This window comes from Heptranchias perlo, chromosome 1, assembly GCF_035084215.1.
Source record: "Heptranchias perlo isolate sHepPer1 chromosome 1, sHepPer1.hap1, whole genome shotgun sequence".
Taxonomy (NCBI): domain Eukaryota; kingdom Metazoa; phylum Chordata; class Chondrichthyes; order Hexanchiformes; family Hexanchidae; genus Heptranchias; species Heptranchias perlo.
In genome coordinates, this window is record NC_090325.1 from 139,402,473 (window position 1) to 139,546,651 (window position 144,179).

Here is a 144,179-nt window from a genome sequence, read left to right on the forward strand (position 1 = left end):
TCCATAAAATCAGCACAGCCATTTACTGGGTGGAAAAGAAATCATGGTCACCTTTACTTTTAACAATAAATTTATCGGCAGCGCCCAAGGTGTGCCTATATTGGCACAGGCGCAAGCCAGGATCACGCAAATTGACTGACGCTAGGAAATCCAATAGGGTCAGCTTATTGGGTCACCGGCGGAGTGGGATCGTAGGTTTTCAGTTCTATTATTTCCATAGCACTGCTGTAGAAAACATGCAGAGGTTGCTACGACAACCTCTGCAAGACATGCCAGATCATCGACACAGATACCACCATCACACGAGAGGACACCACCCACCAGGTACATGGTTCATACTCCTGTGACTCGGCCAACGTTGTCCACCTCATACGTTGCAGGAAAGGATGCCCCGGAGCATGGTACATTGGCGAGACCATACAGAAACTGCGACAACGGATGAACGGACACCGCGCAACAATTGCCAGACAGGAGGGTTCCCTCCCAGTCGGGGAACACCTTAGCAGTCAAGGACATTCAGCCACCGATCTTCGGGTAAGCGTTCTCCAAGGCGGCCTTTGAGACACACAACGCAAAATCGTCCAGCAGAAATTGATAGCCAAGTTCCGCACCCATGAGGACGGCCTCAACCGGGATCTTGGGTTCATGTCACGCAAGACGTAACCCCACCAGCGGGAAAAAAAAGTTATCTGTTTTTAAGACAACGGGACATTCTCTCTCTCTCTCTGCCTTTCGGGTCTCTTTCTCTCCTTGTCTGTGTAATTTGACCCTTGTGTATTCAGTATACTGGGACATACTGTTTTCCGTGGCTAACCTGTCTGAACACCAACGACACCTTTGATTCCCAGCCTAATATAAGATATGCAATTTGAGAATCTCTCATTCACTCACTCACCTGACAAAGGAGATAATCTCCGAAAGCTTGTGATTTTCAAATAAAACTGTTGGACTATAACCTGGTGTTGTAAGATTCCTTACATTTGTAGAAAACATAGTGATTCTATATTACGACTTTAACGTGTGGGTCCTAAAACCTTTACAGGAGATGGTAACCAAGATCCATGGAAATGGATGTCCTTTTTTTTGGTTTGCATTTGCTTGCTCCCCCTTGTCTGCAGCGTTCGGTGTATCTGGCTGCAGATATTCCTGACCAAGGCGTTACACCTGAACCCTTTGATCTTCTTTCAGACGCTCACCGACTTGCTCTGCACGATATTCCCAGCGTCTTTTTGACGCCCACAGAACTGGCGCAGCGGCGGCGCGCGCGCTGCCCGGGACACGCGCACTCCCGCGGTAGTGATGCAGCCACGCCCCCCGGCGTGGCCCGGGACACGCGCACTCCCGCGGTAGTGATGCAGCCACGCCCCCCCTCCTCGCGGGCGCGCGGCCCGGGACACGCGCACTCCCGCGGTAGTGATGCAGCCACGCCCCCCCCTCCTCGCGGGCGCGCGGCCCGGGACACGCGCACTCCCGCGGTAGTGATGCAGCCACGCCCCCCCTCCTCGCGGGCGCGCGGCTCGGGTCACGCGCACTCCCGCGGTAGTGATGCAGCCACGCCCCCCTCCGCGCGCGCGACAAAAAAATGGCGATGGCGGCGGCGCTGGTGGTGGAACTGAATGTGGATGACGAAGAGGTAAATGGCGGCCGGCCGCTGTCTTGAGTGTGGAGTCGCTCTCACCACCCTGTGTCAGCGGCAGTAAGTGGGTCTCCCGGTCGGTCTGTCTGTGTGTCCGGCCTCGCCACCCGAGCTCCCTCTGTCCCGGCCTTGGGAGACGTGAATCCCGCTCCAGCGGTTGGGGCGGGGTGGTCGCAGCTTCGGCTGCAGCGGACTTGTCCTGCTCGTCAGCTGCATTGACTGAGGTTTTTATTATTAAAATATACAAAAACAAGATTACTCCCCCAAAGCCTGGAATTGCGCTGGGAGAGGTGAGCGGGAGCAATGAATGGGGGAGGGAGGTGCTGGCTTCTCCCAGTCGAGCTGTCACTGTCAGGCTGACGGATATTTCTCAGCCCCCGACAGATGTTCAGCTTTTTTTTTGTTAACGGTAACTCACAAAACCCGGTTGATTATTAATAAACTGCCGATCTTAGACCCGATTTATAGAACGCGAAAACTGCTTGCTGCTGTTACATTTCAATTTTAATAAACACACAAAAATGTTGCTAAGTTTCATCTAACAAAATGTAACTTCAACCGCAAGTGATGCTGTCCTGGTTATTGGGACTATTTAGTAGTTTTGTACATTTTGTTAAGTTTAAGGTATATTTGAAAATGGTTAATAATGAGAACAGTGATAGCACACATTTCATATTAATAGTCCTTTTATTTTTTTGTACCTTCAGTAGGAGTTCTGTTACTTTTGTGTGTCAGCTTGGCTCAGGTGGTAGCACAGTGGCGCCTCAGTCCCACACCAGGACTTGACATTTCAGTGCGTTACAGAGGGAGTACTGCACTATCGGAAGTATTGTCACTAATATGCCTCCCTCCACCAAAAATGGATTAACTGGACAACCCATTCATCTTGTGATCTTGCTGCCTTTACATACATAGTAATCATTGTAGGTGAAACATTTTGAAATGTTTGAGACATAAGTTGCTCGATAAATATATTTCATTAAAATATTTCACTGCATTGATTCTTGAGGTACCACTCAGATGTTGTCCCAAAATATTGTAGAAATTTAACAAAGATTGCAGGTACTGTTGATGTCTTAAACCATAAAAATAACTAAAAGTGAAGATCAAAAGGTTTATTTAATCTTGAGTGACAATTATGTTGCACATATCCCAGAGGGCTGTGGATGCTCAGTCATTTGAGTATATTCAAAACTGAGATCGATAAATTTTTGGACTCTTAAGGGAATCAAGGGATATGGGGATAGGGTGGGAAAGTGGAGTTGAGGTAGAAGATCAGCCATGATCTTATTGAATGGCGGAGCAGGCTCAAGAGGCTTTATGGCCTACTTCTGTTCCTATTTATGTTTTTATGTTCTTATCCTGTAATGCTTCCCTTACTTTTAATTGACTTTTGAGTTAATTCCTCTTAAGGCTTGTGCAGTGTAGCAGTGGTAGTTATCCATGATTCTTAATATAAATGCATCTATTAACATGTCTTCAAAGACATGTTAATAGATGCACAATATTAAGGATGTAAAAGTAGTAGTTCTTTGACATGCTCTTTACTGTAGAACTTTTAATACTTTATCCATATGTTTATACAGGAGATTTTTATATATTGCTTTTAAGGGGGTATAGAGGTAAGCAATGGTGATGATTCCAGCTGTGAAGAAACTTAAGTTATGAGGAAATGTTAACAAAGTTGGGTTCATTGGAAAAGAGGTGATTTTGAGATGAATCAGTTGAGTTTTCAAGATTATAAAAGGACAATTGCTGAAGTTAAAAAAGAAAGACATGCGTTTATATAATTCTCTACATGACCTCAGGACATCCCAAAGCACTTTACAGCAAGGAAGTACTTTTGAAGTGTAGTCACTGTTGTAATGTAGGAAATGTGTTGGTCCAGAGAAATTGTTCATCATGGTGAGGAGTTTAAATACTAGGGGATGCAAGTTAAAACTGGGAAGCTAGGAATACAAGGGATGCCGGGCAGGACCTCTTACACAAAGGTAAAAAGTTACTGGTGAATGTCATTGAAGTGAACAGTATGAATGGTTTAAAGGGGCAACCGGATCTATTCCTAGAGGGAGAAGATATTGAGGCATATGTTGAAAAGCTGTGTAGTGAGGTTGGGATTAATTTAGAAAGGACTGGCTGAGATCAGCTAATTAAGCACAGAACAAGATGCCTTCCCAATCTGTATTGTTCAGTTAGTTACTGAGCATTGATCTCAATGTTTAGTAAATAGCTGAGCAATACATACTGAGACAGTACCGTGCTCATTCCGTGCTCTGTACTGAATTAGTTGATCTCAGGCTGAACAATTATAGCTACAATTGGCTTGGGCTATGAAGGTGCAAATTAATAGGGGTACTCATTGCTGGAGGTACCAGTAGATGAATGTTTGGTGAGGTCAGGGTTGGGGTCAGCGGTAATGGCCACTACAGCCTGTTGACCCACTCTGTATCTGGGCTCACACTTGGGTGAGGGTGACTGGTGCTCATGTAACTATATCACAACATGAAATCAATGTTTTCAGGACAGGAAGAAATAAAATTGATAGAAGCAAGCTGATGAAAGGGAGGGGAGGAGGAGGAGGAGGAGGAGGGCCTTTTAGTGGCTTTCTCCTACAAAAAAATGGTTACAGGAAAAGAGGAATGAGAGAAAGCAATGCGAGGGTGGTGATATTTGCTAATGCAAAATGTTAATACAAGACAGCCTATTGTAGTGGTGACATTGACTCTGAGGAGGAATGGAGTGTGTTATATTCAATCTGTACTGAGGGAATGTTGACAGTTGGGATAAAAGATAGATAATGGGGAGGAAAGTACCACAGTGTGAATTAAACAGGGATCAGATGCAATTTAACAGTTTTTAAAGAATGCTGTGGTATAAACTATGATCTTGGGTTTGTTTATGTTTTGAATGCAGTATTCTAGTCATACACGATTAAGAAGGAATATTTTGTAAATTGTTTCATACATGTTCTTAGGGACTTTGAGCAGATCACTGAAGGTCTGATCTCTGCTTGTCCTAAGCATGTAATCTACCCATGATTCCACAGTGTAGTAGTCTGTTTGAGGTCCTTCCTGCATATGCTTGTGGGAGAAGCAAAAATCCTAAGATATCTTTTATCAAAGCACTCCTTTTAACCCATTCACAAAACAGTTGTAAATCTAGACCCAATCATTTTCTGTTTTGGACCTATTCTGTTCTACATTTCCTGCCATCTGTGAAAACTTCTATTTATTATAGTAAATAATAGTAGATAAGTGCACCATACTCCACCAAGCCAAGCGAACCAGGAAGGTCCTAAGTTTGATCTGCCTTCTTCATCAATCTCAGGCAGAGCAGTAATTGGGTGCTGTAATTGACTGCAGTATCCTTGGGTTGGGAAAGGGAAACGTAGGCCAAGGTTCCTACTTCTGTTCGTTCGAAGAATTACTGGTAGAATTGTGCACATGTATGGGCATTAAGTGAGAACAGGGTTGGGTTTGGCTGTGATGGCTGCTGCAGTTGATTGCTTTACTGACGCTCATTGTCCAGGATTACATATGAAGAATGGGAACTTAGACAAGATACTAGAGGAAGACTTTCACCCATGGAGGTGTACCCTAACATGAATCACCACCTTCAGGAGAAGATATAAAAGAAGGGGAATTAAATGGAGAAAAAAGAAATGATATCCTAAACTGCAAGAGTGAATTTTAAGCTGTTTATAAAGTTGGTCAAAATGCAAGGTTTCTTTACCATCTGTTTTCCATGTTCTTAGATGGCACGTATGTGAACATCTTCCTCATTCATATTTGATATAAAAGTTCATATCTTTCCTTATTGTAAGGTTTGTTGTATACAAGTTCATACCTATCACTCCTTTCATCAAGTTTTATTAAGAAAGTGAGAATACTGTGATGTTACGAAAGAAAGAGATTGCAAAGTTATATTTGGCAAGATTGTCATATTTGTCATATTTTTCATATGTGTATATTTAGTGGGAGAATACACAGTGGGACTTGTGCTTATAGACAGCCAAATAAGTGAGTGAGTTGTGCAGTTTTGACTGCTTTAGTTTCTGTAAATAATTAGTGTCTTGTTTATAGCATATGTTGACCGTGCAAGTTTATTTAAGGTATTATTTTAAAGAGGGTGACAAAGTAGTAATTGCATTCTTTGGGCACTAACCATTACAAAAGGTGATGTGCTCCAAGATAAGAATTGCTGTACTATGAAGCTGTCAGCAGGAATGGGACTAGTTTGCTCATACTTTTTGGAATGGTAGAACAGCCTAACCCCAGAAAATATATATTACTGGTTAAGTAAGCTGTACACTTGAATGGGAGCGTGTCTATACTCTGAACAAAAAGTATTCCTGCTAGACTTTTCTTTTTTAAGTATACGCATGGCGATCTATTAGCAGGGTAGATAAGGGAGAACCAGTGGATGTTATATATTTGGATTTTCAAAAGGTATTCGATAAGGTGCCACACAAGATTAGGGCTCATGGGATTGGGGGTAATATATTAACATGGATTGGCAATTGGTTGACGAAGAGAAAACAGAGATTAGGAATAAACGGGTCATTCGCAGGTTGGCCGGTTGTAACTAGTGGGGTGCCTCAAGGATCAGTACTTGGACCTCAGCTATTTACAATCTATATCAGTGACTTGGATGAAGGGACCGAGTGTAATATATCCAGGTTTGCTGACGATACAAAGCTAGGTGGGGAAAATAAGCTGTGAGGAGGACACAGAGGCTGCAAAGGAATATAGACCGGTTAAGTGAGTGGGCGTGAAGGTGGCAGATGGAGTATAATGTAGAAATGTGAAATTATCCACTTTTTGGTTGGAAGAATGGAAAAGCAGAATATTTTTAAAAAGGTGAGACACTAGTAAATGTTGGTATTCAGAGGGATTTGGGTGTCCTTGTACACGAATCACAAAGTTAACATGCAGGTGCAGCAAGCAATTATGAAAGCAAATGGTATGTTAGCCTTTATTGCAAGGTGGTTGAAATATAAAAGTAAGGAAATCTTGCTACAATTATATAGGGCTCTGGTGAGACCGCACCTGGAGTTTTGGTCTCCTTACCTAAGGAAGGATATACTTGCCTTAGAGGGGGTGCAACGAAGGTTCAATAGATTAGGCAACCCTCTCATCCCAGGAATCAATGAGGAGAGATCGAGTAGAATGGGCCTATACTTTCTGGAGTTTAGAAGAATGAGAGGTGATCTCATTGAAACAACTAAAATTCTCAGGGGGATTGACACGGTAGATGCTGAGAGGCTTTCCCCTGGCTGGAGAGTCTAGAACTAGGGGTCGTAGTCTCAGGATAAGGGTCGGCCATTTATTACTGAGATGAGGAAAAATTTCTTCACCCAGAGGGTTCTGAATCTTTGGAATTCACTACCCCAGAGAGCTGTGGATGCTCAGTCATTTGAGTATATTCAAAACTGAGATCGACAGATTTTTGGATACTAATGGAATCAAGGGATGTGGGGATAGGGTGGGAAAGTGGAGTTGAGGTAGAAGATCAGCCATGATCTTCCATCAGCCATGAGATTATAAATCTCATAAAAAGCCAATAGGAGCATTAAACTGCATCTTGGGTATGTCTGTGATCTTGTTACATCAATACTAAACATGCAGTATAACTGAGGTATAAAATCAATAACAGCAATACTACTAATTAGTACAGTGGGCTGGGGTTGCTGATTTATCCAATCTGTGGTGCACTTTTAAGCATGTAGTTAAACTAGTGCCCTTAAATTACTAAAGTGCTGAATGCTGAGAGAATTGTGACATACTCAAGGACACTTCTGACATCAAAGGAGTAGTAGGGTACCAATTAGAAAACGGTAGTCAATGTTTACATACTGTCACACTGTGGGTAAGAACTCATATCTGATGAATTTTCTCCTTTTAGTTGCCTAATCATCTAATATTTCTGTCTTATAACTATAAGTAAAATTTTATATTCAGGGTGTTTGTTCTGCACAAAGTGCCAGTGAAAGTATAAATTATATTTCTACGGGTATGGCATTACCAGTTTGGTTTTGTTGTTTTCCTCCTGGTATTAAAAACCAAAGTACTAATATAAAATATCACATTTTTAGCTGAAAACTTTGAAATAATATAACCAAGCTATGCTCTCATCTACAGTAACAGGCAATCAATATTTTGTGAGCCTGATACCATTTCAGTAGTGGCTTCCCTGAGTATTTCACCAGCCTAATCAGTGCTGATGTGTCATAGCTACCCGTTACATACCCTCTATGTGTTATGTAATTCTGTATTGATGTACCATTGATCATTAACGAGATTTAATTTTCAATTTTTTTCCACCCATAGATAGACCTTTTAAAATTTCCTTCAGATGAAGACCAATGGAGGTAAGCGGTGCCATGATTGGTACAGAATAATTTCCACTCATCTTTGTTATGTTGTAAAGTGCATTTTTATTGTATTGGAGCTCATTTGGTGAGAAAACTAATACATAGCAGTACAATATTAGGCTAAACTATAGAATGCTGTAGAGGCATTTCATTACCTAGTGCAACTTCTGCTGTGAAAACGCCAATGAAAATTTCTAATTATAATTTTTTTTTAAAAAAAGTTGTTGAACAATTGTATGACTAATTCCAAACTTCAAATACTCGTTTCCCACCCCTGTGTTTCTATTCAGAAAAATAGTGGTGTTCTTAATGATTTGAAAATGTTTTTACAAAATGTGCTATCTTGATTTTCAATGCTTCTGTTATCTGTGAAGATATCCACAGATGATAATGGTAGATTAGCATTTCTTTTTGTTTCAGAGCATGGTCCGCCTGCCAGGAAGATTCATTGGTGCTGTAACGGTTGGTCAGTCAGCTAGCTCATAGTTCCCCCTGTATAGTTTTCTTTTGCTGGCTCTCTCTCGCTTCCTCACTCTACTCATTCTCCTTCTTTATCTTTTCTTGCTCCCCCACCACCTCCCTTGTGGGGAACTTTGTGTAGAACATTAACATAATCATGAAACAACTACTGGGTATGATCACGTTTGGTCTGAATTTGTTAGCTGTACAGTGTGTAAAATATAAACTTTGTTCCAGATTGATTTATTCTTTGCAGTGCACTGTGTGGACATCAGAACATCAAAGTGATGTCATTGCTGATTTATATCTTGTGTATTGTATCTTGCCTTCAGAAAATGTTGTCAAGTGTAAAATAAATTACTATTGAGGCCACATTGAGCAAACTTCACTAAAGTTGGTGAAATGCGCAGCCCAGGGTAGTGCTACAGGTTAGCTGAAGTGAGAAATGGAAAATAGGGATTGCTCTTGTGAGATTAGCGTTAATGGACATTATTGAGCCAGAATAGAGGAAATCTTAATTTGCATCTAGCCCATACTGTACTTGACATGAGAGAGCTTGATGCTGACACTGGGTGCCTCAAATTTAAAAAAAAATCCATTCCCAAAAAAAAATCTCTCACCTTGAGCAGTGAGTAAGAAGTTATTGAAATGTAAGTAGTATCAAATAATAACTGCACATGACTAAAATTCTATGTTTCCTGTTTTTTAAAAAAAATTGGGAGCTTTAAGTTTTTATTTGAGAAATTATATCCAGATGAAAATTGGGAAAATGTTGGCATTATCCTTTTTATGCCACAGGTGTAGTAAATAATCTGTGGAAGTTATTTTTGTTTCTACTGGTGTGAGGATCTCCAATTGCATAAACGTGGCTGTATATAGTGCCAGGCCCAAAGTTTCATCTTCCTCTCCTGAAATACCAGTTTTGTTGTGGAAAGCATTATAGTGATCTTGGTAGATTTTTTTTTGGAGGGTGGAAAGATATCTTCAAGAAGAATGGGAAGGAGAAGGAGCATTGGGAATAAACATGAATCATTCCACATAAGCCATTTTGAGATAAATGTGAACATTTTCCAGATATAACAGGAAATTGAATCATAATTTTTTGAAAACTGTGAGAGGCCCTGACACACATTGTATTATCTAATTCGTTTTCAGTGTTCAGGATAGTATATTTAAAACATTGTATTTAACAATTTTTTTCCTTACAAAATATGCACATCCTTCAACATCCAACTTTTGTAACCTTCATTTTTGCAGACTACAACATGCCAAGATACATGCAAAACACCGTGGGCATGAGGCTATGCATGCAGAAATGGTGCTTATTCTAATTGCCACCCTCGTAATAGCTCAGGTTGTGCTAGTCCAGTGGAAACAGCGTCATTGTAGATCATATAATGTGAGTTATATTTTTAATATTACAACTTCCAACCTATGAATTGATAGCGCACAAGCTTAAAAAATCTGTTTCTCACAAACTAGCAGTTTTACTGCTCTGTTGTGAGAAATTGAAATCTTCACACCAGTGCAATAGAGGGTACTCATCTAAAGTTGGGGTTTAGGCAGAGTCGAGAGTGAGCTTTGCTCTGCATCTGTCTGCTATACCTGACCTAGAATTGGTTAATGCTGACATGTGGTACCCAGCTTTGACATCCTTCATCTTGGTCACAAAAAGTTAACATAAAATTTCAAAAGTGTGTGTACGCAAGTAATTTTTTCTACTTTTTTTAAAAAAAAGTTCTAACTACTCAGTCTAAACCATATTTACAAAATCATTGGGTATTTTGAGCACTTTTTTTTTACATTCATGATCAAATTACAACAATTACAAGAGGAAAACCGTCAGCAGGGCACAAAATGAATGTCAATAACTGGAATTATGACTTATGACAAATTATTACAGATGTGTTTGATTCTTCTTCTTGGATGAGCTGTGCTAATGCATTCTGTTGACTGTACATATACCTGCGTTTGTGAAGATTTGAAAGTAGACAAATTACATATTGAATGCAGACAATTTGTAAAGGCAGCTATGGGCATATATGTACTAATTTTTGGTTTGTCATTTTTTAAAAATCATATAACATTCTCTTTATGTGAATAAAATTAAATATTCACCAAAAGATCTTTTTGTTTCCTTTATCTTTCTCCCTTTTGTCTGCTGTTTGTAAAATCGCCCGTTGGGCTTTATACAATTACTGGAACTAATTCTATTTACTCAACTATAGTCTTGTGAAAACATACATTTTTTCATCCTCTGGTGAGAAAATAAATCAGCTGGTAATTCCACATCACAATATTTATTTGTTTTTTGGATTGCTATGTGGCAAATGACTATAGAAATAATTTATAGCCCAGTCTTGTAATTTTTTGTTTAGGATTGAGCATAGGAAGACAGTCACAAGTATGAATATATAACAAAACTACGCATCTGATAAAAAGGAATTTCAGTAGTGATTCTTTTCATGTCTCCCTAAAGATAGCAGGTGGCTGTAGACTAAAATGTACCTGCTCCCAAGCTGGATTTGAACTTGTACGTGCACTTAAGGACCTAATTTGGATAAAGTCATCTGTTATGTTTAGTTACTAATGATTTTAATAGGAGCAGCCTGTTGATGTGTAATATTTTGAGAACCTTGATTTAGTTTTGTGCAGCTGCCACAAAGACTAAAACCTGCAATCATAATGGTGTGAAGATGGATCTTAATTTATGTGCGGTTCGGCTTCTCAGATTTCAGTTGCACTGTAATGGATTCAAGCTGGCTGCTGCTATCATAAGGTTAATGGAAAGTATATTTTAGCTGTTGTGATGCAATATCTGCTGTTACAGCAAGGTTTTTCACATGCATTGTCTGTTTTTAATACTCTCATTGTTTTAACAAGTAATTTCAATGAGTTTAAAAAAAAAAATTGATGCTCTTCTTCACAGTAATTCTTGTATTGAGATATAGTAATAAAAGGAACAGCCTTGCTTAATAGAAAGGGAATTGGGAGAGAGTGCCATCTCATTTTCAGACCTTTCTGGATAGTAATAATTGCTGTCATTTAACATAACAAGAATTATTGCAAAGCTGTACGGTAGTAAAATGTGTGGCCTAAGGCAAACTGTGTGTGACCTGGCAGATTGCAGACTTTGCTCTCAGGCACTGTAAATTGTAAAGCAGACTTTTAAATGTTCCTTGATTTAAATTGTAAACTTTTTTTAAACAAAAACTTAATTTAAAGGGTCAGAAAAAAATCAGAAAACATTAGAGTTATAAATGTGTGGCCTTTGATTAACCCTGTTAGCTAAATTTGCAGTGTATTGGTGCAAAATGAGGTAGAGATGATAGAAGAGAAATCTCATTTTCCTCTTATTAATCCGTGGCTTGCTGATCATTCAGCACATTACTCTAAATATGTATACATAAAGGTTAATCTGAAGCTATTAAAAGAAAAGGTGAATGGCAACTGTTAGTTCTGTCTGCACACTAGCCATACTGTAAATTCAGTCAACTTTATGAACTTCATTTGCAAGACAAGCCAGACCAAAATTCGTTAGTGATAAATTAAATGTCCTGCTGCCTTCTAATTATTTAGACCCCCACTTTAGGATTTGCTTGAGGTCCAGGTCTTGTTTAGCTCATTTAAGCCTTTTAATGAGAAAAACATTTAGCCTTTGGGCAACAGTCTGATTTGTCAGGAAATTCCATGGGATATGATGTATGGATAAGTAAAATTTGTGCTAATATAATCCAGATGGTAATGGTGCCATTAAACAATAAAGTAGATGATGTGTTTTTCTATATCCAGATGTTGATTGTACCAGCACCAGTGGCATTAAGAGTGCAGACGTTCAACTGTGTCTTGTTCTATCAATCAACTACTGAATTTTGCACAGTCCAACAGGATAACGTGTCCACAACACATTAACTGCTCTAGAAATGCTTATTGCCATTTTTTTCTGGATTGCAGAATATTTTGTGTAAATTGCTGTATTCCATCACATAGGTTATCACAAATTTATTTCAACTAATTCATTTCCCAAGTTCATGGAGTGAAATAAAGTAGACAATCTATTAGTAAGCACTTTATATATTACCCAACTTTCAGAATTAGAATCCGGTTCCTGATCAAAAAGGAAAGTCTGCCTCAAGTAATTTTAATTTCAGAGGCCACACAAGTTGTGTTTACTTATGTTTCCAGTTAATAGTCAGTTTTAAATAGTTCAAAACCTACTGATGAAGTTGTTACGCTACAATTAACTCCATACAAAACATATGAACAGCATTTGATCCATGTATAGTTCTGATCTGGGCATAGAATGTGCTACAATCTACTCAATGCGTTTTCTGATTCAGACTGAACATTTACTGTAAATATAAAATCCCTTGGCCCAAAAAGTTCCAGTTTTTCTGGTGTTCATTAAACCACTTTGTAATACAGGCAGAAGTACAAGTGTAACCTATGTCAAAGTAATATCAATATTGCTGTAGTAATGAAATGCTTTATGTTTTTTCAACAAAAATGTTTGATTAATTGAACTGCGGACCAATTTTTTATATGTATATTGAATTGTGATTCATGCTTACATTACACAGACAAGCTAGCAGTATGTTTATTGGGATTCAATTAGTAGATCTTTTAGTTTTTAAAACTCTTGCAAATTCCTGATTTCTTTAACTTCATCACAAGGTGCAGGTTCTAATCATAATGTGGGTGTTTTATTATAAATATAATGGCAGGGTAAAGCTAGATCATTAAAAATTTAGGTAACCTGTCATGCTATGAATGTAAGCTGCATATATTAACCTTGTTCTACTTAATGATGATCTATAGAAATTATGCTGTAGGCTTATAAACGTTCATAGTGGGCTTGTGCATTTTCTTTGACAGCTGGTCACCCTGCTCCAGATGTGGATTGTTCCTTTATATTTCACAGTAAAACTTTACTGGTGGCGCTTTCTCTCCACATGGGGGATGTTCTCTGTTATTACCAGTTATGTCATCTTCAGAGCTACCCGTAAACCCCTTTCTGGAAGAACACCACGGTATGTACTCTACTGGAGTAACCCTCCAAGTGAAAATTGGGTCTTTTTTTCACCATTCATTTGTTCTGTCTTGTTGATTATGGTTGGTGCATGACTAAAATATTGTGGGGAATTAATATTTAACACTATGATATGAGCTACAGCACAGGATAGTTTTCTGTCGGAAGGATCACTAATAATTTTGAGTGATAAGTAGATACAGTTTTATTCCACATCTAGTGCATTTTTCAATCCCTCATGGAGTAATGTGACATCTGTATTGAGAATTTGTGAACTGTTAATGCACCTTCCACGCCAGAGCTTCAAAAATTTCTTACTTTTTCCTCAGCCAAGGATTCCCCTGCATCGTGGTTGACAGGGCCCTCGACCATGTCTGTCCCGTTTCCCACACTTCCGACCTCACCCCTTCTCCTCCCTCCCAGAATCGCAATAGGGTCCCCCTTGTCACTTTCCCCCCACCAGCCTCCGTATTCAACAGATCATTCTCCGCCACTTCCAGCACAGTGCCACCACCAAACACATCTTCCCCTCCCCTTTCAGCATTCCGAAGGGACCATTCCCCCTCCGCCCCCACAATGACACCCTGGGCCCCAGTGACGGAAAAACTGGGAGAATGGAATAGAGTCCTCACAGGAAGTGGGGTATGATCAAGGTAGCTGTGGGAGTTGATGGGCTTGTAATAGATATTGGTGTACAGCCTATTCCCAGAAATGGAGATAGAGTAGTTGAGGGAAGGAAAGAGTTGGAGATGGACCATGTTGAAGGTAAAGGAGGGGTGAAAGTTAGAAGTAAAGTTGATGAAATTTTCCAGTTCAGGGCAAGAGCGGGATGCAGCACCTATTGAGTTATCAGTGTACTGGAAAAAGAGATCAGGAAGAGGATCGGAGTAGGACAGGAACAAAGAATGTTCCACGTATCCCACGAAAAGGAAGGTATAGCCAGGACCCATACGGGTTCTCATAGTGACACCTTTTATTTGGAGGAAGTAAGTAGAGTTAAAAGAAAAGCAGTTTAATGTGAGAACAAGCTCGGCCAGGTGGAGGAGGGTGGTGATGAATGTGGACTGGTTGGGCTGCCGTTCAAGGAAGAAGTGGAGAGCCCACAGACTATCCTGGGAGGGGATGGAGGTGTAGAGGGATTGAACGTCCATGGTTAGGGCCAAGAAACTTGAAATGGTTAAAATGGCAGAGGGTGTCAGAAGAGTCGTTGATGTAGGTCGGAAGAAACTGGGCGAGGGGAGAATAAAAGAGAGTCCATATAAGAGAAAATAAGTTCCGTGGGGTAGGAACAGGTTTTAACGATGACAGTTTTTTCTGTGGGTCTTGGGAAGGAAGCCGGAGCAGGCAGTGCGAGATTGGTGGACTATGAGGGTGGCGGCTTTGGTGGGGTGGGGGAGGAGATTTTCAGAGGAGATGAAGTCAGTGACCATCTAGGAAACGATGGCTTGATACTCGGCGGTGGGGTCATGGTCTGGGGGAGGTAAGAGGAGATGTCAGAGAGTTGACGTTCAGCATGACAAAGGTGATGATGGTACTGGCCAAAATGAGGTGGTGATGAGGTAGATAATGGCCTCGAATTTACTTACCTTGGACGCCATTCCATAATGGTGTCCATCCCAACCGCTGTCGAATCCATCAGAGCAAGTTCGCAAATGCGCACATGTGCATTAAAACCCGGAAATCGCGAACTTGCTCTGATTGGTTCAATGACGTTTTGATAGTCCCGAATTAAAGGACTAACTGTGCCACAATCATATACAATCAAACACAATCACCAAACAATCGTAAACTTATCCATCTGCCCAGCTGGAACAAAAATACTTAAGCCACTAGAAGGTACGCTTGAAAATACCAGCCTCACACTACTTTATAAAAGCGCAATGACTTATAATGCCTGCAAAACAACAAAAAATTACATTTTTAAAAATATGGAATGTCTAATTATACTTTTAATATTTTTTGATCGTTAAAAATTTCTTAAATAAAAATATATTTTTTAACTTCTGTATGTTTAAATTAAATTATTTCCTTGCATTTTTATAATGTAAGTTAAATTTTTATTTAGACTAACATAGGGAATGGCACCTTAAATTTGAGTTTAACTTGCATGCTTGTGGGTGGGGCTTGCTGTCCCACAGTGTTTTCATGTGCACATGACCTGCACTGATATCGGAACACACCACTGAGGAAGATCTCAGAATCCAGCAAATATACGTCGTAAGTACATCCGTACATTTTATCCGCAGGAGGTGCGGAGAGCTTTGCCACATTGGTCGGAGCAAGTTCCGGCCCAATAAGTGTAGAAACAAAAGATGAGTCCAGAGGCGGTGTAAATACTTGCAGCAGAATAGCGGAGGAGGAGGAAAGCAAAGAGAAGGCTTCTGTGGCCCAGGAATGTGGCAGAAGAAGTGGGCCCATCAAGAGAAAATGCAGGAAGATAACACCTGCATATTAAATGGCTCCCACTCTTGTTCTCCCCCATCATACGCCACTCCAAACAAGAAAATAAATTCTCATATCTGTTATAGTTTCTATATTTTTACTCATTAAACTTCTGATCAGCATGTAGCTTAATTTTCTGCTTAGAGAAGTTGTATTGTAACTATATAAATGTTTGTTGTAAATCCAGAGAAGGGACAGACCTGACTCTGGACTTACTACATAACAGGCATTTATATAGTGTCTTTAACATAGAAAAACGTTCTACGGCACTTCACAGAAGCGTGAAAAAAGTTGACGCTGAACCAATGCAGCATCATTAGGAGGGGTGAACAAAAGCTTGGTCAAAGAGATGGATTTTAAGGAGGGTCTTAAAGGTGGAAAGGCGTAGGGTGGGAATTCATGAGTGCAGAGCATGGGGTCTGAAGGCACAGCTACTAATGTGTGGGGGGAGGGGGGCAAAAAGGAGGGGGGCATCCACAGTCTAGAGTTACAGGAACGAAGGGTTCTGGGGTAGGGAGGTGGAGCAGGAAGAGTTGTAGAGCTGGAGAAGTTTACAGTAGTAGGGATGGGTGAGGACATGAAGGGATTTAATCACGAGATTGAGAATTTTGAATTGGAGACGTTGGGAAACCAGCAAGGATAGGTGATGGATGAGTGGGACTTGGTGCAAGATAGGATACAGGCAACAGAATTGTTGAAGCTGGAAGGCCATCCAGGAGAGCATTGGAGTAGTCAAGTCTGGAGGTGACAACATCTGTTTTGATGTTGGTGTGAAATTAAACTGCCTTGCACCAATGCTACAGGTCCAGTGTAATGCAACCTAAAAATGCAAAAATAATCTTTTATCCAGATAAAACATCCTAACAATGAGATAAGCTATTTTTTATATAAGCCCAGAAATTAGCTTTTGCTTAAAATTATTTTTCTTTTTGATTTTCTTGCTTTTTAATTGAATTGCATCATTTTCATATGTATTTCATTCTTAAAATGCCAGGTAGATTCCATTAGCCACACAAATGTAAGAACACAGCAACAGAATCTGAAATTTCCTTCTTCATCAATAGGGAGAAATTTTGATCAATCTAAACGTAGGTATGTTACTGGTGAAGGGGTTATTGCAGAAAAGAAAATCATCGCAATGTGTATTTCCACAAATAGTTAGCCTGATAAATGACCAGGTCATTCTGTGGAAAGCCAAATTGTATGGTAGAAGTACACGATGGGTATCTATTTTCATCTAGAAAAATACCACCAGGTGATGACTCCTCCAAAACTGCCCTAAGTTTCAATGTATACATAATCAGTGATGGTTATTCCAAGTTTCATTGTTTTCAAATCCCTCCAAGACCTCACCCCTCCCCATCTCTGTAACCTTCTCCAGCCGTACAACCCTCTGAGGTCAATGTGCTCCTCCAATGCTGGCCTCTTGCGCATCACTGATTACCCTAGCTCCACCATTGGCAGCCGTGCCTTCAGCTGCTTAGGCCCTAGGCTCTGTAATCCCCTCCATGAACCTCTCCTCCTCTATCTGTCTCCTGCTTTTAAGATACTCTTGAAAACCTACCTCTTTGACCAAGCTTTTGGTCACCTGTCTTAATATCTCTTTTGTGGCTCGGTATCAAATTTTGTTTGATAACTCTCCTGTGAAGCGCCTTAGGACGTTATACTAAGTTAAAGGTGCTATATAAATGCAAGGTGGTGTTATATATTTGAATTATATAGTGATATGTATAATCCCTCTGTCTTGTTTTTTTTCTATGAAAATATATTCTAAATTAAAAATTTTGAGCATCCACTTGCTTTAATCATGGCTCAGTGGTAGCACTCTTGTCCTCTAAGTTTAAGCCCCACTCCAGGATTTGAGTACATTACATTTTAATGCATACTGAGGGAGTGCTGCACTTTCAGAGGTGCTGTCTTTTGGCTGAGATGTTAAACCAAGGATCTGTCTGCCCTCGCACGTAAATGTAATAGATTCTATGACGCTATTTGAAGAAGAGCAGGGAAGTTCTCCCCGGTGTCCTGGCCAATATTTATCCCTCAACCAACATCACTAAAACAGATTTATCTGGTCGTTATCTCATTGCTGTTTGTGGAACCTTGCTGTGCTTAAATTGGCTTTCATGTTTGCCTACAGTACAATAGTGACTACACGTAAAAGGTAATTAATTAACTGTGAAATGCTTTGGCACGTCCTGAAGTCATGAAAGGGGCTATATAAATGCAAGTTTGTTCACTCTTTCTTTAATAGAGCCCTGTTTACTTAGGTTGCGTTACTTTGTGGTATGTCATTTCCATTGCCAGCAAATGGCTATTATGCATTTGTTACCTTTGCTTTTAGAAAGATCGCAAAGGTTCATAGTAATTGGCTCACATTCTGACTGTCTTACAGTGGATTAAATCACCACTTGTTGCATACTGCTGTTTTTAACTTCATATTAGTGCATAAAATACTATATTCTCTTTCACTTTTGTGACTAGATTTTATAATTGCTTCATAATTGTGGTTTTATTGTGCAAATTCTAAATGCTTAAAGATTTTTCACATATTGAACAGTTCAGATCATTGTAAAGTTCATGTCTGCTTTTTGTTAGTCAAAAATCAAATAGAAAAGTCCCACTCATGAACTTTTTAAAATTAAATCAACAGGATGGTCTACAAATGGTTCCTTCTCATCTACAAACTAAGTTATGCAGTGGGCATTGTGGGATATTTGGCGGTAATGTTTACAATGTTCGGCTTCAATTTGTTTTTCAGGTATGGTACTTTTTGGGATGTTTTATTAACACAATTTTAAATTACTTTTTTCTTAGCCATTATGTTTTACATTTACTAACGTTTACACATGTTTCAACCACAGAATTTAGTAAAGCATTGATTGATTGTTTCATGAGGTTTCTTTTTGATTGAATCAACTTGCTACAGTTCTTCTTTCAGATCAAATTGCAGTGCTATATACTTGCTGCAGATGTTTTTTGATGTGGTTTTTGGGTGCAGAAGTTATAAATTCGTAATGGAGGGCAAAATTGTTATGACACCAAACACATGGGGCGTGATTTTAACGTGGCAGTTGGAACTCAGTGGGGGGTAAATAATTGTGTGGGAAACCAGGAAATAATTTGAGCGTGTCGGATTGAGTGATCGCAACTCAATTGAAGGCACTTAATTTTACTTTGAGTTTCGCTTCTCCAAGCTGCGCAGCGGGCGTACTGCACACCCGCATGACGTGATGTGAACACCACTATTTAAAGGGCCAATGCAAGATTTTGAAGGAGAAAGGAGGAAACGTTGAGATGGAAGGGCATAGAGCAGAGGCAGCATCCAGGTTCACCGATGCAGCCCTTGAGGTTCTACTGGTTGATGTGCGAAGCAGGAGAGAGGAGCTATACCTAGCTGATAGGAGGAAAAAACCTGCTTCTGCCATCAAGAGGGCATGGCTGGAGGTGGCAGAGGAGGTGAGCAGCAGGTGCATGGTGCCCAGGCCTTGGCTGCAGTGCAGGAAGCATTTTAATGACCTAACCAGGTCAGGAAAAGAGAGTACATTTTCTGATTCATCCACATCCTGTGTTGTTCAACACCCCCTCGCCCCCCCACCCCCATCACACTTTGTTGGCAAGCCTACTCCATCACATAACTCCTTACACCCACTTAAGTTTTAGCAGCAGCAACCATCCTTCACTTTCTGTGCACTTCCTCAACTGCGCATTTATTCACCCACTCACCCCAATCCTAATGCAATGTGATGTATCTGTCTGATAGTCACCCTCTGATGCACCTCTTTCATGGTCAACCTCACTGAAAGCAATTCATTCATATGGTGAATATGTCACCTTCAGTCACTCAAGGCCTGTTGTTTGTTCCCTTGTAGGAGAAGAGAGTGCAAAACGCAAGGGAGAGGATTGGAGCTGGTCCATTACATATGGTGAAGCTGACAAGTGTGGAGGAGGAGGCAGTGGAGATAAGCCGGACCGTTTCATGCCTATCCATCGGAGATGGAGAGACTAGCAACCTGCAGATCGCTAGTGACATAACGTTAAAATCAATTCATCATGTGTGAAAAATGTTATCAATGATTGAACTGTTCCAGACCTCAGTATAGTCATTGGAAAGATTGTCACTTTTCCAATGAATAATTAATATCGGCTTCTGTTTTCTTCCGGGGCCTTCACGCCTTCAAGAAGAATGTACCAAAATGGAAGAAAGCGATTCTTCAGAGGATCTCATTCCTTCTCAGGGTGCACTGTCACATGACATCCAGCCACACACCAGCGCAGATACTGACACTTCGGTGGGTCATTTTAGTTGGATTGTCACCTGGTGATTCACCACTCACAAGTGAGCACGAGCAGACACTGGTAGCAGGGGCAGCTGTGGAGAGTCCGTATCGGGGGGGCGCACGCCTCTCCAAGCTCTGCTCAGCTGGACATAGATGCTGAACCATCATTGAGAATGAGAATGATTGAGGTACAGCTGCACCTTTGTGAGGTACTGGAAAACATGCCACGCACACTCCACAATAGCGGAGAGGATGGAGCAGTCCAACTCCATCGCTAGTGGATTGGTGGCGCAGGTAAGTGTGAGAATGTCTGCGATGGAGAGAGTGGCAGTCTCCATTGAGCTTCAAGCACGGTTCTCAAACGAGCCCATGCAGGCCATGATAACGGCCGTCTGGATGTCAACATGTCTGCCACCTTAAACAGGATGTGGAGATGCCGGTGATGGACTGGGGTTGACAATTGTAAACAATTTTACAACACCAAGTTATAGTCCAACGATTTTATTTGAAATTTACAAGCTTTCGGAGGCTTCCTCCTTCCTCAGGTAAATGTGAGGAAGGAGGAAGCCTCCACATTTACCTGAGGAAGGGGGAAGCCTCCGAAAGCTTGTAAATTTCAAATAAAATCGTTGGACTATAACTTGGTGTTGTAAAATTGTTTACAATTGTCAAACCTTAAACAGGCTGATAGATACCTTATGCATGGCCTTACAACGCGGCACATCTGCCCACCAACCTGCTGTTCAGCAGAGTGGTGGGAGTGATGTGCTGGCCCAGAAGAGGGATCATGGCGAAATGGGACATAGAAGTGGGGACCCCACTCAAAGCGCTCCAACATCTCAGCCGTTGTCCTCCCCCACAACCAGTACCCGCAATCAGCCTCCTCTCCCAATGGCCAAGTCTGCCCCCCTGCACATGTGCAGGTGGAGCAATCTTTGGTGGGGCCCTCACGGGCTCCAAAACCTAGAGGTTGTAGGTCAAAAGCATCTCAGTAGTCAGGGCAGGTATCTGAGCAACCTGCCACTACCTCTGCTGAAGCCACAGGGGATGCACCACGTAGAAGCACTAGAAAGAGTAGTTCACCAAGGGTATGTGACGAGATGTCATGTTGTTCATTTATATATTTTGTTTGTTATGGCACATAAATTTAATCATTATCACCACTGCCACATCTTGGCCATTATTGCGTCGTGTCTCTGAAATTGCCATTTAATTTGCTTCATCATGAATGTCAAGACATGACAACACCCATTGGGCGGTTGTGCAATGGGTGTATGCGTAGTTGAAGGTCTGTTTTGTGCAAAGGGAGGGGGTAGGGTTGGTGGTGCTGGTTGTTCCAGACGGCCTGAGTATTTCAAAGACTTAAATTTGCACATCTCATTATGAGAACCTGTTAGAGATGAGGGAATCCCTAACATCATGGGCTGCAATGTACACTGCTGCTCTGGCGATGGTTTACCCATCTTCATTTTCCCCCTTCCTCCTCCCTCTCTCCCTCAAAGTTGCCACCAGATGAGGATGCTTGATGAGCGCATTCGACCTCCTCCACCTGTAACCTGTTGCGCTATGTTGTGCAGGACACAGCACACAATGATTATTTTGCCCACCTTCACTAGCGAGTACTGAAGGGCTCCTCTGGATCGATCCAGGCACCTGAAATGCATCTTCAGCATTCCTACAGCTTGCTCAATTATAGACCTGGTGGTGATATGGCTGTGGTTGTACCAATGCTGTGCCTTGTTGGTGGGGTTTCTCACAGGTATCATGAACCACATCTGCAGGGGGTATCCCTTGTCTCCAAGGAGCCAGCCCTTAAGCCTGTCTTCTGTGTGGAAGAGGTCCGGGATGTTAGACTTGTGCAAAATGAATGAATCATGACACTGTCAGGGAACCTGGCGCACACCTGCAGAGATTTCTTCCGGTGGTTGCACACCAGCCGTGAATTGATGGAGTGATATCCCTCTCAGTTTATGAACAGTCCTGGCTCATGTCGAGGTCCTCGGATTGCTGGCATGTGTGCAATCAATTGTGCCCTGTACCAGAGAGGAAGCCAGCCAGAAAGTTGAAACCCACTGCCCTCTCTGTCTGGCTGATGTCGTCGCGGGGAAGTTCACGTAGTCGGATGTCCTGGCAAACAAGCCATCCATCACCTTTCGAATACACTTACGTGCAAACGACTGACACACCCTGGAGATGTCATCGGTGGCGCCCTGTAAAGATCCAGAGGTGAAGAAATTGAGGGCAGTGGTGACTTTAACTGTGACGGGCAATGCCTGACCATCAGTTCCAGCCAGGAGCAGCTCTTCCTGAAGGAGGCTGCAGATGTCTGTGACCACCTGGCGACTCAATCTTAGCCTGCGTAGGCACTGTTTCTCAGAGAGGTCCAGGAAGCTCAGCCTCTGCCTGCGGACACTCGTGGGTGGTGTCTCCTCAGCCGCTCCGTTGAGTCCCTCTCTGTTCTTCTCCAGATCCAGTTGCGCAACTCTGCCTTGTGCATCTGCAGATCCCAGAACTGCATGACATGCCTGCTACGGATAGTGATCTTCCTCCTCCTCAGATGCACCATGGTATACATCCATTGCACCCCGCATCCTGATGGTGTCAGTTTGAGGGGCTCCAAAATGTTGATTAAATTTGTTGATTAGAGCTCCCAGCGGAAGGTTTGCTTCAGAGAGCTGATTGCCCAGCTACAATACCTCACCATTTATTGAGATGTGTCAATCACTGGTTTAAAGGACGAAATGAGCTTCGGCTGCAATTCGCCTCCGTTTCTATGGTGTGTTTCAGAAGCCATTTGAGACACGTTCAGGAGAGGTTAAATCCGTTTCTGTAACAGTATACACAAAAAGTTATGTACCTCAAATGTTTAAAGTACCTAAGTTGCTCTTTTAACTATTGGCCTGCCGGCTTTAAGTAAGGACAGGACTTCTGGGTTCCTGTTGGGGGTCACATCCTAATGTGCCTGGGTTAAACCCGGACGTGGGTGCGTCGAAGCCAGGATGCAGTCCCACTCCAAAAAGCAACTTTTTTTTTACTGTCAACCCACTTGGAGGTTAAAATTACCCCCATGTTTTCTGTAGCTAGGATTTTGGATTGATTGCAAATGCTATAAATCTGTATGAAGCATTCACTTATGTAACCATGAGTTTACTTTAACATTTATTGACTTTGCACTGATATCAGACAAGGACAGTTTGTGAAAATTATAGGGTACAGCCAGGAATGGGAAATTGATCTTTTTTTGTCTGTTGGGCAGGGATAAAAAATCAGCTTTGGTTACATTGCTTCTGATGCACCCATCTAAAGAGCAGCATTGTCAACTGAGTTACAGGCTACAGTCTTCTCAGTTAGCCATTGAAGCTGAAGCTGAAAAGTTGATTGCTCAGTTTTTTTTTCATTAAACACAGAATAAAGACAGAAGACTCGATGGATTTTGGTGTAATTGTGCTTTTCTATGGCTTGTATTACGGGGTTATGGGAAGAGATTTTGCTGAGATTTGTTCTGACTACATGGCCTCAACTATTGGAGTAAGTAATATTTACACAGCAAGGAAACTATTTTCAAAATAAACTAATACTTGCACTTAGCTTCATATGCAAAATGTTCTTGTTTTGTGTACTTCTTTTCACAGTTCTATAATTTTGGTAGTATGCCATCCAGAAATCTCTCTGATGACATTTGTGCTGTGTGTGGTCAGAAAATTTTTGTGGATATCAGTGAAGAAGGAATTATAGAAGACACCTACCAGCTCTCCTGTAATCATGTGTATCCTTTTTTGGGGTGTGTATCCGTTTCAGTCATAAATGCCACAGTTTAATTTTATCAGCACTTCAATTTAACGTTTGGGGGAAAAAAACTGTGCCACTACATTGAGATGTGAATGTTACAAATGGCTGCAGTACTGCTATGTTTCTGGTGGTGGTGCTGCCAAGTTATCAGAATCCACTGTTTCTCAGTTATTACAGTTTTTTTTTTCTTCAGGCCCATATTTTGGGGCTTATATCTCAAGATTGTGAAATTTGCATTGATTTGGTACACAGTATAGTTTAACTATATTCGTAAATGGGGGACATATTGGTCCAAATCCAACTTTTAGTTATTAGACTATCTAAAGGTGCCATCATACTACGGGTATTGATCTCCGAGTGTGATGAGCCTGTAGATTGTGGTGTGTCGCTAAGAGTCTGCCGAATGTAGAGAGTTCTGCACATGCATTGTTAATTTTTTGTTAGGAGAGTGGGCAGCTACCTGGGTTCTCTTGTAACTCTAAAAATAATAACAGGAAATTAAGTTTTAAAAGTTACCAGGCCATCCATGTGACAGCGCTGAGAGCTTTAAAGGTAGCTTTATACCAGGCTGCAGTTACAGTACGTCTGGTGTGAAGCCCAAGTGTTTTTAAGACTACCTATTAGAGATAGTCCTGTACCCCTCAGCTCAAGGTAGATACAGGTGAAGGAAATCATTTTGCCCCATCTTAGCTCTCGTTCATATGGAATTTAAAAAAATCTTGGTTTCCCCTTTCCTGTGCATCATCTAACTATCTTTTAAATTAGTCTAGGCTTTTGCCACCTATCTGGAAGACTTTTCCAAATCTTGATCACTCTGTGTGATGAAGTGCTTCCTAATAACCTGTTCAAAATGTCTCTAAGTTTTAATCTATGTCTCTTTTTGTTGTAGTATCCTTAATACCTTGTGGTAGTATTACAGATTAACCTTATCTATGCTGTTTTATACCATGTATACCCCTATAAAGTGCCGTCTTAGTCACCTCCTATTAAAGCTAAATAGCCCCAATTTCTGCATTGGTGCTAAGGATAGGCCTCGATGTTTTCTGCTCTGTGTCCATAGCTCGATTGATTGGCAACCAAAATGGGGAATACAGTACTCAAGGAAAGGTCTGAGCAGAACTCTACAGTTTTAGCATGATGTGTTCTAATTTATACTCAGCTGAGCATGCAAAATAATCTAAGCATTCTGTTTGTATTTTTTATTGCTGTTCCACAGTGATTTGATAGGAAAAGTGCCAAATCTACTGTTGCCCCTGCCAGAAGTCTTTTCACTTCACCTTCAGCTATTTCTATGCCATATGTAGTATACCTGTGACCTGCATTTTTCAACAACTACTACTTGCATTTATATAGCGACTTGAACATTGAAGGACATCTAAGGCACTTCACAGAGGTGTAATCAAACACAAGTGGATGCCAAGAGATATTAGGAAGGCTGACCAAAAGCTTGGTCAAAGGGATGGGTTTTAAGGAGGTTCTTAAAGGGGAAGAGAGTGTTAGATGGGCAGAGGGGTTTAGGAGGGGAATTTCAGAACATGGGGCCATGACTGCTAATGGCGTGGCTGCCAATGGCAGAGCCAGAGTTGGAGGAATAGATAGTTTTGGGGGGTAGGTGGTGGGGTTCTAGGGCTGGAGGTGGTTATAGTCATAGGGCTGGACAAGTCATTGAAGGGATTTAAACCCAAGGATAAAAATGTTAAATTTGAGGCATTGGGGAACTGGGAACCAATACAGGTCAGCAAGGACAGTGGTGATAGGTGAATGGGATTTGGTACAGGATAGGGTATGGAAGATGGTAGGCCAGGCAGAAGAGCATTGGAATAGTTGTGTCTGGCAGTGACAAGAAGGTGGATGAGGGTTTCAGCAGCAGTTTGGTCAAGGCAGGGCCAGAGGCAACGATGTTAGAGAGATGGAAGTTGGTGGTCTTTGTGATGGAGAGGATAGAGGGTCGGAAGCTCTGCTCAGGGTTGAATAGATAGCTGAGGTTATGAACAGTGTGGTCCAATCTGAGACTGTGGTCAGGGAGGGGGATAAAACCAGTAGCAAAGGTACGGAGTTTGTAGCAGGGGCCGGGGAAGATTACTTTGATCTTCCCAATGTTTAACTTGAGGAAATTGCGGCTCATATAAGACTGGATATACAACAAGCAGTTTGATAATACGTAGGCAATGGAGGGGTCGAGAGAAGTAGTGGAGAGGTAAAGCTGGGCGTCGTCAGCCTCCATGTGGAAGCTGCTCCCGTGTCTGTGGATGATATCACCAAGGGGCATCATGTAGATCAGGATCGATCCTTGAGGAATCCTAGAGGTATGGTGCGGGGACAGGAAGAGAAGCCATTTCTGGAGATCCTGTAGCTGTGATAGGCAAGAGTAGAACCAAGTGACCTGCTTCATTAGAGGAGTGACATTGGAAGAGGATTGTGTGGTCGACCATGTCAAAGGCCGCTGCAGCAAGACCTGGACAACATCCAGGCTTGGGCTGATAAGTGGCAAGTAACATTCGCGCCAGACAAGTGCCAGGCAACGACCATCTCCAACAAGAGAGAGTCTAACCACCTCCCCTTGACATTCAATGGCATTACCATCACCGAATCCCCCACCATCAACATCCTGGGCATCACCGTTGACCAGAAACTTAACTGGACCAGCCATATAAATACTGTGGCTACAAGAGCAGGTCAGAGGCTGGGTATTCTGCGGTGAGTGACTCACCTCCTGACTCCCCAAAGCCTTTCCACCATCTACAAGGCACAAGTCAGGAGTGTGATAGAATACTCTCCACTTGCCTGGATGAGTGCAGCTCCAACAACACTCGAGAAGCTCGACACCATCCAGGACAAAGCAGCCCGCTTGATTGGTACCCCATCCACCACCCTAAACGTTCACTTCTTCCACCACCGGCGCACTGTGGCTGCAGTGTGTACCATCCACTGGATGCACTGCAGCAACTCGCCAAGGCTTCTTTGACAGCACCTCCCAAACCCACGACCTCTACCACCTAGAAGGACAAGAGCAGCAGGCACATGGGAAAACACCACCTGCACGTTCCCCTCCAAGTCACACACCATCCCGACTTGGAAATATATCGCCATTCCTTCATCGTCGCTGGGTCAAAATCCTGGAACTCCTTCCTAACAGCACTGTGGGAGAACATTCACCACACAGACTGCAGCGGTTCAAGAAGGTGGCTCACCACCACCTTCTCAAGGGCAATTAGGGATGGGTAATAAATGCTGGTCTCGCCAGCGACGCCCACATCCCATGAACGAATTTTTAAAAAAAGAGTACAAACAGATGATGCACCATTGTCAGTCAGAGAGGATATCATTTATGATTTTGATTAAGGCCTTTCACTATTGTGTTAGCGGTGGAAACGTGATTGGAGAGATTCAAAGAAGGGATTGCAGAAAAGATGGACACGGTTTTGTGAGGCGACAACACATTCATGGACTTTAGAGAGGAAAGGAAATTTGGAGATGAGATGGTAGTTTGCAAAGACAAAGGGTTGGAGGGTGGGTTTTTTGAGGATGGGGTGATGATGGCAGGTTTAAATAGGAGGGAAACAGTACATAAAGAGATGAAACCATTTACAATGTCATCTAGCGTGGGGGCCAGGAAAGCGAAGTTGGGTGTTCAGCAGTTTAGTGGGAATGAGATCACGGGAGCAGGAAGTGGGTCTCATGGACAAGATGAGCTATAGCTATAGGAGAGATAGGAGCATGCTTAGGCCTGGAACGATGGTGTGTGTGGGCGGGGTGGGGGGGGTGGGTAGGTTTGTCTTGGTGGGTAAGGGAGGGGAGCAGCAGGGGCAGCTAAATATATGATCCCAATCTAGTGACAAAGATGTCCATGAGCTCTTCACGGAGGTGAGGGTGGAGGGGACAGTGGAGAAGGGCTTAAGGAGAGAGTTGGTGGTGGAGAAAATAAGTCGGATCATCTTCCACCTTCAGGATGATTCTGGAGCAGTGGGAGGTCTTGGCAGAGGAAAGTGAGACCCAATAGCTCTTGACGTGGTTCAGTCAGATCTGGTAATGGACGGTTAAACTAGTTGCGTGCCACATACACTCAAGTCTGCGCCCCTTGGATTTGAGGAAGCAAAAATGGGTGTCATACAAGGGAGAACAATCAAAATGGGAGTGACTAAATATTTTACTGGGGACAAAGGTATCAAAGGTGGAAGTGAGGGAGTGGTTAAGTAGATATATGGCTGCACAAGTATCATGAGCGTCGTGCCCAATGGTCTATCTCCTTAACCAATGAGCCAAAAGGATAGAGGAAGAAACGGAGTGAACGACTGAGAAGGAAATAATTAGGGTAAATTAGAGTCAAATTCGAGACACAAAGAGGAAAAATAAGAAAAAATGAAAAAGAATAAGCAGAAGAAAAGGACATTGTAACCTAGTTGTGTTTGGGAATTCTTGTATTGGTCCTTAAGAAGTTATGAGTGAATGGCAGGGTAGGTGTCCAAAATGTACAAACATTCTTGAGCCATGAAGTATTGAACCAGCTTGATCACCATGATCAGGAACAGTGGAACTGCTTTCATTGGAACATAGCAATTGCTAGACGAGAAAAGACCAAGATCCATCTAGTTCGCCTTCTACCATCCTGGTAACTAACAGGAGACTGGATGGCGCGACTGGCACATAAATACTGTCAAGATAGATTTTTTAAAATAAACTTTTTTAAAAACCTCTGGGAATAATTTACTACCTGCGGGAGTCGGACTCCACAGTTCCATTGTTACCTTTCTGGGCGTCCAAGGTTGAGTGGCATGTCAGGACCATAAGTTACGTCATTAATAGGGTCCTTATGACATGAAACACCAGCCCTAAATGGCTGCGGTGAGATTAATTTGCAATAACGGCATACATCCAGCAATTTCATGACACGCAATTTATTTCAATGGGGAGGCTCATGGCGAGGTTGCAATTTTTTCATTGTTTTCAAGGCTAACGGTGGAGTGGCGAAAATCGTCCCACACATTCCGGAAAATTGGAACTCATGGTGTATCTCTTCGCCACAAATTGCTGGATTTTTTACAAACTAATAATGGTGAGCGCCGTGAACTCGCCATTATTCAGCAATTTCTGGGCCATTTCCTATCTAAACTATATTCTGTTATTTACTACATTATTCTTACATCGGTTGCCCTTAGATTATTTTGTGATCAATTCCATTATTTTTCTAAATAGTGATGACGGTTCTGCAGTTTCCTGGGTTAGACTTGTCTCCTTTTTTGAAAATGGATACTATGTTAACTTGTTTCCAATTAGCAGTACTTTCCCAACATTTATTGAGCACTGAACCAGTCTCATCCCTTAGTACCCTGGGATAAATACCATCTGTCCCAGTGGACTTATTTGTTTCGAGCCCTTTAAATCTGTCTGAAACCTTCACCTTGTTGAAGTCAAAGTCTGTAATTCTGCATGGATTATTGCTGTTAATATTGGATGTATTACTGTAGTCTTATCTGGTGAATACTTCAAGGGAATACTCATTGAGTATATTAACCAATCTGTGCCCAGATTCAGTTTCATCCCCATTGGCATCCTTTAAGGTTTTCACCTCTTCCCTGACTGTCCTGTTGTTGCTGTGGTACCTAAAGAATGTTTTGCTGTTGCATTTAGCATTTGCAACTAGATTAATTTCCATTTCCCTCTTGGCTCTTCTGATCACTCCCTTTTGACATGCTTCTGAAGTTTCTTGTAATCTTCCCAGGGGGCACCCTCCCCTCCTGTCTCTTATATCCTTCTCTTTGTCTTGTTCATCCATTTAGGGGCTTGTTTTTTGAGTCAGCATGTGCTAATCTTATGACTGCATTTGTCCTGCATATTCCTCGGTATACCTTTAAAGGTATTCTATTTGTCTTCTACTATGGTGTTGTAGTTCCCCCCGCCCCCACCGCCCCATCAACTTGTTTTATTTCTTCCTTCACACTCTTGTAGTTGGCCATTTAAAAAATTTATACCTGGATTTTGTTCCTCAGCAGCGTATAATCTCAAATCGTATTGAACTTAGCCATATTGTGGTCACTATCACTCGGGTGCCACACTTTTTATACGCTGTTAGGTCACTTACCACTACCGAGTTGAATTGAGAACTGCCTTTTGTGGTTTCCGTGGTACATTGCATCATGAAGCAGTCACACGCTACATTTATCAATTGTCACTCTTGGTCACTTGGCATTCCCAATTTATATTTGGTTGAAATCCCTCATTATATAAACTTTCTGCATTCACATATCCTTATCTCTTCACAAAATATTCTGTCTTCTCTCCCATTCTGCCATCTGTAGCAAATTTCTACTGTAGTTTTATCTTTCTTTGTTAGAAACCTCCAGCCAGAGTATATTTCACTGCATAGCTGTGCCCTTTCCATGAAGTCAACTTCCTTTACCTCAAGTATCTGACGTTTAGAGCAATATCCACTCCTTCTCTATCAATTGTCTTTCCTGCATGGGCTTTATTCATTTCCATTTTGTGAAGTAAGCCATTGTTTCCATTCAAGTTCCTTACTGCTGCAACAGTCTCTAATGCAGGCAATTTGTAACGAATGCTTCTTGCATTCATATATAAGCACCTTTAATATATGTTATCTTTGATAACAGAATTTTGGAATACTATATACTTGTGCCTTCGGAACCTGACGGCTGCAAACTGAGGCCAATACTGCTGCTTTTGGATTAGTACACATCTAAAACTGCATTGATGCAAAAGTAGTAGTATAATACTACAATAAAATTCATATTAAAGGCACACATGAAAATTGAGTCTGTTCTTCCCCTCCCCAAATTAATTGCAAATAGTTTGAATGTCTGAATAAGTGTAACTGGTGTATATGTTTAGTTTTTGATGCACAAATGACTATTGGGGCAATTATGTCTGTTAATGTGTTCATTTGTATAGAGCTTGAAAATTATCTGGGTGGATTGAACCTATTCAGTCACTTTTGAGCAGGGAAACAGTAAAATGCATGGGACTGGATTAAAAAGTGAAGCGAGTCATGCAGGTAAATAAATTTAAAATTTGCTTCCGTTTTTTGCAAGAACTAGCAAATGATGGGGAAAGCACAGCCAACACAATTTTCAGTTCACCACCTTTGGCGTATCTGTTCTATCCTTTTTTACTTGCCAACGTGACTCGCAGGGAAATCTGAGTTGTAGAATTTGCGCATAACTGCAGTGGCTGCATTGCTTGTATAGCTTGCAGTAGGGGAATTCGAAGCAGACTTAGCCAAACCTTGTTAAGTTCTTGCCCCCAAAGAAGAAATGCCATCTTTTGGCAGGTGGTTGAGAACTTACAAAATTCACCCAATCTGGTAATGACTGACAGGAAATCTTGAGCTTCTAATTTATGGGATCAGTATTCAAGCTCTTGGCTAACTGTACTATTGTGTCATTTAATTATGTTTTAATATCCAACAATGATAGACTTGAAATATTGAGTGTTTTGCAAAGATTGGTTGGGTGATCTATTATACCATGTTTGGGGGCCAAAGTGTTACACATATCAGAATGATGACTCATTATTGTGTTTTTTAAAAATACTTCCCCAGAAATAGCCTTCACTGTCAAAAAAAAATCCAGAAAATGCTTACTCTGCTATGCTTGTAGAGTGGTGGTGATATGTCATCAGTTGACTAATGTGTGTGTGTGTGCATGAGCTACGCATCTAAAACTTTGCCGTCTAGTTACCTTTGATAACAGAATTTTGGAATACTATATTTTACAGTTGTACACATGAACCACTTGCATTGTGGTGTGTATTACACATTAGAAACATGTGTTTTGCTGAATCAACACAAACTGAGATTGCTAGCTGACATTTATTTTCTTACTGCCAAATAGCATAACATCCTTAACTTGACACATTTAGATTTCATGAATTCTGCATTCGTGGTTGGTGCATTGTGGGTAAAAAGCAGACCTGCCCGTACTGTAATGAGAAAGTGGACCTTAAAAGAATGCTCAGTAATCCGTATCCTTTAAAATTTAGCTAAAAAGTTTCAGATGAAAAATGTTGAATAAGAGCTACTTGGAAGTAATTAATGACTTGAAAACAAATTATGCAAGTATTGACTTGTCATTTTAAGTAATGATTTTTATTTTAGTGAACCTGCTCAAAAAAAGGCTTATGAATCCAATTGGGCATGTGTGCATGTGTCTGCCACAAAAAGCAGTGCTAGACTGTGATAGAAGATTTCAGTGATGATGATTACTCCTCGTTGGTATTAGTTTCCTGTATTTATTACAAGATCTACAAAACCACCTACAGCACATGTACAAGTTTTGGACGTGGTCTCCTTTTAAGGCGAGTATGGAAGGTGCCCTAAGTGTGTGTGTTTTCTGTTCCCCACCCCGCATGCAATATTATTTTGGAACGATTTTGCCCACTTCATAAACTGCTTTGTCAGCTGTGACAGGCTATGTGGATCTGTCTGATATCTTAGATGCTTTGTTGTACTAACTGATTTTAGATCTGTAATCTGTTCACAGCTCACAGTATGCATATCAGACTTCATTACTTCTTAATTCAAGTGGCCCAAATTTTGTGGTTACAGGCACTATTTTACACAAAATTTGTAGTCGTATAATAGGCTTCAAGCCTGAATTAAAGTACAACTGTCAGTATGTATAGCTGACTTCAGCATTAAGTCCATTTTCAATGCAATAGATTCTGAGGTGGTTACCTTATGTTCAACAAAATGGTAGGACTATATATAGGAATTCATTCATTCAAGATGATCAGTACTTTTTTTTATTTTTAAGCATGCCTAAACAGATGTTTACGAAAAATGTTGATATTGATCAAGTGAACTTCTGTTTTGACTAAAATTGCATTTCTAATTATTCACTCATAGCTGTGCAAAGTGGATGTTGTATATATGTAATGTCATTCTATAAAAACAAAGAATGCTGGTATTACAGGTCTGTCAGCATCTGAAAAAAGACCAGTTAATGGGCCTGAATTTGCTGTAAACTTACACCATAGTAATGGCACATCTACGGCATATGCCATTATTATGGTGCAGAAATTCCAGGAAATTATTGAGTGACTAATGCTACTATGTACGCCACCCCATAGTTCGCTGGGAATTTTACACTGCTCCATGGAGACCCTCACCGAAAAAGTTGAACAGCTCCGCCCCAATATTAAAATCAATGGCGAGATCGAGTTTGCTGAATTAATACCACTGTGATGGCCACAGCCACTTAAACCATTACAGAATGGCTTGGAGGTGCTCAGAATCATTAAAGTAATCAATGACTCAGCAGGGTGATTGAGGGTAGTACTTGTTCTAGGAACTTCATTGAAATCTTAAACCTCAATAAAGTAATAAAATAAGTGTTTTGACAGCCAGGCATGAATTAATTTTCCCTCAAATATCTTAATATTTTTATATTAATATTGATTTGAGCTTGTGCGCTAAGCATGAATTACAACCGGTAATGAAATATGGCAAGGGATCGCAGGCAGCTCGGGAGACAACCCTATACGGGTCCCTTCCTAATGCCGATTTATATATTTACGTTTCAGCACAAACTCATCAATCAAATTAAACAGAACCTGAACATTCTGTCTGTACATAATGCGACTCATCCCCATGTTATCAGATAGCAGCCGTTGCTCCTAAAAGCATCCCTGTTAAATATCCTTTGTTCCATTCTGTGTCAGGCCCCAGTACCTTGGCATTGGACATAGGCAGCTATGCTCCCTGTGGTGTATTTTATTTATTTTTCCAGCAAATTGTGGTGTGAGTTCGCCACTGGAGGATCAGGGAGCACAAACTATTGCAATGAATTCTGGGCCAATGTTTTGGGTGCAAAATCTTCATTAGTACCTGAAAGAGTAACCCATATTTTTGCTTTCAGATGATGATGGATCTGTGTACTTCCAATATTTGCAGTTATTTTTAAATTTCTCATTCCCTGTAAAGCACATTCTGTAACGTGTGGTGCAGTTGAATCCTGATAACAGTACGAGTTTGCTAAGATGTTTTGTGCTTGAATTGGGATTGTATTTGAGTCAAAAGATATCTTAAATTTGAAGATTAATGATAGCCAGTTTAAACTTTTTTGAGTCACAGTATATTTGCTCAACAGTTCACTCCAAACTAGATTAAACTTAACATACTCAGCAGGAAAATCTCAGATTTGATCCTTAATATATGGTTAGTTAGCTCTGTGTCCCTAAGCTTAGGGACATAAAAGAAAGCATTCAGCATGCCTGCTTCTGATCACTACCCAGTGATCTATGCTAGAATGTGTGTGTCTGTGGACAGGATCGGGAAAGTAGGAGGTATTCACGTACTAATTCTGTGTTTGGATCTAACATTTTTGTTGGAATTGATTGCAATTTGTAATTCAATACTAATCAGCAGTTTCCACTTAAAATTTCAGGATGGATGTACACAATTGGCCGGATCTTGCTGGAAAAATAACGGCATGTTAATGACGCACGCTGTTGTTAACGTGCAAATCAGCCAGCAAGTTCAGGGGATTAAGAAATGCGCATTGAGTTGTGAATCTCCAGAACTTGCTGGTCGATTTATGCCGCTTCGCCGTTTACTTCGCACAAACGGCGTCTCTCCCTTAGCCCTCCCCTTTATTTTTAAGAACTTGCTGGATTTGCTCATTAATTGCCCATTAAACTCGCCACAGAAAGTTAAGCCTGGTAATTAAGAGTGCATGTGCCTTTTTAATGACGTGATAATTGTTAATGCAATGCCTGTCAACCTCTCTGGCCCAGAATGGGAACAATTTAAACTGTTGAATCTCATTCCTGCATGTAATAAATTGTTTAGAGATTTTTGAAATGTCACATTTTAAATTTTTAAATGTTTTTCTTTATTTTCCTTTCTGTCTCTTTCTTTTTCTCTCTCAATGCAATCTTTCTTTCCATCTCTTTACTTTTTCTGTACCTGATGTGACTCTAATTCACCCTCCTCCTTTTGTTTTTCTCAATCCTTAAATCTCATTGGTTAAGGAGATACACTGTTGGCCCCGCCGTTAACTAAGGTCCCAGATATCTCGTTGCCCTCCCCATACTGTTATCAGCTTGCACTTCTAGCAAGTTACGGCTACGAGTAAAGAGTGCACAAAATGTCTAACTAATGGCGTACGCTGCGAGATGATCCGGCCCATTGTTGCCACTTTCTATCTAACTGTATAATAACTAGTCATGTGACACTTACCACGGTATCTGAGCTTCACTAGAAGTTGACTTCAGGCTGAGAAGTGTATTAATTTCCAATCAAACTGGTAAAATATTTTAACTTGAATTGCATTGAATGAACTGGTGACCTGGAATAAATAGAAGGATAATGTTACAGAGAAACCATAGAGAAGCTGAAAAGCAACAGTTGCACATAGACGTAATTATAACACGGTAGGATTGAAATAAATGGTCAAACCTGTATGTTCAAAACTGTCCCACAAATTTTTAGTTAAAAACAAACCAATCTAAAGGCTCTGTTGGTAGATATGCACCCCTATGTGGAACTGAACTATATAAACCAGGAAGATCCCAGGTTCATTTCCTGATCTGTGTTGAATTAGCTGATGATGGGGATGCTACAGTTGGCTGGAATGCCCTAGGTTTGGCAAGAAAAAAAGTCAGCCAGTGTTGCTGCTCCTGATCATCCAGTGATGTCTGCGTTTGTGCCTCAGGTGAGAATAGAATCAGATTCATCTGTGATACTTCCCACAGACAACACTTATTGTCTAGGCTCGTACTTGAAGAACAAAAATTTGAGAGAGTTATTAGAGAATGATAACTATTCATAGTCAATAGTTCGAAAATCTAGAGGGCACAGAAGCGCACAGTTGAAATCAATAATAGGAAGATCAAAAGCCAAAATGCAAGCAACTAGCTGTTAGGTTTGTGTCTTTATGACCTTATGAAGCCATAGCCGAACATAAGTCATTGACTTCAGTCAAAGAGGGAAAAGAAGTTGAGATTTTTCACAGTTGGAGAATCTGTTCCATTAGTTGACCTTCCAGCATGAAATTATCTCTGGACCTTCCTAACATGTACAGTGTACCACTGACATTGCCAATTGTCTGCAGTCAACCACACAGAATAGCACTCGAGAAGTTACCAAATGTACTGATCCAGAAGGATTTTCCATCCTTTGATCTAGTCTTTTGTTCTTGTTATTAACTCCCACTAACATGTTTGTATGCTTGAATATTTGGTTCTATCCTTTCCTATTAAAGAAAGAAAAGAAACATTTTCATTGCTAGTATTGTAGTGGTAATATTTCTTGCAATAAGAACATAAGACGAAATAAGAGCAGGGGTAGGCCATACAGCCCCCTGACCCCCTATTCAATAAGATCATGGCTGATTTTCTACCTCAACTCCGCTTTCCCGCCCATATCCCTTGATTCCCTTAGTGTCCAAAAATCTATCGATTTCAGTTTTGAATATACTCAACGACTGAGCATTCACAGCCCTGTGGGCTAGAGAATTCCAAAGAACCACAACCCTCTGAGTGAAGAAATTTTTTCCCCCATCTCGGTCCTAAATTGCTGACCCCTTATCTTGAGAGTATGACCCCTAGTTCTGGGTTCTTCAGCCAGGGGAAACAGCCTCTCAGCATATACCCTGTCAAGCCCTCTAAGAATTTTAGACGTTTCAATGAAATCACCTCTCATTCTTCTAAACTCCAGAGAATATAGGCCCATTCTACTCAATCTCTCCTCATAGGACAGCCCTCTCATCCCAGGAATCAATCCCGTGAACCTACATTGCACCCCCTCTAAGGCAAGTATATCCTTCCTTAGGTAAGGAGACCTAAACTGTACACAGTGCCCCAGGTGTAGTCTCACCAAAGCACTATAGAATTGCAGCAGGACCTCCTTACTCTTATACTCCAACCCCCTTGCAATAAAGGCTAACATACCATTTGCCTTCCTAACTGCTTGCTGTACCTGCATGTTAACTTTCTGTGATTTGTGTACAAGGAGACCCAAATCCCTCTGACTGACTACCAACATTTTAGTTTCTCACCTTTTTAAAAGAATATTCTGCTTCTCTATTCTTCCTACCAAAGTGGATAATTTCACAAGTTCATTAAGGCACAAAAATTAAAAATTAGTTGCTTGCTATTTGCTTTTAATCCACTTCCTGTTTATTGACTAACCATTGTGCTCTTCTGTTCCATCGAAGCCAGATTTTCAAACTGTTGATTATGAATTGTCAGAAGATTGAACTCTATATGCTTATCTTTCCTCCTTTCAACTGCAAATTTAACAGTTCTGCTTTTCTTTCATTTCTTTGGTGTTATCTCCTGCTCCCTTTAAGTTGTGCTTTTGTTAACCACACAGGATGTGTGAATGTTCCTGGTCTGCTCATAAGATGCCTTACATTTCTCAGTATTTCTTTTCCATCTTGGCCAGATGGTTATTGATTTAAATATATATGTGATCCTCCGCACAGTTTTCCCCCTAACTTCTGTACTCTCTTAAAATAGTGTCTTCCCTAAGTCCCTGCCAGCACATTAGTATTAATATGGTGGGTATTTTCAGCAGGTGACAAGCACACATGCACATTGTTCAATTTCCCTGAGTGAATTTTTATTAATATGCAATTCTGCAGGACTATACAAAAAAAAATTAAATGTTAATATTAACTCAAGCTGCACCAAATGTAATTTAAACCATCAGCATTAGGACTGCAATAATTTGCACACTGCGGGTTACTTTGACGTTATCGTATTTACAAGAACGGCTGTACCCATTTAAACATTATTCCCTTATAAATATCTAAGTTCAGAAAGACTGGGTAACCAGCCAAGAGTTGATTATCTGCAAGCAAACTTGTCTGAGTACAAATAACATTTTTGATTTGTCAACATTTTGTGTTTAAAACTGAATATCATTTGGTGCATGAATTATAGCAATAAAAGCAAGATTGGTATACTAGAGGTGATTATACATCTTTTGGAAATGCATAATATTTACTGTCATTCAATGAAAAATGGCCAGTATAAATGTGCCTTTAGTTTCCAAAGAGTAATGTAGCAACAATTTTAGTTTTCTTGTTAAGTGTGCACAGAATATTTTGTTTTCTTTAACTTCTTCACAGGTGGGAGCGCACGCATGTTTTATATGGCCAGCTATTGGATTGGCTGCGATACCTGGTTGCATGGCAGCCTGTAATTATAGGTCTTGTACAGGGTATTAATTACATACTAGGTCTAGAATAAGACCCTAGCAATATTTTGGGATGTACATTATAAATGAAAAGAACCAGTTTAAATTCTTTACTTTATATTGTAAAAAAAACTGTTCACTCTGAATATGTGATACATACATAGCTGCAAAATGTTTTGTTGGTAAATTAATTATTTTTAATTGTGGTGGTTATGCTGTCACTTAACTAACGTGCAATATTTTTTAAAAATGCAGTAAAGCCAGATTTTGTAGAAGGAACCCCAGTTTGTTTTACTGGAGAAGAATGCAGTACCTGACAACAGCAATGTTGACAAATATTAAAGAAAGTGTTTACAATGCTATATTCCTGTGATGGATTGTTGATTTAGCTTATAATGCCGATTTGGAAATTGTGAATATTACTTCAAAGCAAATTTGACGATAAAATGTACAGATACATATAATAGCTTATTAAAAAAATAAGTGAAGTTGAAAAGTTCATCATTCTTGTAAGTTCCACACTAAGTTACAGCAATCTTGTGAAAAATTATTCTGGTGTAATTGACGATCCGGATTCTTTCCCCTCAGTCTGGTTCAGTAAAAACTGAAGTCGAATACATTTTAAAGTTCATCACAACTTTAATAGCAGGGTTCTTAGTCTGCAGCATTGATTTGGACTCCTGATAGAGTCACTCTATGCTGGCAGAGCAAGAACAAAAACATACAGAAATCCACACGTTTTTATACAAATCAATAGGGTTGGAACATACTTAACGAGGGTCAACACCAATCATAAGCCGGGCATAGGTTGCAATGCGAGGTTACATTATTTCCGGCCAATCATAAATCGTCCATGTGCTGATCATGCTGCTGTTAGACATCAAAGGGGATACTTCCTCACCTTCCAACTTGGAATGTTCTTCCCTGTCCCTTCTGTTCCTTATCTCCCAACCTGGAATGTCTTTCAACTTTGGCTAAGCTCGTTACCTATATTGATCTGCCATAAACATGGAGACATTCAGACCAGTCCTTGAATCACATCAAAGACTCTACATTGCTAAGACCATGCAAACCTGCTGACTACGCAAACATATGGCCCAGCAGGAGGCCAGGCCACCTGTACCAATCTCAGTTACTAACTAATTAACCCTTTCTAACCATTTTGCATTCTGCTTCTTTACCACGTAGGCATTTTAATATTTTACTGAAAACTGACCACGTAGGGATTCTCATAATCAGCTATTTATGGATCTCCACCATTCTAATTCATACCTCCTGTAGTAATTTTCTTTCTGGTATTTAATGTTGAGCACCAATACTGTGTTAACCTACAGTGGGTTGCTGCTTTTTCTTGATCTATATTTATTTTCTTTCAAGATGTAGTTCATTTTAACAGTTCAACTGGCAATAAATAATATATATGACTTGTTCTATTACAGTACAGATTTTCCTTTTTGTTTAATTCTGAAGATACTAAATCTTGTCCTTTTGGTATTTTTACTTTTTAATTCTATTCATCTGAAACTTGATATTTCTGTCCCATCAGTATAAAAGTTATAGCTTTGGCTAACTTGACTTGGAACCTAAACATTGCCATCACTGTTCCTGGTACTTTTTAATCCAAAAAGCTGTTTTACAATTCAGAGTACAGTTTATATTTAGAAGTATTCTATACTTATAATTTAGAAGTCTATCCATTAGGGCCCTTTTAAAATAATTTTTTTGCAATATTTACATCCTTTTTGTCAATTCAAAAGTATTGTCTAAACCATGAATCCTGATGATGTCACAGGACACTGGCCAAGAATAATTATTGAGCCGGAGAGTAAGACAACTGTTAGCACTGTTGTGACCGAAGGTTACATCCTGCATTAAACCCAGAGAATTTCTGGTTTTTATGTCTTTTGATAGACACAATGACCTAGAAATTGCTTAAAAAAGAATGGTGAGCTCAGCAGCGCTCGTTGTTAGTAGCGAAATCGAGGAGCAAGTTCCGGCATTCGCACACGCGTTATGAAACGTGGAAATCCGGAACTTGTTCCTCCTGGTTCACCGGCAATGTGACAGGCCTTTAATTCGAAACTATCACCAGCTGGAACCAGTGGAAACAAGGGACCAGCGCCAACTTGCTCATCTACCCAGCTGGAAAGTAACTAATATCGCCACAAAACAAGTACACTTAAAAATATCAGGTCTATACTAAGTTTTAACAGCACAGTATGTCTTAATGACTGCCAAACAACTAAAAACTAACTTTTAAAATGGAGTCTCATTAATAGTTTTAATAGTTTTTGATCATTTTTTTAGAAAGTTATAACTTCTCCCTTCTGTCTCTCTTATTTAATTCAATTCTTTCTTACCCTCCCTTTTTCGCTATCTATAATTGTTTTTACAAATGATTTTAGTGTTGTACCTTTCACTGCCTCGATTTTTACATTCCAGCTTGCAGAAACACTTCGCAGCTTGTCAAGAATGCTGCATACTGCTTCTCCCACAGGTCTTAGTTTCGCTGGAGCTAACGCTGGGCTGTTCTCCGCTTCTTCTTAGAGGAGGTGCGCCCAGTAAAGACCGCAGTAAGTTAGTGGGTTAGTGAGCACTGTTGGTTCGCCACTCCAAACAATTTCTGGGCCAATGTGAATTTAAAATTGGTTTCAGATATCCGAGGCTGGAAAAAAAGCTTCCTTTGTCTCTGTTACTGGGGAGTAGTCAATACACACAACAGCCCTGATTTATCCACAGTTTGAGAGAGTTGGCTGACATTCTTTGTTGGTGGCACTGACTTCATTCAGAAACTAATTAAGTCAAGTTTGTTTGCCTGGGCCATTATTTCTTTGAAATGTTAAGGAATGCAAGTTTGGATAATGGGCGAAGTAGACAAATTCATTGTCACTAATGGCTGATGCAGCAGGATATCTTGGGAGCAAGATAATTAATATCTCAAGATTAACATCTGTGACATGGAAGGTGTGTCTTGGCATAAAGATACTGTCATAGCTACTGATCATTAATTCAGTGTTCAATATCTTCAGTTCACTTTTCCAATCTTTCAGTTTCTGGAATTGATACTTGGGCCTAAATTTTAACAATGAGGTGGGATCTCAGCGGGAGTCAATAAGTGGGTGGTAAACACGGAAAAAATTTTGTTCGTGTTCCCGAGCGACTGTGACTCAATTGAAGCCACTTAACTTCCGGGTTTCACGTCCTCATTCTGTGCATCGGGTCTACTGCACACCCGTGTGATGCGATTTAAAGCCCTCTATTTAAAGGGCCAATGCAACAATGAAGGTGAAAGGAGGAAAAAGCAGAATGGAACATCATAGAGCAAAGCCAGCACCCAGCTTCTCAGACACCGCCCTGGAGATACTTCTGGCTGGTATGAGAAACAAGGAGGGAGGTGCTATACCCACCTGACAGGAGGAAGACACCTGGTTCTGCCACAAAGGAGGTGTGGCTGGAGGTGGCAGAACAGGTCAGCAGCAGGAGCATGGTGCACCGGTCGTGACTGCAGTGCAGGAAACGACTTAATGACCTAACCAGGTCAGGAAAAGTCAGTACAGTTGCTGATTAACCTGCATTCTGTGGTGAACATTATCCTCCCCACGCGCCCCCCCCCCTGACACTGCCCTGCAAAACCTACTCCATCACATCACTCTTTACACCCACTTAAGGCTCACTGTCAAGTTATCTTCACTTTGTGTGCATTTCACCCCTTCCCATCCCCCCATTTATGCACCCACCTCTCCCACTCACCCCAGTCATGATGCAATGTGATCAATCTGTGTGATAGTCACCCTCTGATGCATCTCATTCATTGTTAGCCTGACCCAGAGTAATGCATCCATTGAGTGACCCCGTCACCCTCACTCACACACATCTGTACTTCTTGTAGTGGAAGAGAGCACAAAATACAAGGGAGAGGAGTCGGACTGGAGGGGGACCTCCACAAATAGTGGCCCTCAGAGGCGGAGGAGGAGGCCTTGGAAATAAGCGGAACGCTGGAGAGCCTGGCCATCAGGGGCGCCGAGACTGGCACCCTGCAAACGTCTGGTGACAGAACTTTAACATTCCTCACACACAACATAGATTGATGTTATCAATGATTGTTCTGTTGCACACCTCAGTATGCTTATCGCAACATTACTTCTGCGATGTATCTTAATATTGCTGTATGTTCTCTTCCAGGGCCCTCAAGGACTGACTACATGGGGGAGGACGATTCCTCAGAGGAGCTCCCTGCCTCTGAGGGCGCACAGTCACATCTTGGTGAGCCATGCACCAGCACAGATACTCACACCTCGGTGGGTCCTATTAGAGAGATAGTTGGGTTGTCACCTGGTGAGTCACCACACATAAGTGAGCAAGAGCAGACACTGGTGGCAGGGGCAGCTGTGGAGAGTCCGTGTGGGTGGGCACTCTCCTCTCCAAGCTCTGCTCTGCTTGGCACAGATGCTGAACCCCAGGGCCATCCTTGAAAAGAAGAATGATAGAGCTACAGAAGCGTCTTTGCGACGTACCGGAAGACGTGCCACGCTGACTCTCCACAATAGCGGAGAGGATGGAAAAGTTCACCTTTAGCATTAGTGGACTGGTGGCGCAGGTAAGTGCGGGAATGTCTGCAATGGAGAGAATAGCAGCCCTCATTGAGCTTCAAGCATGGCTCACAAATGAGTCTATTCAGGCCCTGGCAACAGCAACATTCTGCCGCCTTAAACAGGCAGACAGATACATTAGCACTGGCCTTACAAGGCATCACACGTGTCCTCCAAGCTGTTGTCCAGCAGAGTGGTAGGAGTGATGTGGTCTGGGAGATGAATGATGGCGAAAGGGGACATGGACACCACTCAGCGCTCCAACATCTCACCCCTTGCCCCCCCCCCCCCCTTCAACTGCCTCCTCCAGATGGCCGAGTCTGCCCCTGCACAGATGCAGGTGGAGCAATCTTTGTCGGGGCCTTCACGAGCTCCAAAGCCCAGTGGTCGTAGGCTGACTGCATCTAAACAGTCCGGGCATGAATCTGAGCAACCTGCCACTACCTCTGCTGCAGTGACGGGATGCACCACGTAGAAGCTGTAGGAAGAGGTTTTGTAATCACCAAGGGTATGCACAAGGGTGTCTGACAGAATGTCATGTTTTTCATTTTTTATTTGGTTTATGTTAAATTCACATTAAATGTTATGATTCTCATCACCACTGCCACGTTTTGCCCATTCTTGAGTCCCTTTTGTGAAAGTGCCCTTTCATGTGCTTCATCATGAACCGCGAGACTTGATTGCACCCATTGGGTGCGTTTACAGTGGGTGTATGTAGGACTGTTTTGTGCAACACGCAGCGAGGGGTGGTGTTGGTGGTTGTTTCAGGTGGTCTGAGTTACTTGACTATAGTTACTTTGCAGATCTCCCTATGAGAATCTATCAGTTATGAGTGACTCACTGGCATCATGAGCAGCCAGGTGAGACGCTGCTCTGCTGATGTCGTCATCCTCCTCCACCTTCTTTCTCCTCCTTCTTCTTCCTTCTTCTCCTCCTATGTTGATGGCAGGTGCGGCTGCTTCATGAGCGCATGGGACCTCACCCACCGGTAACCCCCTCTGTTGAGCAATGTTGCGCAGGACGCAACACCCAACTGTTATTCTACAAACCCTCGCTGGTGAGTACTGAAGGGCTCCCCCAGATCGACTCAGGCACCTGAAACGCATCTTCAATATTCCTATGGCTTGTTCTATGATACATCTGGTGGTGACGTGACTGTCGTTGTACTGCTGGTGGGGTTCCTCACGTGTCATGAGCCACATCTGCAGGGGGTATCCCTTGTTTCTAAGGAGGCAGCCCTTAAATCTGTCTTGTGCATGGAAGAGGGTCTGGGTGTTGGATTCGCACAGAATGAAGGAATCACAGCAGCTGCCAGGAAATTTAGCATAAACCTGCAGAAACCTCTTCCAGTGGTCACAAACCAGCTGCGCAATGATGGAGTGAGATCCTTTCGGTTGATGAACATTCCTGGCTCATGTGGAGGTGCTCGGGTTGCTGTGTGTGTGCACTCAATTGTGCCCTGTACCTGTGGGAAGCCAGCCAGAGAGTGGGAACCCATGTCCTTTCAGTCTGGCTGGTGTCGTCGATGGGGAAGTTGACATAGTGGGATGCCCTGGCAAAAAAGCCATCCGTGACCTGTCATATACACCTTATGTGCAGACAACTGAGAGATCCTGGTGATGTCACCAGTGGCACCTCGGAATGATCCGGAGGCAAAGAAGTTGAGGGCAGCGGTGACTTTAACTGTGACGGGCAGTGCATGGCCACCTCGCCCATCCGGGAGCAGCTCTGCATGAAGGAGCCTGCCAATGTCTGCGACCACCTGACAAAACAATCTGAGCCTTCGTAGGCACTGCTCCTCAGAGAGGTCCAGGAAGCTCAGCCTCTGCCTGTAGACCCTCTCATGAGGGTAATGCCTCCTGTGACGTCGCCCGCTCCGTTGGTCCCCTCTCTGCTCTTCTGCAGGTCCTTGTGGCGCACCTCTGCCTTGTGGAGCTGCAACTCCTAGAATGCTGATGTGCCTCCTCCTCAGATGTACTGCTGAATACATCCATTGCACCACCTCCCCCCCCCCCCCACCCCATCCTGAGGTGTCAGTTTGAGGGGGTCAAGAATATAGGTAAATATGTGTGAACACACAAATTCTGAGTGTGAACAAAGAAATCTCAGTCTAAACACACACAACTCCCAGCCAAAGGTTTGACTGAGAGAACTGATTGTCCTGCTGCAAAAACTCACCATTTGTTCACGTGTGAATCACAGGTTTCAAGGTCCATATGGCTGCTGGCCGCAACTTGCCTCCATTTCCATGGCATGTTTCAGAGGCCACGGGAGACAGGTTCAGGGAGAGTTAAAATCATTTGCCTCAATGCACTAAAATTTAATTCACTTAACTACTTCAACTATGTTAATTGCCCCTTTAAATGTCATGCCAACTGCTCTTCCAGGTTTCTGAAGCAGGCACACGCATCCAGATGAGTCTGGGTGAAACACAGAGTTCGGTGGGTTGGAGCCGGGATTTGTTCCCGCTCCAAAATTTAACATTTTTACTGCCCCCCCGCCCCCAACCCACTCATTCTTCGGGGTTAAAATTTACCCCTTGGACTCTGTGCAGTGGGCAGAAGTATCACCTCAAACTTCATGGCAGAAAGTTACAAAAGACTGTTCCCTCCAAAAGTTTTGCAGATTGTTGGACTATATAGGAAATGTGTTCCAATCAAGATATTTTAACTTCTTGACTGATCTTTATCTTTGGTTTGTGAGTATTTGTACCATCAGTATCTTGTGTTTTTGTGCTTCTGTGTAATTCAAAGAATCATTGAAAATTTACGGCACAGGAGGAGGTCATTCGGCCCAACGTGTCCGCGCCGGCCGAACATGAGCCACCCAGCCTAATCCCACTTTCCAGCACTTGGTCTGTAGCCTTGTAGGTCACAGCACTTCAGTGCACATCCAGGTACTTTTTAAATGAGTTGAGGGTTTCTGCCTCTACCACCTGTTCAGGCAGTGAGTTCCAGACCCCCACCACCCTCTGGGTGAAAAAGTTTTTTCTCAGCTCCCCTCTAATCCTTCCACCAATTACTTTAAATCTGTGCCTCCTTGTTATTGACCTCTCTACTAAGGGAAATAGTCATAGAGTCATACAGCACGGATAGAGGCCCTTCGGCCCATCGTGTCCGCGCCGGCCATCAGCCCTGTCTACTCTAATCCCATATTCCAGCATTTGGTCCGTAGCCTTGTATCCTATCCACTCTATCTCGGCCCCTCATAATTTTGTACACCTCACTTAAATCACCCCTCAGCCTCCTCTGTGCCAAAGAGAACAACCCCAGCCTATCCAATCTTTCCTCACAGCTAAAATTCTCCAGTCCTGGCAACATCCTCGTAAATCTCCTCTGTACCCTCACCAGTGCAATTACATCCTTCCTGTAATGTAATCAACAGAACTGCACACAATACTCAAGCTGTGGCCTAACCAGTGTTTTATACAGTTCCAGCATAACCTCCCTGCTCTTATATTCTATGCCTCGGCTAATAAAGGAAAGTATTCCATATGCCTTCTTAACCACCTTATCTATCTGTCCTGCTACCTTCAGGGATCTGTGGGCATGCACTCTAAGGTCCCTCACTTCCTCTACACCTTTCAATATCCTCCCACTTATTGTGTACTCCCTTGCCATGTTTGCCCTCCCCAAATGCATTATCTCGCATTTCTCTGGATTGAATTCCATTTGCCACTTTTCTGCCCACCTGACCAGTCCATTGATATCCTCCTGCGGTGTACAGCTTTCCTCTTCACTATCAACCACACGGCCAATTTTTGTATCATCTGCAAACTTTTTAATCCTGCTCCCTACATTTAAGTCCAAATCATTAATATATATCACACAAAGCAAGGGACCTAGCAGTGAGCCCTGCGGAACCCCACTGGAAACAGCCTTCCAGTCCCAAAAACACCCATCGACCATTACCCTTTGCTTCCTGTCACTGAGCCACTCCCTTGGATCCCGTGGGCTTGTACTTTTTTGACCAGTCTGCTGTGCGGGACTCTGTCAAAGCCATGCTGAAATCCATGTAGACTATATCAAATGCACTACCCTCATCGACCCTCCTTGTTTCCTCCTCAAAAAATTCAATCAAGTTAGTCAGACACAACCTTCCCATAACAAATCTATGCTGGCTGTCCTTGATTACTCTGTGCCTTTCTAAGTGACTGTTTACCATGTCCCTCAGAATTGATTCCAATAATTTGCCCACCACCGAGGTTAGACTGACTGGCCTGTACTTACTTGGTCTATCCCTTGCTTTTTAAACAATGGTACAACATTAGCAGTCTTCTGGCACCATGCCTATATCCAGTGAGGATTGGAAAATGGTGGTCAGAGCCTCCGCTATTTTCTCCCTTGCTTCTTTTAACAGCCTGGGCTACATTTCATCCGGCCCTGGTGATTTATCTACTTTCAAAGATGCTAATTCCCTTAATACTTCCTCTCTCACTAAGTTTATCCCATCCAGCATTTCACACTCCTCCTCCTTAACTACAATGTCTGCATCGACCCCTCTTTTGTGAAGAGAAGCAAAGTATTCATTAAGAACCATACCAACATTTTCCACCTCCTCACATAGGTTTCTTTTTCGGTCTCCAATAGGCCCTACTCTTTCCTTAGTTATCCTCTTGCTCTTAATGTATTTATAAAACATCTTTTGGGTTTTCCTTGATTTTACTTGTCAATATGTTTTCATACCCTCTCTTTACTTTCCTAATTTCCTTTTTAATTTCACCCCTGCACTTTTTATACTTCTCTAGGCTTTCTGTAGTATTGAGTTCTGTGTCTGACGTAAGCTTTCCTTTTCTGCCTTATGCTCCTTGACATCCAGGGAGCTCTAGATTTGGCAGCCCCACCCTTTTTCTTTGTGGGAACATGTTTACTCTACACCCCTTGAATCCCTCCCACTGCTCTGACATTGATTTACCTTCAAGTAGCTAATTATCTTGTAAATAAATCTTTGACACTACATTCAAAATAAATCTGACAGTGTGGTATTTGCCACAATTCACAGGACAGGAGAGCATAGTGGGCACCCAATATGGTCTCTGGTGTATTGTACCTTAATAAAAAGGTAATTGTTAGTCTTGTGGCATCCAGGCATAAAAGTTCAACTATGTGTGTATCACAGGGTAAGATGAGAATAATGGGGAGTGACTATTATGGTTTAAAAAGTTAGTGGATGCAAAGCACTAGTATCTGGGTGAGACAAAAGGCCCGATATTAGGAGGGTGGCGGGTTTGCAGGGGGGGTCGACTGGGAGCGTGGGTAACGGGCCCAGTGAAATCGGGGTGCTCCGCACGCAATCGCAGGCTAATTGCAGCCACTTACCTTTACTTCTGGGTTTCGCGCTGGAAAGCTGCGCAGCGGGCGGACTGCGCATGCGCAGCATAGGCTGTCAGCTGGAGGAGCTCTATTTAAAGGGGCAGTCCTCCACTGACTGATGCTGCAGAAAATAGGAAAAATTACAGCTTGGAGCAGCCAGGGGAAAGGCTGCTCCCAGGTTTAATGATGCCTCACTCCAGATATTATTGGATGGGGTGGGGAGGACAGAGATCTTCCCCCCCCCCCCCCCCCGGCCCCGGGCGGGCGGGAGGAAGCAGCCTGCCTCTGCCACCTAGAAGGCCTAGCTCGAGGTGGCAGAGGAGGTCACCAGCACCACCAACATATCACGCACCTGCATACAGTGCAGGAGGCACTTCAATGACCTAAGTAGGTCAGCCGAAGTGAGTACACTTACTCATTCCCCTACATTCCATCTGCCACATCACCGCCCCCACCCCACATCTCCTTCTGCACTGCCAACACTATCACATCATTCCCCACACCCTCTCAAAGCTCATCCTCATCTTACCTGCACTTAGTCACCTCGCCAGTACTCATCCCACCACTACCACTCAACCCAATCCTCATACAATCTCGTGGCTCTATCTCATACTCACCCTCTCATGCATCTCTTTCACAGTCAGCCTCACTCAACCTGCCACTACCTGTGCTGCAGCCACAGGGCATGCATCACATATGCGCAGCAGGAAGCGTAAGGCAAACATGTCGTGAGCATGAAGGGGATGCACAAGGGTGATTGAGGGTTTGTCATGGTTTTTACTTATATTTAATTTCTGATCAACTCACATAACATATTATATTGTCACTACTACTGCCACGTCTTTGCGAATCTTGTCTGGTTTGTGCAATATTGCCCTCTCCTGAGGATCACAAAGAAGACCCACAACTGATGCCACCCATTGTGTCACTGCAGAGTGGGTGTAGGTGTATTTGCAGGGCTCTTTTGTGCAGACGACTGAGAAACGTCGGCGATGTCCCCGGTGGCACCCTGGAAGGATGCGGAGGAGAAGTTGTTGAGGGCAGTGGTGACTTTGACAGCGACAGGTAAGAAGATGGTGCTCGGGCCAGCCGGGAGCAGCTCGGCATAAAGGAGGCTGCAGATGTCCACGACATGTCGAGTGACTCTGAGCCTCCGTATGCACTGCTGCTCAGAGAGGTCCAGGAAGCTGAGCCTCGGTCTGTAGACCCTGTGGCGAGGGTAGTGCCTTCTACGATGCATCTCTCTCTGCCGTTGCCCTCCCTCCTGTTGTGCAGGTGGATGTGTCACAGCACTATTGTGGGGCTCCACGTGTCAGAGGTGGCCAGCGAGGCTGGTGATGCTTTTTGTCCTCCGAGGAGGTCATGACTGCAGCTACGGTGGCCCCCATCTGGAAGATATACATTTGAGGGGGTCCGCAAGGTAGGTAATTGTGTGTGGACACCGGGGTAAGTGTGCAAGTTGTTGAATTTTATTGTTAGGAGGAGGGTGTTGGAGGCCAAACTTTGTCCCAAGTGACAGAGTGGCCTTCTGCAATGAGTGAGGGTCTCCCCCCACCTGTCAAATGAACCTTTGCAACTGCCACAGGCTGATGGCTGCAACACGTCCATTTAAACTGGGAGTGTTTCCCCCAGTACGGGAAACAGTCCCAGTTGTTTGGAAAATCCCACCCTTCCTAAAATATCATGTTAATCAGGTCTGTAAACGACCTGAAGTACCTAAATAATTACTTTAAGTGGCACTCTGCCGGCTTTAATTGCCGACGGGAGTCCCACATGCGGGGGGGGGCTGCGCGCACATGTCACTGGGGAACCCGAAAGTGGGCGGGTTGGAGCCGGGCTCCGGACCCGCCCCGGGAATCCCCGATTTTCGCAGCCCCCCCGCCATGAACGCACTCGCTCGGGGTGCGAAAATCGAGCCCATACTGTTGCTATAGGGTGCATCTTTCATTTTTAATATCATCCCCAAAGTTCAGAGTAGCTGTCTAATTGGTTATATTCAGATAAGAGCTCTTGAATCCTCCTCGGATGAATGCCTCTAAGTAAGTTAACCACTTTTGTTAAATTTCTAGGACATAAAGATTTCACCACAAAGGTTGTGGTCTTCATTGTTTTAAGATATAATGTGAGATGCTAGACTTCAGGACAAGCTTGAACCAAAGCACTCCCATTAAACTGGAAAAATTCAAAATGGGAAATTTACCCAGAAGATCGCTTGGTTTTATACAACCTTTGGGGAAAGTTATAAAAAGTTCCTGTTGTTGCAAGTGGCAGTTAGTTGTTCTCGATTGCTTGTTCCCTTTACTATCCTAAGTTTTTTGTTACCAATGTCAGGCACAAAGGCATGCATATCTGCCACAACACAAGTGAATGTTTAATGAACTTACTCAGTTGAGGAGGAAAAGGTGCTATTTTTCAACTAAATGCAGCAAATTCACTCTTGGATCTAGTAATGTAGACCAGTTAGAAGTGGAGCCTTTTAAAGACACTCTCAGGAGATGTCAAGTTTCAGATTGTCCCTGCTTGTGTGACCTTACAACGTCTGAGACAAATGGCCTCAAAAGTTATAGTCCTTTCAACAATCTAAATTTTGCATCAACAGGATTGAGGGGAATTTGGTCATACATTTCCTACCTCAGTCTGAGCCCACATGGTTCATTAGTGGTTCAAAAAAAATCATATTGCTATACCATTCTTTGCAGCTCAGTCTAAAGTTCAGAAGAACATGTATTCCATTATTTGGATGTCAGCTGCTATTTAGATAGAATAAAATTTCAAAGAATCCCCTCAATTCTTTTAACTCTAGAGAAATGGATAAACTCGCCAAGCAAAGAATGTCCCAGCTTCCAGTATTCCACAATACTACTGGCTTGAAGGAAGAGATTTCTCTCTTTCAAAAGTAAAAGGTCATTCTACACAAACTCTAGGAACAATAAGTGAAGTTATATTTGAGGTATATCCCATTAAATTATATTTGCAGGGGACCAGATGGTACAGTGGCCAGGAGCCCTGGCCTTTTATCTTACACCTGGGTTCGAACCAGCCTACAATGTGGGCCTCCCCTCTTGGCTTACAATTAGGGCCCATCTGAACTGAGTTTAGGCAGTCTCAACTAAATTCCCAGTGGATGAGAATGTGTAGCGCAAAACTGCCCTTAACTAGCATTCAGACTCAGAGGCCATGAAGATGACTGACAAAAGTAGAAATGTCACTAGTACCTTTTTTGAGGTTAGGACAGAGGCACATTGTTGGGGTTGAGTAGAAAAACCTGGGCTATTCTTAAAACTAACATTAGGTTCCTGAAATGGAAGTTTTCTATTCTCAACAATTAGCATTCTTCACGTTGATAAAATTTTCTTTTATTCAAGACATCTGCAAAGTACTGTAGCAACACAAAGGAATAGTTAAATTTTATCAACCATTCTAGTTTGGATTTAATAGCAAAAAAAGACCATTTTGTTGAAGTTATGCTAGCATCAGGCTTAGACACTAAACAGACATTGCATTGTGGCTGTGCACTACTGTTGAGTGTTATGCATGTTCCGTAGAAGATACTGAATGAAGACTGTCAATTTACCTTTGTGTCATATTCCTCGTATTTTGAATGAGGGGGTCTACATATAACAAATTTCCATTTATTTTGTTCTCCCTCCTGAAACTTTGTATAGTGCATCATACAGTGTACATTATATTTAGCTATTTGGGAAAATGTTTTCATTAATTTACAGCACTGAGGTTATTTTTCCTTCAATCTTGAATATTTGACATACGATCTAACCAGTAATGTGTTATTAATTATTGGCATATACTTGGGGAAAAAAGACAGTGGAAGAACATGAGCCAAGTTTTTTTTTTAAAAACTGAGGCGCCTTGTTGATGATGTAGAGGGTGGAGGATGGAGCCTGGGAGATTGAATCATAAAGGTGTGCCTCTTAGCTTGGGGCAAAACGGTTGAGACTGTGGGAGAGGCTGTGCTGCGGGCTAGACCAAATCTTTTTACAGGCTTGAAATATTTGCAAATTTTACCTTGCTGGATTTCCCCTCTGCCCCTGACGCTGAGCTCGACTGTATGAAATGGCACATGAGTAATCTTGTGGCCTGGTCTGCTCAAGTAGGATTCATAAAGGGAAGTAATTGCTGCTGTAGTTACTTGAAAATGTTTTTCTCGAAGTTGGAATTTTCTGTTTTTGTTTTCCATTTTGCTCTATATATTAGTTGTAATAGCTGGGGAGTGCCATATTTTCATAGAATTGTTACAGCACAGAAGGAGGCCATTCGGCCCAACAAGCCTGTGTCAGCTCTTTGTAAGAGAAACCCAGTTAGTCCCTTCAAATATCTATCCAATTCTTTATTGAAAGCCACGATTGAATCTGCTTCCACCACCCTTTCAGGCAGCGCATTCCAGAGCAATAACTACTCTGCGTAAAAAGAAGTTTTTCCTCACGTCGTTTTTGTTCTTTTGCCAATCACCTTAAATCTGTATCCTCTCGACCCTTCCGCCAATGGGAACAGTTACTCTTTATCCACTCTATCTAAACCCGTTATGATTTTGAATACCTCTATCAAATCTCCACTCAACCTTCTTTATTATAAAGGAGAACAACCCCAGCTTCTCTATCCATGTAACTGAAGTCCCTCATCCCTGGAACCGTTCTAGTAAATCTTTTCTGCACCCTCTCTAAGGCCTTCACATTCTTCCTAAAGTGCGATGCCCAGAATTGGACACAATACTCCAGTTGTGGCCGAACCAGTGTTTATAAAAGGTTCAACATAACTTCCTTGCTTTTGTACTCTATACCTCTTTTTTTTAATAAAGCCCAGGATCCTGTATGCTTTTTTAAACCGCTTCCTCAACTTGTCCTGCCACCTTCAAATATTTGTGCACATATACCCCCAGATCTCTCTGTTCCCGCACCCTCTTTAGAATTGCGCCATTTAGTTTATATTGCCTCTCCTCATTCTCTCTGCCAAAATGTATCACTTTGCACTTCTCTGCATTAAATTTCATCTATCATGTGTCTGCCCATTCCACCAGCTTGTCTATGCCCTCTTGAAGTCTATTACTATCCTCCTCACTGTTTACTACACTTCTAAGTTTTGTGTCATCTGCAAATTTTGAAATTGTGCCCTCTACATCCAAGTCATTAATATCCATCAAAAAAAGCAACGGTCCTAGTATCGACCCCTGGGGAACACCACTGTATACCTTCCTCTAGTCTGAAGAACAACCATTCACCACCACTCTCTGTTTCCTGTCACTTAGCCAATTTTGTATCCATGCTGCCACTGCCCCTTTTATTCCATGGGCTTCAATTTTGCTGATAAGCCTATTATGTGGCACTTTATCAAACGCCGTTTGAAGCTCCATATACACATCAACCGTATTGCTCTCATCAACCCTCTCTGTTGCCTCGTCAAAAAACTCAAGTTAGTTAAACACGATTTGCCTTTAACAATCTGTGCTGGCTTTCCTTTATTAATCCACATTCGTCCAAGTGACTACTAATTTTGTCCTGGATTATCATTTCTAAAAGCTTCTCCACCACAGAGGTTAAACTGACTGGCCTGTGGTTGCCGGGTTTATCCTTGCATCCTTTTTTAAACAAGGGTGTGACATTTGCAATTCTCCAGTCCTCTGGCACCACCCCGTATCTAAGGAGAATGGGACAATTATGGCCAGCACCTCTGCAATTTCCACCCTTACTTCCCTCAGCAACCTAGAATGCATCCCATCCGGACCAGGTGACTTATCTACTTTAAGTACGATGTGGAGATGCCGGTGATGGACTGGGGTTGACAATTGTAAACAATTTTACAACACCAAGTTATAGTCCAGCAATTTTATTTTAAATTCACAAGCTTTCGGAGATTTCCTCCTTCCTCAGGCAAATGTTTCAAGAGCTCCTTGAAGCCTACGCATTTATACATATAGAACAATACATGGTGTTTACAGACTGCCCCTGCAACTGCCCGTTGCCAAGGCAATCACCGTGTTCAGACAGAGAGGTGTCACCTGCAGAACCCCCGAATACACATTCAACAAAAAAACAAACAGGGAAAAAAAAGAGAAAAAAAACAGAGAGAGGCAGAAACATCCGGAAGGCAGAGAGAGCCAGCAAATGACCCATTATATTAAAAACAGATAACATTTGTTCGCTGGTGGGGTAACGTGTAGCGTGACATGAACCCAAGATCCCGGTTGAGGCCGTCCTCATGGGTGCGGAACTTGGCTATCAATTTCTGCTCGACGATTTTGCGTTGTCGTGTGTCTCGAAGGCCGCCTTGGAGTACGCTTACCCGAAGGTCGGTGGATGAATGTCCATGACTGCTGAAGTGTTCCCCGACTGGGAGGGAACCCTCCTGTTTGGCGATTGTTGCGCGGTGTCCGTTCATCCGTTGTCGCAGCGTCTGCATGGTCTCGCCAATGTACCATGCTCTGGGGCATCCTTTCCTGCAACGTATGAGGTAGACAACGTTGGCCGAGTCACAGGAGTATGAACCATGCACCTGGTGGGTGGTGTCCTCTCGTGTGATGGTGGTATCTGTGTCGATGATCTGGCATGTCTTGCAGAGGTTACCGTGGCAGGGTTGTGTGGCGTCGTGGACGCTGTTCTCTTGAAAGCTAGGTAGTTTGCTGCGAACGATGGTCTGTTTGAGGTTGGGTGGCTGTTTAAAGGCGAGTAGTGGAGGTGTGGGGATGGCCATAGCGAGGTGTTTGTCCTCATTGATGACATGTTGAAGGCTGCGGAGAACATGGCGTAGTTTCTCCGCTCCGGGGAAGTACTGGACGACAAAGGGTACTCTGTTGGTTGCGTCCCGTGTTAGTCTCCTGAGGAGGTCTATGCGATTTTTTGCTGTGGCCCGTCGGAACTGTCGATCGATGAGTCGAGGGTCATATCCCGTTCTTACTAACCTACCCTTTTATTCCAGGTCTCTGAGCTCTTCCTCTCAGTTCACTGTCCTTCCACCTTTACACAACACCACCTGCACGTTCCCCTCCAAGTCACACACCATCCCGACTTGGAAATATATCGCCGTTCCTTCATCGTCGCAGGGTCAAAATACTTTAAGTACAGTCAGCCTTTCCAGTACCTCCTCTTTATCAATTTTTAGCCCATCCAGCATCTCAACTACATCTTCCTTTCACTAAGACACTGGCAGCATCTTCTTCCTTGGTAAAGACAAATGCAAAGTACTCATTTAGTACCTCAGCAATGCCCTCTGCCTCCATGAGTAGATCTCCTTTTTACTCCCTAATCAGCCCCACCCCTCCTTACTACCCGTTTACATGCCTATGGAAGACTTTTGGATTCCCTTTTATGTTAGCCACCAGTCTATTCTCCTACTCTGCCCCTCGTATTTCCTTTTTCATTTCCCCTCTGTATTTTCTATATTCAGCTTCATTCTCTCTTGTGTTATCAACCTGACATCTGTCATATGCCCCTTTTTTCTGCTTCAGCTTACTCTGTCTCTTTTATCATCGAGGGAGCTCTAGCTTTAGTTGCCCTACCTTTCTCCCTCATGGGAATGTACCTAGACTGTACCCAATCCATATCCTCCTTAAAGGCCACTTATTGTTCAATTACAGTTTTGCCTGCCAATCTTCGATTACAATTTACCCAGGCATGAAGCATCCTGAAGTTCCCACATGGCACAGGTATTGCAGGCAATGGGTCTCAGCTGCCCATCCAATATATTTAGAGACCTTTTTTTCTAAACTCCCTTTAGATACTCTTATTAATTTACTTACTGTTTACTTATCCCAATTAACCTACCCTTTTATTCCAGGTCTCTGAGCTCTTCCTCTCAGTTCACTGTCCTTCCACCTTTACACAACACCACCTGCACGTTCCCCTCCAAGTCACACACCATCCCGACTTGGAAATATATCGCCGTTCCTTCATCGTCGCAGGGTCAAAATCCTGGAACTCCCTTCCTAGCAGCACTGTGGGAGAACTGTCACCACACAGACTGCAACGGTTCAAGGCGGCGGCTCACCACCACCTTCTCGAGGGCAATTAGGGATGGGCAATAAATGCCGGCCTCGCCAGCGACGCCCACATCCCATGAACGAATAAAAAAAAACACACACCTAATTCCCCCTCTCACCAAATTCTCAAGTTTCCATTCTGTGCTTCAGCAGATACCTTCTACTTTATACACCTTTTGAGAACAGCAGTTACAACTATTCAATCAGCTTCCAGCTCACAGTAATTACCCTCTATTCAGACTAACACTTACAGCTGATTAACTGTTAACTGAAACTGCAAGTCAGTGGCAATTAACTGTTACCTAACTTGCAGTTTCTTTTAATGTTTTAAAGTTAAATTTTAAACTAAATTTTAATTTCAATTCACCCACTACTTTAACAGAGTACCCCCTCACCAAATTCTCAAGTTCCCACTCTCTTCACAATCCACTCCATTTTCTCTGTGCTTCAGCTCATTTGTTTCCCATTCTTTTGCCAGTGCTCTCCCTCGTAATGGTTGCTGCTGCTATTGAAATAACACCATATTAATATGGTGAAGTTAGGCATTCCATTGGGGTTCCAATAGTGCTGCATGATATAGAATCATAGAATTTTGCAGCACAAAAGGAGGCCACTCAGCCCATTGCGCCCGTGGCAGCTCTCAAAGAGCTATCCATGTAGTCCCATTCCCCTGTCCTTTCCCTATACCCTTTCAAATTTCAAATATCCATTTTCCATTTAAAAGTGATTATGGATTCTGCTACCACTATTTCTGGTAGAGTACTGCATATCCTAACAACCTTCTGCATTTTAAAAAGAAATCTCAACCTCTCCCTTCATTCTTTGGTGGTGATCTTAAATTAATGCCCTCTATTTGCCTACTCACTGACCAATGGAAATAGTTTATTTTCCCATTTACCTTATCAAAACTCTTCACAATTTTGAACACCTCTATCAACCTTCTCTGTTCTAATGAAAAGAGCCCCACTTCATAATGAAAGCCTCTCATCCATGGTATCATCTTAGTAAATCTCTTGTGCACCCTGACTATGGCCTTAATATTCTCCCTAAACTAGGGTGCCAAAATTGGACACAATCTTCTAAATGCAGTCTAACCAATAATTTATCTAAATGCAGTCTAACCAAAGTTTTGCTTTAGTATTACTCTTTTTTTTATATACTCTATGCCCCCATTTATAAAACCTAGGATTTTGTATTTTTTTTTACGGTTATTAATTTGTCCTCCCGCTGTTAAAGATTTGATTTATCCAAGCCTGTCTCCCTGCTGCCTTGCCCATTTTAAAGTTTACAATTTAGTGTTTCTGTCCTCCTTATTCTTCCCAAAATATATCACTTCACATTTCTCCACTTTAGACAAATTGAAGTGAGATGAAATTTAATCTATTCATCTGTATATGTTCTCCTGAAGTCGCTTACAAACCTCTTCACGGTTAACCATGCTCCCTATTTTTTGTCATCTGCATTTTGATGGTGTGCACCCTAGAGCCAAGTCCAGATCACTAATATATAAATAATTTATTTTTTTGAGAATAACAATGGTCCTGGGGGACACCATGATTACATCACTCCAGTTTCGAAAACGTTCATTGGCCACTACCTGTTTTCTATCCTTTAGCCAACTTCCTAGCCGTGCTGCCACATTCCCTTTTAATAGATGTACTTTAATTTTTAACAAGCCTCCTATGAAACATCCTAAAAAAGGTCCTTTGGAAAATCGATATACAGAGCATTCACTTGGTTGACAAATATTTAAAATCCATTTTGTAGCCTATTAATGGCTGAATTATATTTGCCCCCATATGCAGCCATTTTCCTTTAAGTGCACATATCTCTTTAAATTTGAGCTGCTAGCCAGGTTTTGCATCCGTTCTCTCAACCCATTAGCCTAGTTGCCAGCACAAAGCCAAAGCTTATGCTGTTTATTCAATGAAGCTGACTCTCAAAATTGGACACCGTCAGTCAGTGCGCTGTGGGCCAGCTCGGCCCTGGCTGTCAGCCATTCTCGGCGCAGATTTTGTCGATCTCTCAAAAGCAAGGCTTATGCGTACCCCCACCCCATGCAGTATTGCCATTTATGAAACGGCAAAAGCAGTTGACACTGTGTCATTGAACTACTTGACAAAAGAGCAGAATAAATATTTTACAATTAATTCATTTGCTGTGAAGCTCTTTGGACTGTCCTGAGGACGTGAAAGATGCTAAATAAATGGAAGTTCATTCATTTGCTGCTGATCCGGCTTATTGTTCTTGGAGGGAGATACCCCCATCCCCACCCAGGATTCTATCGATTGTGGAGTTGGCAAGTAAAGTGTATTGCTTACAGTTCTACAGTGACTTTTAGTTGCACAGAAACATGGGGCCAAGTAAGTCCTCATTAACTTGAAATGCTATCCATGAATCACATTTATTTTACAATAATGAATTGTATATACAAAGTTATAGCAATTGTCTTGCTTTATATAGTAACAAAAATGTAATTACAAATCATTTGCTGCATTAAGTAAATGCAATTCTACATCAAAACAAGTTGTCTAAACAAATTTAGTCTTGGATATCTTCATCCTTGAGAATGTTGTATACGGAAGAACTTGGTTTAAGTCTCACATCCTTTTTTCTGTACTTTACTATGAATTTACTTTTTCTATTACTTTAGTATTTGAGCAAATGTATATCATTACAAAAGTCCTGTGTCTCATATATATTGGTAGGACATCACATGCATAGCATTACGTCTTAAAAGTGTATATCACATTTTTCCAATTGGCTTATAACCACTCTGTGAATTTAACCATGATGAGTCACCCCAAGATAGACCGGTAAGAAAAGCTGCCAATCACCTAACAAATAAGTTGTTGATTTTTCAAAACGACCCAATAGCAGCCTGCAAATACAACAACACTAACCAATTGAATACGTGAAATGTTTTTCTCCTTCTTGTGACACAATGCTACTCTATATGGTTGAAAATAAAATTTTAGAATATAATCTAAAAAATATAATTAAAAAAATACTTGCCCATAAAGTCATCCATTTTATATTAGAAATGCCTCCATTTACGTTCCCTGTGTAGATGGGCGATTGGGGGGGGGAAACGATCAAAAGTAAAATATTTTCATTGTTTTCAGCATTTTAAACAGTTTAAACTATTAACTAAAATTTCTAAGCGAAAATGTCTGAATGAAGGTTTTCTTGAATCACTGAGGAAGGCCTGATGTTTAATAGGCACTTTGATGCTGAACTCTGACATTACTGCTGGAACTAGTCAGTCAGTCAGGTCCAGATCATGGCAAATAACCATCTGTTCAAGATGCTGGTCACTGGGGATTTGATGGTGTGATAAATATCCCTGGTCCGGCACTCCACCAACAACCTCTTCAACAAACACATTTACTTAACATTTTAAGTTTTGTAAAGTGGTAGGTGAATGGTATTGTAAATATATCTTCGAGGTCTGTATCTTTTCAGAATTAGTAATGTGTAATATTATCCTGTGTTCCTCGCGATATGTTGCTTCAGTAAATTTGCTATATTACATTGACGGGCAAGTCACTGTCACCTTTAGGCTGCAGCAGGACTGCGGTGAACATGGGAAATGAGGACTGCAGCGGTTCAAGGCGGTGGCGTCCCACCACCACTTTCTCGAAGCAACTCGGGATGGGCAATAAATGCCTCATCGGCGTTGCCCACGTCCCGAGAACAAACGTATGTTTTTTTTTAAAAAACAAATCTAAATCCTGGCCTTACCATGAACAATACTACAAGAATCTTTTATTTGTTTTTTAAATTTTTTGCTTTTTTTAAGAAAATAATAAGTTAACTTTGCACCAGTCAGTGTTCTGATGGATCTATGCTTTTTTGTGTTTGGCATCTTTGACTATTGGCAATGGCTTCAACACTGCTAATACCGCAAAAAAAAAATCAGTCTTTACAGCTTTCTGGAAGTTCATTTTAAAGTTAAAGAAGTTGGGGGAAAAAATGTTTTTAAAAAAGAAACAAATTCTTTTTAATTTGCAGTGGACTTTGTAGGTCTGCTCCTTCCTTGGCATCGCATTTTGACTGATATTTGAATGATTTCCAAACCCTTCCACATCAACATTTTTATCACAGGTATTTTATGAGCATTGCTCACTTTCTAGCCTCTGTGTTTTGGTGGAAATTCAAAAACTGCAGCTGTGCAGGAGCTGATGTGGAATGCAAGAGTCTAATTTGGCATACAAACATGGTAAAACACATAACCTGAACAAAATAAAATCATACCGAATTTCTCCTTTCCGAGCTGTATGTCCTGCTTTAAAAGAGAAGCTTGCTCAGTCTTTGCAAAAACTTAACAACTCTGGCCTTTTAGAATGTTCTTGCATGAATTTAGAATATATAACATAGCAATGAAAATGTGAGAAATAAAATTGGCAGACATCTTATACTGCCATAAAAATTACAATGTGGTATTTAAGCAAAATGTTTTAAGAAACCACATGGAAGCAGTTGTTCTGTGTTGGCATGTGTTTAAAGGTATTTGGTTAGATCTGATCTTTGAGAATTTTTGAAGTATAACTTAGGTATGCAAAGAAAACTGCAAACTGTCTGGCTGGAATTTATAGCTGGGACATTGTGTTCAAACCAAGTAGGACTAGACATAGCCATTTTCTTAATGTTAGTGAGTCCCTGAGATTTGAATAAGTTTAGAACAATCTAGATAGCTGAGAACTTATCTTTCCACAGATATATACTAACAAATGATTTCCATTAATGTTCAAAAATGAAAATCTCTTCTGTAATGCAATACAATTTGTTTATGTATCAATACTCTTGCAGTAGTAGTGTTGAACACAATGGTTCTGGTCACACCAGGAAATCCAGTTTGACTCAGACATTTGAAAAGGTCAGATGGGGTCATTTTAACTTTAGGCGGTGGCGGAGAACGGGTAATAGCGGGTTGGCCACACTTTATACACAGCGCCTGATTTCACTTTGACTTCAGTGGTGATTGGTATATAACGGTGGTCGATCTGTTACTGCTCTTTGCCACCACCACCAAAAGTTAAAATCAGCCCTCGGACCTTTGTATTCTGAACACTTCTTAGTGGCTAATACTTGCCTCATCAACAAGTGAATGAAATTCTGGCAGTGTTCACAATCCATGTGAATCTTTTCACAAGATCATAAGATAATTATGGATGAGGAAGGCCATTTAGCCCAGTTTGATGCATCCATCTAGAAAGAGCCTAAAGTCCTCCCATTTCAACATTTAATTGTTTCTTAAATGATACCAGGGTTTTCACCTCCACTACTTTATGTGGAAGTCCATTCCATGTGTTGATTATTCACTTTGTAAAGAAGAACTTCCTGATATCTATATTAAATTTACCTTTTACTAACTTGATCCTTTGTCCCCTTGTTCTACTTTCATAATTTAAAGTAATGTTCTGGATTTACTTCTTTTTTGCCTTATCTATCTTATAGGATCCCCATTCAAACACCATTTTTCCAGTCTTTCCTCATAACTCAGACCTTTGACAGTAGGGATCAGCCCCGTGGCTCTTCTTTGCATTGCCTCCAATGTCTGACTGTCTCCTTTTTGTTTCTTGGTGACCAGAACTTGACACAATACTCAAGTTGAGGTCTAACCAGATCACTGCAGTTTCTTGCCCCCAAATTGTCTCAGTTTACATATTTTGACACTAATGGTCTACTTTGCACTCATATACAAAATACATTTTTGCGCTCTTGTTGTAATCACTTCTGCTCAGCCATTGTTCCCTATATTGTCACCCAATTGTTCTTCACTGACTTTCACATTAGCTTCTCTTGTCCTTCACCCACTTTTGACGGTTCAAATCTCCAGTGAAAAAATTGCAGTGAGGATGAAAGGGATCATTAGTTTTGTTTATTTTATATGATCAGTTTTATGATAGATAAGAACTACACATGAAACTGCATTATATAAAAGTAAGACACATCATTTATTTATTATAAAGTCTCCGATGTGTGTTCTGGTTATCCAACATTGTTGTCACGGCCAGATTTATTTTTGCTGTATTTTCACATCTTCTGCGTTGGAGCTAGTCTTTGTTTTTAATTCTTTTTAAAGTAAGAATGGTTCAAGTAAATTGCTTCAATTTTCAGCAAATTCACGCACCGTGTAGAAGCTGTAAGTGATGTCATGTAAAGTGGGACCAATAAAAATTACGTTTTTGCTTAGAGTTTGGATTTGTTTATCGATAAAATAGGAATGGCTGAGTTGGGAAAAATTAAAATATTTTTTTCCCAATGGTTTGAAGAAAATAGCCTCTGTTTGAATCATGAGCCACTAGTTAAAAAAATTTGTATTGCATAAATTACGACATAATTATAGATGGTGGCAAGTAAGTATGAGGAATCCAATTTAATTGTGGGCATTATATGACTTATAAGTCATTTGAACGTTGCTTTTGTGTCTGAATCCAGACATCAAATTACAATCTTATAGCTCATTCTCAACCATGCATAATTCTCCATGTATTTGTCATTGGCAAAACAAACATTTGTGGTGGAAAGGGTTTTAAAAAAATAAACTGACATGTTACCGTCTAACAATTCAAGATTGGTTTCATGGCTAAAAGCAGCCTTTGGAATCGGTGGGCAGTGCTCTGTTCTGATATAACAACATTCAACAAAGAAAACCTGCTAAAGTCTCTGTATTACCCTTCAAAAAAAAATGCAACAGATAAATCAGTTGGAGTAAACAACTCAATTGTTGTGTGTGTCAAAAGTAGATGAAAGAAATCTTCCCCCCCCCCCCGCCCCCCCCCCCCCCACACCCAAGGAAGGACAACTAAACATTCATCATAACATGGTCCATAGCTGTCCTGATTGAATAATTACTATTTTACTAGATTGAAATTAATCACTGGCCTATGACTACCACTGGAGTGTGTAACAATGCTACATTGTAAACTGTATCATCCTCACAACAGAAAGGAGGGGGCTGTATCTCTACAATCACGCAGATCTCAGCACACTTGTACGTTGGAATGTACCCTGATTTTTTTCTTAATTTAGAATAATGTGCAACAATGTTAAATGGATGTGTACTGTAAGTTTGGTATGTTGGCTTGTTTGATATTTAACTGCTACTGTATAGCATTTTACTGAGATGTTTATTACAAATGCAGTACTGTTTTTAGGCTGAAAATGCACAAAATTCATAGTGCAGTTATAGTTAACAATGCAAGCAAATGGCAACAGAAAACATGAAAAACACAACTGGTTGGTGAAAGACTCTTGGAGCTGTAAACTCGAGTGTTTTTACATTAGTCTGTTGCATGTGGACTTGCCACAGAACCATCTATATTGAGTAATTAAAATTGCGTTTATATTGCCAAATATTATAGAGCTTTTAGCAGTATTTTCACGTGATTATATCCATATTTTCATGAAAATTGCAAATCAGTGGCCTTGATTATTACATGTCTGTTTGGGTATGAAGTGAATTTTACATCTTGCCTTTTTAAAAAAAAAGTCCAGGATCCAGAGGACGATGGTAAAGATGATGCTTCAGATTGCTGGTAGGCAGCAGGCACGTAGAAGTACAGGTGGAGGCAGTGGGGGATGTGATGTGATTATAGTAGTATTGGGAGGGTGGTTTAAGGAATGGAAATAGTTGGAGGGGCTAGTGGGGTGTGGGAGAAGTAAGAGTTTTGGGCAAAGGAGTTCTTCGGTATTGGAGGGTTTTTGTTTATAACACAAGCGGTATGTTAGGAATGTGCAAGTGGTGGAGGGCAGTCCTGGGATATGATAATGGTGGGAGGTTGTTCTTGGGCTGTGAAAGCACTGGGATAGTGATAGGAACATAGGAAAAAGAGTAGGCCATTCAGCCCCTCGAGCCTGTTCCGCCATTCAATTAGATCATGGCTGATCTGTATCTTAACTCCATCTACCCGCGTTGGTTCTATAATCTATCAGTCTCAGTTTTGAAATTTTCAATTAACCCATATTTGGGGTAATATATTAGCATAGGTTGAGGACTGGTTGACAGACAGAAAACAGAGAGTAGGAATCATTTTCAGGTTGGTAGGTTGTAACTAGTGGGGTGCCGCAGGGATCGGTGCTTGGGCCTCAGCTATTTACAATCTATATTAATGACTTGGATGAAGGGACCAAGTGTAATGTATCCAAGTTTGCTGACGATACAAAGCTAGGTGGGAAAGTAAGCTGTGAGGAGGATAAAAAGGGCTCAATTTTCAAAGTAAAAAAAAACGGGTGGGTTGGGGGCAGGAGGCATTGAAAATTGCCACCATTTCAGACCCGCCTCCAACCGCCCATTTCTGATTTTCATGGGGGTGGGATGAGGGGAGGGTGACCAACCCGCTCCCAGGAGGCGGGTCGGGCCTTAAAACCTTTCAAGGAGACTTCAGGCCTCCATTTTTAACTAATTCCCCATTTCAACCCCGGGGAGCCGGGATTCTCGGGCCTTCTGTTTTACGCCTTGTGAAAGGAGGCGAGAAGGCCCGAGACTGCAGGTAAATGTCTAGAAAGGCGCAACTTGTGGGCCTGGAGGAGTAGGAGTGCTTCCCCCACGCCCAACAAGCCTACCTGCGCCGACTCCGACCCCCCCCCCCCCACCCCTGACCCTCCCGCTCAACGATCACGGACCCCCGCGATGACCCCTGATCCCATCCCCCATGACTTGTGACCCCCGTGCCCCGTGCTCCCGAACCCCCCCCCCCATCCATGCAAACAAAGACTTACCTGCAGACATTCTCTCCCTGGCTGGTTTCCGGTCCGACTGAGACCAGCCTGTCAATCAGCCAGTCAGTCGAACAGGAAACCAACAAAAAACAATAAAAGAAGTCCTTACGTCAAAATCGTAAGGACGTCCAGGAAACCCGCACTAATTGGTTTCCCGACCTCAAATTGACCCCCGCTCCCTTCCTGGCTCCATCTGAAAATTGAGCCCAAAGAGTCTGTAAAGGGAAATAGACAGGTTAAGTGAGTGGGCAAGAAGGTGGCAGATGGAATATAATGTGCGGAAATGTGAGCTTATTTACTTTGGTAGGAAGTTTTTTTAAATGGTGAGAAACTATTAAATGTTGAGTTCAGAGGGATTCAGGTGACCTGGTACACGAAACACAAAGTTAACATGCAGGTACAGCAAGCAATTAGGAAGGCAAATGGTATGTTGGCCTTTATTGCAAGGGAGTTGGATTACAAGAGCAAGGAAGCCTTGCTGCAGTTGTACAGGGCTTTGGTGAGACCCACACCTGGAGTACTGTGTACAGTTTTGGTCGTCTTCACTAAGGAAGAATATACTCGCCTTAGAGGCAGTGCAATGAAGGGTTCAGTAGATTGATTCCTGGGATGAGAGGGTTGTCCTATGAGGAAAGATTGAGTAGATTGGGCCTGTACTCTCAGGAGTTAAGAAGAATGAGAGGTGATCTCATTGAAACATATGAGTCTAAGAGGGCTTGACAGGGCAGATGCTGAGAGGATGTTTCCCCTGGCTGGAGAGTCTAGAACCAGGGGACATAGTCTCAGGATAAGGGTTCAGACATTCAGGGCTGAGATAAGGAGGAATTTCTTCACTCAGAGGGTCGTGAATATTTGGAATTCTCTACCCCAGAGAGCTGTGCATGCTTAGTCGTTGAGTAATTCAAGTCGGAGATCGATTCGATTTTTGGACTCTAAGGGAATCAAGGGATATGGGGATCGGGCGGGAAAGTGGAGTTGAGGTCGAAGATCAGCCATGATCTTATTGAATGGCAGAGCAGGCTCGAGGGGCCGTATGGCCTACTCCTGCTCCTATTTCTTATGTTCTTAAGCCGTAGCAGCTTTTTTGGGGGGGGGGGGGGGGGGAGTTCCAGATTTTCACTATCCTTTGTGTGAAGAAATGCTTCCTGACATCACCCCTGAACGGCCTAGCTCTAATTTTAAGGTTATGCAGCCTTGTTCTGGACTGCCCCAGTATAGGAAATAGTTTCTCTCTATCTACCCTATCAAATTCTTTAAATTGATTACTTCAAAGTAATTCATAATCTGTGAAGCACTTTGGAACAGTTCTGAGAATAGTAACAGACACCATGGCCCTGAAATTCTGTTTGGCAGAACCCCCAGAGAAATGGCGCAATCTGCTGCCAAACTTACAACAGGAGACAGGAGAAATCCCACAGAATTTTCAGGCCTATTTAAATGTAAGTATCCTTTTTTGTCTTTTCTCTCTCAGGGGGCCCAAGCCACTTGATCTGGCTCTGAGAACAGTACAGTGTTGTTATATCCTTGTAATACTAGTAAAATACAATGGGGGTTAAATTTGATAACCTCTGAATCCGGACACGGGGGGGGGGGGGGGTGGTCACGGCACTAGATTAACCTGCGCCCGGTCATTTACCTGATATCCGCGAGCAGCCAGGCCTAGCTGCGCTGTTCAGTGCCTGCTCACCAGCAGGGGGCCCCGATATTGCGTGAATGGCTTGCACCACCTAAAGGCAGCCTGCACGTCTTATTTGCAAAATATAAGGTACGGGTCCACGCAGAGTCTGAATGGAGATCAGACATCACACACGTAAAACACAGATGTAGGTCCCATCCCTATGTTTACAAACTGTTGAGTTATGTTAAAGCATTGAATAAAGGTTGTACACTACTAAATCCCACATCCTCCAATCTGCATGCCAGACCTCGCCAATCTGCTGATCTGTGTTTGTACCAGGCCTGCGAGAGAGCATGCACCAAGGTTCTCTGCAGATCCACTAGAGGCCTTGGTGCAAGAGATGGACAGAAGGAGGGGCATCCTACATCCACAGTGGGGGTGGACGTGGGGGGGTAAAGACGCTTTCCAGATATATGCTCGAGGCAGCATGGGACGAAGTCAATGCCAGACACGTAGCACCACGAACATGGATGCAGTACAGGAAGAAGCTCAGTGCTTTGACACGAGTGGTCAAGGTGAGTGAGGTCAAGTGGCATCTTCTACCAACTGCACCACGCACTACACCCCTCATCACCCACCTACCAACAAGCTCTTTCAATCAGTATTCAACTCTTTCAATCAGATGCTTCCTCTCACATCACCACTGTTGCAAGCTGCATACCCAAACTCATAGGTCACACACACACACGCTGGCAGCTATTCAACCATGGCAGGCATATCACCCAAACATCCTGCAGGACACTCACCGACACTTGTCCCTCTTTATTGCAGGAGAAGGTGGCACATAACAGGAGGCAGCAAGTGGCAGTAGCTCCAAGGAACATCAACCTGCTGTCCTCAGGATGACAGCATTCCTGTCCCACCCCTACCACTCTGCAAGTGCCCTTGCTGTTGCCTGTAAGCTAGCCAGCCCATTCCTTGTAGAGTATTGAAACTTTATTATAAGAACATAGGGACAGGAGTAGGCCATTCAGCCTCTTGAGCCTGTTCTGCCATTCAGTGAGATCATGGTTGATATATGACCTAACTCCATATACCCACCTTAGCCCCATATCCCTTAATACCTTTGGTTAATCTATCAATCTGAGATTTAAAATTAACAATTGAACTAATACCAACTGCCGGTTGCAGAAAAGCCTTCCAAACTCCTACAACCCTTTGCGTTTAGAAGCATTTCCGAACTTCACTCCTGCAAGTCCTGGCTCTGATTTTTAGGCTATGTCACCTTGTCCCTGTATTCAAGTATAGAAGACCTCCAAAAACAGGTACAAATGCATTAGCAGCCAGAAGCAATAATTCAGCAACTAACCTATAAATCCTCCATGATCCCTTTAAATAGCACTGGTGGGTGTCCTCCGTGCTATTTATGACCTGTTCAGCTGTGCAAGGTTAAGACAGTGCGTTGGCTGGAGCGTTGAGTTCCAAAATCGTATCTGTCCATTCAAATCAGCGTTACCGATCTAACGCATATTCTCCTTATTTTACATGCTGCCGACATTTGTTACCTGCGCCTGCGCAAACGCCTTCGCCAAGATGGCGCCAGGCACATGTCACGCTGGAAGCACATGCGCATTCCGGACGCCATTTTGGATCCTTAGGAGGCCGCGTAGCGCCTACAAAACAGGCGCTATGTGGCCCAATTTATAGCCCAATGTACTATTCTATACCACCCTCCCCATGATTGAAGCATTCACACGAAAGGGAGATTTTGGCCAGGAATTTCCTCTGATTTGCTCTTGCTCTGCAGCCGTGACTTTGCCAAAATCTGTGTGAACTGAGTTTCCACCGCATTTCCAGTGAAATTACAGCGATGGAGTGGGTGCAGTTCCAAGGAAATTCCTGGCCTTAGTTTTATTTTTTTTCCAATTTGAAAACAATTTTGTAGTCCAGTTACTTTATTTTCACCCCAAATTAACCTCTTTGAAAAGAAAACATGAAGACAATTAAAATAAACAAAGTTTGCAAAATGGAAATGAAATCCAAAATAATGGAAATTCCTCTTTATACAATGTGAACTGAAAGGTTCGGAAAAGAAATGAAAGGTTATTAGGAAGTGACAAACATTACCATCATACAGTGCGGTCTGTGGGATCGAGTTTAGTTGCATGTATCACCAAGCTGTACAGATAATGTGGCAGTACCTCAATTTCTGTGGCAGCACTTGTGTGTATGGAATAGTGAGGTGAATGTCCTGTAATGTTATAGACCTATGTTTTGAATTTGGAGTATTAAAATTCAAATCTCAATTCCAGACCCTCCAAAACTGATACCGATCTCTAAGGTCTGAATTAATTCAAATGCAGATCACCTTTTAGATAAGACGCAGGCAAAATTAAAAAGAGGAGATTGAGTAGGACAAATCAGTTTTGCATTCTGATCTCGCATGATCTTGGAGTAACTAAAATGGCCTGAAATTAGGCTCCCTTACGTCACTGGTGCAGACACAGAAGGAATGGAAAATCTGGAATTTCATCCTTGCGCTAGTTCTGCGCCATTGCCTGCTTTTATGCTCGATCTGTGTGGGGTTGGGGGGCGGGGGGGTGGAAATCTTGCACAATTGCACTGCCTCATGGCCCAAGCCTCAATATAAATGTATTGGGGCATTCCAAGGGCTTCTCCAGGATGTATGTTGCTTTGCCCTGTTCTGGTGCAACAAAATAACTTGAGCAGACAGCAGGCCTAGCAGTACAACAGCCCTGGAATTACTGAAAGGTATATTCATTATCTTTATTGCTGACAATTGGTGCTTGTTCATTGTTGTGCCAGTTTATTTTTTTGCTTATTTTTGATTTGTGAGAGTCTTGGAATTTCTATTTATTGCTGTTTAATGTGGAGTGCAGTAACCATTTGCTTACATTTGTTTTGAAACTTGATTTCCCCACCCCAAAACATCCAGCCTCTTACCTGGGCAAAGCGACTTGACCCATACCATATGTAAATTAGTCCCAAAATGAATTCCACAATTTTTATGGCCTCTCACTCCTTGAATATTGTTTGCCTATATGAAACAGGTGCTACTGGGCTTTCCTACTTTAGTTTTCACAACTTGGATCCTTAAAGGTGTAAGTAATAGTTTACTGTTGCATTGCAATTTAAATTTTTATGGACTTTTCAGACAATGGTTTCTGCATTGTCTTTGGAACATATGTTTCTGCTGCTGTTTGTTGCTAAATTTTTGCAATGCAGACTCCCAGCAAATCTTTTTTTGCACTTTCTCCAGTGCCCCTATATCCTTTTTATAATATGGAGACCAGAACTGTTCACAGTACTCCAAATGTGTCTAACCAAGGTTCTAAACAAGTGTAACATAACTTCTCTGCTTTTCAATTCTATCCCCATGGAAATGAGCCCCAGTGCTTGGTTTGCTTTCTTTATGGCCTTATTGACCTGTGTTGCTACTTTTAGTGATTTCTGTTCCTCTACTCCATTTAGACTTTTATTATCCAAGCAGTTTGTGGCCCCCTTATTCTTCCTACCAAATGTAATACCTCACACTTATCTATATGGAAATTCATTTGCCAATTACATGCCCATGTAATATCTTCCTGTATTTTGTCACAGTCCTCCTTGGTATTAACTATACCCCCCAATTTGGTGTCGTCAGTAAATTTTGAAATTGTACTTTCAATTCCCGAGTCAAATCGTTAATGTAAATGGTGAACAACAGTGATCCCAGCAATGATCCTTGTGGAACACCACTTCCTACCTTTTGCCAGTCTGAGTAATTACCTTTAACCCCTACTCTCTTTTCTGTTTTGTAGCCAGCTTGCTATCCATTCTGCTACTTGTCCCGACTCCACATGCTGTGACCTTAGTTATGAGTCTACTATCGAAAACCCTTTGAAAATCCAAATATGTTACATCTACTACATTACCCTTGTCTACAGTTTCTGTTACTTCTTCAAAGAATTCAATAAGGCTGGTTAAGCATGACCCTCCATTTTGAAATCCGTGCTGACTATTCTTTATTATATTTTTGATTTCTAGATGTTTTTCTATTACATCTTTGAGTAACGATTCCATTATCTTTCCTACCATCGATGTTAAGCTAATTGGTCTATAGTTCCTTGGACTTGTTCTGTCTCCCTTTTTAAATATAAGAATATATATGCAATAGTGCCTCTGCCATTTATTCCCTAACTTCTTTTAATATGTGTGGATGCAATCCATCCGGACCAGGGGTTTTATCCTCTCCAAGTTTGATCAGCTTATCAATTATCTCCCACCTTTCTATCTTAAATGTCTTTATATTTTTTTGATCTCTTCTTCTAATGTCATGCCCACCATGTTTGTCTCCCTGATAAAGACTGAGGCAAAGTAATTATTTAATATATCTGCCATTTCACTGTCATTACCTGTGAGTTTATCATGTGTATCCCTTACTGGCCCTGTCCCTATCATGATTTTTCTTTTGTTATTTATGTGTCTGTAAAATACTTCACTCTTTTTATATTCCTTGATTTAATTTCATAGTTTCTCTTTGCCTTCCTAATTGTTTTTAAATTTCCTCTTAACCTTTTCGTATTCCCTTTTGATCTTTCCTTTGTTGTCTATGTACTTAGTATATGTCTTTTTCTTTAATTTCAATTTTACCCTTATTTCTTTATTCATTCATGGTGTATCATTACTGGCTAGTTTGTTCTTGCTTTTTAATGTTATATTTCTCCTGGACTCTTGATCACTGTTTTAAATGTTTCCCAATGCTGTTCTATTTCTTTGTTTATCAGTAAATTTTTCCAGTTGATTTTCCCTCATTCCATTCTCATCCCCTGAAAATCAGCTTTTTTCCAATTTATTACTTTGGTTTTTGTCTTAGCTATGTCTTTCTCAATCTTTAGCTTAACCCTTATTATGTTGTGAACGCTATTGCCGAGATGTTCCCCTACCCTTACTTCTCTTATCTGTTCTGGTTCATTTCCCATGACTAGATCCAGCAGTGCTTCTTCTCGTGGGCATTTTACATACTGGGTGAGAAAGGAGTCCTGTACACATTGTAAAAACTCCAATCCCTGTACCCCTTTGCCAACTCTTCTTGCCAGTTTATTTGGGGATAGTTAAAATCTCCCATGATTATTATTCTATGTCCTTTACTCATTTCACATATTTGCTTACACATTTCTTCCTCCACCTTCTTTCCACTATTAGGTGGTCTGTAGTATACCACTGTTAGTGTGATCGATCCCTTATCTTTTGTTTCAATCCATATAGATTCTGTTTCTAACCTTCGGTTAGTTATGTCCCCTTTTTCTACTGCCTTTATGTTTTCTCTAAATAGTACAGCTACTAATTACTGAGTTAAATTTATATTGAGTGTGTAAAAATGAGGCTGCGTTTGTGAGAGAAAAAGTAAGTGTTCTAATTACACACCAGTTGTTTTCTGCTCTATAAACTTTAAAAAGTTAAAGAGAAAGAGAGAGTATCAGAGGTCGGAGAAAGAAAGACAAGTCAAAACAGAAAGGGAGGAAGCGAGAGAGAGGGTAGAGAGAAAGACAGACACTGAGGTCATAGGGAGAGAGCAAGAAACGGTAGAGAGGGGGAGACAGAGTGGGTAGAGAAAGAGGGGAGGAGAGAAATAGAGAAAAAAGAGAGAGAAAACTGGGGTCATGGTGAGAGAGGTGAAGGAGTGAGAGAGACTGTAGAGCCAATTTTAACTCTGCCCGCCTGGTGAAAACCAGACGAGTGGGCAGTTAAAATGGCCTGTGGAACTTACTCGCACCAATCCCGCTGTCTTCCCACAGATTCCAATCTCAACCTGTTCTTCTGAGCAGAGAAGAGGGACACCCGCCGGAAGCCAGCGAGGTCCTCCTTTAAATATGAAGATCAGGTTCCGATGACATAGTCGGAGCCCGACTGCCATTTTAACCGGAGGCCTATGAGGGAAAGCCATTATGGTTTCCCCTCCAGGCCTACCTAGTGGGAAGAGGAGCCGGGGCCAGAAAAGGCCCAAAAAGGTAAGTGGATTTTCTATTATTTTGCTTTCCCTGTGGGGCCAGGAGGAGGAGGACTGCTCATTTGCACCCCACAAGGAAAGTTAGGCCTCCACTGCCCCCAACTTCCCCCCCCTTCCCCGACTGTGAAGCCCTCCTAAGCTTCCCCCTCCTCTCCCCACTCCCCTCCCTGAATACTCCCTGGGGGTAATTTTCACTTTAGTGTAAAACGTGTGATTGGCTCGGCCGCCCAATGGAAATAAAAATTGGGAGAGATGTAAAATGGGCTGCCAATTCACTATCACCCATTTTACACTATCGCACAAAGCCAAAATGACCCCCCCCCCCCCGTATGTAATGCCACAGAAGATCAACTGCTGATTTACTATCACCTGATCAGTTGTCCATCATGCCCACTACATCTCATGATTATTCAATCATGGACTTTATCTCTTGATGCACTACTTCATATATAAAAAAATGTTCTTGGGTTTTGGGCAACATTGGTAAGGCAGTATTGGCCATTGCCCATTGCCAGTTGCCCTGAGGGCATTGAGTTAACCACGTAATGTGGGTCTGGAGACACATGTAGGGCTGATCAGGCAAACGTGGCAGGTTTTTAAAACAAAATGATAGCTTTCATGGTTATTTCCCTGGTGCCAGCCTACAAATTACCAGATTTATTGAATTCAGTTTCACAACTTACCATGGTAGGATTTGAACTCACAACTGTTGGAATGCCAGTCTTGTACCAGGCTACCATACCCTCTCCCTTCTTCCTCTGACAAAAAAAAAATCATGCATCGAGTTACATTGAGACTACAGCATGGAAACAGGCCATTTGGCCCACCTGGACAAGGCCGGCATTTTTTGCTCCACACAAGCCTCCTCCCTCCCTATTTCATCTAACCCTATCAGCATACCCTACTATTCCTTTCTCCCTCATGTGGTTATCTCGGGTGCACAAAGGATTGGGAGAGACAGGTAGCAGTAGAGTAAGAAATAGTACAGTATTAGGTGGGATCAGACTAAGAGAATACGAGAAGGTCGAAGATAGGTTTAGAGTGCGTGTTTGTAAACGCACGAAGCGTGGTAAATAAGGTTGGTGAGCTGCAGCTGCAAATAGCCACATGGGAATATGATGTAGTTGTAATAACGGAGACTTGGCTCAAAAATGGACAGGATTGGGTACTAAATATTCCTGGATACAAGGAGTTCAGGAAAGATAGGGAAGGAAAAAAAGGAGGGGGGTGAGCAGTATTGATTAAGGAGAATATTGCAGTGCTGGAGAGAGAGGATGTCCTTGAGGGGTCAAGGATAGAATCTATTTGGTTAGAGTTAAGAAACTATAGAGGTGCCATTACGCTACTGGGTGTATTCTATAGGCCGCCAACTAGTGAGAAGGATATAGAGGAGCGAATTTGCAGGTAAATTACAGAGAGGTGCTAGAACTATAAGAGTAGTGATAATGTGGGACTTCAACTATCCTAATATAGACTAGGATAATAGCGTAAAGGGGGAGGAATTTCTGAAGTGTGTTCAGGAGAACTTTCTTGATCAGTATGTTTCTGGCCCAACGAGAAAGAAGGCATTGCTGGATCTGGTTCTGGGTATAAGGTGGGTCAAGTGGAGCAAGTGTCAGTGGGGAAACATTTAGGGGACAGTGATCATAATATCACAAGGTTTAGTTTAGTTATGGAAAAGGACAAGGAGCAATCTAGATTAAAAAATACTTAATTGGAGGAGGGCCAATTTCAGTGCATTGAGAGCAGATCTGGCCTGGGTAAATTGGAATCATAGATTGGCAGGCAAAACTGTAATCGAATAGTGGGCGGCCTTTAAAGAGTAGATGGTTCAGGTACAATCCCACGAGGGAGAAATGTAGGGCAACCAAATCCAGAGCTCTCTGGATGACAAAAGAGAGAGAGAGAGTAAGATGAAGCAGAAAAAGGGGTGTATGACAGACGTCAGGTTGATAATACAAATGAGCACAGGCTGAATATAGAAAGTTCAGAGTAGAAGTGAAAAAGGAAGTAAGAGGGGCAAAGGGAGAGTATGAGAATAGACTGGCAACTAACATAAAAGAGAATCCAAAAGTCTTCTATAGGCATATAAATAGTAAACGGGTAGTAAGAGGAGGGGTGGGGCCGATTAGGGACCAAAAAGGAAATCTACACATGGAGGCAGAGGGCATGGCCGAGGAACTAAATGAGTACTTTGCATTTGTCTTTACCAAGGAAGAAGATGCTGCCAAAGTCACAGTAAAAGGGGGGGTAGTTGAGATATTGGATGAGGTGAAAATTGATAGAGGAGGTACTGGCTCTGCTTAAAGTAGATAAGTCACCCGGTCCGGATGGGATGCAACCTAGGTTGATAAGGGAAGTAAGGGTGGAAATTGCAGAGGTGCTGGCTGTAATCTTCCAAAACTCCTTAGATACGGGGGCGGTGCCAGAGGACTGGAGAATTGCAAATGTCACACCCTTGTTCAAAAAAGGGTGTAAGGATAAACCCGGCAACTACAGGCCAGTCAGTTTAACCTCAGTGGTGGGGAAGCTTTTAGAAACGATAATCTGGGACAAAATTAATAGTCACTTGGACAAGTGTGGATTAACAAAAGAAAGCCAGCATGGATTTGTTAAAGGCAAATCATGTTTAACTAACCTGATTGAGTTTTTTGATGAGGTAACAGAGAGGTTTGATGAAGGCAGTGTGGTTGATGGTGTGTATATGGACTTTCAAAAGGTATTTGATAATGTGCCACATAATAGGGTTATCAGCAAAACTGAAGCCCATGGAATAAAAGGGGCAGTGGCAGCATGGATACAAAAGTGGCTAAGTGACAGGAACCAGAGTAATGGTGAACGGTTGTTCTTTGGACTGGAGGATGGTACACAGTGGTGTTCCCCAGGGGTCAGTACCGCTGCTTTTTATGATGTATATTAATGACTTGGACTTGGGTCTAGAGTGCACAATTTCAAAATTTGCAGATAACACAAAACTTGGGAGTGTAGTAAACAGTGAGGAGGATAGTAATAGACTTCAAGAGGACATAGACAGGCTGGTGGAATGAGCGGACACGTGGCAGATGAAATTTAATGCAGAGAAGTGTAACATGATACATTTTGGCAAGAAGAACGAGGAGAGGCCATATAAGCTAAATGGCACAATTCTAAAGGGGCTGCAGGAACAGAGAGGCAGGGGGTATATGTGCACAGGTCGTTAAAGATGGCAGGACCATTTGAGAAAGCGGTTAAAAAAGCACACGGGATCCTGGGCTTTATGAATCGAGAACAAAAGCAAGGAAGTTATGATGAACCTTTATAAAACACCGGTTTAGCCACAACTGGAGTATTGTGTCCAATTCTGGGCTTTAGGAAGGATGTGACGGCCTTAGGGAGGGTGCAGAAAAGATTTACTAGAATGGTTCCAGGGATGAGGGACTTCAGTTACATGGATAGACTGGAGAAGCTGGGGTTGTTCTCCTTAGAGCAGAGAAGGTTGAGAGGAGATTTGATAGAAGTGTTCAAAATCATGACTGGTTTAGATAAAATTAATACAGAGAAACTGTTCCCATTGGTGGAAGGATTGAGCACCAGAAGACACAGATTTAAGGTGATTGCAAAAGAACCAAAGGCAACGTGAGGAAAACCTTTTTTACGCAGCGAGTAGTTATGATCTGGAATGTGCTGCCTGAAAGGGTGGTGGATGCAGTTTCAATCGTGGCTTTCAAAAAGGAATTGGATAAATATTTGAAGGGAAACATTTTCAGAGCTAAGGGGAAAGAGCGGGGAATGGGACTAACTGGATTGCTCTTACAAAGAGCTGGCACAGGCTCGATGGACTGAATGGCCTCCTTCTGTGCTGTAATGATTGTTTGATTGTATCTAGCTTCCCCTTAAATGCATCTATGCTATGTGCCTGAACTCCTTTTGGCAGCGCGTTCCATATTCTTACCATTTTGGGTAAAGAAGTTTCTCCTGAGTGGAGGGGGAGAGAGTTCCAGATTTCTACTACCCTTTGTGTGAAGAAGTGCTACCTGACATCACCCCTGAATGGCCTAGTTCTAATTTTAAAGTTATGCCCCCTCATTAAGAGCAAGAGGATAACTAAGGAAAGAGTAGGGCCTATTAGAGACCAAAAAGGTAACCTATGTGTGGAGGTGGAAGATGTTGGTATGGTTCTTAATGAAAACTTTGCATCTGTCCGCACAAAAGAGGGGACCATGCAGACATTGTAATTAAGGAGGAGGAGTGTGAAATATTGGGTCGGATAAACTTAGTGAGAGGGGAAGTATTAAGGGGATTAGCTTCTTTGAAAGTAGATAAATCACCAGGGCTTGATAAAATGTATCCCTGGCTGTTAAAAGAAGCAAGGGCGGAAATAGCAGAGGCTCTGACAATCATTTTCCAATCCTCACTAGATACAGACATGGTGCCGGAGGATTGGAAGACTGCTAATGTTGAACCGTTGTTTAAAAAGGGAGCGAGGGATAGACTGAGTAATTACAGGCCAGTCAGTCTAACCTCGGTGGTGGGCAAATTATTGGAATCAATTCTAAGAGACAGGATAGACCGTCATTTAGAAAGGCACGGAGTAATCAAGGACAGCCAGCATGGATTTGTTATGGGAAGGTTGTGTCTGGCTAACTTGATTGAATTTTTTGAGGAGGTAATAAGGAGGGTCGATGAGGGTAGTGCATTTGATATAGTCTACATGGATTTTAGCAAGGATTTTGACAAGGTCCCACATGGCAGACCGGTCAAAAAAGTACAAGCCCATGGGATCCAAGGGAGAATGGCAAGTTGGATCCAAAATTGGCTCAGTGGCAGGAAGCAAAGGGTAATGGTCGACGGGTGTTTTTTGTGACCGGAAGGCTGTTTCCAGTGGGGTTCCGCAGGGCTCAATACTAGGTCCCTCGCTTTTTGTGATATAAATGATTTGGACTTAAATGTAGGGGGCATGATTAAGAAGTTTGCAGATGATACAAAATTTGACCGTGTGGTTGATAGTGAGGAGGAAAGCTGTAGACTGCAGGAAGATATCAATGGATTGGTCAGGTAGGTAGAAAAGTGGCAAATGGAATTCAATCTAGAGAAGTGTGAGGTAATGCATTTGAGGAAGGTAAACAAGGCAAGGGAATACACAATAAATGGGAGGATACCGAGAAGTATAGAGGAAGTGAGGGATCATGTCCACAGATCCCTGAAGGTAGCAGGACTGGTAGATAAGGTGGCTAAGAAGGCATATGGAATACTTTCCTTTATTAGCCGAGGCATAGAATATAGGAGCAGGGAAGTTATGCTGGAACTGTATAAAACACTGGTTAAGCCACAGTTTGAGTACTGTGTACAGTTCTGGTCACCACATTACAGGAAGGATGTAATTGCACTAGAGAGGGTACAGAGGAGATTTACAAGGATGTTGCCAGGAGTGGAGAATTTTAGCTATGAGGAAAGATTGGATAGGCTGGGGTTGTTTTCCTTGGAACAGAGGAGGCTGAGGGGTGATTTAATTGAGGTGTACAAAATTCTGAGGGACCTAGATAGAGTGGATAGGGAGGACCTATTTCCCTTAGCAGAGAGGTCAATAACCTGAGGGCATAGATTTAAAGTAATTGGTAGAAGGATAGAGGGGAGCTGAGGAAACATTTTTTCACCTAGAGGGTGGTGGGAGTCTGGAACTCACTGCCTGAAAGGGTGGTAGAGGCAGAAACCCTCATTTTAAAAAGTACCTGAATGTGCACCTGAAGTGCCTTGACCTACAAGGCTATGGACCATGTGCCGGAAAGTGGGATTAGGCTGGGTGGCTCATTTTTGGTCGGCGCGGACATGATGGGCTGAATGGCCTTCTTCTGTGCCGTAAATTTTCAATGATTGTGGACTCTCCCACCAGAGGAAATAGTTTCTCTCTATCCTAAAAAATACTTTAATAAACACCTTAATTAGATCACCCCTTAATCTTCCATATTCAAGGGAATACAAGCCTAGTCTGTGCAACCCGTCCTCATAATTTAACCCTTTTAGCCCCAGTATCATTCTTATTGAATCTGCGCTGCACCCCCTCCAAGGCCAATATATCCTGCCTGAGGTGCAGTGCCCAGAACTGAACACAGTACTGCAGATGAGATCTAACCAGAGCTCTGTACAGCTGTAACATAACTTCCATCCCTCTGTATTCCAGCCCTCTTGAGAGAAAGGCCAACATTCCATTAGCCTTTTAAATTATTTTTTATATCTGTCCACTAGCTTTTAGTGATTTCTGTACTTGGACCCCTAAATCTCTCTGCTCCTCCACAATTTCTAGCTTCTCGCCATTTAGAAAATACCTTGATCTATTTTTCTTAGGTCCAAAGTGGATGACCTCACACTTTCCCACATTGAACTTCATCTGCCACAGTTTTGCCCACTCACTTAATCTATCAATGTCCTTTTGCAACTTTCTGTTCTCACCTAACTATTTACTGTGCCACCTAACTTAGTGTCGTCAGCAAACTCTGATTTACAGCTTTCTATTCCTTCATCCAAGTCATTTATAAATATAATGAAAAGGCCCCAGTACAGATCCCTAGTCACATCCTGCCAATTTGAATACATTCCCTTATCCCTACTCTCTGTCTCCTGCCTCCTAACCAATTCCCTATCCAAGCCAATAGGTTGCCTCCAATTCCAGGGTGTTAAAGCAGTGGGGCAGAGATTTAGGGGTGTGGGAAGCACATCTTGGTAGATGGGAACGGGGGAGGGGGGTAGGTTCCAGCATGCCTTTGAGGAAAAACGGTGTGGTTGTATTATGCAGATGTGTCCGAGGAACTGGGTATAAGTTCTGATAGCAATTAGTCTTGGTAGAAGTGCAGTAACTGCTTTAAAGAGCTTAAAACCAAGTCATGGTTAGGAATTTGAAAATAGAGGTTTTTGTTGGTGGTTGGTAAGAAACAGGGTGAGAGACTGTTTGCACTTCAAATAATAGAGGCTTCCTTAAAGTAGTGGGGAAGCCATTTAAGGAATCCTACTCCTGCACGTCAAAAGCCACATACCACACACTTCAAATGCCTGCTCCCAGTCAGGGCCAGGAATGCAATGTTTGCAGTGCATGGTGTGGAGCAAGGTGAGGGGAAAGCAGCAGCAGGAAGCAGAGGAGAAATTGACCACCTCGGATTCTGTGGAGCTGAAGGGAAAAATTTACAGGACTATGGGGAAAGAGCAGAGGAGTGGGACTAATTGGATAACTCTACCAAAGAGTCGGCAAAGGTACGATGGGCCGAATAGGCTCCTGTGTTGTATCATTCAATGATTGTATTGTGCGTGGGTGGGGCAGGGAAGGACACCTTGGGGTTAAGTTATAAAGTCGTGTCAGAGTGACGAGCAGTAGGGGAGGTGGCAGCAAATATTAGTTGGTCCCTAACTCTAACCTGCTGCGTTCCTTCAATGCTGACCTCTTGCACATCACGTCGCCAACGACGCCCACATCCCATGAACGAATAAAAAAAACACTTCCTTCACCCCACTATTGGTGGCCGTGCTTTCAGCTGCCTAGGCCCGAGGGAATTCCCTCCCTAAACCCCTTCACGTCTCCACCCCCACCCCTCCTTTAAGAAGTTCCTTAAAACCTACCTCTTTGTCCAAGCTTTTGGTCACCTGTCCTAATGTCTCCTCCTTAGGCTCGGTGTCCGATTACATTCCTGTGGAGTACCTTGGGATGTTTTACTACATTAAAGATGCTATATAAATGTATCTTTTTGTTGTTGTGTCAGACAGGTGATACTGTAAAGAAAAGTGCCACAGTGCAAACTGCCTTGGAGACACAACTGGGAAGACTCATGGGGATGCAAGTATAATACAGGTAAGTTTACTAGCATGACGGGAGGAAATAACTAAAAGTGATTAAACTGGAATCCTGCTCATCGAGACATCATATAATTACAGCTATGTTTAATAACCTGATGGAAAAACATGAGCGTAATTAAAGGTTAAGACTTAATGGGAAGTCTAGCATATGCTAGCCTTATATATTCAGTATATATTTTCCAAGTAGCAATAACCTGTTTGCATATCAGTGGGAAAATTATCACAGGTCTACACTGACTAGTTACTTTTAACACAGTTGCCGGGAAAATTGGATAAGGGTCCGTTCTGGGCGATACCCCGCACCCGACTGATCCTGCGCAGGCAGCACCTGAACTTCGTGCTGCCTGCTACTTACCATGAAATCTCCGTGCAGCAAGCGCAGCCCTCACTGCTGAGAGGCTGCACGGAGAATGAGAAGCGTTGTTTGAGGAGGCTAATGATGTGCTCCACGATGTTGCTTGTGGCAGCATGGCTCTCGTTATAGGCCTGCTGTGCACGTGTGCGTAGATTCCTGACCAGTGTCATGAGCCACGTCTTGAGGGGATGGCCCTTGTCGCCCAGTAACTAGCCTTTGACTTGCCGAGTCAGATGAAAGATAGCTGGCACGTTGGACTGCCGCATGACAAAGGCATTGAGACTACTCCCAGGGTAGTGGGTATCGACCTCCAAGATGCGATGCGTGTGGTCGCACACCAGCTACACGTTGAGGGAGTGGAAGCCCTTTCGGTTGACGAAGACAGCCAAGTTGATGTGCGGGGCATGCAGGGTAGGGCCTCTTGCTCAGTGCCAAGCGTCTCCTCGTCCTCCGTCTCCTCGAAACTTGACCTGCTGGGCGTGGCCTCTCTGCATGCTCCCAGTCATGCTCAATGCCCAACGGGAGCCCTAGCGGACCACCCATGGTTGGCAGGAATGTTGTTCCACCAGTGTTGTAACTTTCTGACCAGTAAGGCAGTACCTGCCAAAGCACTCTCTAAAGTAGTGTAGGAACTCTCAATAAGAATAGGGAGCTTCAAAAAACACTTCCTACTCCTCCAGCAGCCAGAAGCAATAATCCAGCAACTAACCTGCAACACCTGCATGGCGCTTTAAATAGCACTGGTGGAGGTTCCTTCAGGCACTGTAAGAAACATTTAGATGGTCGGGGATAAGACTGTGCGTTGAGTTGAGCTTTAAGGTCGAAAATGGTGTGTATCACTTTAAATCAGCGTTGCACACTGATTGGAGCCATTTTCTCCCTCTTTTCCAGCGTCCGGTATTAGTGCTTGTGCTAACTCCTTTACCAAGGTGGTGTCTGGCACACGTCACGCAGGAAACGTGTGTGCGCATCCAAGACGCTATCTTGGATGTCGGAGAGGTCGTGTAGCGCCGAAACAATGGGCGCTACACAGCCCAATTTAGCGCGTGTATCTTCTGTGTATCTTCCTATTAATTGTCTCTGCTTCTCTCATTTAATTTCTCTCTGTCTTTGTATTTGCCTTCTACTTTTTCTGTTGGTCTGTCTCTCTCTTCTGTCTGCCCAACTAAAGTGCATTCAGCTGCCTTTATCTATACTAAAAGACAGCTGCCAGACATGGGTCCATTCTCCTATTGTATCTAGATCCACCTGCAATCTTTTTCTCATCTATGGTCCTTACGCTCGCGCATATCTTCGTGTCATCTGCAAATTTGTGGATAGTTCCTCTGATGCCGTCGTCTGGATTGTAGATAAAATGAAGGTTCCCCTAAGATGAGACCTTACTGTCACTCTATAAATTAGCTATAAAGTTTTGTGTGTGTAAGTGCATTTTATCAATATTTCAGTAATGTTTTAGAAGTGTAGGATTGCTGACTGGCCTGTTTTAATCAGGTCCCCCTCTTAACTGGTAATGTGCTACATGTGAGCTTATGCATCATGCCTGTTGTTAATTTACAAAATAAAATACCACTTACTGGAAATTATAGCGAAGTATGTTTAACACCAAAATAATGAAACAAAAGCAAAATACTGCGGATACTGGAAATTTGAAATGAAAACAGAAAATGCTGGAAAGCACTCAGCAGGCCAGGCAGCATCTGTGGGAGGGAAACAATGTTAATGTTTCAGGTCGATAACCTTTCATCAGAACTGGAAGATGTTAGAAATTAACAGTTTTTAAGTAACCAAAATAATAATCTGCTATAAGTGCAAAAATGTCCACCATATCAAAAATCAAATATGTACATTACTGTATTAATATGCTTTGTATGAATAATCTGTGCATTTGTACTCTTATGTATAGCTTGATGGACTTTTTTTATATAGGGAGACCTTAGTAGATTTTACTTGGTTCCAAATGTAGATGTGAAGCTTTCTCTCTTTATTATCTCTATATTGTGGATAATGTTGGAGTCCATAATGTTGCAAAACCAGAGAGACTATCTAATATCTAAGTAGACTTTTTTTCAAAGGTACTTTCTGTTTACAATGTCATTTGTACAGCATAATAACCTACTTTTATTCTATGAAGCTAATACCAAGTATTGTATTTGTCTTAGTCAGGCTAAATGATTCACAATTATTTGAATTTATAAAATTTTGCTATTTTGTTTTGTCCTCCTTTCCTGCTAATTCTCCCTCTTCACCTCCTCTTCTCCTGAAGGTGTTGACTCTTTGCAGGAAAACCATTTCACAGACTTCTGGTACTACATCCCAAGTGGCCATTCTTCATGGGTGAGCCTAACCAGTAAGTGCTATCAGTGTTATTTGACTATGTTGAGCCACATTACCACATGTAATCCCTCACTGTATGTGTTTGTGCATACTTGTGGCAGGAGTCACTGAGTAGTGATCGGGAGTGGGAACTCTGACCAGTTTTCCCCTTCCTAACTCGGGTTCATGGGATAAATGAGCCATCCCAGAGGGGGACCATATTCCAGAAAGGAGGAAAGGGGCCAAAGGAAATGACAGGAGATGTCAGCCATGGCTCAGTGGTAGCACTCTCGCCTGAGTCAGAAGGTTGTGGGTTCAAGTCCCACTCCAGAGACTTGAGCACAAAATCTCGGCTGACACTATAGTGCAGTACTGAGGGAGTGCTGCACTGTCGGAGGTGCCGTCTTTCAGGTGAGATGTTAAACTGAGGCCCCGTCTGCCCTCTGAGGTGGATGTAAGAGATGCCAAGGCACTATTTTGAAGAAGGGCAGGTGAGTTCTCCTGGTATCCTGGCCAGTATTTACCCCTCAACACACATTATCTGGTCATGTATCTCATTACTGTTTGTGGGACCTTGCTGTGCATAAATTAGCTGCCATGTTTCCTACCTTACAATAGTGACTACACTTCAAAAATATTCAATTGGCCATGAAGCACTTTGGGACATCCTGAGGTCATGAAAGGTGCTATATATGTGCAAGTTCTTTCTTTCAAGAAAATCTCCAATTTTCAGTATTTAACTATATTTTATATATCTTTAAACTTGAAAATGCACCAGAGCAGACCAATTGTTTCCTTGCTGTTGTCTGCTGCTGATAAATTAATAGGAAATAAGTGAATTTTTTTGTCTCGTAACCTTTTCTTATATTTCTTGCTATCATTTCCTGCAAATCTTTTTAGTTTGGATTTACCACAATTACTAATGATGTTCAGTACTACTCTATAACTGTGAAATAGTACTCCAACATTTCTTTCTGCGAGACAAGTGAACTAGAAAGCAGTCCATAAGGGCGCACACAAATTAAAACCATATGGAGATTTTTTTTTAAGTATCACAAATATATTGGCCCCAATATTAGTGGGGAGGTGGGATGGCAGTGGGGTAGCTATTGGGCACGTGGCAAACTGGCATGAACCAAACTTATCGTTTCTGACCCGATCGCACATTGATTGATAGTGGTTAACGTCCTCTCCGGGTTTCGCGCCCAGCTGCTAGCCTGATTGACAGGCTGGCTGCCATCAGGAGCTGCAACGCGAGGGTGGGGGTTGAGAAGGAGAGAGAGCCAGACGTCATCTGGTGCTGGAACAGAAGATTGGGGGGGATGGGGAGAATGGAAGATCCGGTGCTGGACTGGAAGACTGGGGGAGAGGGGAAGATCGGCAGGGTGAAGAGGGGGACTTCGGGGGAAGATAGGAAGTGTGAAGAAGGGGACCTCGGGGGAAGATCGGGAGGGTGAAGAAGGGGACATCGGGGAGACATCATGAAGATGAAGAGGGGGACATCGGAGCGGGAGACATCAGACATCGGAGCAGGTTTCAAATGTTTAATGTTTTCACTTCCTTGCATGGTTTTTTATTTAGTTTCTTTTTCCCTGACCCGGCCCTTCACCAGGCGTGAATCAGAAGCGGTGGGCAAGCCACCCAGGTAAGTTTTTTTTTTTAAAATCTTTCTAACTTCTTACCCTGTCACAGGTAAAGTGCCTTCAGTACCTCAATGAGGTACATTTGGCTCTTTAACTGTCATCCCGCAGGCTTTAATTGCCGGCGGGACTTACGTTTTCGGGTTGCCCGCACGCGCACAGGTGGGTCCCTGGGAAACTCGGAAGTCAGCGGGTTGGAGCCGGCTTCCGAACCCAAAGGGGATTTCCACGATTTTCGGAGCTCCCCCTCCCCCAACGCACCCGCGTTTGCCTCCTAAAATCACCCCCCTTATCATCGTCTCTATTTGTCCATGAATACTATTGTAAATACAATTTTAAAAATCATAACCATCCCAGTACCATAGTGCTTTGCTGAAGTCAAAAGCCCCAATACTTTGGTAGCTTTTTTTTTATTCGTTCATGGGATGTTGGCGAGGCCAGCATTTATTGCCCATCCCTAATTGCCCTTGAGAAGGCGGTGGTGAGCTGCCTTCTTGAACCACTGCAGTCCGTGTGGTGAAGGTTCTCCCACAGTGCTGTTAGGAAGGGAGTTCCAGGATTTTGACCCAGCGACAATGAAGGAACGGCGATATATTTCCAAGTCGGGATGGTGTGTGAGTTGGAGGGGAATGTGCAGGTGGTGGTGTTCCCATGTGCTTGCTGCTCTTCTCCTTCTAGGTGGTAGAGCTCGCGGGTTTGGGAGGTGCTGTCGAAGAAGCCTTGGCGAGTTGCTGCAGTGCATCCTGTGGATGGTACACACTGCAGCCGCAGTGCACCGGTGGTGAAGGGAGTGACTGTTCAGGGTGGTGGATGAGGTGCCAATCAAGCGGGCTGCTTTGTCCTGGATGGTGTCGAGCTTCTTGAGTGTTGTTGGAGCTGCACTCATCCAGGCAAGTGGAGTGTATTCCATCATACTCCTGACTTGTGCCTTGTAGATGGTGGAAAGGCTTTGGGGATTCAGGAGGTGAGTCACTCGCCTCAGAATACCCAGCCTCTGACCTGCTCTTGTAGCCACAGTATTTATATGGCTGGTCCAGTTAAGTTTCTGGTCAATGGTGACTCCCAGGATGTTGATGGTGGGGGATTCGGCAATGGTAATGCCGTTGAATGTCGAGGGGAGGTGGTTAGACTCTCTCTTGTTGGAGATGGTCTTTGTCTGGCACTTGTCTGGCGCGAATGTTACTTGCCACTTATGAGCCCAAACTGGATGTTGTCCAAGTCTTGCTGCATGCGGGCTCGGACTGCTTCATTATTTGAGGGGTTGCGAATGGAACTGAACACTGTGCAATCATCAGCGAACATCCCCATTTCTGACCTTATGATGGAGGGAAGGTCATTGATGAAGCAGCTGAAGATGGTTGGGCCTAGGACACTGCCCTGAGGAACTCCTGCAGCAATGTCCTGGGGCTGAGATGATTGGCCTCCAACAACCACTACCATCTTCCTTTGTGCTAGGTATGACTCCAGCCACTGGAGAGTTTTCCCCCGATTCCCATTGACTTCAATTTTACTAGGGCTCCTTGGTGCCACACTCGGTCAAATGCTGCCTTGATGTCAAGGGCAGTCACTCTCACCTCACCTCTGGAATTCAGCTCTTTTGTCCATGTTTGGACCAAGGCTGTAATGAGGTCGGGAGCCGAGTGGTCCTGGCGGAACCCAAACTGAGCATCGATGAGCAGGTTATTGGTGAGTAAGTGCAGCATGATAGCACTGTCAACGACACCTTCCATCACTTTGCTGATGATTGAGAGTAGACTGATGGGGCGGTAATTGGCCGGATTGGATTTGTCCTGCTTTTTGTGGACAGGACATACCTGGGCAATTTTCCACATTGTCGGGTAGATTCCAGTGTTGTAGCTGTACTGGAACAGCTTGGCTAGAGGTGCAGCTAGTTCTGGAGCACAAGTCTTCAGCACTACAGCCGGGATGTTGTCGGGGCCCATCGCCTTTGCTGTATCCAGTGCACTCAGCCGTTTCTTGATATCACATGGAGTGAATCGATTTGGCTGAAAATAGGCTTCTGTGATGGTGGGGATATCAGGAAGAGGCCGAGATGGATCATCCACTCGGCACTTCTGGCTGAAGATGGTTGCAAACACTTCGACCTTGTCTTTTGCACTCATGTGCTGGACTCCGCCATCATTGAGGATGGGGATGTTTACAGAGCCTCCTCCTCTCGTTAGTTGTTTAATTGTCCACCACCATTCACGACTGGATATGGCAGGACTGCAGAGCTTTGATCTGATCCGCTGGTTGTGGAATCGCTTAGCTCTGTCTATAGCATGTTGCTTCCGCTGTTTAGCATGCATGTAATCCTGAGTTGTAGCTTCACCAGGTTGGCACCTCATTTTTAGCCTGGTGCTGCTCCTGGCATGCTTTTCTACACTCATTGAACCAGGGTTGATCCCCTGGCTTGTTGGTAATGGTAGAGTGAGGAATATGCCGGGCCATGAGGTTGCAGATTTTGCTGGATTACAATTCTGCTGCTGATGGCCCACAGCATCTCATGGATGCCCAGTTTTGAGCTGCTAGATCTGTTCTGAATCTATCCCATTGAGCACGGTGATAGTGCCACACAGCATGTTGGATGGTATCCTCAGTGCAAAGACGGGACTTCGTCTCCACGAGGACTGTGCGGTGGTCACTCCTACCAATACTGTCATGGACCAATGCATTTGCGACAGATAGATTGGTAAGGACGAGGTCAAGTAAGTTTTTCCCTGGTGTTGGTTCGCTCACCACCTGCCGCAGGCCCAGTCTAGCAGCTATGTCCTTCAGGACTCGGCCAGCTCGGTCAGTAATGGTGCTACCGAGCCACTCTTTGGTGATGGACATTGAAGTCCCCCACCCAGAGTACACTCTTTACCCTACTGTGGACTTTTACCTTGTAACTTAATTTGTAACCTAAATCTGATTATATTTTATTTTACCATATATATTTATTGGCCGGGAAATTACTGTGAGTGATTTATCATACAAACTGTTTTTGCATTTGAATCAACTTCCTCCATTATTTTAATGGAGGCATTAACCATTTAAATTAAATAGCTTAACATCTCTATTAAAATAGTGGAAAGAAGGATTTGATGCAAATGCATTAAGTGCTTGTACAATAATACTGCTTATAATAATTTCAGACTATTCTTTTTGAATTACAGTGAAAATGTATCAAGGTTTATTTAATTTCAATTCCATTTATTCCTCTTCCCTACTCTTTGTACAAGTTAAAAGGGTTTGATTGCATTTAGTTGAGACGATATTAATTATGGTGGAATGTTTTTATTTCTACAAAAATACTTTTTTCATAGCTTGATACAGCACAATCCCTATTAGAACAACTTACATTTCTAGAAGTAAACTTATTTTGCAAAGCAAACATAATTAAAATATATACAATGTGATTAAAGTGAAGTGGAAAGTATGTGCGTAATTAAAATGTTTTAACATGAAAGCACTCTGCATACATATTCTGCACATCTAATTTAACAACTTAAAAGTAAAGCAGCAGAGTTTTATATTGTTTAAATGCCTACATCTTATAATTTCAAAGGCATGTAACCACTGTTCCTGGAAATACTTAAGCATTGCCTTGACAACAAGTAACTGTAATTCCCAGGAAGTGAATGTTCCAATATGATCACACATTTTTGATATTCATTAGGTTCACAAAGTATGCTAAGAGATTATAAAATGAAAGTTCAAACATTTCACATAACCTTTCTGGTTACAGTGGTGCCTAGCTGTCTTTCGACTGCTTAAAAATTGCTTTGGTTAACTACTTATGAACTTGCAAGAAACAACATGCAAGTAAGATTTAATGCTTAATATGCATATTAAAGTTTTCTTATTAACTTAATATTAAGTACTGTGGTAATTATTTCAAAGCTTAGATTTTGACATTTGGCACACTGCTGTGGTTAAAAACCAAGTACAGAACTTAGTCTTTAGTTAGTTCCATTACTGAGCACTAAAACTGATAAATTGCCAACAAAGCATTATGCAAATTTTATTCACTGCTTTATTACTTTACGTACCATTGTTATTTAATGTGTGTTTTCTAAGATATATATTTTATTTTAATGCTGAGAAATTCATCACAGATAAAGAATGCCTTTAAGTCCATCTGATTTCATTCTTCCAGAATATCAACCCTACTGTTTCCCTTTGACAGCTGTTTATGAAACAAATCTAATGTCCGACCTCAATCACCCTTCCTGGCAACCTGGTCCAGCTACTAATTACCCTCTATGTAAAGAAATATTTCTTGTCCCACAATGTTGAACCCATGCCATCTAATTCTGCTGCCTTAATGTATTTTTCCTGGCTTACTATCTCTATCCTGTTAGGTGTCTTTTATACCTACTGCTATAAAGATCCTCCTGAGATCACAGTTTTTAAAATTCTCAACTTTGTTTTCAAATTCCTCCTTGGCCTTGCCCCTCCCTATCTCTGTAACCTCCTTCAGCCCTACAACCCTCCTAGATCTCTGCGCTCCTCCAATTCTGGCGCATCGCGCATCCCCGATTTTCATCGCTCCACCATTGGCAGCCGTGTCTTCAGCTGCTTAGGCCCTAAGCTCTGGAATTCCCTCCCTAAACCTCGCCACCTCTCTCCCTCTCTCCTCCTTTAAGACTCTCCTTAAAACCTACCTCTTTGACAGGTTTTTGGTCACCTGTCCTAACATCACTTTATGTGGCTGGGTGTCAAATTTTGTCTGATAATGCACCTGTGAAGTGCTTTGGGATGTTTTACTATGTTAAAGGCGCTATATAAATGCAAGTTGTTGTTGTCTATGTTTGACATCCCAACCAGCCCCCCCAGTCCTGCTCCTACTGAGCCTGTTGGCGAATGCACTAGAAAGCTCCCACTCATCATCTTCACACGTTTCCAGTGCTAATAGCCTTGATTGCCACTTCTGTATGCCGGAGGTGGGAGCTCTCGAAAGAACTGGAGTTCCACGATAATTGGGGCCATTAACAAGTGAAATGAAGGAACAGTGTCTGTCCAGTGCATTAGCCAATGGACTTTGGTAGGATCAGGGAGAGTACATGGGTGGGACAAGAAGAGGAGACTGTGAGGGCAGGGCAAGGGATTAGGTAGAGGGGCAGAATGCATGACCAGGAAAAACAGATGGCAGTGGGAGTGAATGGCAGTGAAAGAGGGGAGAGAATGGTTAAGGGGAGAGAGAACAAGGACTTGAAGGGGAGTCAGAAAAAGGAAGGAGCAAAATGAAGGGGGAGCAAAGGGAAAATTAAAGGCAATGAAGGAGAAGGTAAATAGATGGAAATAGAGGAAAGATAAATTAATTGAAGAGGTAAAGGTGTAGATGCTGGGAGCAGCACTTTTGGGGAGGGAGAGAAGAGAAGCTGGGAGCGATGCTTTAGGGTAGGGGAGGAAGGAGAGTACTAACGTGAACTGGGGGAGAGAGAAAGGAGAGTAGCAGCATAAGCTGTGTGTGTGTGGTGGGAGGGAAGAGGAAGAAGAGTACCAGCATAAGCTGAGGGGGGGGGAAGGAGGGAGAGGAAGTAGAATATTGTCCTCCAATGATGGGATGATGAAAATTGGCGATGCGCAAGAGGCCACAATTGGAGGAGCGCAGAGATCTCGGAGGGTTGTAGGGCTGGAGGAGGTTACACAGGTAAACTGGGGAGGGGGGGGGGGTGGAGAGGAAGAAGAGTATCAGCATAAACTCGGGGGATGGGGGGATAAGAGGATAGATAGTACCAGCATAAAGTGGGGAAGACAGGAAGGAGAATATGGGGATAAACTGGAGGGGAGGTGGAACGAAGTGCCAAAAAAAACTTGGAGGGGAGGGAGCAAAGAGTGCCAACTTGAATGGAGGAAAGTGGGAAAAAGAGCAGCAGCTTAACTAAGTTAACTAAGAGGGAGAAGAGGGTCTGTATGAACTGGAAGTGTCTCTGAAAGGGCGGAGAGTTGGATGGGATACATTGGGCCCGATATTAGGAGGGAGGCGGGTTGGCAGCTGGGGTCGACTGGGCGTGTGGGTAACGTGCCCAGTGAAATCGGTGGGTTAGGCATACGATCGTAAGTAAATTAAAGCCACTTACCTTGGCTTCCGGATTTCGCGCTGGAAAGCTGCGCAGTGGGCGGACTGCGCACCCACATCATAGGCTGTCAGGTGGAGGAGCCTATTTAAAGGGGCAGTCCTCCAGACTGATGCTGCAGAAAATAGACAAAATTACAGCATGGAGCATCCCAGGGGGAAGGCTGCTCCCAGGTTTAATGATGCCTCACTCCAGGTCTTACTGGATGGGGTGAGGAGGAGGAGGAGGGAGATCTTCCACCCGGCGGACGGGAGGAAGTGGCCTGCCTCTGCCACCATGAAGGCCTGGCTCGAGGTGGCAGAGGAGGTCACCAGCACCACCAACGTATCACACACATGCATACAGTGCAGGAGGCGCTTCAATGACCTAACCAGGTCAGCCGAAGTGAGAACTCTTATTCCCCTACACTCCGTCTGCCACATCACTGCCCCCACCCCACATCTCCTTCTGCACTGCCAACACTACTCTATCACATCACTCCTCACATCCACTGAACCCTCATCCTCATCTTACCTGCACTTCCTTGCCTCCCCAGTACTCATCCCACCACTACTACTCAACCCAATCCTCATACAATCTCATGGCTCTGTCTCATACTCACCCTCTCAAGCATCTTTCACGGTCAGCCTCACCCCACCTGCCACCACCTGTGCTGCAGCCACAGGGCATGTATCAGGTATGTGTAGTAGGAAGCGTAAGGCAAACGTGTCGAGAGCATGAAGGGGATGCACAAGGGTGTTTGAGGGTTTGTCATGGTTTTTACTTATATTTGATTTCTGATCAACTCACATTACATACTATATTGGCACCACTACTGCCATGTCTTGGCCATTCTTGACTGGCTTGTGGAATAAGGCCCTTTCATGAGGTTCTCCATGAACATTCTTGATGCCACCCATTGGGTCACCCCACAGTGGGTGTATGTGTAGTTGCACGAATACTTTGTGCAGGTGCCTGTTGCGCAGCACTGTGTTGTGTAGCTCCACGTGGCGGAGGTGGACAGCAGCCTGCCGAGGCTGGTGATGTTGCTCGTCCTCCAATGGAGTGATGAATGCAGCTCTGGAACCGCCCCCCCCCCCCCCATCCTGACAGGGTGAGTGTGTGGGGGTCCGCAAAGTAGTTAAATGTGTTTGGACAGCAGAGTTTAGGGTCAGATGTAATAATTTTGAGTGTGGAGACAACGGTGTGGCAGGCAAAACTTTGTCTGAGGTGACAGAGTGCCCTGCTGCAATGAATGAGGTATTCCCCCCAACTGTCAAGGAATCCTCTGCATCTCCCAATGGCTGCCGACTGAAACACGTCTGCAACAACAGGGAGTGTTTCCCACAGCATGGGAAACACGCTGAGGAGAGACCAAAATCACATCCCTGCTAAAATCTCTGCCCAATGAGGTCAGTCAACGACCTCATGTACCTCCCTAACTATCTAAACTGTCATCCCGCCGGCTTTAATTGCTGGTGGGAGTCCCGCGTGCGTCATTGGGGAACCCGGAAGTGGGCGGGTTGGAGCCGGGCTCCGGACCCACTCCGGGATTCCCCAATTTTAGGAACCCCCCCCCCCCCCGCCACGAATGCACCCGCTCGACCATCCTAAATTTGATCCCATTGTCTCTGTGAATTAGGTCTGGAGGGGCTAGAGTGCTTTTGTTAGTTGGGATGGTGGGGTTGTATGTGGGAGAGTGACTGTTGAGGTAACTTTTTGGAAAGTGATTCTGTTGAAAATCCAAATGTTAACTAGTTCCTTTTTAAAATTAAAAATCTATTAATTGTGAAGTATCAAAGTGCTTAAAGTGAACCAACATGATTTTAAATGTACAATGCAACTTTTTTCCAGAGAAGTATGCCCCAGGCCCCTCCTTCCCCCTTAGAAATACACAACCACTTTTGTACCTTCAATATTTTCACTTCCACTTCAGGTTTTCTCATAGTTATGTTTTGTTTTTCTTCGGTATAAGTGAAGCAATGCTGTGTATATCTGCCACGTAAGGTACCACGCCTGTGTAAACACTTTTTTTCCACCTCAGGGCCCTTCTTGAGTTGCCAGTTTTTTGGTGACTGCATCAGGTATTTTGAAGCTGTTGATCAGCTTTTGCCAGTTTTCTAGTTGACATGTAGGAGGCGCAATGATTCTGGAGTGCTGGGGCCAAGGTAGAAGTGCAGAGCTGTTGGCCACGATTGAATAGAAGAGATCTGGGAATGGGGAGTTTCCCTTGATTACTTTGAGGACCAGGGAACAATTATGCAAAACCTTCCTGCAGCAGATTTAACGAGGTGTATTAGAGTCCATGATAGGCTAGATTGTACATAGTCTATGGAAGGAGTGAGTATGACTAGCCAAATCACTTTTTTGCTCATTTGATTCTTCCTGATCTTGCCAAGCCAATGAGCTGAATGTTTTTAAACAAAATTACTGTACTTTATAAACTTTGCAATGCAGAGGCGGGTTGAAGTCTATTGTAGCCATTTATTTAAATTCAAAGGCAATTCTCTTCAGTTTAGCTTGACGACATCATCACAATGTCAGTGGATGGCTCCAAACTCTGTACTCGCTGCTGCAGCTCCAGCAATGTTATTTAATAACTAGGCTTACTTTAATACAAAAAAATACTATTTAGAAAGGACCACTTCCATTGTCATTTCCTTTTAATGCAATTTTTAAATTAAACCAGAAGACTTGCTGCTCTACTTCATCCTGAGGCCATTCCAAATAGGTTTTTGTATTCATCAGTTTCCTAAGCTTGCAGAATCTCTGAGGAATGGTCTCCTTTGGAATCGACTCCAACAGAACAAGTATGGCTGTGTCATTGTTCTCATCAAATAGACGGAAATGAGTATAGTCAAGCTCGTACTTGCACCACTCACTTTGGACAAAATGTTGAGACAAAACAAATAGGGTTTTCCTGCTTTTTTCAATGGACTCAATGATATTGTCAATTATCCACTTCCCTGGGATGAAATCACGTTTATGAAGGCAGAGTGTCAGTGGTGGATGAGCACTTTCTAACTCTCTTACCAAGAAGGTTTCCACCCACTCTGAGTCCATCTCACTGTAAGAAACAAATGCATCATAACAAATATCATTATTCCTCACTTTCTTTGCTTTTCTCTTTGCCTGCAGCCATGCCCAGGTCATTTGGATATACCAGATCCCATGATATTTGTAGCATGTCAGTCCAATAATGGCTACTGCCAAAGACATGCCAACACACAGTAAGATTATAGACAATTGTGTGTGACAGTCAAAAAAAGAGCGTTTGGTATTTTGAACCAACATTCCCCTGAGAGTTAGAGGTGAATCACATACATAGTTTTCGGTTCGGTCCAACAGATGTACTGTTATGTGATGATTCATATAAAGCAGGAATTCACATGAACAAATGTAATTATTTTTTCCAGCCTCCAAAAATCCAAGCTTCTTAAACGCCATGATTTCTTCACCTGTGAGTGAGATGAGTTTATTGCTGCTGATCTTCAGAACTTCCATCTTTGGTAAATAACCTTCACCTGGTAAACTTTTAAACTTGTTATTGGACACATTGAGTTCTTTGAGAGATGGCAGATTAACAACAAAACTGCTGATGTCATTGTTACTTAAATCTAATACCTCAACATTTGGAGGGACACAATGTGATATACTTTTTATATCACAGCTCGAAAGGTTTAAAAATTGTAGATTTTCAGACCATTTGCATGAAGTCCTAGTGTCACTGAAGCTATTCTGGCTCAAATCTAAATGGGTAAGAGTAGAAAGTGTAGATAACTTTGGGCTTGTTATACCGAGGGATCTCAGAACATTCTTTCTCAGAATAAGATAACGCAGAGAAGGCCAAGCTCCTAAACAAACCATTTCTCGCATAATTCCATCACTGAGCAAATTGTGTGTTAAGTCAAGATACTCCACATTTTTTAAATTTCTGGATACAGTACAAGGCATCAGAAACATATTTAGTTTTGTCAATGTAACACTTTTAATGGGTTCGAGTAGAGGACTGACACCTGAAGTATCATAGAATATATAAAAGTGTTTAATGGATATATTATTTAATGTTAATGAATCAAGTGAGTTATTTTTTATATTGTCTATCTTGGGCCATTTCCCAGTTCCTGAAAGCACAGAGTCTTTCACTACTAGTTCAGATAGTTTTGTGTTTTTCACACAATTTATAAAAGTCAATACAGTATTGTCAGTAAGAAAAGTATTGCTGAAGGTGAATTTTGTCAGTAATGAATTAGCTGGTACTGAAAATATCTGACTGTCACTCTTGTCAGGAAATGTTATGTCTCTCAGCTCTAAGTGGGTGGTGGATCCTGACAAATCTGCTAGAATCTGCTGAGCTTGGACTGGTGTCTTCAGAAATGTGTAATGCAAACTCAAAACAACGTGTCTTATATTTCTGAAAGAACTGAAACTTCCTTTTTGATACGAATCTAACTTATCTGCTGTTAAAACAAATTCATCCAGATGTGTAATTCCTACAAAGTCATCTTTCTTTAGAAGAGCGAGGGAAGGATTGCCAAATTCTAACCATCTGAGTCTTGTCAGATTTGAGAAAATTCTCCCTGATCCCAGATTCGTGTAATCATTCCCTAAAATGTTGAGGTATTGTAATTTGGAAAGATGCTTAAACCAATTCGGTGACAGTTGGGTTAAAAGGTTATCAGACAAGTCGAGGTACTCCAGGTCTGTGTTGAGCTGGAATGCCTGGTCAGCAATAGATTGGATTTGATTTGATTGCAATAGAAGTTTTTTGAGTTTCACATATGTCATGAAATCAGTGTCCTTAATCTGTGAGATGTTGTTGTGGGATAGATCAAATCCAAATACATTTCCCAACACATGTGGAATACTCTCTAACTTCACCGAAGAGCAGTTGCAGAAGTTGTTGTAGTCACATTTTTGACACACGTTGTATGGAGCGTCTTCGTCTAAGAAAGCTGTATGCATGAAAATACACAGAACAAGCAGGATCCACAGAGAGGGAGCTCTCATTGTTATCATTCAGAGGTGCCTGAAATGGAAATTTTAATTTTAATAAAAATTAAAAGTTCTAGTAGCTGCAATTTTGTCAGCAGCAATGAAAAAATATTCATCAATCATGCAGTAACTGCAGTCATGGTCTCTTAACGCTCCCGAAGCAGCTAACAAACCATTTGGCCAGCTTAAATGTTGAAACAGTTGTTAATCCAACAAGTGAAATATGCAAATTTTGAGAAAAAGTCTGAATGCTAATAGAGTTTTAACATTGCGGTCTGCTCCATAATGGATCAGTAAGTGGTAATGCTATACATTCTGATCCGTTGAATAATTTAAGCAGTCTTCTTGTGGTGGAAGGGTCAGCCCCTAGCATGCAAAGCATGCTGAGGGTAATTTTTCAACTTCAATGGGGACAGAAAGTTGGCGGTAGCAGATTGGCCATCGGTTATACTCCCCGTCTAGGTTTTCTGTTCCATTGACAATTACCCCTGCTATCTCTAGAACTTGAAGGACCAAGCTTAGGGTATGGAAGAAGGTGCATGTGGGAACTGGTTACTAGTAGAGTTCAGTGTTAGGACTGTAGCTCTTCACCATCTTTATCAATGATCTGGGTGACGGCATCGAGGCAACTGTCTGCAAGTTCACAGATGCTACAAAGATTTGTGCGGGTATTAGGATCTTAGGTGAGAAAAACATATAACAGATGGATCTAGATGTGATGGGTGAATGGGCCACATCTAGCAGATGTCTTTTAATATAGACAAACGTAGTGTTATGAACATAAGTCAGGGTTACATGTTTAAGGTTGTTGAGTGGGAAAAGGACCTGGGTATTATAGTGCATGAATCTCTGAAGGTCCACGATCAGTGTTGAGACTATTATAAAAGCAAATAGAGTATTGGGATGTATTGCCAGGGTGATTAAATACAAATCCAAAAATACTATACTGTCCTGTACAAGGCCTTTGTTAAACCTCATTTAGAATTCTGTGTCCTATTTTAGTCACTTACATTGTGGTGGATATAAAAGCCATGGAAAAGAGTCATAGGAGGGTGCTAGATTGACACCTTGTTTAAATGTCCTTAATTGCTACGGTAGGGTTAGAGAGCTGGTGCTTTTTACTCTAGTAAAACATAGACTTTGAAGAGATTTGATTGCAGTCTTTAAAATAATGAAAGGATTAGATTTGTTTCATATGTATGAGCTATTTAATTTGGATTAGTTAGGGAGGACCAGGGGACCTGAGTATAAGTTGCATAAGCAGATAGCTAGGTTAAATGTCGAGGCATTTCTTTTCACAGAGACATCGACCAATGGAAGTTGTTGCCAGTTCTTGCAGTGAGTGTGGATTCACTACAAAAAGGAACTGAATGATATATAACTGCATATGGAGGGTCAGTGACTATTGGGGGATGTGTCTCTCAGTCACCATGGTTTCCTGGAACTTGTTTGATCACCTTTTGGTGGTTGGAGACAAATTTCCCAGAGTTTATTTTAAGTTGGCCTAAGGTTTTTGCTTTTTTTTTTCATCTTTCCCAGGAGATTGCATGGCTGGTGGCGGGGAGGTGAGGGAGGAGATGGATTCATGGTCTGCAAAAGTTACACCACAACAGTATAGGATAGGCTTGATGGACCAGCTGGTCTTCTCTTGTCCTTTGATTTGAAATATTTCAGAAGACCACAAAGCTAAGACATGAAAGTGGGAGCACAGGACATATGTGGATATGAAAGTACATTGGTACTTGTTAAAGATGGACCTGGAGGGAAAAAAAATATTAGCAAGAGCGTAGCAAGTAAGGTAATAGAAGGGCGTTATGCAAATTACATTTAACATGATCTGGTGGGGGAGAGAACATATTGCTGGAAGGAATTTTCATGGGCTGAATCAGTACCACAAACTCCATTGCCGTTATTTTTTTAAAGGAACATTGACACATGAGAAGTGGGCTCAGCAAACAACGGGTGGTGGACTCTTCATTAAGGAGCTAAGGTGGTTTGTTCAGGAGAGAGTATTTAGTAGGTTTTGGGAACATGGTAATTAGAGCAGAGGGCAGAAGTAATACCATATACCATGACAATCATATCTATATAATAGCCTCGAGTCTCGCATGACACATTTCAGAGTGTCACAAGTACATGACAAACATTAGTTATTAGTACTTATCTGTTAAGTTACCAATTGAGTATCAAATTGACCAATCATGAACAAATCAAGAAGTAACGAAAAATACCAATGAGGAATGAGTAACCAGTGGAAAACTCAGGAATCAAATCCCTCAATTTTTTTTTCAAAGCTATCATTTACAAACTAACATACTGAAAAACAAGCGAATCAACTTGCTCTGACAATTTCTTTGTTGTTTTAGTGCCATTTCCTCCATCACCCAGGTCAGTTTATACAGTCAAAAATATTGATTATAGCATAACAAACGCAAAATATTACACTTATGACACAAAATCAGTTAATTTACCACAAAATTGGTTATTCAAGTTAGAAATGGTTGTAAGAAATTTCTCCCAGATAGCCCTGCTCTTCTGGCCTGAGCATGGCTCTTGAGTTGGGAGCTGCTGATTTCCAGCTGCTTTTGATAATTTGGGGTAGATTTTGACTTTAGGGCGGCCATAGAACGAGCAGAGTGGCTGCTCCGGCCTCATTTAAATTCACCAGGCGAGCTGCAGGGCGCTAAACAGGCAACCCGACGCAACTCGCTAGATAGAGTAATCAGGCCGGAGCTGCCGCCAGCAAGTTAAGTTGCGGGGTGGTGGTCCAGTCGCGATCGCAGAGGGTGGGAGTCCGGGGTGGCAGTGACCCAAATTATTTTTGTGGGCAGCCTCCAGGGCTCACAAAAATAATTCACGATTTAGCTTTAGAGGGCATTTTCTTTTCCATTGCCCATGGAATTGATCGGAGCTTGCAAGGCTTAGGCCAATTTTCAAGTGCCAAATGGGTGCAGGGAAGACAGAGACCCAAGGATTGCAAGGAATTGGTCCTCGGGCCTCATTAAAATAATTGAGGTGAGCTGCTGGTGCCTGTCGCGCCTCCACAGGCAGCTCATCTGAGTGGAAAAGCGAATTTTGGGCCACCTGCCTCATCAGCACTGAGAGACTGGGAGCAGGTCCGATCGTGGGCCGGCAACGACCCTCAGTAGGGCTGTGGAGCCCAGGGTAGCGCTCCTTAAATCAATTTTTTTTAAACTTAGCTTTCGTTGATGTCTGTTGCTTTGGCTGCAACAGCTGCTGAAGAATCCTGAGCAAGCTCATCACTGACCAATTTAGCAGAGGGGGCCTGAAACAATTGTTAGGCCCTTCATTAACATATATAAAGGGCCTAATGCCTGTTTTAGGTGGGCCCCAGGGATGCCTAAAAAATAGCCCAATCTAATTTTGGGTCGGATTTTTCCGCATTAAACTTCATCTGCCACGTGTCCGCCCATGCCACCAGCCTGACTATATCCGCTTGAAGTCTATCACTATCCTCCTCACTGTTCACTACCCTTCCAAGTTTTGTGTCGTCTGAAAATTTTGAAATTGTGCCCTGTATAACCAAGTCCAAGTCATCAATATACTTCAAGAAAAGCAGTGCTCCCAGCACCGACCCCTGGGGAACACCACTGCACACCTCCCTCTAGTCCGAAAAACAACCGCTCATTACTACAAGTGGATGTGGATGATCATCTCGGCTTCCTCCCGATATCCACACCATCACAGAAGCCAGTCTTCAGCCAATTCGATTCACTCCACGTGACATCAAGAAACGGCTGAGTGAATTGGATACAGCAAAGGCTATGGGCCCCGACAACATCCCAGCTGCAGTGCTGAAGACTTGTGCTCCAGAACTAGCTGCACCTCTAGCCAAACTGTTCCAGTACAGCTACAACACTGGCATCTACCCGACAATGTGGAAAATTGCCCAGGTATGTCCTGTCCACAAAAAGCAGGACAAATCCAATCCGACCAATTACCGCCCCATCAGTCTACTCTCAATCATCAGCAAAGTGATGGAGGGTGTCGTCGACAGTGCTATCAAGCGGCACTTACTCACCAATAACCTGCTCACCGATGCTCAGTTTGGGTTCCGCCAGGACCACTCAGCTCCAGATCTCATTACAGCCTTGGTCCAAACATGGACAAAAGAGCTGAATTCCAGAGGTGAGGTGAGAGTGACTGCCCTCAACATCAAGACAGCGTTTGACCGAATGTGGCACAAGGAGCCCTAGTAAAATTGAAGTCAATGGGAATCAGGGGGAAAACTCTCCAGTGGCTGGAGTCATACCTAGCACAAAGGAAGATGGTAGTGGTTGTTGGAGGCCAATTATCTCAGCCCCAGGACATAGCTGCAGGAATTCCTCAGGGCAGTGTCCTAGGCCCAACCATCTTCAGCTGCTTCATCAATGACCTTCCCTCCATCGTAAGGTCAGAAATGGGAATGATCACTGATGATTGCAGAGTGTTCAGTTCCATTCGCAACCCTTCAGATAATGAAGCAGTCCGAGCCGCATGCAGCAAGACCTGGACAATATCCAGGCTTGGGCTGATAAGTGGCAAGTAACATTCGTGCCAGACAAGTGCCAGGCAATGACCATTTCCAACAAGAGAGAGTCTAACCACCTCCCCTTGACATTCAACGGCATTACCATCGCCAAATCCCCCATCATCAACATCCTGGGAGTCACCATTGACCAGAAACTTAACTGGACCAGCCACATAAATACTGTGGCTACAAGAGCAGGTCAGAGGCTGGGTATTCTGCGGCGAGTGACTCACTTCCTGACTCCCCAAAGCCTTTCCACCATCTACAAGGCACAAGTCAGGAGTGTGATGGAATACTCTCCACTTGCCTGGATGAGTGCAGCTCCAAGAACACTCAAGAAGCTCGACACCATCCAGCAAAAAGCAGCCCACTTGATTGGCACCCCATCCACCACCCTAAACATTCACTCCCTTCACCACCGGCGCACTGTGGCTGCAGTGTGTACCATCCACAGGATGCACTGCAGCAACTCACCAAGGCTTCTTCGACAGCACCTCCCAAACCCGTGACCTTTACCACCTAGAAGGACTAGGGCAGCAGGCACATGGGAACATCACCTGCACGTTCCCCTCCAAGTCACACACCATCCTGACTTGGAAATATCATCGCTGGGTCAAAATCCTAGAACTCCCTTCCTAACAGCACTGTGGGAGAACCTTCACCACATGGACTGCAGCGGTTCAAGAAGGCGGCTCACCACCACCTTCTCAAGGGCAATTAGGGATGGGCAATAAATGCTGGCCTCACCAGCGACGCCCACATCCCATGAGCGAATAAACAAAAACTCTGTTCCTGTCATTTAGCCAATTCTGTATCCATATTGCTATTGTCCCCTTTATTTCATTATTGTTGGGCCTCATTTTAATACCATGTGCGAACTCTCAGCGAGATTCATGCCCTCTTGAAGGGGAGGTGCACTTTTTCATAGCTCGACATTGGAACAATTTCTCCACTGTCAGAGAAGATGATGACAGCAGCCAGGGCTCCCAAGTTTGAAGATGTTGCTGTGGAGGAACTGGTAGATCTAATAGGAACAAAGTTCTTTTCCATGTGATGGCTGGTGGGTGCCCAGTCAAACTGCGCAGCAGCAATGGAGAGAGGTGGCCACTCGTGAATGCCACCAGCATCGCTCCCGGGACACGGCAGGCAGTGCTGCAAGAAATTCAGTGACCTGACCAGAGCGGCTTAAGATAGGTCTCCTTTTCACATCCTCTTAACTCTCTGCACAGCCTCGCACCACCTTACTTCAGCCCCAGCACTACTGATCCTTCCTTCCTGCCTCCGCCTCCGCCTGCTATGTGTCTCATATAAAAACAGTGGCACACTTCCCTTTACCTGCTTCTGCTGCCACTTGCACACTCAGCACTTGCCACTGCCCTCACATCCACATTCACTTCCCTCTTTTCCCCACACCTGCTGCAGCTTTCTCTTGTTGTAGTGCATAGAAACTGTAGTGATGTATAATTGGATCTTATATTTCATATTATTATATTTGATATCATCTAAAGCACTGTAGTTGCTTTTGATATTTGCTTAATCATATTACTTTAAGCTAGTTACAAACTGCAAGAGTAAATGCAAATGGTAGAACAAATGCTTGTACTATGTGCTTACCATTTGGAAAACCGGATAACTTAAAAACATATGAATAATAACTTTTGAACCATCAGACAAGGACCATTGATATCCATGCCTAGAAAGTCCATCACACAAACAACGTTGGAGGAAAAGAACCAATCAACACTGAAACACTGCAAATTTAATTAAAGAAGCCTTGAAGCAGATAACAGGGATGAAGTCTCCAAAAAGGCATGAGTGGAACTATAGGCTGGGTGGAACTATACCTGATTGTTGAGAAGTGTGAAAATTGGAACATAGGCATCTTCCATGAGAAAAGAGCATTTAACTCCTTTCTAAGTTTGCAGTTTGTTATCAATGAATGGGACAGGAGGGGGCCATGGAGCTTGCAGATGTTAAAGCTAACCGCAATCAAAGGAAAAATTACTTCTCGAAAGGGTGACTTTTCGATTCTGTTTTGGGGACTCGCAGTCTGATCAGACAGGGAGTCCTTCAGTGCTGCTAGATGTTGTCCCGGTCATGTTACATGACTGTGAACTTTAGTGGGACTCGTCTCCTGCCCAGACAGGGAACCCCCCCCCAAACACTGCTCGCAGCTCGACCACCGAAGGGAACTTGCATCCTAAGCCAGGGTGTTCCACCACTGGCAGAAGGGTTAGCGACTGAAGTTATTGGCCTAGCATTTGCTGGAGCGGGGCATCTCGTGGCGTGCCCTGTTAGATTTTTTTTTTCCCTCACCCTTCAGCTTTAAAATTATTTGTGCCGGAAAAATCTGGAATAAAAAAAAACTAGTATCAGTAATGGTGGCCATGAAACTACTGGATTGTTGTAAAAAACCCATCTGGTTCACTAATGTCCTTTTAGGGAAGGAAAGCTGCTGTCCTTACCCGGTCTGGCCTATATGTGACTCCAGACCCACAGCAATGTGGTTGATTCTTAATCGCCCTCTGAAATGGCCTAGCAAGCCATTCAGTTGTACAATCTCTCTACAGAAAGTCACAATAAGAATAAAACCAGAGGACCACCCGGCATTGGACCACTAGGCACCAGACACGACAAAGGCAAACCAAGCCCAGTCAACCCTGCAAAGTCCTCCTCGCTAACATCTGGGGACTTGTGCCAAAATTGGGAGAGCTATCCCACAGACTAGTCAAGCAACAGCCGGACATAGCCGTACTCACGGAATCATATATGTAGGCAAATTCCTGAGAAGTGCAAAAACAATAGGGCAGTAATAGTAGGGGATTTCAACTACCCTAATATTAACTGGGATAGAATCTATATAAAAGGTATACAGGGTGCAGAATTCTTAAAAATGCATTCAGGAGAACTTTTTTAGCCAGTACATAGCAAGCCCAACAAGAGAGGGGGCCGTTCTGGACTTAATTTTAGGGAATGAAGCTGGGCAGGTGAAAGGGGTATCAGTGGGAGAGCATTTTGGTGTAATTCAGTTAGATTTAGCATAGTTATGGAACAAGACAAAGATAGACCAGGAGTAAAAGTTCTCAATTGGGGAAAGGCCAATTTTACTAAGCTGAGATGTGATTTAGCAAAAGTGGACTGGAAACAGCTACTTGAAGGTAAATCAGTGTTAGTACAGTGGGAGGCATTCAAGGAGGACACAGGGTTCAAAGCAAATATATTCCCACAAAGAAAAAGGGTGGGACTCCCAAATCTAGAGCCCCCTGGATATCAAGAAGCATACAGGGTAGGATAAGACAAAAAAGGGAAGCTTATGTCAGATATCGAGAGCTCAATACCGCAGAAAGCCTAGAGGAGTATAGAAAGTGCAGGGGTGAAATTAAAAAGGAAATTGGGAAAGCAAAGAGAAGGCATAAAAAAAATTGACAAGTAAAATCAAGGAAAACCCAAAGATGTTTTATAAATACGTAAAGAGCAAGAGGATAACTAAGGAAAGAATAAGGCCTATTAGAGACTAAAAAGGTAACCTGTGTGTGGAGTCAGAAGACGTGGGTATGGTTCTTAATGAATACTTTGCGTCTGTCTTCACAAAAGAGAGGGACGATGCAGGCATTGTAGTTGAGGAGGATTGTGAAATATTGGATGGGATAAACATAGTGAGAGGAAATATTAAGGGCATCCTTGAAAGTAGATAAATCGCCAGGCCCAGATGAAATGTATCCCAGGCTGTTGAGAGAAGCAAGGGAGAAAGTAACAGAGGCTCTGACCATCATTTTCCAATCCTCGCTGGCTACAGGTGTGGTGCTGGAGGATTGGAGGACTGCTAACGTTGTACTGTTGTTTAAAAAGCGAGAAAGGGATAGACTGAGTAAATACAGGCCAGTCAGCCTAACCTCGGTGGTGGACAAAATTATTGGAAAAAATTCTGTATTAATCGTCATTTAAAAAGGACAGTCAGCATGGATTTGTTAAGGGTAGTTCATGTCTGACTAACTTGATTTAATTTTTTGAGGAGGTAACAAGAAGGGTCAACGAGGGTAGTATGTTTGACATGGATTTTAGCAAGGCTTTTGACAAGGTCCCACATGGCAGACTGGTCTGAAAAGTAAAAGCCCGTTGGATCCAGAATTGGCTCAGTGTCAGGAAGCAAAAGGTAATGGTCGACGGGTACTTTTATGACTGGAAGGCTGTTTCTAATGGGTTTCTTCAGGGCGCCGTGCTAGGTCCCTTGCTTTTTGTGGTATATATCAAGGATTTAGACTTAAACGTAGGGTGCATGATTAAGAAGCTTGAAGATGATACAAAAATTGGCCGTGTGGAAGAAAGCCGTAGACTGCAGGAAGATATCAATGAACTAGTCAGGTGGGCAGAAAAGTGGCAAATGGAATTCAATCCGAAGAAGTGTGAGGTAATGCATTTGGAGAGGGTAAACAAGGCAAGGGAATACACAATAAATGGGAGGATACTGAGAAGTGTAGAGGAACAGAAGGACCTTTGAGTGCATGTCCACAGATTCCTGAAGGTAGTAGGATAGTTAGATAAGGTGGTTAAGAAGGCATACGGGATACTTTCCTTTATTAGCTGAGGCATAGAATATAAGAGCAGGGAGGTTATGCTAGAACTGTATAAAACATTAGTTAGGCCAAAACTAGAGTATTGTGTACAGTTCTGGTCACCACATTATAGGAAAGATGTGATTGCACTAGAGAGGGTACAGAGGAGATATACAAGGATGTTACCAGGACTGGAGAATTTTAGCTATGAGGAAAGATTGGATAGGCTAGGGTTGTTTTCTTTGAAACAGAGGAGGCTGAGGGGAGATTTAATTGAGGTGTACAAAATTATGAGGGGCCTAGAGTGGAAAGGAAGGACCTATTGCCCTTAGCAGAGAGGTCAATAGCCAGGAGGCATTGATTTAAAATAACTGGTAAAAGGATTAGAGGGGAGCTGAGGAGAAACTTTTTCACCCAGAGGGTGGTGGGGGTCTGGAACTCACTGCCTGAAAGGGTGGTAGAGGCAGAAACACTCAACACATTTAACAAGTACTTGGGTATGCACTTGAAGTGCCGTAACCTACAGGGCTACGGACCAAGAGCTGGGAAGTTTCATTAGGCTGGATAGCTCTTTCTCGGCTGGCACAGACACATTGGGCCAAATGGCCTCCTTCTATGCGGTAAATTTCTATGATTCTACTACCTCTCTGCAGAAGCACGGCCTCCTTACGCATTGCTGCTCCGAAAGTTGCAGGTACGAGGTTCGGGATCTGAAGACTCAGAGTGGGTGGGGAGACCTTCTAGCCCACCTCCTTCTGCCTTGTTTCCCTCCAGCTGTAGCTGCAGCTCTGTGTGGCCCTTCCTGCTGCTATTCCACCTCCTCCTCCTTCAGACATAGTGGTAACCCAACCACCACACCCATGATACCAACCTGAGTGCTGGCAGAAGCCCCTTAGTGCACTGGACAGAAGAGGCAATTCCAGAAATAGCAACAAGTGCAGAAATCAAAAAAAAAATTATCTCCCACCAGCTTACAGTAAGCAAAAGACTTTCCAGTGATTTACCTTGCATCAGATGATGATCCCTTTAAATTGCGCTCAGAATGGCACCCTCTTGACTTGCAATGTCCATGGATTGTGGGTGTGTTCTAGGAAAGGCATCAGCAATGCTCCTGCAGATGAAAATGGCATGGGTGCCCTGTAAGCAGCGATGGGCCCTATTTGCATATTGATATGAGGCTTCTGCTGCTTCCAGGCGGGAGCATTTGACGCCTATCTCAATGCCCACCCGAAGACACAAGTCTCATCGACTTTTGCGCTGCTGCCCCATTCTCGGCCCAATATTTTTTCACCAAATTGGTTGTGAAAATTTGATATACAAAGTGAATTTTCGCAATAGTCAAAACATATCCTAGTTATCATACAAGATAATTAGATCAGTTTCATTGCAGGTAGTTTCTGGAGACTCATAAAATAAATGTTTGCAACTTGTAAAAATATTGTCTTGATAAATAACAATCAAAAAGTGTATTTTAGAAATGCTCTGAAAATCGGAGCTTTTGCTGCCATTGTAAGGAAAGATTAGTTTGTAAAAAAAAAGATAATTCCAGTATAAAATGGTCAATTGTTAAAATCAATCTTGAAATTAATCTGCTGAGAAGTATTTGAAGGGAGTGATAAAATGTAATAAGCCCCTTTACAGTAAAATTGCCCACGACACAACATGGATTATATCTCAAAAGCTGAATTATAAACCTGTTAAATTGGTCTTGTGCAAATAATTGTGGCAGACTTTGGATTATTACATAGATCCACCTGCCAGGTTATTGATAACTAATTGTTATTTTTTTAAGCTATCTTTTAAGATTGTGAAACACGGTATGCTTAGTAACACGTCCATTTTCAGACCAAGTTAGTCACAACATTTTGGGAGAAAGCTTCCTCATCAGTTATTTTGCCATGATTAATTGATATTTAAACTTATACTTTTCCTTTAGCTCGTCAATTATTTCATTACTTTTTAACTGCACAGTCTTTTTCCTACACCCGACTAAAATGCTATTCATTTAGAAACAGGTGATGAAAATATCAATCGTTCTCGAGTTTAGAGGATTCTAATTCTTTCTGTACTTTTTTTGTCTGCTTAAGAAGAACATGCCACAGTTATTCTTACCGTGAGTATTCCCTGTATTGTATTTTCCAAGTCACAATCCTGGCACTCGCAGTTCCAATAAAAAAAAGAATTAGTAAACTTCTTTGTTTTTGTTTTGTTTATTTTCTTTTCTTTTAGCAGAGACGCTGAACTGATTCTGATGTGAATTTAACCAACTGATACTGTTTATATCATTGCAACTGTTTGGGGAGAACTACTGTCATATGGGAAATAGACAGGAAGCAGAAGTAATCTTAATTCAGAGTAAGGCCATTTATAGAACACATAGTCCCTTATCTGCGTTAGGTTATGATGTTAAAGCAGCAGCATTGGTAACAAAAACCTGCTGATTTCTCTGCATTACATAAGGGAATTACTTTCCATAACTGAAAGCAAGAAAACCACATTGTGCTGAGAAGATTGACAAACCTAGGGTGTGAAATAGCCGACCCAGAACACAATCAGACCCCGGATGTTTTTGAAAGCATTTAATTTCTGTCAGACAAAATAAGTTAAACTGAATCTAATGGTCAGATCCAAAGTAGTAGAAAATGGGGGAGAATATTTGGTTAGGTCCGTTTTCAGGCACAACATGGTCGATCCAATCGAAGCGCACACCGGAAGCCAGAGGCCCAAGACTTGTCCGAAAGTGGCCCTCGAGCCTCATTAACATAATTCTGGTAAGCTACAGATGCCAATCAGGTATCCAGATGCAGCTCGCCAATCTTGAGGTCATCAATTTGGGCCAACTGCGACTCCAACATCGGCCCTCGGGTAGATCCTCAAAGGTGGGGGAGGAGAACGGGATGGGTTCGTTAAGGTACGTTAAAAAGAAAAAGCTTAGTTTTGTTGGTGGCCTCCAGCGATCCTTTAAGGGCCCACTGGTTAGGCCACAGAAGAACGAGATAGCCCAACGCATGTTCGGGGTCATGAAACAGGCGTTCGGCCCCTTAGTAGCGTATGCAAGGGGCCTAACGCCTGTTTCAGGCGGCTGCTAAGGACGCCTATATATTGCCTGAGTCAATATGACATCGGACTTACTTCAGGCGCTGATCCTGTGCACGACGTAGCCCTGTGAAATTGATGCTTTTTGCCCTGATCCTGCACCTGAAAAATGAGCGTGATTGTGTCCAATCCCACCCCCAGTATAATACCAACAATAGCAAAAAGCATCCAAATTGCAGTAATTAATATTGGGTATAATTTCACGGGTACTTGAAGCCTTCCAGTCCAAGTGGCTATTCGTCATGTGTGAAGCTGAACAATAAGTGTTGATGGGCTAACCCACTGTGAGCCCAACCTGTCCTCAACTAAAGTCCACACTATGCGTATTCCACGTAAGGGTCCTTGCAAATCCTTGTAGGAGTGGGACGATTTTATCCCCCTCTCCCTTGCTCAGAATGCTGAGGCCAAATGTAGTACCTCCCATTATCACTTTGGTGTATGTCCTGAAACTGGCTTATTGTTACAACGGTCAGTATATTTTTGGAATAAAAACAGAAAATGCTGGAAAAGCTTAGCAAGTGAGGCAGCATCTGTGGAGAAAGAAACAGAGTTAATGTCTTAAACCTTAACCGTTAGCAACTTTTTTTTACCAGCTTGGATAATATGTTTTCTCTACATCTGTTTGTGGTTATTCACCTTTTCTTTTGGAGGTGTGATCACATACCATTACTCTCACTTCACTGTTAGGCGACAATGAAGGAAGCAAAATCGCTCTCTCAATGCAGCAATAGATAATACAGTAATAGATAATGCAGTATTATGGAATATTGTTGCAACAGACAGAAAGCACTTTCAATGATTTGATGAGGAAGGTACTGGAACAGGATAATGTGTGAAGTGCTGCTGAATGCGAAGAGTGAAATACAAACACTACCTACATTGAAGTCACTACACGAGCCACGTGGATTGGCCATGGACCATTATGATGGCCGTACTCAACAGTTTCAACGACCATAAAGCTTGCATGGTTAGCGGCATGTTTTAGTTCTGGCCCAACATTCACACTGCCGCCTTCACCACCTATATGTGCTCCAGCTTCCCCAGCACAACTGCAACAACCAGTGCTGACTGAACAGCTGCTCACAGGGTATCTTCACCTGCATTTAAGCAACGCTATTCAGTGCTGAACAATCGAATTTCCCCTCATTTATGTTTGTTCAGTGTTTATGTATAATCACACCAGTTTTCATCTTTCTGTTCTCACTGTACATTTTTTTTCTGCATTTTGATTTCACTGTGAACACTGGGTGTTTCATTTAGTGACACAGGAAGTGGGCATAAGTGCACACTGGGGTGAGGGGAGGGGGAGAGGCACAGCTGCAGAAGGCACAGTTAACAAACCACATAAATAAGAGCAACTGGAAAATAGTTCACAAATTACTTTAAAATCAACTTTATGGGGAAACAGATTGAAATCAAATATTCCTTTTGTTACAATCATAAATCAAAATTTGCAGCCAGATATTGGACACAAGAGAATGTCATCAAATAACGGATACAAGCAAATGTTACAAACTTAACGCATCTACTAAACTACAAGACTTGTGACCACGCTGCATGTTACTGTTACAGACTGAATACAAAAACATGAGCATTTGTTGGCAGTTATATACCGTATACTGGGAGCTAATCTCTGATTTAACATTGTCCCCATGTGCAGTTAGTAGCTTTACAAATTTAGGACAGTTCTTGTCTCCTGCAGATAATGTACATGGTGCAGCACACCATAGAGGTGAGTGGGTCTAAACATAACAGCCTTCAAGTTCTGAAAGCAGTGGATTTATAAAATATATTCATAACTAATTTTAAGATTCTTCATTCCTGACATTTTTTTAAAAAACATTAAGCCAAAATGCTCAATTAAAAGGTTCTGTATTTGCAGTTATTTTTAACAGTTCCAGAAAGTTTAATTTTATTTATATCCCTAGATTTCCATCAATTTCAGTTTTTGATTACATGAAAATCTTTATGATTTTATATATCTACACACTTTCAAAATACAAGAATTTCACCTGAATTGTATAAACTAAAGACTCAAAAAAAAATTTGGGAATTTGCAAAAGTAAAGTATTTTATCCTCATGGCCCAGCATATTCCTCACTCTACCATTACCAACATGGCAGAGGATCAATCCTGGTTCAATGAGGAGTGTAGAACAGCATGCCAGGAGCAGCACCCAGCGTACCTAAAAATGAGGTGCCAACCTGGTGAAGCTACAACTCAGGACTACATGCATGCTAAAGAGTAGAAGCAAAATGCTATAGACAGGGCTAAGCGATTCCACAACCAATGGTCAGATCAAAGCTCTGCAGTCCTGCCACATCCAGTCGTGAATGGTGGTGGACAATTAAACAACTAACAGGAGGAGGAGGATCTGTGAACATCCCCATCCTCAATGATGGCAGAGCCCAGCACGTGAGTGCAAAAGACAAGGCTGAAGCGTTTGCAACCATCTTCAGCCAGAAGTGCCAAGTGGATGATCCATCTCAGCCTCCTCCCGATATCCCCACCATCACAGAAGTCAGTCTTCAGCCAATTCAATTCACTCTACGTGATATCAAGAAACGGCTGAGTGCACGGGACACAACAAAGACTATGGGCCCTGACAACATCCCAGCTGTAGTACCGAAGACTTGTGTTCCAGAACTAGCCACGCCTCTAGCCAAGCTGTTCCAGTACAGATACAACACTGGCATCTACCCAACAATGTGGAAAATTGCCCAGGTATATCCTGTCCACGAAAACCAGGACAAATCCAATCCGGCCAATTACCGCCCCATCAGTCTACTCTCAATCATCAGCAAAGTGATGGAAGATGTCGTCGACAGTGTTATCAAGCGGCACTTACTCACCAATAACCTGTTCACCAATGCTCAGTTTGGGTTCTGCCAGGACCACTCGGCTCCAGATCTCATTACAGCCTTGGTCCAAACATGGACAAAAGAGCTGAATTCCAGAGGTGAGGTGAGAGTGACTGCCCTTGACATCAAGGCAGCATTTGACCAAGTGTGTCACCATTCAAGCCAGACAAGTGCCAGGCAATGACCATTTCCAACAAGAGAGAGTCCAACCACCTCCCCTTGACATTCAACGGCATTCCCATTGCCGAATCCCCCATCATCAACATCCTGGGGGTCACCATTGACCAGAAACTTAACTGGACCAGCCACATAAATACTGTGGCTACAAGAGCAGGTCAGAGGCTGGGTATTCTGCGGCGAGTGCCTCACCTCCTGACTCCCCAAAGCCTTTCCACCATCTACAAGGCACAAGTCAGGAGTGTGATTGAATACTCTCCACTTGCCTGGATGAGTGCAGCTCTAACAACACTCAAGAAGCTTGACACCAAAATAAAGATTCTTCTGTTGTTTCAGTGGCCACTTTTCTGCAGACCATTGAAAGCAAGCGTGATTGTCCTCCATTCCTGAGGCAGGCTCCCTCGAATCCTGCCAGGAGCCCACCAAAATTATTCAAATGTGCCTAACCCCAGAACCTTTGCCAGGGTCATCAGAGGTGCATTTAGACTGACACAAACCCCCTGCATCAATTTACGAGGGGAACAGAAAATCCCAGATAATGTTTATTAATTTTCACAAGTTGCAATAATCCCAGTAACAAATAATTAGAAATAGCAATGGGAAACAAAATGTAACATTTCTGGTAATAAACAATTATGGATCATTAAATTCACTTTTATTACTGATTTTAAAAACTCATTTTTTCAAGTGATTTTCAGTTTCTATTTTTAGTGTCAAAACCCAGGAGAAAAACTGAATCCCAAAAATCCTTGGGTAAATTCACAGAACATTAGTTTTTATTTGGAACATTGTTGTAACGTACGTTGATACGCCATAAAATAACTGTCACATTTCAGGATTTTTTTGAGCATCTTTCCACAGAAAGGATTTGGACAGGAGTTATTTGAGTTTTAAAATAGAGTTGGTTCACACAGGTTTGCAATTCTCCTTCTAGCCGCTGACAAAGAGGAGTTTAAATGTTAAGAAGCCAGGCACTGAAGATGTGTTTCCACACCGACCAGAGATATTGGGTCAGCATTTGCTGTAGTAGGGCATCTAATGGCATCTGCCTTTAGTTAGATTTGCCCCCGCACTCTTCAGCTCAATAAGTTTATGCACACAAAGTGGCTGGAAGTGTGAGCTGATAACGGGGCAGTGAGGGAAGCAGGCCATCTGGAACGTGGGTGAACAGGGTATCTCCTTAACCAATGAGATTTAAGAATTGGGAAATAAACACAGGAAGGAGTTGTGAAGGAGGGCGAATTAAAGGAGGTGAATTCAATGTCAAGTCAGGTACAGAAAGAGAAATAAAAAGAGGGAAAGAAAGATTGGATTAAGAGAGAGAAAAAAGATAGAAAGAAAAAGAAAAAAAAATAATTTAAAATTTAACATTTTTTAAATCTCCCTGACAAATTCAAAACCTAAAGGAATGACACTCCATACTTGTAACAGTTAATTCTCGGTGCCAGCGAGGTTGATTGGCAGTCGTTAACACTTATCACGTCCTTAAAAGGGTACATATGCTTGTAATGACATGACTTAACTTTATGTGGTGAGTTTAATGGGCAAATAATAGGCAAATGCAGCAAGTTCCTAAACAAAACGGGGAGGCTAGGTGGGGGGGGGGGGAAGATTCCATTTTTGCAAAGCTAATGGCGGAGCGGCACAACTTGGGCAGCAACTTTTGGATATTCACATTTAACTGCTCATCTGCTCCTCGCCTGAAGTTGGTGTACCATTTACCCATAAATAACAGCGAGCGCTATTAGCCATGGTAAACTATCCCTACATCCTCATCCTTCTCAACCTGTCTGCAGCCTTTGACACTGTTGACCACACCATCTTCCTCTAATGCCTCTCCTCCTTCTTCCATCTGGGTGGGACTGTGCTCGCCTGGTTCCATTCTTAATCTATCCAATCATAGCCAGAGAATCTCCTGCAATGGCTTCTCTTCCTGCTCCCGCACCATTACCTCTGGAGTCCCCCAAGGATCTATCCTTGGACCCCTCCTATTTCTCATCTACTTGCTGCCACTCGGCGACAACACCCGAAAATACAACATTAGGTTCCACATGTACGCTGACGACACCCAGTTCTACCTCACCACCACCTCTCATGGCCCCTCCACAGTCTCTGATTTGTCACACTGCTTGTCTGACATCTAGTACTGGATGAGCAAAAATTTCCTCCAACTAAATATTGGGAAGACTGAAGCAATTGTCTTCGGTCCCCGCCATAAACTGTGTTCCCTAGCCACCAATTCCATCCCTCTCTCCGGCCACTGTCTGAGGCTGAACCAGACTGTTCATAACCTTGGTGTCCTATTTGACCACAAGATGAGTTTCCGACCACACATCCGCTCCATCACCAAAACCGCCTTCTTCCACCTCGTAACATAGCCAGCCTCCACCCCTACCTCAGCTCATTCGCTACTGAAACCCTCATCCATGCCATTGTTACCTCCAGACTTGGCTATTCCAATGGTCTCCTGGCCGGCCTCCCATCTTCCACCCTCCATAAACTTGAGCTCATCCAAAACTCTGCTGCCTGTATCCTAACTCGCACCAAGTCCCGTTCACCCATCACCCCTGTACTCGCTGACCTACATTGGCTCCCTGTCCGGGACCGCCTCGATTTTAAAATTCTCATCCTTGTTTTCAAATCCCTCCATGGCTTCGCCCCTCCCTATCACTACCTCTTTGACCAAGCTTTTGGTCACCTGTCCTAATATCTCCTTATGTGGCTCAGTGTCAAATTTTGTTTGAAAATTAATCCTGTGAAGTGCCTTGAGACATTTTACTTCGTTAAAGGCGCTATATAAATGCAGGTTTTTGTTGTTATTTTGACAGCAAATTCTGGCCCAATAGTTAATTTGTTCTCTCGTCTTCGACTTCTTACAAACATCCACACCTATCATTGTTGGAATGATCTATTCATTTGAGCACAGTACAGGGTTTCTGCTGAGTTTCTGGGAGAAAGAGTCAATTTTATTGACAAGCCCACTAGCAAATCACTGAATGGGGAAGAATTCAGAGAGATTGTCCACTCAGCTCCTGTGGTCAGGAGCAACAACATAGGAGAGGAAAAAATACATCTTCATTGTCAGTTGGTTGGGATAATCTGCTGAAAGAAAGGAAAGAAAGGCCTAGATAATTTATTTTAAGACTGGTCCCAGCCAAGCCTGTGTCACCTTTGGTTTGTTTCAATGTTTGACTGACCAAAAGTAAATACAGTTCCCACCAGTTATACCGTCCATGCATATCATGGGCAGCCACCTATATTGGGCAAATAGCATTAACCATTTGCCATTACCATAGGAGCTAATTACAAAAGCACTGTTTATATTGTATTAAGCATTCCAGATATTTTGGGCGTACTTGGTCAAGGAATCCCCAGGCCCGGACGAAATGTATCCCAGGCTACTGTGTGAGGCAAAGGAGGAGATTGCGGGGGCTCTAACAAATATATTCAGAACCTCTCTGGCCACAGGGGATGTGCCAGAGGACTGGAGAACCGCTAATGTAGTACCATTATTCAAGAAGGGGAGCAGGGAAAAACCGGGGAACTACAGGCCAGTGAGCCTAACATCAGTGGTAGGAAAATTATTGGAAAAAATTCTGAAGGACAAAATTAGTCTCCACTTGGAGAAGCAAGGATTAATCAGGGATAGTCAACATGGCTTTGTCAAGGGAAGATCATGTCTGACTAATTTGATTGAATTTTTTGAGGGGGTGACTAGGCGTGTGGATGAGGGTAACGCAGTGGGTGTGGTATACATGGATTTCAGTAAGGCCTTCGATAAAGTCCCCCACAGGAGACTGGTCGAGAAGGTACGAGCCCATGGAATCCAGGGTGCCTTGGCACTTTGGATACAAAACTGGCTTAGTGGCAGAAGGCAGAGGGTGATGGTCGAAGGTTGTTTTTGTGACTGGAAGCCTGTGGCCAGTGGGGTACCACAGGGATCGGTGCTGGGTCCCTTGCTGTTTGTGGTCTACATTAATGACTTGGATATGAATGTAAAAGGTATGATCAGTAAGTTCGCTGATGATACAAAAATTGGTAGGGTGGTAAATAGCAAGGAGGATAGCCTCAGTCTGCAGGACGATATAGATGGGTTGGTCAGATGGGCGGAACAGTGGCAAATGGAATTTAACCCGGAAAAGTGCGAGGTGATGCACTTTGGAGGGACTAACAAGGCAAGGGAATACACAATGAATGGGAGGACCCTAGGCAAGACAGAGGGTCAGAGGGATCTTGGTGTGCAAGTTCACAGATCCCTGAAGGCGGCGGAACAGGTAGATAAGGTGGTAAAGAAGGCATATGGGATACTTGCCTTTATTAGCCGAGGCATAGAATATAAGAGCAAGGAGGTTATGATGGAGCTGTATAAAACACTGGTTAGGCCACAGCTGGAGTACTGTGTGCAGTTCTGGTCGCCACACTACAGGAAGGATGTGATCGCTTTGGAGAGGGTGCAGAGGAGATTCACCAGGATGTTACCAGGGCTGGAGCGCTTCAGCTATGAAGAGAGACTGGGAAGATTGGGTTTGTTTTCCTTGGAGCAGAGGAGGCTGAGGGGGGACATGATTGAGGTGTACAAAATTATGAGGGGCACAGATAGGATGGATACTAAGGAGCTTTTTCCCTTCGTTGAGGGTTCTATAACAAGGGGACATAGATTCAAGGTAAAAGGCGGGAGGTTTAGAGGGGATTTGAGAAAGAACTTTTTCACCCAGAGGGTGGTTGGAGTCTGGAACTCACTGCCTGAAAGGGTTGTGGAGGCAGGAACACTCACAACATTCAAGAAGCATTTGGATGAGCACTTGAAATGCCATAGCATACAAGGCTACGGACCAAATGCTGGAATATGGGATTAGATTAGACTGGGCTTGATGGCCGGCGCGGACACGATGGGCCGAAGGGCCTCTATCCGTGCTGTATAACTCTATGACTTTATGACTCTATGAATCCTTCTTTTAACAGATTTTCCTGCTTCAATAACTGCAGGTTTTCGTCCCTCACCCATTTCGCCTCTTCCGGCAGTTGCTTGAGTGTTTGTTGTTATTTTTATCTTGCTTTCCTTTCTTGTTGTGCTACTTTGGTACTCTCCTGCTCGGTTGGATAAAAGGTCAGTGCAACAGTCCAGCAATTTCACATGGCTGCCTCCTGCCTTCCTGCTACTTGTTTTACTGTCTACTGCCTATTGTGGGCAAATCGTGTTAATACCAATGTGCCCATTATAAGCGGTGGGGACTGTATTAGTCAACCTGCTAACCCAGGTCAAGGTTATTATTTTTCTTATTCACTAGTAGGGATTTGTGAAGTGAAGTTTGAAGTTAAGTGAATCCAGTTACGCCAGGTCTCTGCCATTATTGTTATGCCACTGGGTTACTCAATCATTTGATTAGATATTGGGCAGCATGGGCACACTCCAGAATGTAAGGTATAATGACTTCTTATGGGAATGACCAGCGGCACTGAACTCGAAAGACTATCTAAGATAGATTCAGAATTTATAACAATATACATTGATACCCCATAAAATAACACACACTTATACCCCATAAAAAGACATTCATTGACAGGCATAAAATAACACACACTGAGACCGATAAAATAACACACACTGGCGCCAATTTTAACTTGTGGTCACCCAGTGTGAATGGGACGATAGCGGCTTGAAAATCGTGTTGGGTCACTTACCGCCCTGTTTACACTGGCACTGCACATGCTGCCATCTTGATGGGGGCCATTAGAAGGATGGTGAGAGCACCTGTCCATTTCACTTTTAAGATGAAAACCCAAATACTCCAGAAAATAACATGCACTGAAACCCCATAAAAGTTAACACACTGATGGCCCATAAAATAATAATCACCGATATCCTATACGATAGCACGCACTGATATCAATAAATGAACACACACTGAGTTCCACAAAATGATATATACTGAAACCCCATAAAATAACTCACACTGTGACCCATAAAATAAAACACTTTTGACACCATAAAATCATAGACACTGATATCCAATAAAATAACACTGATATCCCATAAAATAACACACACACTGACACATAAAATATAATTCACTGCTACCTTGTAAATTAACATAAACTGCTACTCCATGAAATAACAGAGACTGATATCCCACAAAATTACATTTACTGAAACTGCATAAAATAACAGAATTTCTGCCTCTGGGCCAGTGTAACAGTGTCAGAGGTGTAGCAGAAATCTTGTTCCCGCTCGTAAATGGAATTTCCGTTGCACTTCTGATGAAGTTACGGCAGCACAGCGTCAGAAAGTACAAGAAAATTCACGGCTGGAGACTGATATCCCCTAAATTAACAGTCACTCCATAAAATAGCGCACATTCCAGCCAATTTTCACCCACTCCGATAGGTACAAATGAGGCAGCATTGGGTTAAAATGGTGACACAGCAACTGTGTGCGAATGCGCAGTGGTCACCATCATCGTGACTCAGGTTAGGACCTGGGTGCCCAATGTATCTGGCGCAGCATTATTTAAATAGGGATCATATCATGCAGATAGGACTTCATTGCAATTTTCAGACAATTCAGTGGGACTAACGCTGAGGGCAGCAGCCACCATAGAAAACTGTGCATTGCAGGAAGTTGAGAGTATGTCTGAAGCGCATTTTAAAAGGACACTCATAGGTGAGTCGCTGGATCATTGGATCTGCTCTGCTAGGAATTATTGGTTTCTCTGGAGTGTTTTATTTTTTGCAGGAGAAGTTGTTGGAAGTCTTTTTCTGGACTTGAGGAGCCTCTTAGAAAGTAGAACATCACTAAAACAGATTATCTGGTCATTTTCACATTGCTGCTTATGGTGAGCTTGCTGTGTGCAAATTGGCTGCTGTGATTCCTACATTACAACAGTGACTGCACTTCAAAAGTACTTCATTGGCTGTAAAGCGCTTTGGCACATCCTGAGGTTGTGAAAGGCGCTATATAAATACAAGTTCATTCATTCAAGATTTGATTCAAATGGAAGTGGTTTTGGTTACGCCTATTCAGTTGGTGTCATGCTGCTTGACAGCCTTTCCAGGTTGGAGGAGACGGTGGAAGCCGGAGCCTGAATGGCAGCAGTTTCAACCTTCTATCAAAACTGCCATCACTGGTGACAAAGGCCCTGAATTTCTTCGCTATCTTCAGCACTTGCACTAAAAAACGATTGAGGAAACTCACGCATTATGTTGCTTATGAGCTGTTAAAGTGCTAGATGTGAGTTTTCTTGATCTTCTTGGCAGTTTTGACGATCCACACGCCCAAGCCCTGCGAGGCTCATTTGCATAGGAGCCCACTCCCCCGGTGGTGCTGTCCCCAGTAAATTCCTGCATTTACCCTACTACTGCACTCGGGGAAAGTTAGACCCATATAAAACAGGTGCAGCTGCTCTCACAGTCACTGACTCAGGCTGAAGTGAGGAGTTTGAAAGCTATGAACAGTCCCCAAACTTTCTTTGCTGAATTCTGGCTTCACAGATGTTTTTTTTCTCACAGTTTTGCTCAATGAGACTTACACTTGACACCGCCCACAGTGCTACAGTCTCAACCCACCCGTACATTTTTCAACCCCCCCCCACCCACTCTGTTCCCCCCCCCCCCACCCCCACCCTGCCATATACCCAGAATGACTCTGGAGAAGGTATGGCATTCCCCATAAACATACCACTCTATTCATCCTTACGGAGGAGGAGGAGAAAAAGCAGCACAATGAGGCAAGGAGAATAAAGCGTCACAGCGGAAGGCACCAGCCCACCAGGTACTACTCTCTACAGCATGTCTATAAGCAGCACACTGGTATCCAATAAAATAACACCCACTGAGACCCATCAAATAGCATACAGTACACTGATACCCCATAAATGAACACAAACTAATACTTCATGAAATAACAGAGACTGATATCCAGAAGATAACACATTCTAATGCCCCATTAAATAACATTCATCCCTTAAAAGAGCACACATTTGTCCTCATAAAATAACAGATACTGATACCACATAAAATGACACACACTGAGACCCATAAAATAGCATACACTGATACTCCATAAAATTTAACACTCATACCCCATAAAACACCCTGAATAAATACACCAAGGGGGATTTTAACCCACCTCGCCTGGTGGGAATGTGTGTTGGGGGGGGGGTGCCTTTAAAATGGAGCAAATAGCCCTGGCGCCCTGTTCCCGCTGGAATTCTGTTGGCCACCATTTTAACTGCTCACTGCCGTTTGGTGCCTGGAAGCAGGCGGGAATCTCATAGATTTATGCAAATTGGGGTCTCATTATGCCAATGGGACCCTGATTGGAGTTCAACTCGGGCCTAAGCGAAGGAAGCCGCAGTGTGGCTTTCCCGCCAGGAGAAGGCAGGTCAGCAGTGGTCGGGAGGACAGGGCAGGCCTTTCATTCCCTCCTGTAGCACTGGGCATCCCAACCCAAAACAGCAAGGTCCCGACGCAGCCAAGGTTCACAATGTGAACTTGCCATAAATAGGTCTGACGATGGAAGATTCGTTGTGGCAAGGCATCCTTCATATGATAGTGTGGGGCACAAAACTTACACTGCTCCATTCCCACCCATCACACGAACATCGGCAGGGAATTCACCCTCACACAAAATATATGATAGCAAATTTAGTTTGTCACTAAAAAGTTTTATTACAAAACCATATAACAAGAAGAGAAATAATATCGTTAAGCAAATGCAATTTTATACTAATATGAAAAAATGGTGAGTCTGAAAATCCTGGTGAAAATCCTCTGAAAGTGGTGGATCCCAGCCAGAAGTTAATTGCAGGAGGCTTGGTGCAGATGCAAATTCTGACAGAACCAGGAATCGCTGGACCGCCACTACGAATGCAAATCCCAAATGGGATGAATGGAAACTCCATCTAGCCTAACCATGTTGCAAAGGGTAGGGCCAAGGGGAGGGAATTCCGATGTCATGAATTTCCTCAGTCCCAGCCTCAAGCGACCTGGAAGCCCATGGTAAACCCGATGTACAGGTCGTATCAGTGGTAGAAATGGGGTCCACCTGGAGTCCTGGCCTACCCTCCATGAGTGCGAAGAGGGCTGATTGAGCAGCAATTGAGTTTTTTTTCTAAGGGTGTCCAAAGAGCAGTTTTACATGCACCACTTTTCCTGCCCCCCACCCCACCCAAAGTGGGAGCCCAAGATGTGATGCAGTAGCACTGGGCATACCACCCCAAACAGCTGAGCTGACAGATGAAAAACAGCTGACTCTGCCTTGACCTTTGATACTCTAGCAGGGTCAGGCATGGAGGTCACTGGTGCTGGCAGAGCAGGGCTGAAGATTTCCAGGACCCAGTGCCTATTTATATTTATTTGTGGGTAAAGCTGCCTCTATTTTTCATCTCTTCATTTTCTGCTCTCTATAGATCATGCACCAACTTGGCCGAGAAAGTAGGCAGACAACAACCTACCAGGGCTCCAATTTGAACTAATGCAAGGAGGCAGCACAGAGATGACTATCCATTTGAGCTCACATCCCACTAATACATGATATCATGAGGTAGAATTTCTGCGGGGGCTCGCCGATCGCCCGCCATAACTTCGGCGGAAGATCTGCAGGGACCCCAGAGAAATGGCGGAAATGCCAATTACGCTGTGTCTCTGGGGTTTCGACCAATGTTCTGCTGAAGTTACGATGGGAGATCATAAGAACCTGCATGGAAATTCCAGGCGCATATGTTGGGGACTGAAAGCATTGCACCCAAAATAAATAGTGACTTTGAGCTTCCTCAGAGCTGGATCTGCCACCATATCTTTGGCAGGGCGGGACTTCCAGCCACCCGTGACTTGCACCTCTGACCCTGTCCTACTCACTTGGGGTCCAGCTGCAAGATTAGTGTGCTGACTCAAAGAAATTGAAGAGAAAAATTTTCGGTTGTAGTAGGGATCCTCCGGCTTTTTGAATTTTAATGGTCTCCGATGCTCTAGCAACACTGGGCACCAAGGATACTAAGGCATCCCTTGCTTCCAGCATTGCTAAAACCATAAATGCAGGAATGAGATTGTATGATGTTATTCCCACATTTGTATGCATCTGCTCATTATGTGCCTGCTCCCAATCCACCCCAATCAACTTGAATACAGCATTAATGTGCCAACAATTCAGTGTCTTTAAGATCATATAAATCTGTATTTAGTGGGTCTGAAATGGTGCCAATTATTTATTAGTACATTTTCCAGGATTGTAGCACTGCACAAAGTTCTTTGGTTGTATCAGAGAGACAGATATTAGTATGTTTTGTTCAGCAATTCTGATCTGTTTTCATAGACAAGTTTCAAGTATTTGAGAGAGATATAATACACAATATTATATTTCCACACTGTAGGAGGAAGGACAGAGATATTGCAACTAGCAAATCTAATGAGACTGCAAATCCCTAATAGCTTCAGGATACAATTCTAGCAGAAATGTACTTCTCCTAAGAGCGAATTCTTAAGAGCATTAACCACATTTGTAACCATAAAAGGAACAGTGGGGGGTGGGGAGACGGGGGGTGTAGATGGAGACTGTACCAGCTTCCAAAATCAAATCCCCACCCCAAAACTTGAAAAGAAAAATTGCAAAGACAAAATCTAATGTGACTAGATGAAAGAAATGCTCTTTGAAAAACAATCAAGACATTCCTCTCATTGCTACGAGCATGTTTAATCACAGCCTAATGAAGATCCCCTAAGTGGATGAAATCTGTTTCATCTGATTTTGGAGATACTTTGTATTCAACGAATGTTTGGACTACAATCTTAATGTCTAGAACATTATATGAATAGTAAATCAAAGGCTGAGCTCCCATTTCATGGATTAATAAAATGACATCTTGTCTTAATGAGTTTTAAAATTCTCCCTTAACAAATGTATAATAATTGGTGCATTCATGTTGAGATTCATATGACAAAATATAAAACTCAGAAGGAAAGCAATTAGGCTGGGGATTGTCCACTCTAACCCCTTTGTCTGTTTCAGAATGTCAGGCCTGTATTAAAATTTTCAAACCACTTCCCTTAAATTCAACCTTAGGTGGAAAAAAAACAACTTGAGCAAAGTTTGTTAAAATTACTTTTAAGGTCTATATTTCCTGTTTAGCAATTTAGAAGTATTACTGTGGTGATAACATGAATTTTACACTGTAATGTGTTGCTAATCATGAACTTACCGTTAATTTACATTTCCCATTATACTTCCAATAATGTGATTCCAAGCTAATTTTTATTGAAACATGTAATTTGCTTTTAGCACACTGATCATTACTAAAAAGGGAAGGAAATTTAACTCTTGTTTAGAGGTGCGGGAATGTACAAGATTACACAATACATTTTCTTGGAGGTCAGATGTGTTACAACTAACGCACAACTGAACAACAAATGATACTGCCAAATCATTTGTGAACTATCCTAATAGGCAGGTAAATTAGCAGCTTATTGGAAAAATCAGAGGGGCACAGCCTTCAATTTTCTGTCCACTGATTTCAATGGATGGAGAGCAGCAAGCAGTACACCCCAATTTTCTGATAAGCTGCCTGTTGCGTACAAGGCCCTGCCTTTGGTGTGGGTGCATAGAAAATATTGCCATATAAATAATACTCTGTAATGCAAATCCAGCTGTAGAGTGCTTACATTTCAGCAGTCATGGAGGGAGCAACAATTTCCTGAAAAGCTTGCTTCCTTGATGAGGCCCTTTAGACTATAGTGGACAGTATAAAGGAATGGCAAAATGTCCTCTACAGGTCAGATAGGCAATCCACAAATAAAGAAAGTCTAGCAGGTGTGGGAGGCAAAACGTGCAGCCGATAAATACAGTGTCCCTGAAATTCCTCAGAGATCTCACTGGTCTTGCAACAGAACTCTGGCAGGAGAGCAGCGGAACGTCCATAGAAACGGTGGCGACCCGATCATATTGGGTTTCTGGGATTTTCCATATTGGTTGGTAAGGGACAGAACTTCCAACTGTCCCTTACAAGGCAAAAGACAGTTCCAGATCCTAGCCATTGATTTGCCATTGAAACGATGGCCATAACACAGTAAGATGAGACATACCACAAGGGCGCATGTGGGCCCCACTGGTGCAGTCCAGGCCTGGCAAATGGTCTGGACCCCTGACAAGAACATCTTTTGCTTGCAGGATGATTGGAGCAGTGATTGGTACCCTGGTCACCCTCCCCAAAAACTCGTGGGTACGCATCCACATTTCTGAGCGCATGGAGCAGGCAAGCTACCAAAGATGCGCCCAAGGAGGTGCTTGTGCCTGCCAATGCAGATGAGGTGCCCTCCCACTGATTCTGCCATGTCTGGCAGGATCAGTGCTGGAGGGTACCATCAGGCATGATCCTGGTTTAATCACTGGGATCGCAACCTGTAGAATTTCAGGGCCAATGTCTCCAGCCTGCTGCATTAGAAGGATATGCAAAATCTGGTGTCTGATTTGAAGAAAAGTGCCAAAGTAAGCAGTAACCGTCAATTATCTCACACTGCTGTGTATGGGTATGACTGTTCATTATCTTACATTGATTTTCATTCAGAAAAGTTGTAGGTGTCAGCCATATTTGCCTGAATAGTTTAATAGGAGAGTACCATTAGCCAGGTAATTATTCAACTCCTTTTTAAAGAAATACATTGATTTAGCACTACCTAACTTTGATGGGAGTCCATTACAAATATCAACCACACTGTAGGAAAAATATTAAATTTCCTTCCTCTTTGGACGTCGAGTCCAATTCCCAGGCCTCGACCCTTGCTCTTCCTAGTGGGGCCTACTTGTGCCCTTCTGGAGTCGAGTACGCCTCATCTCACTGGTCCATACTTCCAGACATACTCTGGGTTCTGTATGGACCGGGGAAGGGAGAACTGAGGGTAGGAAATTTCTAACCCTGGCCCTGCCTCCTCTGAATCAGTGGCCTTGTAAGGGGTGGGCAGAGGTTCTACCCCTTACAAGGCTGAGTGAGAAATCCCTGGTTAGGTTAAGACTCAAATTCAGGCCCTTTTTCTGAACTGATCTGCCAAACTCCCGGGAGGCCACTGGAACTGCTAAGTAAATTCAGCCTGCTTATCTTCAAAAAAGATTTGTTTTAAAATAAAGTTAGTGTTGACTCCCTTTCTAGAGGTCCAATAAGGGCAGAGAAAGGGTTTCTGCGGGACTGTTTTGGGTAACTCACCCCCTTGGCAGGCAGGTGTTGGTGTTTCCTGAACCGTGGGGCAGGCAGGTACCTAAAATACACCTGTAGTGGCCTAGGATTGAGGATCGGAGATATATTAATAACACTGCCTGATTTTCATTTTGTCAGAGGAAGGAGAAGGGAGAGGGTATGGTAGCCTGGTACAGGACTGGCATTCCAGCAGTTGTGAATTTAAATCCTACCATGGTAAGTTGTGAAACTGAATTCAATAAATCTGGTCATTTGTAGGCTGGCACCAGGGAAATAACCATGAAAACTATCATTTTGTCATAAAAACCTGCCACATCTACCTGATCTGGCCGACATGGGGTAAATTTTAACCCCGAGAACGGGTGGGTTCTGGGTAGGAAGGTGAAAATTGTAAAAAAGTAAAACCCGACTCCAACTCTCCTCCAATCCACCCACTTCCGGTTTTAATGGAGGCGGGTCGGGGGCTAGGCAACTAACCCGCTCTCAGGAGCCGGGTTGCTCAGTAAGATCTTTCAAGGAGGCTGCGGGCCTCCATTTTAATAGATTTTTTATTTTTAACTCCTGGGAGCCAGGATTCCCAGGCCTTCTGCTTCACGTTACATGAGAGGAGGCGAGACGGGCCAGATCATGAGGCAAATGCCTTTATTGTACTGCTTGTGGGCCCGGAGGAGCAGGGCCAACAAGACTACCTGCCGCGATTCCACACACACGATTGGCTGACCCCCTCGCCATGTCCGACCCCCCCTCCCCAGTCCTCCTCCTCCTGGCCTCACAGGGATAGTAAAATAAAAGAAAATCCACTTACCTTTTTGGGCCTCTTCTGGCCCCGGCTCCTCTTCCCACGAGATAGGCCTGGAGGGGAAACCATAATGGCTTTCCCTCATTGGCCTCCGGTTAAAATGGCAGTCGGGCTCCGACTAGGTCATCGGAACCTGATCTTCATATTTAAAGGAGGACCTCGCTGGTTTCCGGCAGGTGTCCCTCTTCTCTGCTCAGAAGAACAGGTTGAGATTGAAAACTGATGGAAGACAGCGGGATTGGTGCGAGTAAGTTCCACAGGCCATTTTAACTGCCCACTCGTCTGGTTTTCACCAGGCGGGCAGGGTTAAAATTGGCTCCACAGTCTCTCTCACTCCTTCACCTCTCTCACCATGACCCCAGTTTTCTCTCTCTCTTTATATTCTCTCTCCTCCCCTCTCTTTCTCTACCCTTTCTGTCTCCCCCTCTACCTTTTCTTGCTCTCTCCCCATGACCTCAGTGTCTGTCTTTCTCTCTACCCTCTCTGTTCTGACTTGTCTTTCTCTCTCCGACCTCTGACACTCTCTTTCTCTTTAACTGTTTAAAGTTTATAGAACAGAAAACAAAAGCTACAACAGGTGTGTAATTAGAACAATTATTTTTTCTCTCTCATACATGCAGCCTCTTTATTACACAATATAAATGTTAACTCAGTAAAGCTTTTGAAATTTGTTCTTTTATTCAAAATTATTTGAAGTAAAGCTACTAGGCAGAAAGTGCTAGGAGGTAAGAAAAATATCCCATCAGTACAGCTGAACAGTACTCATGTATCCTTGAAAATCAAATACACTTCACATGACTCCTGAGGTGCAAGCATACCTGCCGTTGTTCCCTCTGCACTCTTCTTGCTTCTCCAATTCTAAAACAACCGTTGAAAGGCCCAGTGGGATGCTCATGCTGAGCACTGCAGTTACGCTAAGGAGGCATCTGCTGTCAGAAACAGTGCTGTGAGAAAAGTCTGTAAAAAAGGTGTCTGCACTGCAAAAATATAGCAACAAACAGCAGCAGAAACATATGTTCCAAAGACAATGCAGAAACCATTGTCTGAAAAGTCCATAAAAATTTAAATTGCAATGCAACAGTAAACTATTACTTACACCTTTAAGGATCCAAGTTGTGAAAACTAAAGTAGGAAAGCCCAGTAGCACCTGTTTCATATAGGCAAACAATATTCAAGGAGTGAGAGGCCATAAAAATTGTGGAATTCAATTTGGGACTAATTTACATATGGTATGGGTCAAGTCGCTTTGCCCAGGTAAGAGGCTGGATGTTTTGGGGTGGGGAAATCAAGTTTCAAAACAAAATGTAAGCAAATGGTTACTGCACTCCACATTAAACAGCGATAAATAGAAATTCCAAGACTCTCACAAATCAAAAATAAGCAAAAAAATAAACTGGCACAACAATGAACAAGCACCAATTGTCAGCAATAAAGATAATGAATATACCTTTCAGTAATTCCAGGGCTGTTGTACTGCTAGGCCTGCTGTCTGCTCAAGTTATTTTGTTGCACCAGAACAGGGCAAAGCAACATACATCCTGGAGAAGCCCTTGGAATGCCCCAATACATTTATATTGAGGCTTGGGCCATGAGGCAGTGCAATTGTGCAAGATTTCCACCCCCCCGCCCCCCAACCCCACACAGATCGAGCATAAAAGCAGGCAATGGTGCAGAACTAGCGCAAGGATGAAATTCCAGATTTTCCATTCCTTCTGTGTCTGCACCAGTGACGTAAGGGAGCCTAATTTCAGGCCATTTTAGTTACTCCAAGATCATGCGAGATCAGAATGCAAAACTGATTTGTCCTACTCAATCTCCTCTTTTTAATTTTGCCTGCGTCTTATCTAAAAGGTGATCTGCATTTGAATTAATTCAGACCTTAGAGATCGGTATCAGTTTTGGAGGGTCTGGAATTGAGATTTGAATTGTAATACTCCAAATTCAAAACATAGGTCTATAACATTACAGGACATTCACCTCACTATTCCATACACACAAGTGCTGCCACAGAAATTGAGGTACTGCCACATTATCTGTACAGCTTGGTGATACATGCAACTAAACTAGATCCCACAGACCGCACTGTATGATGGTAATGTTTGTCACTTCCTAATAACCTTTCATTTCTTTTCCGAACCTTTCAGTTCACATTGTATAAAGAGGAATTTCCATTATTTTGGATTTCATTTCCATTTTGCAAACTTTGTTTATTTTAATTGTTCAGTAGTCTTCATTCTTCTTTCCAATCAAAGAGGAGATTAATTTGGGGCAAAAGTAAACATGACTATAGAATTGTTTTCAAATTAGAAAATAAAACAAAGGCCAGGAATTTCCTTGGAACTGCACCCACTCCATCGCCATAATTTCACTGGAAATGCGGTGGAAACTCAGTTCACACAGATTTTGGCAAAGTTACGTCTGCAGAGCAAGAGCAAATCAGAGGAAATTCCTGGCCAAAATCTCCCTTTCATGTGAATGCTTCAATCATGGGGAGGGTGGTATAGAAGAAATAGTACATTGTATTTTACTAGTATTACAAGTATATAATAATGAACACTGCACTGCTCTCAGTGCCCGATCAAGAGGTTTAGGGGCCCCCTGAAAGAGAAAGGAAAGAAAGGATACGTACATTTAAATAGGCCTGAAAATTCTAGGGGAATTCTCCTGGTCTCCTGCTGTAAGTTTGGCAGGAGATTGGCAGAACCCCCAGAGAAATGGCACAAACGGAATTTCAGGGCTATGGTGTCTGTCACTACTCTCAGAAGTGTTCCAAATTGTTTCACAGATTATGAATTACTTTGAAGTGATTAATTTAAAGGATTTGATATGGTAGATAGAGAGAAACTATTTCCTCTGGTGGGAGAGTCCAGAACAAGGCGGCAAAACCTTAAAATTAGAGCTAGGCCATTCAGGGGTGATGTCAGGAAGCATTTCTTCACACAAAGGATAGTGAAAATCTGGAACTCCCCCCCCCCAAAAAAGCTGCTACGGCTTAAGAACATAAGAAATAGGAGCAGGAGTAGGCCATACGGCCCCTCGAGCCTGCTCCACCATTCAATAAGATCATGGCTGATCTTCGACCTCAACTCCACTTTCCCGCCCGATCCCCATATCCCTTGATTCCCTTAGAGTCCAAAAATCGAATCGATCTCCGACTTGAATTACTCAACGACTAAGCATGCACAGCCCTCTGGGGTAGAGAATTCCAAATACTCACGACCCTGAGTGAAGAAATTCCTCCTTATCTCAGCCCTGAATGTCTGAACCCTTATCCGGAGACTATGTCCCCTGGTTCTAGACTCTCCAGCCAGGGGAAACATCCTCTCAGCATCTGCCCTGTCAAGCCCTCTTAGACTCATATGTTTCAATGAGATCACCTCTCATTCTTCTTAACTCCTGAGAGTACAGGTCCAATCTACTCAATCTTTCCTCATAGGACAACCCTCTCATCCCAGGAATCAATCGACTGAACCCTTCATTGCACTGCCTCCAAGGCGAGTATATTCTTCCTTAGTGAAGGCGACCAAAACTGTACACAGTACTCCAGGTGTGGTCTCACCAAAGCCCTGTACAACTGCAGCAAGGCTTCCTTGCTCTTATATTCCAATCCCCTTGCAATAAAGGCCAACATACCATTTGCCTTCCTAATTGCTTGCTGTACCTGCATGTTAACTTTGTGTTTTGTGTACCAGGTCACCTGAATCCCTCTGAACTCAACATTTAATAGTTTCTCACCATTTAAAAAAACTTCCTACCAAAGTAAATAAGCTCACATTTCCGCACATTATATTCCATCTGCCACCTTCTTGCCCACTCACTTAACCTGTCTATTTCCCTTTACAGACTTTGGGCTCAATTTTCAGATGGAGCCAGGAAGGGGGCGGGGGTCAATTTGAGGTCAGGAAACCAATTAGTGCGGGTTTCCTGGACGTCCTTACGATTTTGACGTAAGGACTTCTTTTATTGTTTTTTGTTGGTTTCCTGTTCGACTGACCGGCTGATTGACAGGCTGGTCTCAGTCGGACGGGAAACCAGCCAGGGAGAGAATGTCTGCAAGTAAGTCTTTGTTTGCATGGATGGGGGGGGGGGGGGTTCAGGAGCACGGGGCACGGGGGTCACAAGTCATGGGGGATGGGATTAGGAGTCATCGCGGGGGTCCGTGATTGTTGAGCGGGAGGATCAGGGGTGTGGGGGGGGGGGGGGGGGGGAAGGGGTCGGAGTCAGCACAGGTAGGCTTGTTGGGCCTGGGGGAAGCACTCCTACTCCTCCAGGCCCACAAGTTGCACCTTTCTAGACATTTACCTGCAGTCTCGGGCCTTCTCGCCTCCTTTCACAAGGCGTAAAACAGAAGGCCCGAGAATCCCGGCTCCCCGTGGTTGAAATGGGGAATTAGTTAAAAATGGAGGCCTGAAGTCTCCTTGAAAGGTTTTAAGGCCCGACCCGCCTCCTGGGAGCGGGTTGGTCGCCCTCCCCTCATCCCACACAAACGGTAGTGGAAATCTGGAACTCTCCCCCAAAAAGCTGTTGAGGTGGGGGTCAATTGAAAATTTCAAAACTGAGATCGATAGACTTGTTAGGCAAGGGTATTAAGGCTTATGGAACCAAGGCGGTTAAATGGAGTTAAGATACAGATTTAATTTCTCAAGGGGCTGAATGGCCTATTCCTGTTCTTATGCTTCTATGAAGTACAGTGATCAGTATCGATATAAAATTAACTGTAAGAGATTGAGGACAGAGAGCAGGAGAAACCTTTTTACACAGAGGGTTGTGAGGCTGTGTAATGCACTTCCAGAATTAGTGATTGAAGCAAAGACCATGTCAACATTTAAGAATAGGTCAGATAGGTGGTTGAACCTCAGCATCCTATTTGACCCTGAGCTTCTGACCCCATATCCTCTCCATCACCAACACCGCCTACTTCCACCTCCATAATATCGCCCATCTCCGCTCCTGCCTCAGCTACTGAAATCCTCATCCATGCTTTTGTTACCTCCAGACTCGACTACCCCAATGCTCTCCTGTCCGGCCTCCCATCTTCCACCCTCCATAAACGTCAATTCATCCAAAACTCTGCTGCCTGTATCCTAACTCGCACCAAGTCCCGTTCACCCATCACTCCTGTGCTCACTGAACTACATTGGCTCCAGGGCCAGCAATGTCTGAAATTTAAAATTCTCATCCTTGTGTTCAAATCCCTCCACAGCCTCATCCCTCCCTATCTCTATAACCTCCTCCAGCCCTACAATCCTCTGAGATCTCTGCGCTCCTCGAATTCTGGTGTCTTGTGCATCCCCGATTTTAATCGCTCCACCATTGGCGGCAGTGCCTTCAGCTACCTAGGCCCTAAGCTCTGGAATTCCCTCCTTAAACCTCTCCGCCTCTCTACCTCTCTCTCCCCCCTCCTTTAAGATGCTCCTTAAAATCTACCTCTTTCACCTGTCCTAATATCTCCTCATGTGGCTCGGTGCCAAATTTTGTCTGATAACACTCCTGTGAAGCACTTTGAGATGTTTTACTATGTTAAAGGCGCTATATTGTCGTTGTTGAAGGAAAGGGGAATAACAGGATATGGGAACAAACCAGGAAATGGGATTAGGACTACTGCTCATGTGGAGGATAAACACCAATATGGACTGGTTGGGCCGAATGACCTGTTGCCGTGTTGTAACTTAGATGTAATTCTATGGTATGTAGGCAAACAAGCTGCTCAGTGGACAACTGCCACCTCAGACTACAGTAGTCAAGGCCCGAAGGAGTGAGCTGCTGTTCTCGGGTGATACACAGTAGGTCTATCAACATCTATAAAGAGAAAAGACAGATTAATATTTCTGACAAAGGAATTGTAACTAACGTTGATGAACTTGCATTTCCATCATTTTCAGGTTTCCATTATTTGCAGTTCTTTTTTCTGCGTTATTGTAAGGTATTTGGGATATACACATTGCTGGAAAATTCAGAAATTTACATCTATAACGGTATAATCTGTCTGATGTGTTCCCTTATTCTACACATTTATTTATGTTCTGAAGTGCAAATTAACACAACATAAAGTTTTCCTATTATACTCAGACAAGGTTCACTTATCTCATTCATCAATCTTTGAAGTCTGATCACTACCTCAATCCTGTTTTTTTAATGAGATCAGTAGAAGTACCTCTGTTACTTTCTTCCTGTTAGTTGTATCATGTGATTTATATCAATTAGTGTTAATTGTATTCAGGTGGTGTGTGTCAATTGGGGAATCTCTTGTATCCTTTTTATACGAGAGCTTATCTAGGATGTGGTGTGTGTGTAAGGGGGATCTCTGTGAATAAAGACTTGGAAGCAACTGAAGACCAGCTCTAGTATTCTATCCTTCACCACTTGGCTATCCAATTTATAACACCTGTGATCCTGTTACTCTTCCCCTTTCTCTGTATTTCTTTCTCCCTTACTCTCTCTCTCCCTGGGGCTGAAACTCTTGTCTCGTGAAATATAGTATAAAAGTAGACAAGAGTATAAAGTTGCATTTTCTCCAGTGAAGAGAGAAAATTTCAGCACTCTCCCACTCCTTTGTTACTCTCCCTTTTCTGTGTATTTCTCAGTTACCCTTTCCCTCAATCTGTAACTCTTCTTTCTCTCTTTTTGTCTACTGTTTTCCAGCTTTCTCTCTGTTCCTCTCCTTTGTCCCTACATTTCTCTTCCTGTTACGTGCTTCCTGCATCTCTGTTGCTCCATACATACCAATCTAGAAAACCAGCAAGAGCTGATTAAAAGATTCAAAAAACCTAAAAAAAAACTCCAAAAAAAGCTAGCAATTCAAATAATAACCCTGAATAGTGGCCCATGATCTGCAGTTACACTGAAAGTGCAGTGGGGCATGGGCTTGTCTTAAGTTAAGCTGGAGGCAAATCCATATTCTATCCCTTGTGTACTGAAATAATGTGGCAAAAAGCATGGGGATTTGTCATCATTTCTTGTGGAGAAATTGCAGGCTATTATGGTTATGTATTGGTACTCTCTTGCTTAATCTGATTGCTCAATGGTGGGAATTTCCTCGGTTTCTCCCACTCTGATAACATTGACAGAAATTCGGCAGTGAAGAAGAAGCCCCGAGGAAATTCCCAGTGCAATTGTTTATAAAGTTATCACAGTGACATGGAGGCAGACTTGTCCCTCCCCCGTTCATGAAGGCAGTCTTCTCCCCATCTCCCCCAGGTCACACTGGCACTATTCTTCAGGAGCGCCTGTACCTTTTTTTGGTATGGAGTTGAGTTCTGCCACATTACTTGCAGTGCTTAGGGTGGAGTGATCACAATCCCATCATCTCTGTCATTCTGTCTGCACCTTCCTCCATGGGGTTTTATGAGAGGGAGCAGCCTTGACATATAGATCATTGGAAAACAGGTACAGCGATAACAGTTCAAGAATTCTCAGCATCAATTTATTAACTTGATTACATTTTCTTCTTTTTCCAACTGCCATAAGTCTCCAATTATGGCAGGGGCCCCTGAGTTCTTCTGGGAGAGGGGTTTTGCTGCCCTCTCAGGTGGATGTAAAAGATCCCATGGCACTATTTTGAAGAAGAGCAGAGGAGTTCTCCCCTGTGGTCTATAAAATATTTATCCCTCAACCATCATCACTATAACAGATTATTTGGTCATTTATCTCATTGCTGTTTGTGGGACCTTGCTGTGCACAAATTGGTTGCTGTATTTCATACATTACAACAGAGACTACACTTCAAAAGTGCTTCATTGGCTGTAAAGGATTTTGGGATGTCTTGAGGTTGTGAAACGCTATATAAAAAGATAAGTTCTTTCTTTCTATCATACACACAAGTGATGATATCAATGACAGTGCAACAAAGTGTTTAGCTTTATTTATGTTGCTATGTTATTTACTTGTTGAGCTATCAAAAGGTTTATGGAACACTTTTTATGAAGTCATGGAGAGCGAAATGTAGCGCCATGTAGCGCATGTTTTGCAGGCATTACGCGGACACCTAAGTCCCAAAATGGTGTCTGAGATGTGCTCGCGCATTTCTGATGTGAAGTGCGCAGGGCGTCATCTTGGTAAAGGTGGCTGCATCTGACAAACACCGGCAGCATGTCGAATAGGGAGATTATGACATTAATCAGTGTGCAACACTGATTTGAAGCAGCCAGCAGCATTTTGGACCTCCACACTCCAGCCAACGCACACAGCCGAACAGGACTTAAACAGCATGAAGGACCCCCTACCAGCGCTATTTAAAGGGATCATAGAAATTTACAGCACAGAAGGATGCCAATCAGCCCATTGTGTCTGTGCCAGCCGAGAAAGAGCAAACCAGCCTAATCCCACAGTACTTGGTCCGTAGCCTTGTAGGTTACAGCACTTCAAGTGCCAATCCAAGTACTTTTTAAATGCGATGAGGGTTTCTGCCTCTACCACCCTTTCAGGCAGTGAGTTCCAGACCCCGACCACCCTCTGGATAACAGTATCTCGCCTCAGCTCCCCTCTAATCCTTCTACCAATCACTTTAAATCTATGCCACCTGGTTATTGACCTCTCTGCTAAGGGAAATAGGCCCTTCCCAGCCACTCTATCTAGTCACCCAGAATTTTATACACTTCAATTAAATCTCCTCTCAGCCTCCTCTATTTCAAAGAAAACAACCTCAGCCTATCCAATCTTTACTCAGATAAAATTCTCCAGTCCTGGCATCAGCGTAGACAGCGGAGGAGGAGGAGGAGGAGCAGCCTTTCTTTCTCTCTCCCACAGAGCGGTCGGCAGCGGGGAAGGAGGAGCGGACCTGGTTGGAGCGGCGGCGAGTCGATAAAGGGAGCAGCGGAGGCCTGAGGGACTTAACTCCTGGACCGAAGATAAATAAGAAGAAAAAAGTAATCCAAGTGGGACGTCACCAAGGAAGAGGTAAGTGATTGGCTGGTGAGTATTTTCCTGCTGAATTTGTCTAAGGTTAGAGTTTGTGGATTCTCGGGTCTCTGTTGTGTAGTGGGAGACTGCTGTTCAGCAAGGGCCCTTGAGTATACCTTTTAATTGAAGTGAAATTGGTGGGATTCATTTAATTTGAATTAATTAGTTAAAGGGTAAGTCATGTCAGGACAGCCCAGCCCCGTGTTATGCTCTTCCTGCTCTATGTGGGAAAACAGGGACCCTTCCGGTGTCCCTGACGACCATGTGTGCGGGAAATGTATCCAGCTGCAGCTACTGACAAACCGCATTGCGGCACTGGAGCTGCGGATGGATTCATTATGGAGCATTCGCGATGCTGAGAACGTCGTGGATAGCACGTTTAGTGAGATGGTCACACCGCAGGTAAAGGTTGTACAGGCAGGAAGTAACTGGGTGACCACCAGGCAGAGTAAGAGGAGCAGGCAGGCAGTGCAGGGGTCCCCTGTGGCCATCCCCCTCTCAAACAAATATACCGCTTTGGATATTGTTGAGGGGGATGACTTATCAGGGGAAGGCAGCAGCAGCCAACTTCCTGGCACCAGGGGTAACTCTGCTGCACAGGCTGGGAGGAAAAAGAGTGGAAGAGCTATAGTGGTAGGGGATTCTATCGTAAGGGGAACAGACAGGCGTTTGTGGCCGTAAACGTGACTCCAGGATGGTTTGTTGCCTCCCTGGTGCCAGGGTCATGGATGTCACTGAGCGGCTACAGGGCATTCTCAAGGGGGAGGGTGAGCAGGCAGAGGTCGTGGTCCACATTGGGACCAACGACATAAGTAGGAAGGGAGATGAGGTCCTGCATCAAGAATTTAGGTAGCTAGGTAGAAGATTAAAGAGCAGGACCTCAAAGGTTGTAATCTCTGGATTACTCCCAGTGCCACGGGCTAGTGAGTATAGAAATAGGAGGATAGAACAGATGAATGTGTGGCTAAAGAGTTGGTGCAGGAGGGAGGGTTTCAGTTTCCTGGATCACTGGGCCTGCTTCTGGGGAAAGTGGGACTTGTACAAGTCGGACAGGTTGCACCTGAACCAGAGCGGGACAAATATCCTTGCGGGGAGGTTTGCTAGCACTGTTGGGGGTTTAAACTAACTTGGCAGGGGGATGGGATACAGAGTGGAGCTACAATAGGGGGTGATGTGCAGCCAAATATAGAGAAAAGAAACAAGTCAGCTTGGAAGACAGGGCAAATATGTAAGGGCAAGGCTGGATGGCATCTATTTTAATGCAAGGAATCTTGCGAATAAGGTGGATGAACTGAAGGTGTTGATAAACACATGGGAGTATGATATTGTTGCTGTCACAGAGACATGGTTGAGGGAGGGGCAAGACTGGCAGCTCAATATTCCAGGGTACAGAATCTACAGGCGAGACATAGGAGGGGGGGGGGGGGGGGGTCGCAATATTAATTAAAGAATCAATTACTGCCATAAGGAGGGATGATATATTAGCAGGTTCCTCTAATGAGGCCATATGGGTGGAGCTTAAAAACAAAAAGGGGGCAAGCACTTTGATGGGAGTGTACTATAGGCCCCCGAACAGTCAGGGGGAGATAGAGGAACAGATATGTTGGCAAATCTCAGAAAATTGTGCAAATAGGGTAATAATAGTGGGGGATTTCAACTTCCCCAATATTAACTGGGATACTCAGTGTAAAAGGCTTAGAGGGTACAAAATTCTTAACGTGCATCCAGGAGAGCTTTTTGAGCCAGCATGTAGAAAGTCCTACAAGAGAGGGAGCGGTACTGGACCTAATTCTAGGGAATGTGGCCGGCCAAGTGGAAGAAGTGCTAGTAGGTGAGCACTTTGGTGACAGTGACCATAATTCGGTGAGATTTAAGGTGGTCATGGAAAAGGACAGGGAGGGGCCGGAAATAAAGGTTCTAAATTGGGGGCAGGCCGATTTTAATAGGATAAGGCAGGATCTGGCCAAAATGGACTGGGATCAGCTGCTTGTAGGAAAATCTGCATCGGAGCAACAGGAGTCTTTCAGAAGGGAGATTGAGACCATACAATGGCAACATGTTCCCGTAAAGGTCAAGGGTGGTTCCAAGAACTCCAGGGAACCTTGGATGTCAGGGGATATACGAGAATGGATTAGGAAAAAAAGGAGGGCTTTTGGCAGATACAAAAGGCTAAAGACGGAGGAAGCCCTAGAGGAGTACAAAAAGTGCAGGGGGATACTTAAAAAAGAAATTAGGAGATCAAGGAGGGGCCATGAAATAACACTGGCGAGCAAAATAAAGGAAAATCCTAAGATGTTTTATAAGTATATTAAGGGTAAGAGGATAACTAGGGAAAAAAATAGGGCCCATTAGGGACAAAAATGGCAATGTGTGTGTGGAGCCGGCAGATGTAGGAGGGGTTCTAAATGAATTTTTTGCATTTGTTTTCACTGTGGAGAAGGACGATGTAGACAGAAATACGGCAGGGGGACTGTGATATACTCGAACATATTAACATCGAGCGGGAGGAGGTATTGGCGGTTTTAGCAGGCCTAAAAATGGATAAATCCCCAGGCCCGGACGAAATGTATCCCAGGCTACTGTGTGAGGCAAAGGAGGAGATTGCGGGGGCTCTGACACATATATTCAGAACCTCTCTGGCCACAGGGGATGTGCCAGAGGACTGGAGAACCGCTAATGTAGTACCATTATTCAAAAAGGGGAGTAGGGAAAAACCGGGGAACTACAGGCCAGTGAGCCTAACATCAGTGGTAAGAAAATTATTGGAAAAAATTCTGAAGGACAAAATTAGTCTCCACTTGGAGAAGCAAGGATTAATCAGGGATAGTCAACATGGCTTTGTCAAGGGAAGATCATGTCTGACTAATTTGATTGAATTTTTTGAGGGGGTGACTAGGCGTGTGGATGAGGGTAACGCAGTGGATGTGGTATACATGGATTTCAGTAAGGCCTTTGATAAAGTCCCACACAGGAGACTGGTCAAGAAGGTACAAGCCCATGGAATCCAGGGTGCCTTGGCACTTTGGATACAAAACTGGCTTAGTGGCAGAAAGCAGAGGGTGATGGTCGAAGGTTGTTTTTGTGACTGGAAGCCTGTGGCAAGTGGGGTATCAAAGGGATCGGTGCTGGGTCCCTTGCTGTTTGTGGTCTACATTAATGACTTGGATATGAATGTAAAAGGTATGATCAGTAAGTTCGCTGATGATACAAAAATTGGTAGGGTGGAAAATAGCAAGGAGGATAGCCTCAGTCTGCAGGACGATATAGATGGGCGGAACAGTGGCAAATGGAATTTAACCCGGAAAAGTGCGAGGTGATGCACTTTGGAGGGACTAACAAGGCAAGGGAATACACAATGAATGGGAGGACCCTAGGCAAGACAGAGGGTCAGAGGGATCTTGGTGTGCAAGTTCACAGATCCCTGAAGGCGGCGGAACAGGTAGATAAGGTGGTAAAGAAGGCATATGGGATACTTGCCTTTATTAGCCGAGGCATAGAATATAAGAGCAAGGAGGTTATGATGGAGCTGTATAAAACACTGGTTAGGCCACAGCTGGAGTACTGTGTGCAGTTCTGGTCGCCACACTACAGGAAGGATGTGATCGCTTTGGAGAGGGTGCAGAGGAGATTCACCAGGATGTTACCAGGGCTGGAGCGCTTCAGCTATGAAGAGAGACTGGGAAGATTGGGTTTGTTTTCCTTGGAGCAGAGGAGGCTGAGGGGGGACATGATTGAGGTGTACAAAATTATGAGGGGCACAGATAGGATGGATACTAAGGAGCTTTTTCCCTTCGTTGAGGGTTCTATAACAAGGGGACATAGATTCAAGGTAAAAGGCGGGAGGTTTAGAGGGGATTTGAGAAAGAACTTTTTCACCCAGAGGGTGGTTGGAGTCTGGAACTCACTGCCTGAAAGGGTTGTGGAGGCAGGAACCCTCAACATTCAAGAAGCATTTGGATGAGCACTTGAAATGCCATAGCATACAAGGCTACGGACCAAATGCTGGAATTTGGGATTAGATTAGACAGGGCTTGATGGCCGGCGCAGACACGATTGGGCCTCTATCCATGCTGTACAACTCTATGACTATCATCCTTGTAAATCTCCTCTGTAGTGCAATCACATCTTTCCTGTAATGTGGTGACTAGAACTGTACACAGTACTCAAGCTGTAGCCTAACTAGTGTTTAATACAGTTCTAGCATAACCTCCCTGCTCTTATAGTCTATGTCTCGGCTAATAAAGGAAAGTATCCCGTATGCCTTCTTAACCACCTTATCTACCAGTCCTGCTACCTTCAGGGATCTGTGGACATGCACTCCAAAGTCCCTCTATACCCCTCGGTATCTTTCCATTTATTGTGTATTCTTGCCTTGTTTGCCTTCCCCAAACGCATTACCTCACACTTCTCCAGATTGAATTCCATTTGCTACTTTTCTGCCCATCTGACCAGTCCATTGATATCTTCCTGCAGTCTACAGCTTTCCTCCTCACTATCAACCACATGGCCAATTTTTGTATCATCTACAAACTTCTTAATCATGCTCCCTACATTTAAGTCTAAATCATCAATATATATCACAAAAAGTAAGATCATGCAAGAGTTACAGGTTAGTTGCTGGATTAGTTATCCTAGCTGCTGGTATAATTGTGCGTGTTTGTGTAAGTTTCCTATACTTGGAGAATGTTGCAATATTCTATAGAGTGGTCTGGCTGGTCTTGCAGTATTGTTAGTGGCATTTAAAATAATATGCTGATCAAAGTTGCTTCCTGACATGGGTGGCCTGTTAGGGCTTCCTCTGGAAATTGAACATGACTGGGAGCATGCAGAGAGGCCACGCAGAGCAGGACAAGCTGCCAGAAGAAGGAGGAGGAAGAGGCGCAGGGCACCCAGCAGGAGACCATATCCAACGAGGGTCTTCAGGGACCAATTCTCTTACCTCAACTTCAGCAATGACCAGTGCATCAGTCGGCTGCGGTTCACTAAAGAGGTCATGACTAAAATTTATCAACTGCTGCAGCCACATCTGCAACTGCAGGGCAAGGACAGCATTGCCTGTGGCTGTCAAGGCAACTGTGGAGCTTAATTTTTACAGCTCTGGCTCCTTTCAGGCAGCTGCTGGAGATATAAGCAACATCTTGCAGTTTGCAGTGCATTGCTGTATAAGTAAGGTAACTGAGGCTCTGTACACACTCCGAAACAGATTCATCTCGTTCCCTTTTGCCAGAGACAAGCAGCATGAGCAAGCACAAGGGTTTCCTTACATTGTAGGCATCTACATGGTGCAGGGTGCCATTGACTGGTCGCATATTACCATGTGTGCTCCTCCTTTGAACTCGTCAATTATTATGAACAGAAAGGGATTCCACTCCCTCAATGTGCAGCTGACGTGCGACCTCACACAGCACATCATGTATGTCAATGCCTGCTATCCTGGCAGCAGTCATGATTCCTTCATTCTGCAGCAGTCCAACATGCCGCCTATATTTCAACCAGCACAGCAAGTCAAAGGCTGGCTACTGGCGACAAGAGTTATCCCCTCATGAAGTGGCTCATGACTCTGGTCTCCGCGGAACGCACGCACATGTGCACAGCAGGCCTACAATGAGAGCTATGCTGCTACACAGAACATCAGAGCACAGCATGGGCATCCGCACGCCGCGGGGCCGAGGAGCACGCCGCGGGGCCGAGGAGCACGCCGCGGGGCCGAGGAGCACGCCGCGGGGCCGAGGAGCACGCCGCGGGGCCGAGGAGCACGCCGCGGGGCCGAGGAGCACGCCGCGGGGCCGAGGAGCACGCCGCGGGGCCGAGGAGCACGCCGCGGGGCCGAGGAGCACGCCGCGGGGCCGAGGAGCACGCCGCGGGGCCGAGGAGCACGCCGCGGGGCCGAGGAGCACGCCGCGGGGCCGAGGAGCACGCCGCGGGGCCGAGGAGCACGCCGCGGGGCCGAGGAGCACGCCGCGGGGCCGAGGAGCACGCCGCGGGGCCGAGGAGCACGCCGCGGGGCCGAGGAGCACGCCGCGGGGCCGAGGAGCACGCCGCGGGGCCGAGGAGCACGCCGCGGGGCCGAGGAGCACGCCGCGGGGCCGAGGAGCACGCCGCGGGGCCGAGGAGCACGCCGCGGGGCCGAGGAGCACGCCGCGGGGCCGAGGAGCACGCCGCGGGGCCGAGGAGCACGCCGCGGGGCCGAGGAGCACGCCGCGGGGCCGAGGAGCACGCCGCGGGGCCGAGGAGCACGCCGCGGGGCCGAGGAGCACGCCGCGGGGCCGAGGAGCACGCCGCGGGGCCGAGGAGCACGCCGCGGGGCCGAGGAGCACGCCGCGGGGCCGAGGAGCACGCCGCGGGGCCGAGGAGCACGCCGCGGGGCCGAGGAGCACGCCGCGGGGCCGAGGAGCACGCCGCGGGGCCGAGGAGCACGCCGCGGGGCCGAGGAGCACGCCGCGGGGCCGAGGAGCACGCCGCGGGGCCGAGGAGCACGCCGCGGGGCCGAGGAGCACGCCGCGGGGCCGAGGAGCACGCCGCGGGGCCGAGGAGCACGCCGCGGGGCCGAGGAGCACGCCGCGGGGCCGAGGAGCACGCCGCGGGGCCGAGGAGCACGCCGCGGGGCCGAGGAGCACGCCGCGGGGCCGAGGAGCACGCCGCGGGGCCGAGGAGCACGCCGCGGGGCCGAGGAGCACGCCGCGGGGCCGAGGAGCACGCCGCGGGGCCGAGGAGCACGCCGCGGGGCCGAGGAGCACGCCGCGGGGCCGAGGAGCACGCCGCGGGGCCGAGGAGCACGCCGCGGGGCCGAGGAGCACGCCGCGGGGCCGAGGAGCACGCCGCGGGGCCGAGGAGCACGCCGCGGGGCCGAGGAGCACGCCGCGGGGCCGAGGAGCACGCCGCGGGGCCGAGGAGCACGCCGCGGGGCCGAGGAGCACGCCGCGGGGCCGAGGAGCACGCCGCGGGGCCGAGGAGCACGCCGCGGGGCCGAGGAGCACGCCGCGGGGCCGAGGAGCACGCCGCGGGGCCGAGGAGCACGCCGCGGGGCCGAGGAGCACGCCGCGGGGCCGAGGAGCACGCCGCGGGGCCGAGGAGCACGCCGCGGGGCCGAGGAGCACGCCGCGGGGCCGAGGAGCACGCCGCGGGGCCGAGGAGCACGCCGCGGGGCCGAGGAGCACGCCGCGGGGCCGAGGAGCACGCCGCGGGGCCGAGGAGCACGCCGCGGGGCCGAGGAGCACGCCGCGGGGCCGAGGAGCACGCCGCGGGGCCGAGGAGCACGCCGCGGGGCCGAGGAGCACGCCGCGGGGCCGAGGAGCACGCCGCGGGGCCGAGGAGCACGCCGCGGGGCCGAGGAGCACGCCGCGGGGCCGAGGAGCACGCCGCGGGGCCGAGGAGCACGCCGCGGGGCCGAGGAGCACGCCGCGGGGCCGAGGAGCACGCCGCGGGGCCGAGGAGCACGCCGCGGGGCCGAGGAGCACGCCGCGGGGCCGAGGAGCACGCCGCGGGGCCGAGGAGCACGCCGCGGGGCCGAGGAGCACGCCGCGGGGCCGAGGAGCACGCCGCGGGGCCGAGGAGCACGCCGCGGGGCCGAGGAGCACGCCGCGGGGCCGAGGAGCACGCCGCGGGGCCGAGGAGCACGCCGCGGGGCCGAGGAGCACGCCGCGGGGCCGAGGAGCACGCCGCGGGGCCGAGGAGCACGCCGCGGGGCCGAGGAGCACGCCGCGGGGCCGAGGAGCACGCCGCGGGGCCGAGGAGCACGCCGCGGGGCCGAGGAGCACGCCGCGGGGCCGAGGAGCACGCCGCGGGGCCGAGGAGCACGCCGCGGGGCCGAGGAGCACGCCGCGGGGCCGAGGAGCACGCCGCGGGGCCGAGGAGCACGCCGCGGGGCCGAGGAGCACGCCGCGGGGCCGAGGAGCACGCCGCGGGGCCGAGGAGCACGCCGCGGGGCCGAGGAGCACGCCGCGGGGCCGAGGAGCACGCCGCGGGGCCGAGGAGCACGCCGCGGGGCCGAGGAGCACGCCGCGGGGCCGAGGAGCACGCCGCGGGGCCGAGGAGCACGCCGCGGGGCCGAGGAGCACGCCGCGGGGCCGAGGAGCACGCCGCGGGGCCGAGGAGCACGCCGCGGGGCCGAGGAGCACGCCGCGGGGCCGAGGAGCACGCCGCGGGGCCGAGGAGCACGCCGCGGGGCCGAGGAGCACGCCGCGGGGCCGAGGAGCACGCCGCGGGGCCGAGGAGCACGCCGCGGGGCCGAGGAGCACGCCGCGGGGCCGAGGAGCACGCCGCGGGGCCGAGGAGCACGCCGCGGGGCCGAGGAGCACGCCGCGGGGCCGAGGAGCACGCCGCGGGGCCGAGGAGCACGCCGCGGGGCCGAGGAGCACGCCGCGGGGCCGAGGAGCACGCCGCGGGGCCGAGGAGCACGCCGCGGGGCCGAGGAGCACGCCGCGGGGCCGAGGAGCACGCCGCGGGGCCGAGGAGCACGCCGCGGGGCCGAGGAGCACGCCGCGGGGCCGAGGAGCACGCCGCGGGGCCGAGGAGCACGCCGCGGGGCCGAGGAGCACGCCGCGGGGCCGAGGAGCACGCCGCGGGGCCGAGGAGCACGCCGCGGGGCCGAGGAGCACGCCGCGGGGCCGAGGAGCACGCCGCGGGGCCGAGGAGCACGCCGCGGGGCCGAGGAGCACGCCGCGGGGCCGAGGAGCACGCCGCGGGGCCGAGGAGCACGCCGCGGGGCCGAGGAGCACGCCGCGGGGCCGAGGAGCACGCCGCGGGGCCGAGGAGCACGCCGCGGGGCCGAGGAGCACGCCGCGGGGCCGAGGAGCACGCCGCGGGGCCGAGGAGCACGCCGCGGGGCCGAGGAGCACGCCGCGGGGCCGAGGAGCACGCCGCGGGGCCGAGGAGCACGCCGCGGGGCCGAGGAGCACGCCGCGGGGCCGAGGAGCACGCCGCGGGGCCGAGGAGCACGCCGCGGGGCCGAGGAGCACGCCGCGGGGCCGAGGAGCACGCCGCGGGGCCGAGGAGCACGCCGCGGGGCCGAGGAGCACGCCGCGGGGCCGAGGAGCACGCCGCGGGGCCGAGGAGCACGCCGCGGGGCCGAGGAGCACGCCGCGGGGCCGAGGAGCACGCCGCGGGGCCGAGGAGCACGCCGCGGGGCCGAGGAGCACGCCGCGGGGCCGAGGAGCACGCCGCGGGGCCGAGGAGCACGCCGCGGGGCCGAGGAGCACGCCGCGGGGCCGAGGAGCACGCCGCGGGGCCGAGGAGCACGCCGCGGGGCCGAGGAGCACGCCAGGCAACAAGGTACACAGGCCTCATCTGCCAGGGCTCTGCGTGATCAGATGAATAATGAGCGATATCAGTAACCTCAATGACACCACCCAATTCATCAACATTCTCTCCTATGGGGTGCTTCATTGAAGTACGTAACGCCAACACATCAAAACTAGTGTCTGTTCTAGTCTGAGTGCACAACCAGTTCAACTGACCAATCAACCTTCGTAATTGCTCTGTCTCTTTAGATAGAACATCACCTTTCTGAGATGACCTAGTACGATTCACTGGGATGGGAGTAACACTCTCTAAATAGGACTGTTGATTTAAAGTTATCCCAGACCCACTGCTTAATATCTAAACCAATATATTTAAAAGCCCCACAGGCCTGACTCCCAATTTTACTCTAACCTTATTAATGACGAATTTCTCAAATTCCGCAGTACCACCTCAATAGAAATCATCAACATGCATCAGGAAGATGCCTGAAAGTTTTCCTTAATGGTACCAATAAAACTTTGCGGGATCTACTTTTAGTTGAACCTATTTTCAGCAAAACAGATCTCACCGAAAAATACCATACCCTGGAAGCATCATTCAGGGCATAGATGCACTTGTTTAGTTTCCTTAGTTTTCCTTCCACATCTGCTGCCTCTTTAGGCAGTTTCAGAAACACTGCTCTCTGAAAAGTATCACCCTGCAGAAATGTGGATTTTATGTCAATTGACCTGCACTCCCATGAATATGTTGCCAAAAGATTTTTAAGATTACCTTTCCAGCAATGGGAGAATCCACGCGAACATCCAGTTTCTCTTCAAAACCCCTAGCTACCAACCTCACTTTAGCCTTATAAGTCCCATCTGCAAGGGCTTTTTCAACACAAACCCACCTATGCGACAAAGCTAGTTGACCCTTATCAGAATAAACTCCAAATTCTGTGCAACTATCAAGTTTATTGGCAGCCATCAAAACTCCACGAGGACTTCTGCTTCTAGTTCAGTTATGTGACTGAAACAAAGGCCACAGAACATTGTCTGACCTAGTCAGTCTACATCCTCTACTTCCACTTCCATGTCTGTAGGGATTACTACTGCAAGATCTCCTTCTTTAATCTCTAATGCGTGATCGTTTTCTGGCGTGAGATTCACTTCCGGACTCCCTGTCACTACTCGGACTCTACTTTCGTACTCTCCACTCTTTTATCCCATTCTGCCAGTCCATGGACCTTGCTTCATGGCCATCATCCTGAACATTCAACCAAAATTTAAACTTACT

At 44.1% G+C, this 144,179-nt stretch overlaps 2 protein-coding genes and 1 long non-coding RNA gene across 11 annotated transcripts; 2 read left to right on the forward strand and 1 right to left on the reverse strand.

The window, feature by feature from the left end:
- The first annotated feature begins 1,548 nt into the window (after positions 1-1,548).
- On the forward strand, positions 1,549-38,628 carry rnf175 (ring finger protein 175). Of its 6 annotated transcripts, none has more exons than XM_067991729.1 (10): positions 1,600-1,633; positions 7,966-8,006; positions 8,430-8,475; positions 9,726-9,867; positions 13,344-13,498; positions 18,590-18,697; positions 23,624-23,744; positions 23,849-23,982; positions 31,881-31,982; positions 38,096-38,628. In XM_067991729.1, exons 4-10 carry the CDS (start codon positions 9,772-9,774, stop codon positions 38,214-38,216), a joined length of 837 nt encoding a protein of 278 aa, XP_067847830.1. In that variant the 5' UTR covers positions 1,600-1,633; positions 7,966-8,006; positions 8,430-8,475; positions 9,726-9,771; the 3' UTR covers positions 38,217-38,628. The 6 variants fall into 6 exon arrangements, with proteins under 6 accessions (XP_067847794.1, XP_067847802.1, XP_067847830.1 ...); XM_067991720.1 differs by having other exon boundaries at positions 1,606-1,696; XM_067991735.1 differs by having other exon boundaries at positions 1,606-1,696; positions 8,430-8,471.
- Positions 38,629-53,886: 15,258 nt separating this feature from the next.
- LOC137326548 (toll-like receptor 2) lies at positions 53,887-106,877 on the reverse strand. 4 transcript variants are annotated; one of them, XR_010964221.1, is made up of 4 exons: positions 106,768-106,877; positions 92,487-95,605; positions 73,090-73,164; positions 53,887-55,232 (listed from the first exon to the last, which is right to left on the reverse strand). XR_010964221.1 is itself a non-coding variant. In XM_067991761.1 (2 exons), exon 2 carries the CDS (start codon positions 95,593-95,595, stop codon positions 93,208-93,210), a length of 2,388 nt encoding a protein of 795 aa, XP_067847862.1. In that variant the 5' UTR covers positions 95,596-95,605; positions 106,768-106,877; the 3' UTR covers positions 87,809-93,207. The 4 variants fall into 4 exon arrangements, 1 of the variants encoding a protein (XP_067847862.1); XR_010964220.1 differs by lacking the exon at positions 73,090-73,164 and having other exon boundaries at positions 90,601-95,605; XR_010964219.1 differs by lacking the exons at positions 53,887-55,232; positions 73,090-73,164 and adding an exon at positions 87,809-90,712.
- On the forward strand, positions 80,135-94,080 carry LOC137326563 (uncharacterized). Its single transcript, XR_010964223.1, has 3 exons — positions 80,135-80,219; positions 82,843-82,926; positions 93,993-94,080. It is a non-coding gene; the product is annotated as an uncharacterized lncRNA (long non-coding RNA).
- Positions 106,878-144,179: the final 37,302 nt, after the last annotated feature.

Bases quoted from the DNA above. Each gene is read 5' to 3' on its own strand.
- rnf175 (XM_067991693.1), top strand. From the start codon at position 1,583: ATGGCGATGGCGGCGGCGCTGGTGGTGGAACTGAATGTGGATGACGAA. The intron at 1,634-7,965 runs GTAAATGGCGGC...TTCCACCCATAG, and splicing joins TGAATGTGGATGACGAAGAG to ATAGACCTTTTAAAATTTCC. The intron at 13,499-18,589 runs GTATGTACTCTA...TTAAATCAACAG, and splicing joins CTTTCTGGAAGAACACCACG to GATGGTCTACAAATGGTTCC.
- LOC137326548 (XM_067991761.1), bottom strand. From the start codon at position 95,595: ATGATAACAATGAGAGCTCCCTCTCTGTGGATCCTGCTTGTTCTGTGT.